The following is a 144,179-nucleotide window of genomic DNA, read 5'->3' on the forward strand; positions in this document are numbered from 1 at the left end:
CAGTGATGAGTAATTGGCAGCAGTACAGTTTACCTGGGTTTGTCAAGATATTTCAAAAGTATGCTAACCTTGTGTACGGGGTTAGGATTTTAATTGGATCACTCTGCTGCAGGAGAACTTTCCTGCCATGCTGGACATTTAAAACGTTTAGTGTATTTCAGGTTTAAAAATTTCAGAAATTTCAGACTTGATTTTCCCTTAGGAAAAATGTATCAACACCTACACAGATGTCCAATAATTACAATCAACATAATAATTCACATTCCCTATTGCTGCAAGATCATTTTCCTGCTGTAGCAAGCTGGCTCAAATGAAGATCCTACATCTGTAGTAAATGTAGGACTGGAGCTACAGGAACAGCGAGAGACGGCATGTTAGAACAGTAATAGAAGGTTCCATCTGAATCAAAGGCTGGAAAGAGAAGCCACTAATTTAGTCTCTTGAGCTTAGATCTAACTCATGCTTTCCCTCTACTTTCCTCATCATCCTCCCTTGTCTTCAATATACACTCAGTGGACAGTTTATTAGGTACACCCATCTAGTACCTGGAAAATGACCGATATGGATATTTTGGTATTTTGGTATTTTATTAGGATCCCCATTAGCTGTTGCAAAAGCAGCAGCTACTCTTCCTGGGGTCCAGACAAAACATGAAACATAAAACAGAATTACATAATACAGAGCATCATTAGATAAGAACAGCTCAAGGACAGAACAACATACATTTTTAAAAAGGCACACGTAGCCTACATATCAATGCATACACACAAACTATCTTGGTCAAATATGGGAGAGGTGTTGTGCCGAGAGTTGTTGCTTTATCTGTTTTTTGAAACCAGGGTTGCTGTTTATTTGAGCAATATGAGATGGAAGGAAGTTCCATGCAATAAGGGCTCTATATAATAGTGTACGTTTTCTTGAATTTGTTCTGGATTTGGGGACTATGAAAAGACCCCTGGTGGCATGTCTGGTGGGGTAAGCGTGTGCGTCAGAGCTGTGTGTAAATTGACTATGCAAACAATTTGTGATTTTCAACACATTGTTTCTTATAAAAAGAAGAAGTGATGCAGTCAGTCTCTCCTCAACTCTTAGCCAAGAGAGACTGACATGCATAGTATTTATATCAGCCCTCTGATTACAATGAAGAGCAAGATGTGCCGCTCTGTTCTGGGCCAGCTGCAGCTTAACTAGGTCTTTCCTTGCACCACTGGACCACATGACTGGACAAGAATCAAGATTAGACAAAACTAGAGCCTGCAGAACTTGCTTTTTGGAGTGTGATGTCAAGCAGAGCATCTCTTTATTATGGCTAGACCTCTCCCCATCTTTGCAACCACTGAATCTATATGTCTCGACCATGACAGTTTACTATCTAAGGTAACGCCAAGTAATTTAGTCTCCTCAACTTGTTCAACAGCCACACCATTCATTACCAGATTTAGCTGAGGTCTAGCACTTAAGGAATGATTTGTACCAAATAGAATGCTCTTAGTTTTAGAGATGTTCAGGATCAGTTTATTACTGACCACCCATTCCAAAACAGACTGCAACACTTTGTTAAGGGTTTCAGTGACTTCATTAGCTGTGGTTGCTGATGCATATATGGTTGAATCATCAGCATACATGGACACACATGCTTTGTTTAATGCCATTAGCAAGTCATTGGTAAAAATAGAAAAGAGTAGAAGGCCCAGCGAGCTGGCCTGCGGTACACCACACTTTACATGTTTGACATTGGAGACTGTTCCTAAGTTTGCCCACTTTGCCAATGAAATAATCATTAAAATAATTGGCAACATCAAATGGTTTTGTGATGAATAAGCCATCACTTTCAATGAAAGATGGAGTGGAATTTGTCTTTCTGCCCATAGTTTCATTTAAAGTACTCTAAAGTTTTTTCCAGCGTTCTTTATGTCATTGATCTTGACTTCATAATAAAGTTTCTTCTTCCTTTAGTTGAGTTTAATAATATCATTTCTCAATTTGCAGTAAGTAAGCCAGTCAGATGTGCAGCCACTCCTTTATTAGCCACTCCTTTTGCCCCATCTCTTTCAACCACACAGTTGTTCAATTCCTCATCAATCCATGGAGCCTTAACAGTTCTAACAATACTTGGAACAAAGCAATTTCATAAATTCATCAAGTGCAGCGTCTGGATGTTCCTCGTTAATCACATCAGACCAACAAATATTTTTAACATCATCCACACAAGAGTCACAGCAAAATATTTTGTATGATCCCTTACACACTGTTTTAGGATCAGCTGTTGGAACTTTGCCTTTCCTGGATACAGCCACTATATTGTGATCACTGCATCCAATGGGTACGGATACAGCTTTAGAACAGAGTTCTACAGTATTAGTAAAAATGTGATTGATACATGTGGATGATCTTAGTGTTTGTAAACAACCTGGTAGGTTGATTAATAACCCGAGCCAGATTACAGGCACTGGTTACAGTGAGCAGTTTCCTCTTGAGCAGACAGCTTGAGGAAAACCAGTCAATATTCAGGTCCACAAGAAAGTAGACCTCTCTGTTTACATCACATACACTATCAAGCATTTCACACATGTTATTTAGATACTGACCGTTAGCACTTGGTGGCCTAAAGGAACACCCCAAAAGAAAAGGCTTTAGATGTGCCAAGTGAACCTGCAACCACAACACTTCAATAACACATGACATCAGAACTTCTCTTCTCTAAGCATTACAGGGATATGGCTCTGAATATATAACTCCTCCCCCATATAACTCCTCCCCCATAAGCATTTCTGTCTCTTCTATAAATGGTATATCCTTATATCGCTACTGATGTATCATCAAAGGAATTATCTAAGTGAGACTCAGAAATGGCTAATATATATGATAGTTATTGATTTCATGAACCTTATTTCTAAGGCTACATATATTCATATGGGCTATTTTCATCCCTTTCCTGGGTAGCTTATTTATGAGAGATACTATTGACATAATATTGAAAAGAGCAGATAAAAGCAAGAGAAAAAAATATACATTCAGCAGTCCATTAATCAATTGTTGTGTGCGTGTGCTGCGGGGTTGAGGCTACGAACCCATAGGCTTGGCTCTCTCATCCCTTTAGGGCCAATAACGATTTTGGGGGGTTAAGGAGACCGATGGCCAATATTATAGGCTGATATTCAATATCATTAAATGTGAAAAATTTGATGACAACATTTCCCAGAGACACCCATGTATGCATTACACTCATGCCATTATCCTTCGACCTCTCATCAACAGGCTGTTTTCGCCCACAGGACTGTCACTGACTGGATATTTTTAGTTTGCCGCACCATTCTCGGTAAACCCTAGACACTGTCATGCATGAAAAGACCAGGAGACCGGCCGTTTCTGAGATACTGGATCCCGCACGCCTGGCGCCGACAATCATACCACACTCAAAGTCACATAGGTCACTCGTTTTGCCCATTCAAACGTTCAATCAAACAGTAACTGAATGCCTCGATGCCTGTCTGTGTCACGTGTGCTCCCTCTCTGGCCTCTAGGTCACCGGGCTGATCGTTATGGCACACACCTGTCACCATCGTTGCGCACACCCGCGCTTCATCAGACTCACCTGGACTCCATCACTTCCCTATATATATGTTACTCCCTTTGGTTCCTTCCCCTGGTGTTATTGTTTCTGTTTCATGTCTGTGCGTTGTTTTTTGTGTTTATTTATTAAAAACACCCACTCCCTGAACTTGCTTCCCGACTCTCAGCACACATTGTTACAAAATAACACCTCACCTAAGGGAAGCATCAGGGAGTGCATTTAAAAAATATATATATTGTGTCAGGTGGAATGACATCAGGTCCGGGAGCCACTACAGGCTTTCATGCCTCAGCCGGATTGTCAGGCTCCCCTGCCTCAGCCAGCACTTCAGGCTTTTATGCCTTCGTTGGATAGCCAGGCTCCCCTGCCTCAGCCAGCACTTCAGGCTTTTATGCCTTCGTTGGATAGCCAGGCTCCCCTGACTCAGCCAGCACATCAGGCTTTTATGCCTTCGTTGGATAGCCAGGCTCCCCTGCCTCAGCCAGCACTTCAGGCTTTTATGCCTTCGTTGGATAGCTAGGCTCCCCTGCCTCAGCCAGCACATCAGGCTTTTATGCCTTTGTTGGATAGCCAGGCTCCCCTGCCTCAGCCAGCACTTCAGGCTTTTATGCCTTCGTTGGATAGCCAGGCTCCCCTCCCCCTGGTCGGGGACAGGCGAGAGTTCATAAACCAGGTCAGAGTCCAAACAGTACCAGGGGATAGGCAGGCTCGAGGTCAGGACATGCAGGGGTTCAGTGAACAGGTCCGAGTCCAAACAGTACCAGGGGTTAGGCAGGCTCGAGGTCAGGACAGGCAGGGGTTCAGTGAAAAGGTCAGGGTCCAAACAGTACAAGGGGTTAGGCAGGCTCGAGGTCAGGACAGGCAGGGGTTCAGTGAAAAGGTCAAGTTCCAAACAGTACCAGGGGATAGGCAGGCTCGAGGTCAGGACAGGCAGGGGTTCAGTGAACAGGTCCGAGTCCAAACAGTACCAGGGGTTAGGCAGGCTCAAGGTCAGGACAGGCAGGCGGATTCGGCATCAGGACAGGCAAGGGTCAAAACCAGGAGGGCTAGAAAAAAACAGAGACTGGGAAAAATAGGAGCTAGGAGAAATACTGGTTGACTTGGAAAACAAGAGGAGCTGGCACAGAGAGACAGGAAACACAGGGATAAATACACCGGGAACTAATGGGGAAAACAGGAGACACCTGGAGGTGGGTGGAGACAATCACAAAGACAGGTGAAACAGATCAGGGCGTGACACCTTCCCCAGGCGTTATTGTTTCTGTTTCAGTTTCATGTCTGTGCGTTGTTCATGCTTCTCGTTATGTTGAGTTTATTTAATTAAAACACTCACTCCCTGAACTTGCTTCCCGACTCTCAGCGCACATCGTTTACAATCTGCCTCTTCATACAGCAAACCAAGTGACTCACTGTCTGTAGGTGCAAACCATTTTTGTGTACAGGGTGATGTACCTAATAAATGGTCTGGGTTGTATATTAGAATTACCGAGACGGCAGCCATATTAAGCAACTGGCAGCGGCACAGCAACTGCAGGAAAGGTGTTGTCTCTCTCAACAGACAACCACACAAGTGAAGACATTTTAGAAAAACATTCCCAAGTTCATTATGGAACTGTTTGTTGCTAATGTACATCTACGCTGCTGCTTAATGGAAAACATGGCTGTGTAGCTTTGTTCCTGCCCCAACATGGTTAGAGGCAGTCAATGTTGAATTGCCTTTGATACTCTCATAAAAGCTGCTGGCTGTTGTGATTTATCACGCTGGTTAGGCGGTGATATGAGGATAGATATGGAAAGGGCCGACGTTTCAGTATATGACACGGCTTTCTAAAAATAACAGTCCCTCATCAAACCCTGAGCGCAGGCCATAACTCAAAAAGCATGTAAAGCAATTACAGGCCTCTCCCTGTATTTCAGATTTCTAACTAATAAATCATCTCTAATACTGTAGTGATGATGGTGAGCTGGAAGGCTGTGTGGCGTCAATTTGCCACCCGCCGTCCTCTCACTACACCAAAACATCTCTGAAATGCTTTGAACACAACCTGACCATGTTTAGTCACCACTGAAAGACGGACATCAGGAAAATGGAGTGAGGTGATCACAACTCAGGTGATTTTACACATCGAAGCATTTGCCGTAGTGATGGACTCGAAATGACTCAGGGGCTCCATGTCCTAATGGGGCTGTGGTTACCTAGTGTGTGTGTGTGTGTGTGTGTGTGTGTGTGTGTGTGTGTGTGTGTGTGTGCCCTATGATGTATGGGCTGTACATTTCATCATGGCTGTAGTGGAGAGAGGGCTCATAGGAGCCCCTGTCAGTGTGGAGTCATTGCCTGCTACCAAATAGGGTCATCTGTAAGAGGCTTGAGATTCTGTACTGTACATTAAGGAAGACTGGCTTGTCAGTTGAAACTTACTCTAAGATGTATAAGGCCTGTTGTATCATAGACCTGACCCTAACCCTCTCCCTAAACCTAGCTTAATGTCCACATCCAGGCTCAACCCGAAACCAACCCTAAGCCTATGATCCATGTTTTTTTGGGCCAAACCGGTAACAGCCCACAAGGCTTGTAGACTAAACACTAAAGTCATCTCGTGGTGCCCAAGGCAGGAGAGAGGGGATTCAGTGTTACCCGCTGGCCTCTGCAGACTGAGGACTGAGGTGTGAGGGGTGACATTGCCCTGCGTCAAACAGACATAAGGGAAAAGAGCACAGGGGAAACTGATGTCATGCAGCACACATGGCTGCATTGGGGCGGTGAAATAAAACTCTCCCCCTGCCCAGGCCATGTGTTTGACGTGAAACATTCCAGAAGCGTTAAAATTATTCCTGAACGAAACCCAATCCGTCCCCCTTCTTTCCCAGTGCTCACTCCGGTTCGGTCGGGTTTGATCATGCCACCGCAGTTCAAAGTTGTCCTCCATGAAAGGCTGCTGTTTTTCCCCTGTTTACTTCCTGCATTACAGGTAAACGTCCATAATAATTTATGTCTCCTGGTTTGGGAGAAGAACATCTTTGATGAATGAACCACCCATATGAAAGGGGACCAAGAAGTGTTTCCGAGGAGCTCAGGTTATTCATCAAAGACCCTCCACGCTCCACCAGAACCATAACATCAGTTACCTCCCTCAAACAGCAAAGACTTCTGGAGGATCCTCCCGTGGAGCCTCACTAGAACACCTGAAAGGACACAGACTGCTGGGAAATTCCCTACCCAGAGGCCTATCACAGAGACATGCCATAGAGAGGAGGTCTGTTGCTCTCAGAGCTCAGAGACTACTATGTAGCATGTAATTACCTGACTTAGATATATCCTTTACTCTATCTCAGAACTCACAAATCAAAGCCAATACTAAAAGGTGAGAAAAATGAGACTACTCCTCAGCGATAAATAAAGGAAGTATCATTGTGAGCTATTTAGCGTAGAGTAAGTAAGTGGATGTGAATTTACGCTGTGTGCATATCAATGACTTTAAACTATGTGTTTCCTAACTATAGAGAGAGTGTTATTGCCTGTGACTAAAGAGCATGTGGGATTTGAGTTAGTGTGTGGACTGATGTTGGGTCTGACTCAGGGTGAGACAGAGGGGGACAGAGGGCAACTTAATGAGATGTATGAGAGGTGACTTGATGACAGACGCCAACGGGGGGACCTTATACAAACAAACCCACTGAAGACAATGTCAATCAACAGGCCCAGATTAGAGCTCAGAGTTTCGGGCTATTGCTCAAGACTAAAATCCTTCATCTCCCCTTGAAGAGGACAAAGCTCAAAGAACTGAACTAACCCACAGATAGACTACAGCACAGCAACCTGGAACAGGCCGCAGACATAACTTCTGTCCCGTTTGACTGTGAGAAGACTGCATTCTTTAAGGCTGGTACATCCCTTTAAGGCTAGTACAACGCTGTGTTTAAGGGAATCGTTCGACAACACCCACTGAGCACAGACGTCAATTCAACGTCTATTCTACATTGCTTCAACATCCGTTTTGTGAAATTACATGGAAACAACGTTGAATCGAGAAGTGTGTGGTGATTGTTTTTGTCCATAGAGCTATTATATCATAGCCTTCCATAGTGACTAATCTGATAATGATTAGGGCAAGTTGATGGGCAAGTTTTGCTGTTTAAAGCATCTGGTCTCTGTGAAGTTTATAAAGGCTGTCTGACTGTCTCTGGCTATTCCCCAGAGCCCCACACATAGAGATTTCTATCACCAGAAACCAGGTGTTTATTTATAATTGGCTAGCTGGGCAAGCGATCTGAAATACCAGACTTATTCCCTGAAGTACCTAACTACCATGGAGATTGTATGTCAGACATCAATTGAAATACAGTATTCTGTAGAATATTGATGCAGGAATGTTTACAATTGTTGTAGTGAACTACAGCATGGGCTTTGGTCTGGTCTATCTCTTGATGAGCGATGACAGTTGTGAAAATAATGCATAATCAGATAAAAAAAGTGGGAAAACAGCTTTCTGATAACATCTGATTAAAGAAACTTCTATGTTCTATGTTCTATGTTCTCCACAAGCAGCTGATCTGTCAATGTTTTAAAAGCCTTTGTGCTTTTGTCATCCTGGGAAGCCCCTGTTTACTGGTGATGAGGTGAGGTGTATATTTGTGTTTCTATGTTTTTAACGACCAGTAGTTATTGTTAATGTGACTTTGGATCAGTAGTGTGGTAGGATGAACTACTTGCACAGAGTCGATGTGGAAAGCAGGACGTTAATAGAAATGACCTCAGCTTCTCACCAGTTTACGGTAGACAATGTGGTATTGTTATCAGGATAAGGATGTGGAAGGCTACCTTTCTCTAGAAATTAGAAAACCAGATCACTGTATAGACCGCATGCATTATGTCTGACGTAATGACAAACTGATGACATACACTATGTGATATCTGTATCGAACAAGAAGATTAACCCCAAAAATTATATTGCTTTCTCGTTTCGTAATATTGTTATTTTACAATGGACAGGAACTTGTAGCATTACACACTGTAATGCATGCAGTCACATGGACCCAGGCATGCACAAACACAAACACACGCACATACGCACATGCACACGCACGCACGCACACACACACACACGCACATACGCACATGCACTCGCACGCACACGCACGCACGCACACACACACACACACACACACACTCTCTCTCTCTCTCTTTATCTTGCTTCAGGGGTGAACGGTGCGTAAACATGTGTGATTCCCATCGTCTCTGCTGATAGTTAGCTCTATTTTACAGACCTGCCTTACTCATAAATCTACAGCTGTTTCTTGGGTGTTTTTTTATAAAAGTGAAATCACCCATTTTATATTTATAGATCTCACAAGCTCTTTTCCACACTCCAGCAACACTTGTAAATGCAATCTCTCTGTGGAGGGTTTTATGGAGTAACCCAATGATTTGCAAGAGGAGCCAGAATGGATTTGGGTTATTTTTCAATAGCTGCATGTGTGTGTCAGAGCAGGTCCGGTAATGTACAGTCAGGTCCAAAACTATTGGCACCCTTGATAAAGAAGAGCAAAAAAGATTGTATAAAATATCTAAGGCAAATACTGAGCTGCATTGTGTGCTCAAACAATTAGACCATTTGAATATTTAATACTAATACTATTGCTCAGAGGAAAATATTTAGTTTGAAATAAATATATATAAATATCTAAAAGGTAGGTTTAAAACATTTTGGTAGCCTTGTTTTCAGTAGTTTGAGCAAATGAAATCAAAGTTATTGTTCGTATACACATATTTAGCAGATGTTATTGCGAGTGTAGCAAAATTATTGTCTTCCTAGCTCCAACAGTGAAGTCATATCTAACAATACACAACAACACACATTAATTTAAAAAGTAAAATAATGGAATTAAGAAATATATAAATGTTAGGACAAGCATGTCGAATGTCGAAGTCCGGAGAATATATATATATAAATATATAAAGCATATATATATATATTAAACTGATATATACAGTACCAGTCAAAAGTTTGGACACACCTACTCATTCAAGGGTTTTTCTTTATTTTTACTCTTTTCTACATTGTAGAATAATCAGTCAATAATCATCAAAACTGAAATAACACATATGGAATCATGTAGTCACCAAACAAGTGTTAAACACATCAAAATATCTTACATTTTAGATTGGTCAAAGTAGCCACCATTTGCCTTGATGACAGCTTTGCACACTCTTGGCATTCTCTCAACCAGCTTCACCTGGTATGCTTTTCCAACAGTCTTCAAAGAGTTCCCACATATGCTGAGCACTTGTTAGCTGCTTTTTCTTCACTCTGCGGTCTAACTCATCCCAAATCATCTCAATTGGGTTGAGATTGGGTGACTGTGGAGGCCAGGTCATCTGATACAGCACTCCATCACTCTCCTTCTTGGTCAAATAGACCTTACACAGCCTGGAGGTGTGTTGGGTCATTGTCCTGTTGAAAAAATATATATAGTCCCACTTATCGCAAACTAGAAGGGATGGTGTATCGCTGCAGAATGCTGTGGTAGCCATGCTGGTTAAGTGTGACTTGAATTCTAAATAAACCACAGACAGTGTCACCAGCAAAGCACCCCCACACCATCACACCTCATCCTCCATGCTTCACAGTGGAACCACACATGCATAGATCAACTGTTTACTACTCTGCGTCTCACAAAGACACAGAGGTTGGAACCAACAGACCAAAGGACAGATTTCCAGCGGTCCAATGTCCATTACTCATGTTTCTTGGCCCAAGCAAGTCTCTTCTTATTATTGGTGTCCTTTAGTAGTGGTTTCTTTTGCAGTAATTCGACCATGAAGGCCAGTTTCACACAATCTCCTCTGAGTTGATGTTGAGATGTGTCTGTTACTTGAACTCTGTGAAGCACTTATTGGGCTGCAATTTCTGAGGCTGCTAACTCTAACGAACTTATCCTCTGCAGCAGAGGTAACTCTGGGTCTTCCATTCCTGTGGCGGTCCTCATGAGAGCCAGTTTCATCATAGCACTTGATGGTTTTTGCGACTGCACTTGTTCTTGACATTTTCCAGATTGATTCATCTTTATGTCTTGAAATAATGATGGGCTGTCAATTATCTTTGCTTATTTGAGCTGTTCTTGCCATACAGATGCTTTACCATATAGAGCTATCTTCTGTACACCAACCCTACCTTGTCACAACACAAATGATTGGCGCAAATGCAGTAAGAAGGAAAGAAATTCCACAAATGAACTTTTAACAAGGCACACCTGTTCATTGAAATGCATTCCAGGTGACTACCTCATGAAGCTGGTTGAGAGAATGCCAAGAGTGTGCAAAGTCATGTGCTGTCATTTAAAATTAAAATGGTTTATTTAACCTTTATTTAACTAAGCAAGTCAGTGAAGAACAAATTCTTAAATACCAAGACGGTCTACCCGGTCTACCCTAGCCAAATCCTCCCCTAACCCGGACGGCCAATTGTGCGCAGCCCTATGGGACTCCCGATCACAGTCGGTTGAGATACAGCCCTGGATCAAACCAGGGTCTGTAGTGACGCCTCTAGCACTGCGATGTAGTGCCTTAGACACCTGCGCCACCCGGGAGTCCCATAGGGTATCATCAAGGCAAAGGGAAGCTAGTTTGAAGAAACTCAAATATAAAATATATTTATATTTGTTGAACACTTTTTTTGGTTACCACATGATTCCGTTTGTGTTATTTCATAGTTTTGATGTCTTCACTATTATTCTACAATGTAGGAAATAGTAAAAATAAAGAAAACCCCTGGAATGAGTAGGTGTGTCCAAACCTTGACAGGTACAGTATATACACTATATCTACAGTATACAGAGCGTTCAGAAAGTATTCAGACCTCTTGAACTTTTCCAAATTTAGCTATAAAATGGATTTTAAAAAATAATTAAAAAAATACCTTTTTACCTTTAAGTATTCAGACCCTTTTCCATGAGACTCAAAATTGAGTTCAGGTGCATCCTGTTTCCATCGATCAACCTTGAGATGTTTCTACAACTTGATTGGAGTCCACCTGTGGTAAATTCAATTGATTGGACATGATTTGGAAAGGCACACACCAGTCTATATAAGGTCCCACAGTAGACAGTGCTTATCAGAGCAAACACCAAGCCATGAGGTTGAAGGAATTGTCCATAGAGCTCCAAGACAGGATTGTGTCAAGTCTAGGGAATGGTACTAAAAATATCCACAGCATTGAATTTTTTATTTTATCTTTATTTAACTAGGCTAGTCAGTTAAGAACAAATTCTTATTTTCAATGATGGCCTAGGAACAGTGGGTTAACTGCCTGTTCAGGGGCAGAACAACAGATTTGTACCTTGTCAGCTCAGGGGTTTGAACTTCCAACCTTCCGGTTACTAGTCCAATGCTCTAACCACTAGGCAACCCTGCCTCCCCAAGAAGGTCCCCAAGGACATGATGGCTTCCATCATTCTTAAATGGAAGAAGTTTGGAACCACCAAGACTCTTCCTAGAGCTGGCCACCCAGCCAAACTGAGCAATCGGGGGAGACGGGCCTTGGTCAAGGAGGTGACAACAAGATTCAACAACATTCTCTGGTCTGATGAAACCAAGATTGAGATCTTTGGCCTGAATGCCAAGCGACAAGTCTAGAGGAAACCTGGCACCATCCTTATGGTGAAGCATGGTGGTGGCAGCATCATGTCTGGATGAAACCTGGCACCATCCTTATGGTGAAGCATGGTGGTGGCAGCATCATGTCTGGATGAAACCTGCCACCATCCTTATGGTGAAGCATGGTGGTGGCAGCATCATGTCTGGATGAAACCTGGCACCATCCTTATGGTGAAGCATGGTGGTGGCAGCATCATGCGGTGGGGATCATTTTCATCGGAATGGACTGGGAGACTAGTCAGGATCGAGGAAAAGCTGAACAAAATACAGAGAGAACCTTGATGAAAACCTGCTCGAGAGTGCTTAGGACCTCAGACTGGACCGAAGGTTCACCTTCAAACAGGACAACGACCCTAAGCACACAGCCAAGACAATGAAGGAATGGCTTCGGGACAAATCTCTGAATGTCCTTGAGTGGCCCAGTCAGAGTCCGAACTTGAACCCGATATAATATCTCTGGAGAGACTTGATAGCTGTGTAGCAATGCTCCCCATCCAACCTGACAGAGCTTAAGAGGATCTTCTGAGAGGAATGGGAGAAACTCCCCAAATACAGGTGTGCCAGGCTTGTAGCACCATACCATAGACCCGAGGCTGTAATCGCTGCCAAAGGTTCTTCAACAAAGTACTGAGTAAAGGGTCTGAATACTTACACTACCAGTCAAAAGTTTGGACACACCTACTCATTACAGGGTTTTACTTTTTTAATGCTTTTTTTCTACATTGTAGAATAGTAGTGAAGACATCAAAACTATGAAATAACACATATGGAATCATGTAGTAACCAAAAAATACTTTATATTTGAGAGTCTTCAAAGTAGCAAACCCTATGCCTTGATGACAGCTTTGCACACTCTTGGCATTCTCTCAACCAGCTTCACGAGGTAGTCACCTGGAATGCATTTCAATTAACAGGTGTTAAAAGTGAATTTGTGGAATTTCTTTCCTTCTTAGTGCGTTTGAGCCAATCATTTGGGTTGTGACAAGGTAGGGGTGGTGTACAGAAGATAACCCTATTTGGTAAAAGACCAAGAAGAGCTTATTTAAGACATGAAGGTCAGTCAATCTGAAACGCTTCAAGAACTTCACCGTTTCTTCATGTGCAGTCCCAAAAATCATAAAGCGTTATGATGAAACTGGCTCTCATTCGTCCCGCCACAGAAAAGGAAGACCCAGGGTTGTCTCTGCTGCAGAGGATACGTTCATTAGAGTTACCAGCCTCAGAAATTTGGTTATAGGAAAGTGGTTATTCTTTGAAAACCTGATGCACATGGCTACAGTAACATAAAGTAACGGAAATGCTATTGTATTATTTTTAACAGTAACTTTGTTTGTATAGTAATGATACCCAAGACCTTCATGAACACGACCAAACATATGAAATATGTTTATTAAACTGTTAGAATGTTGGAGTCAAAATTATTCCTCATTGGCAGGAAGGAGAGTGAAACAAGGCCTTTCTAGAGTTAACAAGGGCCCCCGGACCAGTAGAAGCAAAACAGCCTCATAACACAAAAGATCCGCCAACATATTTACAGTATTGTCTCATCTGACCTTAGCGATCCAACTGCCAATGCCGTTTAGCAATCTCCTGGCGTTTACATTTGTTGGGTGCTTTCACGGACGTGGCGTCTATCAGCAGATTTGAAGACTTGGTGACCGCAACATTCATCCAAGTTCTGTAATTCTCCAACTGTGGCCCTTGGACTTTTCTTTGCCTCCCGAACCATCTTCCTCACTGTGTTTGGGGACAAGATACACTTGGGTCGTCTACCAGGCAAGTTCACCACTGTTCTAGTGGTTTTAAACTTCTTCATTGTTCCCCTAATAGTGGTTAGTGGGTTTTTGTACCCACTGGCTGATTTATGGTGTCAACATCCATTTGTCTATTTTCATTTGTGAGTTCATTGCCTTTCCCCACGGTGATGGATGACAAAAGGATTTAATGCAGAGTCTTTAGGGGTCTTTCCATAGATTTTTTTTACCTGTTGAACAAAATCTCTTTCTCCGAGCAATTGTATTCATAGAAAATAATATAATCTTCCACAAAACAAAGTAGCATATAATATAGCTCAGTATTTTCATTTTGTTTGCTAATCTTTATCAATGGTGCCAATCATTTTGGAGGTCACTGTATATATGACTTGATAACGATTGGGAAGTCAGGCCAGAGTTGGAATAATAGACCCACCTGGTGGGAAAAAGCCTATATTTTTAGTTTTCAAAATCAACTTGAACAAAACCACAAAATAACACATTTTCTGTAACAACACATTTCAAAACAAAGTTGTTAACAAGTGAATGCAGTGAATGCTGTTGTCAGTCTGTCTGTTGTTTGATTTAGTGAAAGGGCAAGGTCACTGTGTCTATGACGTTAGTACAGATGTAGGATCTTAATTTGATCATCCTGTTGCGCGAGAACTTTAAAATATGTATTTGAGGTATTAAAAGGTTTCAGATGTTTGTAATTTTCACTTTAATATATCAGACTTGATTTTACCTTACCAAAAATGTATCAAAGCCTATAAAAATATCCATTAATTATAATCCACATAATATTTCCGGTTTCTTGTTGCTGCATGAATGTTTTTCTGCTGTAGCAAACTGGCTCAAATTAAGATCCTACATCTGTATGGACCTTATGGACCTCACTGAAATCCAAACCACAGAAAAAAAACATCGGAGACATGAAATGTATTTTGGCACCACTGACTCCTCATGGGCCATTTGATATTTAACCCCAACTATGTTCATCAATATTCAATTAGTTATCTCAGTAACATCAGCGTCCAATTAGACAGGAGAGAATGTCTTATGTTGTAAATGTATGCATTTTTCTTACATCACTCACAATCATAAAACCTGAAATCATATCATGATTCTTCCCATTCCTATCTGCACCAGACAAATCCAACATGGCAGCCGAACACAGCCAACATAACCTAAACAGGCCATCCGATCACAGCCGAAGAAAATTGTTACATGGCACCATAGAGTAAGACAGTTCCTCACTTCAGCATTGGAATGCATCAGTATACATTTATACATAAACATCAGGCATTTCAGGGCTTCTGAAGGTTCCTCTCTCCACTTATAGAGGCTCAACTGAGACACATGATACGTACGCTGCTTATTAAGCAGAGCTTACTGTAATTACCCTCACAGACGCTTCAGTTTGAGACGCTTTTCTCCATGTCTTCTCCTCCCAGAGTGATGAGTGAAGAGTGATGGCTTTCATAATGTGTTACAGAGAAATGACAGACTGTTGAAAACCGGGGGACAGCTACGACAAGAACTTGCTCCTTACAAACTCAATTAAGCCAAACACTTTTTGTTTAGCACTTGATGAACATGGTACATGAAACCTAACCTCCAAAGTCATGTTCTTTTCAACTGCCCCAGCATTTATTATGTCTACGAAGTTAATGTAAGTGATATTGCAGTGTAATTATGTCTTATACGCAGTAATATAGGTGAACAAATGTATACATGATACAGTATACTACACGTGATTAAAGCCGGAGCTGTGCAATATAGGCCTAGCTCAGGACGTGAAAAATCATCTTTATCGCTCAACATACAAACCATTCATGATAGGTGAAAACAGAGGAGGCCATTGAGATTAAGACAGGAGAGCCCCAAACCCTCCTGTAGTCCATGACCTGACTCTGGATGTCACTGTGCTTCCCCAACTGACATCATGTGCACAGTTTATGAAAGGAAGTCTTTCTCTCTGTTTACCTGTTTATACCGAGAAGACGGAGCAGATAAGCAGAACAAAGTCAACCTGAAGATAATGGCCATGTTGAAAGATTACGATTAAGATTGAGACTGGGATAAATGGCCCCGTTTTGAATCCATCAACATCCTTTGTTTAACCATGCCACTAAAACAAGGAAGCACTGTAATGGAATTAGTATAGCTTCAGTGTACCTTATGGACATCCAGAAGTCAATAGCATACAGGTACAGTCTTATAGCTGACCAGTCAGACTAAATGTGATGCAACATGTATCCCAGCCGTGTAGTGGGGCAGGAAGCAATGTTTGCCCTGTGCCCACAGCAAGCTAAAAATGGCATCAGGAGCTGGTCCTGGACTGCTGCGAGTGTTTCTGGTTCTACATGTGTAGGCCGCCGACACCTCACTCCGGACCTGCAGAACACACAGAACACAGAAATGTGTTTTACCGAAACATCTGGCAGCATGCAGGTCTTTCTCTGCTCCCTTGCCAATTAGTGTTTTTCATCACTTCAAAAACCTCACTCCTACACATTCCCATTCTGGCATGCAGAGCACATCACCTTCCTCTCTCTGTTCTGTTCTGAACCTGCTCTCCCTCACCAGGTTGGACACACAGGGACACGAACATGAAAGGAAACCCATAAAAAAGGGCTAATCTCCCCATTTTAAAACATGGAGAGTTTATTTTTACAGTCTCCAGCTGGACTTCCCCTTCAGTGTTTGGAAACAATCAGTAAACAGAGAGAGAAAGAGAGAGAAAGAGAGAGAAAATAATTGCACGATCACAGACTTGTGCGTCACCAAGCCCTTAGGATAACTTATGGAACTCATAAAGTGCTTGTTGAAATAGATTCTGGTGTGAGTGCTTGTGCAATTGTCTCAGCAATTGATGCAGCATTGTTGCCTTTTTGTCTGTGGAGGATGAAGGGTTGTTTTGTGAAAATTGAAACATTTGCTTTGTGTGTCTGGGCTACATGCCCATCATCAGCCCTGGAAAGCCACTTCAAAGCCCCTTAGTCACTCAACGGAATGTAAGAGAACACCAAACATTTCCATGTCTTTGTCTCATGTTGTTTCTATTGATGTACCCAGGAAGTCATTGTCAACCATATGACTGATATTATGTGACTGTGATGTGTGCATTGCATATGAGCGTGCCTCAGCATTTTTAATAATAGACAAACTGCCCATCCAATAATGACTGTGCTCTCTATCATCCAGCATTGTATGAACAGTGTCCCAGTAGAGTACACTAGTAGAGATGTAGAACCATTAGCAGGAAATCCCCCTTTGAACAGGGAAGAATGTCTTCCTCCGTCCACCACATGGGGTGTGAGTGAATGTGCACTTTCAAGTACAAATATATACAGTAGGAAGTGTTTAACATGTGTCACAGGCATAATTCAAGTGTGAACTTCCTGGTGGGAGCATATGTTGTATGTACCTTTTTGCTTACGTGGACTAGTATGTGGGCATATGTCTGTGTGTAGCGTCGGTGAGATAAAGCCTCATTGAACCTGGCCAGGAACCTTGGTGCTCCCAGGGGCAGAGTATGACTCTCCTGTGCTCCTGTTGGGCCTGTTGGTCTGACAGGCTGTAGGTCTGATGGATGTGCTCTGTCCATGTGGCCCTGTGCTTTCATCAGGCCCTCTCCGGGCAGACAGGCCAGGAGCGATGGTGGAGCATCCCATGCTTCCTGCACAGGAGATAAAACGACCATCCCGTGTCACCACGCGGAAGATAAAGCAATCCTGCTCTTCACAGATCGTGCATCAACGTTATGCAGACTGACGCCAGGAAACGGCAAGGCATGCTGGGTAGGTGACACACCTCAGAGATGGATGTCTTTATCTGAGGCGTAAACACATCAAGTATCCTACAGCTCGGGAGACACTTAGCAATGGGAAGATGGTTCCAAGTCCGAAGATTAACAGATGTATGTTGAAGTCGAACAGAGAATACCAGCAAAAATCACTAATAACCATTGAAACTGTTGATAATAGTAATTATTTGATCTTCCCTGATATTATTTCCTCACTTGTGAACCTGGCATGATTTACAATAGAAATCTATCATAATAGGCCTCCTGAGTGGTGCAGCGGTCTACTACGGGTTCGATCCCGGGCTGTAGGACAATCCCAGGCTGTAGGAACCCCGATCCCCGTGATCGGGATTCCCATAGGAAGGCGCACAATTGGCCCAGCGTCGTCCAGGTTAGGGGAGGATTTGGCCGGGGGGGGCTCTACTTGGCTTGTGTGTTGCTGGAGATGGATAGAGTTGTGGACGATAATAATGTACTCTGGGTGGAAGGGGGCTGACATCAGACTTTCATTGTATCGTTTGGCGGTTCCTCCTGTGTTCTCCACATTTCAAACACAATTACACTTGATTGTTCTGTTATCCTGAGTGCACTGAGCTCCAGCCACCCCGTCCTCCTCCTCCTTGCCGATTACCAAAATGTGGTTTTCATCTCCCTAACATGGTTTAGATTTCTCTTTCGAGGAGCAGGGCTGAGTTTTCCCCTTTCTGTGACCGTGAACTGGGCAACGGGGTGGATTACGGCGTGGTTGAGACGCCCGCTGCTTGCAGGGGGACTGTTTATTTGGAGAGCTTGCCCTGCCGCAACACTACAACACTACCACCCAGATGAGAGCACTACATGCCTTAATTATTGGAGTTTGAAATGAGGCACTATTAAAATGAATGACCTCCATTAAAGCAGTATTAGCTAGAGGACAGATGCCTTTGCTGGTGGGGTGAACGTGGAGCACAGGGGGGGTACACTTGACCAGACGCACAAGTGCCTGAATAAACAGCTTGGCAGCTTTTTTCTTTCTCCATCAATTTTTTTGAAGCCCCACTACGACTGACTTCAAGATTACAACCACCTGGCAGTACAGTCCAGTCCCCCCCTTCACCAAACATTTTAATCATGGATGAAATTCATTTATATGTTGCGATAATTGTCCCTAATTGTTTCTTTGAAGGGGAGTAAGGCCAGCAGCATCTGGTTGACATATGGCTAGCTGCCTGCCTGCCCGGCCTGGCTGTTGGGAGAGTAACTTTGTGCCCAGCATGAAACTGCGGGTCCTAATCCTTTCCCTAATGCCATTTGAGCCAGAATGGACATGTGCCCTGAATGATACCTTTGAGCCGTAATGGAGGCGTATGTCTTGGTGTTGACCTTCTGGCTGAGGAGGTTATACCCTGGGTAGGTGAAATGTGCTAATCCTCTCCCCGACTGTGTGAGCCCCAGTGGAGCTGTTCCATCACAGGGACTGGCTGTCTGGTCTGGACCTGTTCTCACGCTCAGGAATTCAGCATTCCTACTCTTTAGTCCTCTATCTGGGATTCCCCTGTCTGATTATACATTCCATTTGAGCCGCTTCGAGCAAGACGTGCTACTCACAAACACATCTACTGTAGTGTATGTACGCAAACTAACCGTATACACATGCGAACAGACACAGACTTCCTTAACACGCAAAGACACGCTCATAAGCATACAGAAAAGCACTGCCACTTTCACACGCATAAACTGAAGCATGCCCTTGTGTTGATAGATACACACACGGGTTGGCACTGAAGAGGCGTTTCTTTTTCTCTCTCTGCCTGAGTGATGTTTCAATCCACTTTGAGAGCCTGTCACTCATCCCCCCCTTCGGTGGGTGTCGTTGATGCTGACCTGTCACATCTGGAAGCTCTTCTGTGGGTCTGCTACGTCGGCATTCTCATAGACATTTCCCTGCTTTCCTATAGGCTGGGAGTGTGAATCTCCTGCGATGATGTGTAGGGGTCAACCACGACCTCATTGTGTTGAAGTTCAAGTTGTTGGGACACACATAGTACACCAGCTCAAGGATTTGGTTGTCCAATAAGAAAGGATGTAAATCATTCCTACTATGCCATTTGGGCTATATGTCCTTTCCTGTCAGGATGCGTTCACACCTGGTTTATTCTGAAGGGATTTCTCAGGATGGAATTTAAAAGTACGGAATGTTAAAAAAATTCAAAGGTATGGGCATTTTTTGAAATTTGGTCTGCACCCTAAACTGATGGAGAAACAACCCTTTGATGCCATTTGCATTGTACAGGTGCGGCAGCAACCTAAGTAAATGCAAATCTTACCTACATACAACACAGCAATAGCAGTGGGTACAGTGAGTCTTGTACACTGTTGTCAGTGTCATCCTGGGCCAGTTAGTTCTGACAGTGACCTGTTTGGGCCCTTGGTTCCTGTGGAAAGGGGATGGTAAGTGTGCTGTACTCTGTCAAGGTGTTTCCTTGGCCAGAGGAGAGGGTGAAATAACCATTAATGTGTCTGAGGGGTGCAATGTACTATGATGATATCATGCACACTGAATAAATGTGTAGCCGTCAGGCCTCGTAAGACTAGGATAATGTTTCACAGGAGAAAGTGACACTTTGGTCCAGATTGACTCCCAGGTACTGAGACATACTCACACACGCATGCACACACACACACACACACGCACATACTCACTCACACACACACACACACACAACACTAATGTAACAATGTCCACACATCCGCCGAGATGAGGCCAGTCTGCTTCCAGTTAGATTGCACACTGTTCCTCTTGGACTAGCTGGTGTACAAAGGGATGGCTCCAATTTCAGGACATGCTTTTAATGAAACTCAAACTGGAACACATTTCAGATCACAGAACAAAGAGGGAGAATCAAAAGCATTAGAGGTGACCTGGGGTAGAGTGTGCTCTCGGCTCTAAACACACGCCTCACCATGATGGTCCAACTGTAAACAAGACGTCTCTGAAGCAGCCAGTTCCCCATCTCTCTCCCAAACAGGTAGACAAATGAAAGCTGCATGTTTTAATGTTGGTGCCTAGAGTTACGTATTGTTTTTAAAGCTCAATGGCATAATCATAAACTACAATTAAAGTGGTTTTGACTTCCAGAGCAGTAGAGGCCGAGAGCAGAGGCTACTGAAACGAACTGGCAAAGCTTTGAAGACGAGAAACGATTTCAGAAATCTGTTAAATGAACGGTAATCCTTAACAAATGTGCTCTCAAAGACATTGAGTGTTGAGTTCTCTCGGACGCAGCGAGGACACGTGAAAAGTATCGGACGCAAATGGAACAACATGTATGTCGGCAGATAAGTTATGGCTTTTCACAGCAGCTTTAAAGAGCCTTACAACGCCATGCTACACAAACGTATGTTGCTGTGAAAAAATGATGGAGTGAGAGATTTATTGGAAATGAAAATGACTTACTGAATGTTCTAAATCACTAAAGTATCTGTTGTTAAGCAGTGGGGCGTTCCACCCAGAAGAACCCAAGGAAACGCCATGGAGCTTCAAGCCCACCTTGGACTGCCTCCACCCAAGTAAAACATTCATTTAACGCCACTCAAGCTATGTACCTTGCCAGTGCATCGTGGAAGGTTTTTGATTCGATGATTGGATTGTTTACCTGAGCAGATTATATTTCATTCGTCTAAAGATTCATAGATCTTCCCTTTAGATTGCGGATGGGTTTAGAGTGATTGCAGGTGGGTTTAGGTTTAGATTGCCAATGGGTTTAGAGTGATTGCAGATGGGTTTAGGTTTAGATTGCAGATGGGTTTAGAGTGATTGCAGATGGGTTTAGGTTTAGATTGCAGATGGGTTTAGAGTGATTGCAGGTGGGTTTAGGTTTAGATTGCCAATGGGTTTAGAGTGATTGCAGATGGGTTTAGGTTTAGATTGCAGATGGGTTTAGAGTGATTGCAGATGGGTTTAGAGTGATTGCAGATGGGTTTAGGTTTAGATTGCAGATGGGTTTAGAGTGATTGCAGATGGGTTTAGGTTTAGATTGCAGATGGGTTTAGGTTTAGATTGCGGATGGGTGTAGAGTGATTGCAGGTGGGTTTAGGTTTAGATTGCCAATGGGTTTAGAGTGATTGCAGATGGGTTTAGGTTTAGGTTGCAGATGGGTTTAGAGTGATTGCAGATGGGTTTAGAGTGATTGCAGATGGGTGTAGGTTTAGATTGCAGATGGGTTTAGAATGATTGCAGATGGGTTTAGGTTTAGATTGCAGATGGGTTTAGAGTGATTGCAGATGGGTTTAGGTTTAGGTTGCAGATGGGTTTAGAGTGATTGCAGATGGGTTTAGGTTTAGGTTGCAGATGGGTTTAGGTTTAGATTGCAAATGGGTTTAGAGTGATTGCAGATGGGTTTAGGTTTAGATTGCGGATGGGTTTAGAGTGATTGCAGGTGGGTTTAGGTTTAGATTGCCAATGGGTTTAGAGTGATTGCAGATGGGTTTAGAGTGATTGCAGGTGGGTTTAGGTTTAGATTGCCAATGGGTTTAGAGTGATTGCAGATTGGTTTAGGTTTAGATTGCAGATGGGTTTAGAGTGATTGCAGGTGGGTTTAGGTTTAGATTGCAGATGGGTTTAGAGTGATTGCAGATGGGTTTAGGTTTAGATTGCAGATGGGTTTAGAGAGATTGCAGATGGGTTTAGGTTTAGGTTGCAGATGGGTTTAGAGTGATTGCAGATGGGTCTAGGTTTAGGTTGCAGATGCGTTTAGGTTTAGATTGCAAATGGGTTTAGAGTGATTGCAGATGGGTTTAGGTTTAGATTGCGGATGGGTTTAGAGTGATTGCAGGTGGGTTTAGGTTTAGATTGCCAATGGGTTTAGAGTGATTGCAGATGGGTTTAAGTTTAGATTGCAGATGGGTTTAGAGTGATTGCAGATGGGTGTAGGTTAAGATTGCAGATGGGTTTAGAATGATTGCAGATGGGTTTAGGTTTAGGTTGCAGATGGGTTTAGAGTGATTGCAGATGGGTTTAGGTTTAGGTTGCAGATGGGTTTAGGTTTAGATTGCGGATGGGTTTAGAGTGATTGCAGATGGGTTTAGGTTTAGATTGCGGATGGGTTTAGAGTGATTGCAGGTGGGTTTAGGTTTAGATTGCCAATGGGTTTAGAGTGATTGCAGATGGGTTTAGAGTGATTGCAGGTGGGTTTAGGTTTAGATTGCAAATGGGTTTAGAGTGATTGCAGATGGGTTTAGGTTTAGATTGCGGATGGGTTTAGAGTGATTGCAGGTGGGTTTAGGTTTAGATTGCCAATGGGTTTAGAGTGATTGCAGATGGGTTTAGGTTTAGATTGCAGATGGGTTTAGAGTGATTGCAGATGGGTTTAGAGTGATTGCAGATGGGTTTAGGTTTAGATTGCAGATGGGATTAGAGTGATTGCAGATGGGTTTAGGTTTAGATTGCAGATGGGTTTAGAGTGATTGCAGATGGGTTTAGGTTTAGATTGCAGATGGGTTTAGTTTTAGATTGCAGATGGGTTTAGAGTGATTGCAGATGGGTTTAGGTTTAGGTTGCAGATGGGTTTAGAGTGATTGCAGATGGGTTTAGGTTTAGGTTGCAGATGGGTTTAGGTTTAGATTGCGGATGGGTTTAGAGTGATTGCAGGTGGGTTTAGGTTTAGATTGCCAATGGGTTTAGAGTGATTGCAGATGGGTTTAGAGTGATTGCAGGTGGGTTTAGGTTTAGATTGCCAATGGGTTTAGAGTGATTGCAGATTGGTTTAGGTTTAGATTGCAGATGGGTTTAGAGTGATTGCAGGTGGGTTTAGGTTTAGATTGCAGATGGGTTTAGAGTGATTGCAGATGGGTTTAGGTTTAGATTGCAGATGGGTTTAGAGTGATTGCAGATGGGTTTAGGTTTAGTTTGCAGATGGGTTTAGAGTGATTGCAGATGGGTTTAGGTTTAGGTTGCAGATGGGTTTAGGTTTAGATTGCAAATGGGTTTAGAGTGATTGCAGATGGGTTTAGGTTTAGATTGCGGATGGGTTTAGAGTGATTGCAGTTTATTGCAGGTGGGTTTAGGTTTAGATTGCCAATGGGTTTAGAGTGATTGCAGATGGGTTTAGGTTTAGATTGCAGATGGGTTTAGAGTGATTGCAGATGGGTTTAGAGTGATTGCAGATGGGTTTAGGTTTAGATTGCAGATGGGTTTAGAGTGATTGCAGATGGGTTTAGGTTTAGGTTGCAGATGGGTTTAGAGTGATTGCAGATGGGTTTAGGTTTAGGTTGCAGATGGGTTTAGGTTTGTTTGCAAATAGGTTTAGAGTGATTGCAGATGGGTTTAGGTTTAGATTGCGGATGGGTTTAGAGTGATTGCAGGTGGGTTTAGGTTTAGATTGCAAATGGGTTTAGAGTGATTGCAGATGGGTTTAGGTTTAGATTGCGGATGGGTTTAGAGTGATTGCAGGTGGGTTTAGGTTTAGATTGCCAATGGGTTTAGAGTGATTGCAGATGGGTTTAGGTTTAGATTGCAGATGGGTTTAGAGTGATTGCAGATGGGTTTAGAGTGATTGCAGATGGGTATAGGTTTAGATTGCAGATGGGTTTAGAGTGATTGCAGATGGGTTTAGGTTTAGATTGCAGATGGGCTTAGAGTGATTGCAGATGGGTTTAGGTTTAGATTGCAGATGGGTTTAGAGTGATTGCAGATGGGTTTAGGTTTAGGTTGCAGATGGGTTTAGGTGATTGCAGATGGGTTTAGGTTTAGGTTGCAGATGGGTTTAGAGTTTAGATTGCAGATGGGTTTAGGTTTAGATTGCAGATGGGTTTAGGTTTAGATTGCAAATGGGTTTAGAGTGATTGCAGATGGGTTTAGGTTTAGATTGCCAATGGGTTTAGAGTGATTGCAGGTGGGTTTAGGTTTAGATTGCAATGGGTTTAGAGTGATTGCAGATGGGTTTAGAGTTTAGATTGCAGATGGGTTTAGAGTGATTGCAGATGGGTTTAGGTTTAGATTGCAGATGGGTTTAGAATGATTGCAGATGGGTTTAGGTTTAGGTTGCAGATGGGTTTAGAGTGATTGCAGATGGGTTTAGGTTTAGGTTGCAGATGGGTTTAGGTTTAGATTGCAGATGGGTTTAGAGTGATTGCAGATGGGTTTTAGAGTGATTGCAGGTTTAGATTGCAGATGGGTTTAGAGTTTGCAGGTTTAGGTTTAGATTGCAGATGGGTTTAGAGTGATTGCAGATGGGTTTAGGTTTAGATTGCAGATGGGTTTAGAGTTTAGATTGCAGATGGGTTTAGAGTGATTGCAGATGGGTTTAGGTTTAGATTGCAGATGGGTTTAGAGTGATTGCAGATGGGTTTAGGTTTAGATTGCAGATGGGTTTAGGTGGGTTTAGTTTAGATTGCAGATGGGTTTAGGTGATTGCAGATTTAGGTTTAGAGATGGGTTTAGAGTGATTGCAGATGGGTTTAGAGTGATTGCAGATGGGTTTAGGTTTAGATTGCAGATGGGTTTAGAGTGATTGCAGATGGGTTTAGGTTTAGATTGCAGATGGGTTTAGAGTGATTGCAGATGGGTTTAGGTTTAGATTGCAGATGGGTTTAGTTTTAGATTGCAGATGGGTTTAGAGTGATTGCAGATGGGTTTAGGTTTAGGTTGCAGATGGGTTTAGAGTGATTGCAGATGGGTTTAGGTTTAGGTTGCAGATGGGTTTAGGTTTAGATTGCGGATGGGTTTAGAGTGATTGCAGGTGGGTTTAGGTTTAGATTGCCAATGGGTTTAGAGTGATTGCAGATGGGTTTAGAGTGATTGCAGGTGGGTTTAGGTTTAGATTGCCAGATGGGTTTAGAGTGATTGCAGATTTTAGGTTTAGGTTTAGATTTAGCAGATGGGTTTAGAGTGATTGCAGGTGGGTTTAGGTTTAGATTGCAGATGGGTTTAGAGTGATTGCAGATGGGTTTAGGTTTAGATTGCAGATGGGTTTAGAGTGATTGCAGATGGGTTTAGGTTTAGTTTGCAGATGGGTTTAGAGTGATTGCAGATGGGTTTAGGTTTAGGTTGCAGATGGGTTTAGGTTTAGATTGCAAATGGGTTTAGAGTGATTGCAGATGGGTTTAGGTTTAGATTGCGGATGGGTTTAGAGTGATTGCAGGTGGGTTTAGGTTTAGATTGCCAATGGGTTTAGAGTGATTGCAGATGGGTTTAGGTTTAGATTGCAGATGGGTTTAGAGTGATTGCAGATGGGTTTAGAGTGATTGCAGATGGGTTTAGGTTTAGATTGCAGATGGGTTTAGAGTGATTGCAGATTGGTTTAGGTTTAGGTTGCAGATGGGTTTAGAGTGATTGCAGATGGGTTTAGGTTTAGGTTGCAGATGGGTTTAGGTTTAGTTTAGATTGCAAATGGGTTTAGAGTGATTGCAGATGGGTTTAGGTTTGCAGATAGAGGTTGCAGATGGGTTTAGAGTGATTGCAGGTGGGTTTAGGTTTAGATTGCAAATGGGTTTAGAGTGATTGCAGATGGGTTTAGGTTTAGATTGCGGATGGGTTTAGAGTGATTGCAGGTGGGTTTAGGTTTAGATTGCCAATGGGTTTAGAGTGATTGCAGATGGGTTTAGGTTTAGATTGCAGATGGGTTTAGAGTGATTGCAGATGGGTTTAGAGTGATTGCAGATGGGTTTAGGTTTAGATTGCAGATGGGTTTAGAGTGATTGCAGATGGGTTTAGGTTTAGATTGCAGATGGGCTTAGAGTGATTGCAGATGGGTTTAGGTTTAGATTGCAGATGGGTTTAGAGTGATTGCAGATGGGTTTAGGTTTAGGTTGCAGATGGGTTTAGAGTGATTGCAGATGGGTTTAGGTTTAGGTTGCAGATGGGTTTAGGTTTAGATTGCAGATGGGTTTAGGTTTGATTGCAGATGGGTTTAGGTTTAGATTGCCAATGGGTTTAGAGGATTGCAGGTGGGTTTAGGTTTAGATTGCCAATGGGTTTAGAGTGATTGCAGATGGGTTTAGGTTTAGATTGCAGATGGGTTTAGAGTGATTGCAGATGGGTTTAGGTTTAGCAGATTTTAGCAGATGGGTTTAGAGTGATTGCAGATGGGTTTAGGGTTGCAGATAGGTTTAGATTGCAGATGGGTTTAGGTTTAGAGTGGGTTTTATTTGCAGATGGGTTTAGGTTTAGATGGGTTTAGAGTGATTGCAGATGGGTTTAGGTTTAGATTGCAGATGGGTTTAGAGTGATTGCAGGTGGGTTTAGGTTTAGATTGCAGATGGGTTTAGAGTTGCAGATGGGTTTAGGTTTAGCAGATGGGTTTAGGTTTAGATTGCAGATGGGTTTAGAGTGATTGCAGATGGGTTTAGGTTTAGATTGCAAATGGGTTTAGAGTGATTGCAGATGGGTTTAGAGTTTAGGTTGCAGATGGGTTTAGGTTTAGATTGCATTGCATGGGTTTAGAGTGATTGCAGATGGGTTTAGGTTTAGATTGCAGATGGGTTTAGAGTGATTGCAGATGGGTTTAGGTTTAGATTGCAATGGGTTTAGAGTGATTGCAGATGGGTTTAGGTTTAGATTGCAGATGGGTTTAGAGATGGGTTAGATTGCAGATGGGTTTAGCAGATGGGTTTAGGTTTAGATTGCAGATGGGTTTAGAGTGATTGCAGATGGGTTTAGGGGTTTAGATTGCAGATGGGTTTAGAGTGATTGCAGATGGGTTTAGGTTTAGATTGCAGATGGGTTTAGAGTGATTGCAGATGGGTTTAGGTTTAGATTGCAGATGGGTTTAGGGATGGGTTTAGAGTGATTGCAGATGGGTTTAGGTTTAGGTTGCAGATGGGTTTAGAGTGATTGCAGATGGGTTTAGGTTTAGGTTGCAGATGGGTTTAGGTTTAGATTGCAGATGGGAGGATGGGTTTAGAGTTTAGATTGCAGATGGGTTTAGGTTTAGATTGCAATGGGTTTAGAGTGATTGCAGATGGGTTTAGGTTTAGATTGCAATGAGAGTTTGCAGATGGGTTTAGGTTTAGATTGCAATGGGTTTAGAGTGATTGCAGATGGGTTTAGGTTTAGATTGCAGATGGGTTTAGAGTGATTGCAGATGGGTTTAGGTTTAGGTTGCAGATGGGTTTAGGTTTAGATTGATGGGTTTAGAGTTTGCAGATTTTAGCAGAGGTTTAGATTGCAGATGGGTTTAGGTTTAGATTGCCAATGGGTTTAGAGTTGCAGATTGCAGATGGGTTTAGAGTGATTGCAGATGTAGGTTTAGAGGTTTAGATTGCAGATGGGTTTAGAGTTTTTAGCAGATGGGTTTAGAGTGATTGCAGATGGGTTTAGGTTTAGTGATTGCAGATGGGTTTAGGTTTAGATTGCAGATGGGTTTAGAGTGATTGCAGATGGGTTTAGGTTTAGATTGCAGATGGGTTTAGAGTGATTGCAGATGTGGGTTTAGGTTTAGATTGCAGATGGGTTTAGAGTGATTGCAGATGGGTTTAGATTGCAGATGGGTTTAGAGTGATTGCAGATGGGTTTAGGTTTAGATTGCAAATGGGTTTAGGTGATTGCAGATGGGTTTAGAGTTTGCAGATGGGTTTAGGTTTAGATGGGTTTAGCAGATGGGTTTAGAGTGATTGCAGATGGGTTTAGGTTTAGATTGCAGATGGGTTTAGAGTTGATTTTAGCAGGTGGGTTTAGGTTTAGATTGCCAATGGGTTTAGAGTGATTGCAGATGGGTTTAGGTTTAGATTGGGTTTAGAGTGATTGCAGATGGGTTTAGAGATGATTTAGCAGATGGGTTTAGAGTGATTGCAGATGGGTTTAGGTTTAGATTGCAGATGGGTTTAGAGTGATTGCAGATGGGTTTAGGTTTAGATTGCAGATGGGTTTAGAGTGATTGCAGATGGGTTTAGGTTTAGATTGCAGATGGGTTTAGAGTGATTGCAGATGGGTTTAGGTTTAGATTGCAGATGGGTTTAGAGTGATTGCAGATGGGTTTAGAGTGATTGCAGATGGGTTTAGGTTTAGGTTGCAGATGGGTTTAGAGTGATTGCAGATGGGTTTAGGTTTAGGTTGCAGATGGGTTTAGGTTTAGATTGCAAATGGGTTTAGAGTGATTGCAGATGGGTTTAGGTTTAGGTTTAGATGGGTTTTTAGATGGGTGGGTTTAGAGTTTAGATTGCAGATGGGTTTAGAGTGATTGCAGATGGGTTTAGGTTTAGATTGCCAATGGGTTTAGAGTGATTGCAGATGGGTTTAGGATGGGTTTAGAGTTTGCAGATGGGTTTAGGTTTAGATTGCAGATGGGTTTAGAGTGATTGCAGATGGGTTTAGGTTTAGATTGCAGATGGGTTTAGAGTGATTGCAGATGGGTTTAGGTTTAGAGTTTGCAGATGGGTTTAGAGTGATTGCAGATGGGTTTAGGTTTAGAGTGATTGCAGATGGGTTTAGGTTTAGATTGCAAATGGGTTTAGAGTGATTGCAGATGGGTTTAGGTTTAGATGGGCGGATGGGTTTTAGAGTGATTGCAGGTGGGTTTAGGTTTAGATTGCAGATGGGTTTAGAGTGATTGCAGATGGGTTTAGGTTTAGGTTTAGATTGCAGATGGGTTTAGAGTGATTGCAGATGGGTTTAGGTTTAGGTTGCAGATGGGTTTAGAGTGATTGCAGATGGGTTTAGGTTTAGGTTGCAGATGGGTTTAGGTTTAGATTGCAAATGGGTTTAGAGTGATTGCAGATGGGTTTAGGTTTAGATTGCGGATGGGTTTAGAGTGATTGCAGGTGGGTTTAGGTTTAGATTGCAAATGGGTTTAGAGTGATTGCAGATGGGTTTAGGTTTAGATTGCAGGATGGGTTTAGAGTGATTGCAGATGGGGTTTAGATTGCCAATGGGTTTAGAGTGATTGCAGATGGGTTTAGGTTTGCAGATGGGTTTAGGTTTAGATTGCAGATGGGTTTAGAGTGATTGCAGATGGGTTTAGGTTTAGATTGCAGATGGGTTTAGGTTTTAGATTGCAGATGGGTTTAGAGTGATTGCAGATGGGTTTAGGTTTAGATTGCAGATGGGCTTAGAGTGATTGCAGATGGGTTTAGGTTTAGATTGCAGATGGGTTTAGAGTGATTGCAGATGGGTTTAGGTTTAGGTTGCAGATGGGTTTAGAGTGATTGCAGATGGGTTTAGGTTTAGGTTGCAGATGGGTTTAGGTTTAGATTGCAAATGGGTTTAGAGTGATTGCAGATGGGTTTAGGTTTAGATTGCAGATGGGTTTATGGGTTTAGAGGGGTTTATTGCAGGTGGGTTTAGGTTTAGATTGCCAATGGGTTTAGAGTGATTGCAGATGGGTTTAGGTTTAGATTGCAGATGGGTTTAGAGTGTTTGCAGATGGGTTTAGGTTTAGATTGCAGATGGGTTTAGCAGGTGGGTTTAGGTTTAGTGATTGCAGATGGGTTTAGAGTGATTGCAGATGGGTTTAGGTTTAGATTGCAGATGGGTTTAGAGTGATTGCAGGTGGGTTTAGGTTTAGATTGCAGATGGGTTTAGAGTGATTGCAGATGGGTTTAGGTTTAGATTGCAGATGGGTTTAGAGTGATTGCAGATGGGTTTAGGTTTAGAGTGTTGCAGATGGGTTTAGGTTTAGATTGCAGATGGGTTTAGAGTGATTGCAGATGGGTTTAGGTTTAGATTGCAGATGGGTTTAGAGTGATTGCAGATGGGTTTAGGTTTAGGTTGCAGGTGGGTTTATGGGTTTAGAGTGATTGGGGTTTAGAGTGATTGCAGATGGGTTTAGGTTTAGATTGCAGATGGGTTTAGGTTTAGATTGCAGATGGGTTTAGAGTGATTGCAATGGGTTTAGGTTTAGATTGCAGATGGGTTTAGAGTGATTGCAGATGGGTTTAGGTTTAGATTGCAGATGGGTTTAGGTTTAGAGCAGATGGGTTTAGGTTTTAGAGTTTAGATTGCAGATGGGTTTAGAGTGATTGCAGATGGGTTTAGGTTTAGATTGCAATGGGTTTAGAGTGATTGCAGATGGGTTTAGGTTTGGGTTTAGGTTGATTGCAGGTGGGTTTAGGTTTAGATTGCAGATGGGTTTAGAGTGATTGCAGATGGGTTTAGGTTTAGATTGCAGATGGGTTTAGGGATTTAGATTTGCAGATGGGTTTAGAGTGATTGCAGATGGGTTTAGGTTTAGATTGCAGATGGGTTTAGAGTGCAGATGGGATTTGCAGGGGTTTAGATTGCAGATGGGTTTAGGTTTAGAGGTTGCAGATGGGTTTAGATGGGTTTAGAGTGCAGATTTTAGCAGATGGGTTTAGGTTTAGATTGCAGATGGGTTTAGAGTGATTGCAGATGGGTTTAGAGTGATTGCAGGTGGGTTTAGGTTTAGATTGCCAATGGGTTTAGAGATGATTTAGCAGATGGGTTTAGGTTTAGATTGCAGATGGGTTTAGAGTGATTGCAGATGGGTTTAGGTTTAGATTGCAGATGGGTTTAGGTGATTGCAGATGGGTTTAGGTTTAGATTGCAGATGGGTTTAGAGTGATTGCAGATGGGTTTAGGTTTAGAGTAGATGGGTTTAGGTTTAGAGATGGGTTTATGATTGCAGATGGGTTTAGGTTTAGGTTGCAGATGGGTTTAGGTTTAGATGGGTTTAGAGTGATTGCAGATGGGTTTAGGTTTAGATTGCATGGGTTTAGAGTGATTGCAGGTGGGTTTAGGTTTAGATTGCCAATGGGTTTAGAGTGATTGCAGATGGGTTTAGGTTTAGATTGCAGATGGGTTTAGAGTTTAGATTGCAGATGGGTTTAGGTTTAGATTGCAGATGGGTTTAGGTTTAGATTGCAGATGGGTTTAGAGATGATTTGCAGATGGGTTTAGGTTTAGGTTGCAGATGGGTTTAGAGTGATTGCAGATGGGTTTAGGTTTAGGTTGCAGATGGGTTTAGGTTTAGATTGCAAATGGGTTTAGAGTGATTGCAGATGGGTTTAGGTTTAGATTGCATGGGTTTTAGAGTGATTGCAGGTGGGTTTAGGTTTAGATTGCAAATGGGTTTAGAGTGATTGCAGATGGGTTTAGGTTTAGATTGCGGATGGGTTTAGAGTGATTGCAGGTGGGTTTAGGTTTAGATTGCCAATGGGTTTAGAGTGATTGCAGATGGGTTTAGGTTTAGATTGCAGATGGGTTTAGAGTGATTGCAGATGGGTTTAGAGTGATTGCAGATGGGTTTAGAGAGTTGGTTTAGGTTTTAGATTTGCAGATGGGTTTAGGTTTAGATTGCAGATGGGTTTAGAGTGATTGCAGATGGGTTTAGGTTTAGATTGCAGATGGGTTTAGAGTGATTGCAGATGGGTTTAGGTTTAGGTTGCAGATGGGTTTAGAGTGATTGCAGATGGGTTTAGGTTTAGGTTGCAGATGGGTTTAGGTTTAGATTGCAAATGGGTTTAGAGTGATTGCAGATGGGTTTAGGTTTAGATTGCCAATGGGTTTAGAGGGATTGCAGGTGGGTTTAGGTTTAGATTGCCAATGGGTTTAGAGTGATTGCAGATGGGTTTAGGTTTAGATTGCAGATGGGTTTAGAGTGTTTGCAGATGGGTTTAGAGTGATTGCAGATGGGTTTAGAGTGATTGCAGATGGGTTTAGGTTTAGATTGCAGATGGGTTTAGAGTGATTGCAGATGGGTTTAGGTTTAGATTGCAGATGGGTTTAGAGTGATTGCAGATGGGTTTAGGTTTAGATTGCAGATGGGTTTAGAGTGATTGCAGATGGGTTTAGGTTTAGATTGCAGATGGGTTTAGAGTGATTGCAGATGGGTTTAGGTTTAGGTTTAGGTTTAGGTTTAGATTGCAAATGGGTTTAGAGTGATTGCAGATGGGTTTAGGTTTAGATTGCAGATGGGTTTAGAGTGATTGCAGATGGGTTTAGGTTTAGATTGCAGGTGGGTTTAGGTTTAGATTGCAAATGGGTTTAGAGTGATTGCAGATGGGTTTAGGTTTAGAGTGGGTTTATTGCAGATGGGTTTAGGTTTAGATTGCAGATGGGTTTAGAGTTTAGATTGCAGATGGGTTTAGAGTTTAGGTTGCAGATGGGTTTAGAGTGATTGCAGATGGGTTTAGGTTTAGGTTGCAGGTGGGTTTAGATTGCAAATGGGTTTAGAGTGATTGCAGATGGGTTTAGGTTTAGATTGCCAATGGGTTTAGAGTGATTGCAGGTGGGTTTAGGTTTAGGTTGCAGGTGGGTTTAGGTTTAGATTGCAAATGGGTTTAGAGTGATTGCAGATGGGATTAGAGTGATTGCAGATGGGTTTAGGTTTAGATTGCAGATGGGTTTAGAGTGATTGCAGATGGGTTTAGGTTTAGATTGCAGATGGGTTTAGAGTGATTGCAGATGGGTTTAGGTTTAGATTGCAGATGGGTTTAGAGTGATTGCAGATGGGTTTAGGTTTAGGTTGCAGATGGGTTTAGAGTGATTGCAGATGGGTTTAGGTTTAGATTGCAAATGGGTTTAGAGTGATTGCAGATGGGTTTAGAGTGATTGCAGATGGGTTTAGGTTTAGATTGCAGATGGGTTTAGAGTGATTGCAGATGGGTTTAGGTTTAGGTTGCAGATGGGTTTAGGTTTAGATTGCAAATGGGTTTAGAGTGATTGCAGATGGGTTTAGGTTTAGATTGCGGATGGGTTTAGAGTGATTGCAGGTGGGTTTAGGTTTAGGTTGCAGGTGGGTTTAGGTTTAGATTGCAAATGGGTTTAGAGTGATTGCAGATGGGTTTAGGTTTAGATTGCAGATGGGTTTAGAGTGATTGCAGGTGGGTTTAGGTTTAGATTGCCAATGGGTTTAGAGTGATTGCAGATGGGTTTAGGTTTAGATTGCAGATGGGTTTAGAGTGATTGCAGATGGGTTTAGAGTGATTGCAGATGGGTTTAGAGTGATTGCAGATGGGTTTAGGTTTAGATTGCAGATGGGTTTAGAGTGATTGCAGATGGGTTTAGGTTTAGATTGCAGATGGGTTTAGAGTGATTGCAGATGGGTTTAGGTTGCAGATGGGTTTAGATTGCAGATGGGTTTAGAGTGATTGCAGATGGGTTTAGGTTTAGATTGCAGATGGGTTTAGGGGTTTATTGCAGATTTAGCAGATGGGTTTAGAGTGATTGCAGATGGGTTTAGGTTTAGAGGGGTTTAGAGTGATTGCAGATGGGTTTAGGTTTAGATTGCAAATGGGTTTAGAGTGATTGCAGATGGGTTTAGGTTTAGATTGCAATGGGTTTAGAGTGATTGCAGGTGGGTTTAGGTTTAGATTGCAGATGGGTTTAGAGTGATTGCAGATGGGTTTAGGTTTAGATTGCAGATGGGTTTATTGCAGAGTGGGTTTAGAGTGATTGCAGCAGATGGGTTTAGAGTGATTGCAGATGGGTTTAGGTTTAGATTGCAATGGGTTTAGAGTGATTGCAGATGGGTTTAGGTTTAGATTGCAGATGGGTTTAGAGTGATTGCAGATGGGTTTAGAGTGATTGCAGATGGGTTTAGGTTTAGATTGCAGATGGGTTTAGAGTGATTGCAGATGGGTTTAGGTTTAGATTGCAGATGGGCTTAGAGTGATTGCAGATGGGTTTAGGTTTAGATTGCAGATGGGTTTAGAGTGATTGCAGATGGGTTTAGGTTTAGGTTGCAGATGGGTTTAGAGTGATTGCAGATGGGTTTAGGTTTAGGTTGCAGATGGGTTTAGGTTTAGATTGCAAATGGGTTTAGAGTGATTGCAGATGGGTTTAGGTTTAGATTGCCAATGGGTTTAGAGGGATTGCAGGTGGGTTTAGGTTTAGATTGCCAATGGGTTTAGAGTGATTGCAGATGGGTTTAGGTTTAGATTGCAGATGGGTTTAGAGTGTTTGCAGATGGGTTTAGAGTGATTGCAGATGGGTTTAGAGTGATTGCAGGTGGGTTTAGGTTTAGATTGCCAATGGGTTTAGAGTGATTGCAGATTGGTTTAGGTTTAGATTGCAGATGGGTTTAGAGAGATTGCAGGTGGGTTTAGGTTTAGATTGCAGATGGGTTTAGAGTGATTGCAGATGGGTTTAGGTTTAGATTGCAGATGGGTTTAGAGTGATTGCAGATGGGTTTAGGTTTAGGTTGCAGATGGGTTTAGGTTTAGATTGCAAATGGGTTTAGAGTGATTGCAGATGGGTTTAGGTTTAGATTGCGGATGGGTTTAGAGTGATTGCAGGTGGGTTTAGGTTTAGGTTGCAGGTGGGTTTAGGTTTAGATTGCAAATGGGTTTAGAGTGATTGCAGATGGGTTTAGAGTGATTGCAGATGGGTTTAGGTTTAGATTGCAGATGGGTTTAGAGTGATTGCAGATGGGTTTAGGTTTAGGTTGCAGATGGGTTTAGAGTGATTGCAGATGGGTTTAGGTTTAGGTTGCAGATGGGTTTAGGTTTAGATTGCAAATGGGTTTAGAGTGATTGCAGATGGGTTTAGGTTTAGATTGCAGATGGGTTTAGAGTGATTGCAGGTGGGTTTATTTAGCAGGTGGGTTTAGGTTTAGATTGCAAATGGGTTTAGATTGCAGATGGGTTTGCATTGATGGGTTTAGGTTTAGATTGCAGATGGGCTTAGAGTGATTGCAGATGGGATTAGGTTTAGATTGCAGATGGGCTTAGAGTGATTGCAGATGGGATTAGGTTTAGATTGCAGATGGGTTTAGAGTGATTGCAGATGGGTTTAGGTTTAGGTTGCAGATGGGTTTAGAGTGATTGCAGATGGGTTTAGGTTTAGATTGCAAATGGGTTTAGAGTGATTGCAGATGGGTTTAGGTTTTAGATTGCAGAAGTGATTGCAGATTTAGGTTTAGGTTTAGATTGCAGATGGGTTTAGAGTGATTGCAGATGGGTTTAGGTTTAGATTGCAGATGGGTTTAGAGTGATTGCAGATGGGTTTAGGCAGATTTTAGAGTGATTGCAGATGGGTTTAGGTTTAGGTTAGAGGGTTTAGAGTGATTGCAGATGGGTTTAGGTTTAGGTTGCAGATGGGTTTAGGTTTAGATTGCAAATGGGTTTAGAGTGATTGCAGATGGGTTTTTAGGTTTAGATTTAGAGAGCAGATGGGTTTAGAGTGATTGCAGATGGGTTTAGGTTTAGATTGCAGATGGGTTTAGAGATGATTTAGAGATGGGTTTAGGTTTAGATTGCAGATGGGTTTAGAGTGATTGCAGATGGGTTTAGATTGCAGATGGGTTTAGGTTTAGATTGTGATTGCAGATGGGTTTAGGTTTAGGTTGCAGATGGGTTTAGAGTGATTGCAGATGGGTTTAGGTTTAGGTTGCAGATGGGTTTAGGTTTAGATTGCAAATGGGTTTAGAGTGATTGCAGATGGGTTTAGGTTTAGATTGCAGGATGGGTTTAGAGTGATTGCAGGTGGGTTTAGGTTTAGAGATTGCAAATGGGTTTAGAGTGATTGCAGATGGGTTTAGGTTTAGATTGCAGATGGGTTTAGAGTGATTGCAGGTGGGTTTAGGTTTAGATTGCAGATGGGTTTTAGGTTTAGATTGCAATGGGTTTAGAGTGATTGCAGATGGGTTTAGGTTTAGATTGCAGATGGGTTTAGAGTGATTGCAGATGGGTTTAGGTTTAGATTGCAGATGGGTTTAGGTTTAGAGATTGCAGATGGGTTTAGAGTGATTGCAGATGGGTTTAGGTTTAGGATGGGTTTTTAGAGTGATTGCAGATGGGTTTAGGTTTAGATTGCAGATGGGTTTAGAGTGATTGCAGATGGGTTTAGGTTTAGATTGCAGATTTTAGCAGATGGGTTTAGAGTGATTGCAGATGGGTTTAGGTTTAGGTTGCAGATGGGTTTAGGTTTAGATTGCAAATGGGTTTAGAGTGATTGCAGATGGGTTTAGGTTTAGATTGCAGATGGGTTTAGGTTGCAGATGGGTTAGGTTTAGCAATGGGTTTAGAGGATTGCAGGTGGGTTTAGGTTTAGATTGCCAATGGGTTTAGAGTGATTGCAGATGGGTTTAGGTTTAGATTGCAGATGGGTTTAGAGTGTTTGCAGATGGGTTTAGGTTTAGTGATTTTAGCAGATGGGTTTAGAGTGATTGCAGATGGGTTTAGGTTTAGATTGCCAATGGGTTTAGAGTGATTGCAGATGGGTTTAGGTTTAGATTGCAGATGGGTTTAGATTGCAGATTGCAGATGGGTTTAGGTGATTTAGGTTTAGATTGCAGATGGGTTTAGAGTGATTGCAGATGGGTTTTAGGTTTGGGTTTAGAGATTGCAGGGTTTATGGGTTTAGGTTTAGATTGCAAATGGGATTGCAGATGGGTTTTAGGTTTAGATTGCAGATGGGTTTAGGTTTAGATTGCAAATGGGTTTAGAGTTTGATTGCAGATGGGTTTATTAGAGTGATTGCAGATGGGTTTAGGTTTAGATTGCAGATGGGTTTAGAGTGATTGCAGATGGGTTTAGGTTTAGGTTGCAGATGGGTTTAGAGTGATTGCAGATGGGTTTAGGTTTAGGTTGCAGATGGGTTTAGGTTTAGATTGCAAATGGGTTTAGAGTGATTGCAGATGGGTTTAGGTTTAGATTGCAGATGGGTTTAGAGTGATTGCAGATGGGTTTAGGTTTAGGTTGCAGGTGGGTTTAGGTTTAGATTGCAAATGGGTTTAGAGTGATTGCAGATGGGTTTAGGTTTAGATTGCAGATGGGTTTAGGTTTAGATTGCAGATGGGTTTAGAGTGATTGCAGATGGGTTTAGGTTTAGATTGCAGATGGGTTTAGAGTGATTGCAGATGGGTTTAGGTTTAGATTGCAGATGGGTTTAGAGTGATTGCAGATGGGTTTAGGTTTAGATTGCAGATGGGTTTAGATGGGTGATTGCAGATGGGTTTAGGTTTAGATTGCAAATGGGTTTAGAGTGATTGCAGATGGGTTTAGGTTTAGATTGCAGATGGGTTTAGGTTTAGATTATTGCAGATGGGTTTAGGTTTAGGTTGCAGATGGGTTTAGAGTGATTGCAGATGGGTTTAGGTTTAGGTTGCAGGTGGGTTTAGGTTTAGATTGCAAATGGGTTTAGAGTGATTGCAGATGGGTTTAGGTTTAGATTGCGGATGGGTTTAGAGTGATTGCAGGTGGGTTTAGGTTTAGGTTGCAGGTGGGTTTAGGTTTAGATTGCAAATGGGTTTAGAGTGATTGCAGATGGGTTTAGGTTTAGATTGCGGATGGGTTTAGAGTGGGTTTATTTAGCAGATGGGTTTAGGGTTTATGGTTTAGATTGCAGATGGGTTTAGAGTGATTGCAGATGGGTTTAGGTTTAGATTGCAGATGGGTTTAGTTTTAGATTGCAGATGGGTTTAGAGTGATTGCAGATGGGTTTAGAGTGATTGCAGATGGGTTTAGGTTTAGATTGCAGATGGGTTTAGAGTGATTGCAGATGGGTTTAGGTTTAGATTGCAGATGGGTTTAGAGTGATTGCAGATGGGTTTAGGTTTAGGTTTGGGTTTAGGTTTAGATTGCAAATGGGTTTAGAGTGATTGCAGATGGGTTTAGGTTTAGATTGCCAATGGGTTTAGAGGATTGCAGATGGGTTTAGGTTTAGATTGCAGATGATTGCAGATGGGTTTAGGTTTAGTTTTTAGCAGATGGGTTTAGAGTGATTGCAGATGGGTTTAGAGTGATTGCAGATGGGTTTAGGTTTAGATTGCAGATGGGTTTAGAGTGATTGCAGATGGGTTTAGGTTTAGATTGATGGGTTTAGAGGTGGGTTTAGGTTTGCAGATGGGTTTAGAGTGATTGCAGATGGGTTTAGGTTTAGATTGATTGCAGATGGGTTTAGGTTTAGTGATTGCAGATGGGTTTAGGTTTAGATTGCAGATGGGTTTAGAGTGATTGCAGATGGGATGGGTTTAGGTTTAGTTTAGATTGCAGATGGGTTTAGAGTGATTGCAGATGGGTTTAGAGTGATTGCAGATGGGTTTAGGTTTAGATTGCAGATGGGTTTAGAGTGATTGCAGATGGGTTTAGGTTTAGATTGCAGATGGGTTTAGAGTGATTGCAGATGGGTTTAGGTTTAGATTGCAAATGGGTTTAGAGTGATTGCAGATGGGTTTAGGTTTAGATTGCAGATGGGTTTAGAGTGATTGCAGATGGGTTTAGGTTTAGGTTGCAGATGGGTTTAGGTTTAGATTGCAAATGGGTTTAGAGTGATTGCAGATGGGTTTAGGTTTAGATTGCAGATGGGTTTAGAGTGATTGCAGATGGGTTTAGGTTTAGATTGCAGATGGGTTTAGAGTGATTGCAGATGGGTTTAGGTTTAGATTGCAGATGGGTTTAGAGTGATTGCAGATGGGTTTAGGTTTAGATTGCAGATGGGTTTAGAGTGATTGCAGGTGGGTTTAGGTTTAGATTGCCAATGGGTTTAGAGTGATTGCAGATGGGTTTAGGTTTAGATTGCAGATGGGTTTAGAGTGATTGCAGATGGGTTTAGGTTTAGATTGCAAATGGGTTTAGAGTGATTGCAGATGGGTTTAGAGTGATTGCAGATGGGTTTAGGTTTAGATTGCAGATGGGTTTAGGTTTAGATTGCAGATGGGTTTAGGTTAAGATTGCAGATGGGTTTAGAGTGATTGCAGATGGGTTTAGGTTTAGATTGCAGATGGGTTTAGAGTGATGTACGTCTGTTTATGGGAGTTACATGTGAGGTTACTAGAAAAGCGCCTCAAGCAAGTTAGATTGCGGGTGCTGATGTGCTTTGATATGCGTTTCTATTGCATCTTGTATCATCCATTTGACAGTAAACATCTTCAGCCCAACTGCTCCACATAAACTATAGGCCTTCAATCCTCGAGCCCTGGGTTCACAGTGAGGTCAGTGACCTGACCATTGGACCCCGCAGTGTTGTAGGCCTACTGTACAGCCCTGCCCCTAATACCTCTCACCTCTGAGACTCCAGTGTTTGGTGGGCCGCCCGGCCGCCCCTGAAGCCCTGGTCTGTAGGTCAGACTGCACCTGTGGCCAGCGACGTTCAGAGCCGATAAATAACTCTGCCTCTGCTTAATGGAGCTTGGGAGGAGACGCTCACTGCTCATTGGCCGTGAAGAACACGCCGTTTGAAATGACTCGGAGCACAATGGTTCTTACAGAGTGGTAGAGTGCACTGCAGCGTGAGCGGTCCACAGTTGTGTTGTGCATGAGTAAACTGGTGATGGTATCAGTTTAAACTAACTGGCAGGATAAAGAGATGTGAGATCAGTGATTGTAAAGGTTTGCTGCAGAGGTTAAATATGCGGGTTGCCCACATTCACGGGGAGAAACAAGTGGAAAGTCCTACACACACCATTGTGTGTTATTGAAGCAGATCGAGAGAGGTTTGGAGTTTAGACACAGGGCCCTGGTCTACCCCACACATCAAAGACCATCTCAAGGACATAGAGGTAAACAGTCTCAGTCACACACAATGGAATCTGAGGATAGGATCAGGGTCTTTCATTCGTTTTCAGATTCAATGGTTGTTTAGATTCAATGTCCGGTTGTTGTCTATCTATCCGATGAACACAAACAACAGTAGGGCATGTCATGTTTCTGTGCCTGTTTTTAATCCCTTCGTTGTGGTCCGTTGTGTGTGATCACTTTCTTCCTTGCAAAGATGATGCACATGATGCTATCAGCTATTGACTGTGGCTTACAGTACACAGAAGCCTGGTTCCTCCAGTTGCAGAGTGTGGACAGCCAGGTTTGTATTTATAACAAGGGAATAATGGATGGTTGGGTGAAGGGCCCGGCCACTCTGTCTCCAGGTCAGCCTCTCTCTGTCTGTGTTTCATCCTTCAGGCTGACAGGGCTGTCCAGGGCTGGGCTACTTGAGTTATGGGATCAAGGCTGATGGCTCCCAGACCACCGCTCGCTCCGGGAGCAGGTATCTAATACACTTCCTTATTTTAGCAGCTTACCAACAAGTGAACATGAACACATGCCTCCGTAAATCACCGGGCAGCACAGAGGCAATGAGGGAGAGCACTATCTGATCTCATACCGATGCATCTTAATTTGATCACTGTTGTCGCAGATCATTTTCCTGTGCAGCAGGAAATGCAAATTATAGCGTATTCGAGGTTTAAAAAGGCTTCTAAAATTGTAATTTCCACTTTAAAATGTCAGACCTGATTTATCGTGAATAAAAATGCATCAACAAAAATGTGAATGAATTATAATCCACATAATAATTCACATTTTCTGTTGCTGCTGGATTCTTTTCCTGCTGTAAGAAACTGGGCAAATGAAGATAGGACATCTGTACTGTACATGTGTGCTGCTTTCTATTACCATGGCAACGTACTGTTACAGTGCTGTCTTCTGTAGTCCTGTTTTAGTCATCTTTAGTTTGAGTCCCAGGAAGTTGGTAGCACCTTCATTGAGGACAAGGGGATTGTGGTAATGGCTGGAGCGGATTTGTGGAATGGTATCAAATACATCAAATTTGAGCTGTCCTCCGCTCAGCAGCCTCCAGTGGTTGGTGTGTAATAGACAGGTGCCAGCCATTTACTGTTGAAAGTTTCTCAGTGGCTTTGGCATCTTGAGCTCATATCATTTGAAATATGTCCAGGGGCCACCATGGATATCACCAAATTCAATATGGCGTCCAAAGTAGAATATTAGGTATGGGCAATTCACATCTAATGTGACAATACTACCAATATATTCTGCCATCATAGCGGCATAATGTCACCCTTGATGTCCCCAGAAGAAACACCACTAAGTAAATACACGTGAGAGTATGTATGTGTTCAGATAAGCTGCTCTCGGTGCAACAGAGGCAGTCTGGGTTTGCAAAGCACTGAAACCACAATGCATATGGGAGTGAGCCATTTTTTATGAAGCAGGACCTCCGCCTTGCTCTTCTGTCTCCACTCTACAGTAGCTGGGTGTGTATATAGGGAAAGGGGACACCTAGTCAGTTGCGCAACTGAATACATTCAACTGAAATGTGTCTTCCGATTTTCCCATCTTGCCGGCTTGGGCATTCAAACCAGTTACGGTTACTGGCCCAACGCTCTTAACCGCTAGGCTACCTCTGTGTGTGTGTGTGTGTGTGTGTGTGTGTGTGTGTGTGTGTGTGTGTGTGTGTGTGTGTTTGTGTGGTGTGTGTATGTGTGTGTGTGTGTGTGTGTGTGTGTGTGTGTGTGTGTGTGTGTGTGTGTGTGTGTGTGTGTGTGTGTGTGTGTGTGTGTGTGTGTGTGTGTGTGTGTGTGTGTGTGTGTGTTTGAATCATGTGAACTGTGTTTGAGTGTGTGGACAGTGTATATAGGGGTGTGTTAGAGTGTGTTTGAAAGATGCAGTCACGGTCAAATGGCTCAAACAAAAAAGACAGAAACACTGGATTAATTACATTTGTTTGACCAATAACTTCCTGTGAAAGATAGATGTGTTTTGGCCCAGGCAGCTGTTCATTCTGACAGCAGAGTCACTCCCCTTGCATAATGTCCCTGTATGCTGGGGGAATTACCATTCAGTGCACGTATGTGTGTGTGTCTGCCTGTGTGTGTGGTCTGGGAGTAGCAGGTTCAGCGTGTCTAATGTAAAGAGCTCAGACAGAGGCCCTGTCTCACCTCACATAGCTGTGAAAAGGACAGAGACACTGCATGTCATTCTCAGTGTCTAAGTCACAGCTCTGTGTGTGTGTGTGTGTGTGTGTGTGTGTGTGTGTGTGTGTGTGTGTGTGTGTGTGTGTGTGTGTGTGTGTGTGTGTGTGTGTGTGTGTGTGTGTGTGTGTGTGTGTGTGTGTGTGTGTGTGTGTGTGTGTGTGTGTGTGTGTGTGTGTGTGTGTGTGTGTGTGTTTTCAGTGCAGGCTAAGTCAGCACATAAAAGGTGTGTATCCTAGGGTTGCTCCTCTCCCTGCTCTGACGGGAAACAGACCTTCAGTCTGGTGTTTGGTTTCTCCATCTCTCCCACAAGTGGGACTCTGTACAACCAGCTCACTTTCAAACACAAACACAAATCTAAAACAGAGCTTCATCCTACAAAGGGACAACTACAGCCTTATGTCAGTGTTAACATTCAACTCCCTGCTGTTTACTGATATTACATATCATTACATGTATTTACTTGTGGTTCTGCGCGCCTGTGTTGATAATGTATCAAAGCACAAATGGTGTGAGTCAGTCAATGGCTACATTTTCCCGTGCTATTGTGCATGTCTGTGTGGGTGAGCCCTTGGGCCTCAGTGTATGTCTCTCTGTGTATTCTGGCGTTGAAACATTTCTTTGCGTGTCATTACCCTTGGCATCTTGTCTTAACTGGTTCATGAGCTCCAGCGTGCTCTTGGGAGATTTGTGCTGGGCGTTTCAATGTAGCCGAACCCTGAAAGACGTGTTTAGGAGGACAGCGAATAAGAAAGAGAGAGGGAAGACGGAAGGAGAGGGAGGAGGCAGGTAAAGGGATGAGTAGAAAATGCGAAAGAGAAGAAATAGGGTGGAACTCTCATCACATTTGCACAAATGTTTAGACTAGACCAATTAAGACTTCTCTGTCATCGCCAATCACCTAATTCCCAGAACAGCTATCAGTGAACATTGTGGGAAGGAAATGGGATTTTGTAAAGATGGCTCTGGTTTGGGGAGAGGAGAGACAGCCATTACACAGCAACAGCCTTCCCAAACATTCCCAAACTAATAAGAAATGATGTGTTGAATTAGATTATGTGGTGGCTCTTGACATTTGTTTCTAGTTTCGTGAGCTACATTGAACCTTGGCAATCGCTCAGAATTTGATAGGGTTTTCTGTTAAAGTGAGTTTTTGTCAAGAACATTTTGGATGGAGAAAAGTTCCATCCACTTAGGGGCGATTCCACGACAGCGGAAAATGTTTTTTTGGTATCTCAGATTGTTCTGCCAATTCTCACATAGAAACTTCATTGGGAGGAAGAATGTTTGACATGTTTTTACATTTGCATCATGATGAAAGTTGCCATTTTAGGCCTTTCTAGACCTACTGGATACATTCCTACTGTAAGACCCTATGATGTGTGAACCACACATGACACAGACAACAACACAGTGTCACAGCATTTCAAACACAATTCTTCTCAATGAAGTTTCTATGTGAGAATTGGCAGAACATTCTGAGATACCGCAAACATTTTCTGCTCCTGCTGCCGTGGAATCGCCCTCTGTTGTTATGTGAGGTGTGAAGTTGAACCCTGGTCATTTCATCTGTATACTGTACAAGCTCTCTACACAAGGTCTCATCGTGAAGAGCACACCTGATGTCTGTTTCAGTTTCAAATGAACAGGGCAGAGGAGATTCTCCTTTTCTTTAGGTATGACAATGTGCTCGACGACATTCCCCAAGTCTCTCCCGGTCGTGCCTTGTAAAGGTGCAGACGGGGCTGTGGTCACGAATGACACTGCAGAGTGAAGGCACACGCAATGCACCCAATGACAGGACTGAAGACCGCTGGGGCTATAGAGGTGGACTTACTGACTGATGCCTTTTACTCTTCAGACCATCCATTATCAACATCCATGTTTTCTCTGTGGTATTTTACTTTTCTCTCATCCTGCCTCTAGACCTCTGTCCAATTCTCCTCTTTCATCATCCCCCTCTCTCCGCCGAGAGAGAAAGAGGGGAAGAGTGTTTGTTGGATCAAGAGAAACCTCAACACATTCATCAGATATTGGTTAGAGCCTGTATTTCAGAGCCCAGGCCTGAAATGCAGTTACTGCTCAGGAGGAACAGTGTATTTGACAGAACTGGAACAACAGTCATTATAAAAGAAGCTGACATTCTTGAACTGAACAATGTTTCCTGTCCTGCTTTGTTCTCTGTACATTGTTACATTCACAGCGTTTCTCACGAGCTTCAGTCTCAGCCTGGAGTCTGAGGCATCTTGTTCAAATCAAGTCCCACATCCTGGCATTTACAGTAAATCAATGAGAACACAATGTCTGAACTCCAAATCTGCATCTTCTCAAACAATGTGAGAACACCACTGTTCCTTTCTCACTTTTCCCTGACTGTGAAAAGCCACCTGAGATTTGAGGTGTTGAACTGTTGCACCCTCTACAGCCACCATGGTTATAATCTGACCCTGCTGGTCATCTATGAATGGATGTCAAAAGGGCTTTATAAAATACATTTGATTGATAAATGCATCTTGCTTGTGATACTGGGCTGAATACTGTTAGAGGAGGATACCATTTTCTAAAATGCATTTCTCATGTTTTGAATCTTCAGGAAGCGTTTATGTTGGTGCGTGTGTGAGGCTGGGAATTGGGGGATATGCCTTTCCCAATTTGCTACTAATTAAATAATCCCTGTCTACCTGACCTGATAGACCCCTCCTTTTCCATGCAGTCTGGGAGACTGGAGATGAGGTTAGACCGTCTCCTCATTTAAATACGCGCACACGCACACACACAGACAGAACAAGGACAGATACAATTGTGTTGAGTATTCCACTGCAGTGCTTTCTTTGACCAGCAGAGGCTTTGAGGTCAAACTAGAGATATTTCATCTTTCTCCACCTACAACACTCAATTATCTTTACTACACTTTTCTACGACTCTTTTTCCTGCTGGTGTTGTCTTACTGACTGTCAAGTTCTTGACATCTAAGTGGTTTTGGGCATCAGGGTTTTTTGGTACCCAGCTTTAAAGGAATGTCCAGGAATGTTGGTACAGAGGCCCAGAAGAGACCCACACACCCTCCCTACACAAAATGCACATGGGCACCCAACAACTCCGCATTCCCCTGGTCACGGAAGTGTTCCGGACTATCCGTTACCACGGCAACGGCGACCAAACAGCGTGGCGAGACAACATTGTCCGTGTGATTCCCGACGTGATGGTGGTTTTGCTGTAAACCCCAGCTGGTGTGGTAATGACATTCCATGGCAGTGGGCGTAGCTGGCGTGGGGAGCTGTGGGTGGACGCTGGTCTGGTCTGGGCCCAGTCTGGTCACACTCACAGATGGGGAGGCAGAACAGGGAACTGGGGCTTCCAGTAAAAACATGTCATTAGAAACACATTGACTTGCTGGAAGCCCCGGTGTGCATGATACTACAGCTCTGTATGTAGAGACAGGGGCTGTCCCATGAAAACACACACAGCTCAGCCCTGAGGCCTGCCCACTAAGAGCAGACAGTGGGCACAGACAGCGAGCACAGCCGGCCCAGTGGGCAGAGTGTGTGCAGGGACCTGTGTGCTGGCTGAACCACGCCCGGCCCGGACAGCCATGTGGTGAACCCAGCTTCAGAGGGAGTGGAGGTTAACATGGCCACATCTGATCTGAGAACCCTGCAGAACAGCCAGCCGCCCAGTCCTCAGGAACACTGGGGCTTTGAATGGAGAGGCGCACGTACATGTGGCTTCCCATATCCACCATCTCCCATGTGTTTAGCACGCAAGAGTAGCATATGCCTAATCAGTCTCTGGGGGGGATAGGTGGTACCAGTTTAATACATCTGATTTATTGATGGATTTTGCACAAAAACAACAACACAAACAAGCACCCAAACACAGAAAATAAACATGCCGAATGCATTGGTTTTATAAACCAGAGTATGTGTTTGCGGAGACTGACTGTCAAACATGACAGGATTTATACCCACTCTTAACAGACTATTTGATAACAAGCTTAGAGACTCCCAGCTCTGGGAGTCGGATCCAGCATCCAGCTGCCATTCAGGAAATTCTCACAGACTCGGTAAACTCTTCAAAACAGACGCCTTTGAGCCTATCAGGAGCTTCAGCAGTGGGTGAGTGTGAGAAATCAGTCCCTTTATAGCGAGAGGAGAGAAGAGAGTAGAGCAACCATCAGATAGCCTCTTTAGTGGGTTGCTTTAGATCAGGCAAAGTGGGAACTGTAGAGATCAGGCAGCGGTGATCAGTGGTGACTGTGGCCACTGGGGGGGAAAACACACTTCAATTAGGCTCCCGGCAGACCGTCAGCCAAACCAAGAATAAGGGTTAAATTTAACAACAACAAAACGAACAAATTTAATCAACTCAAGTGTTTTCCGAAATACCCCAACGTCAACAGTTAATCGACACAGACTTAGAATTAACAGAGTAAATGGCTGTTTGGTAAGTAATGAGGTTTTTATGAAGTACATTTCAAAACAGGAAAGTGTGATGTGAAATATTCACAGTTTGAGATGAATAGTAAAAGATACTAAATGTGTAACAGTCTGTGGAACACAGGAAGGCTATGGTCTGACCATATAAAAAGAACAGATAAACAAACACAATTGCACCATCCATTAAATACATTATCCATTTAACATACAGGATTGAAAAAACAGGAGTATAAACAGAGAGAAACTGCTTGGTCCCTCAATATATGAAATAACCATATAAAACAGTCTTAGCAGACATGAAATACAGTATCATGAACAATTTGTTGCTCTTCTTTTGACAAACAGTAACAGTAACTTTGACAACAGTAATAAGGGATTTATTGCATTTCCAGACAATGCGTGGGCTGGAGGAAGGGAGTAGGCTGGCTGTGTTTGGTAAACATCTCTGTCTTTCAAACTCTTTGGAAAGTGTGTTACCTGGTCATATAGCTGTAACAGAGTAAGGCACGGTACGGTTGGCATAAGATGGGAACCTAGAAGCAGGAAAGAGACTTTTGGAGCGAGGCTAGTTATTGTATCGCGCTGAATTGTCTGGACATGCCACTCCCAAACTTTCCTATTAAAACTCAACTGAATGTAAAGTATAAACAGGAAGAGCGGTTTGGAAGCAGATCAGAACAGCGTGGGTCTTGCGCCTCATCCAAACCCCCTGTGAACTGAATATGTACTCCATACTCCATAATTCCTATGTGCAGGATATGTTCCGATATTGAATTCTAATCTTTTCCATATTTTGCATTTGTATATATTTAATCGTAAAAAGAAAAGACTGCTTATTGCTACATCTGAAATGCATAGCAGGCCATCCTGTACGTTTAACACTGTAAATATACAGTGAACTCCAAAAGTGTTGGGACAGATAAATGTTTTGTTGCTTTGGCTCTGTACTCCAGCACTTAATAATAATATTAATGGGACAAATTAATTAATGGGACAAATTCACTTGCATGTGTTTTAGAGTAGCCACAAGTTAAGTATTTGGTCCCATATTCATAGCACACAACAACTACATCAAGATTGTGAAGCTACAAACCTGTTGGATGCATTTGCTGTTTATTCTGGTTGTGTTTCAGATCATTTTGTGCCAAATAGAAATGAATGGTAAATAGTGTCATTTTGTAGTCACTTTTATTGTAAATAAAAATAGAATATGTTTCTAATGCATTATTTACCATTCATTTCTATAGGGCACAAAATAATCTGAAACACAACCAAAACAAACAGAAAATGCATCTGACAAATTTGTAGTCACAAACTTCATGTAGTCATTATGCGCTATGAATATGGCACACAATACTTAACTTTTTACTACTTTAATACACATACTGTAAGTGGATTTGTCCCAATACTTTTGGTCCCCTAAAATGGGGGCACGATACAAAAAGTGCTGTAATTCTGATATGGATGAAAATACCTTCAAAGAAAAGCTGACAGTCTGCACTTTAACCTCATGGTCATTGTATCATTTAATATCCAAAGAGCTGGGAGTACAGAACCAAAACAACCACAAAATGTGTCACTGTGCCAATACTTTTGGAGTTCACTGTAGTTTATCTTCAGTAGTATCATATACAGTAGATGGGTCCTAGCCCTCTGTCTCCCCGTGAACATTCTCCATGTGCACTTTGAGGTAGTCGTTCCTGGTGAACTTCTTATGGCACAGCGAGCACTCTGCCATGGGCCTGTTGGGGTTGTGGGTCAGCTTGTGCCTGCTCAGCATCTTCTTCAGACTGAACGACAGATCACACACCTACAGAGAGCAGAGGAGAGAGAAGTGTGTTAGTTAGCTCTGTTAGAGATTAGGACGGATTAGACCTTTACTACAATACATACACATCTCTGTTATAGTAGCTCTCTGATGGATCTTACTGAATTAATTCAGTCCTAAACTAAACAAGTATGCTGCAGAGCAATATTAAGCTTTACAATCCCTATTATGGGTACAGCCAGCTGACTGAACCACATTTAATTGGTACTGGAAATCACACGAGAGAAGGCTTAGATAGAAATCCTATTTTTCCCCGACATAAAGAGGGATTAAATTAAACATAACATCCATCACAAATGATCACTTTCACACCCCAAAAAAACCCACTCCATTTCACACTACCAGTCATCTTAATCCTGCATTGGCATGGGTGCAGCAGTTCAACACCCGGACTCAGGCTTCCCAGCATGTCTTCTTCACACTTAAATATCATCCATTCAAAATGTAAACAGTAGAGAAGTCCCCTAAAGTTTCCTGTGACAGAGTGTGTGTTTCTGTGATCACATCATCATCCAGGTTTAATCACCATTTAGGATGCACGTCATAACACATAGACGGCTGGAGATACAAAATACCAAAGGAATTGCACTCAAAGTCTTTAATAGTGAATCAACAATGCATTTCATAAATTGAATTCAAACACATCCTTGAAAGTATTAAAAATAAAGAGATGGCCTTAACTGATAACAGTACTGTCCTTCGTTTCCTGAACCCCCTAGTGCAAACCCAGCAAGTCTAGGCATAAAAGACCCATCATGTCAGAGGGTTCTGAGGGTTAAGGAAACAGCCAATTTGATTGGCTTTGAGATGTAAAACTATAGTAATTTAAAAAGACACAGTTGTGGGTCTTCCATAAAACAGAATAAAAACAGTGGAAGGAAAGATGTTTTCAATTTCCAGACATGTTAAGAGGAAAGTGAGGGGGATCCAGAGACTTTAACAGGTCTTAAAAGATCCTTCCAGAGCATCAGCAGGACCCGTGGTCGCGTGTTTCTCTCTGAGAATCATTATTACTCCTGCGGTATTATAAACAGAGGGTAATTTCTCCCTCTGATCTTCTCAATGTGTTTACGTGAGATCAGTCGACTAGACCTCTCCAGAGGAGAGAGATCTTTATCTTCCTCATATTGAGTTTTAGCCCACATCTGGCCCCGTGCCACAGTCTGGCTGAGCTGAGTACATGCACACACAAGCACACATACAAGCGTGGACACAAAAGCACGGACACACACATATGTACACATACAATCAGTGCCAGTCAAAAGTTTGGACACACCCACTCATTCCAGGGTTTTTCTTTATTTGTACCATTTTCTACATTGTAGAATAATAGTGAAGACATCAAAACTATGAAATAACACATATAGAATCATGTAGTAACCAAAAAAGTGTTAAACAAATCAAAATATATTTGAGATTTGAGATTGTTCAAAAATGCCACCCTTTGCCTTGACAGCTTTGCACACTCTTGGCATTCTCTCAACCAGCTTCACCAGATAGTCACCTGGAATGCATTTCAATTAACAGGTGTGCCTTGTTAAAAGTTAATTTGTGGAATGTCTTTCCTTCTTAATGCATTTGAGCCAATCAGTTGTGTTGTGACAAGGTAGGGGTGGTATACAGAAGATAGCCCTATTTAGTAAAAAGACCAAGTCCATATTATGGCAAGAACAGCTCAAATAAGCAAAGATAAACAACAATCCATCATTACTTGAGTACATGAAAGTCAGTCAATACGGAACATTTCAAGAACTTTGAAAGTTTCTTCAAGTGCATACGATAAGTTCATTAGAGTTAACAGCACCTCAGATTGCAGCCCAAATAAATGCTTCACATAGTTCAAGTAACCGACATCTCAACACCAACTGTACACAGGAGACAGCGTGAATCAGGCCTTCATGGTCGAATTGCCGCAAAGAAACCACTACTAAAGGACACCAATAAGAATAAGAGACTTGCTTGGGCCAAGAAATAAAAGCTATGTACTTTAGACCGGTGGAAATCTGTCCTTTTGTCTGATGAGTCCAGATTTGAGATTTTTGGTTGCAACCGCCGTGTCTTTGTGAGACACAGAGTAGGTGAACAGATTTCCGCATGTGTGGTTCCCCCCGTAAAGCATGGAGGATGAGGTGTGATGGTGTGGGGGTGCTTTACTTGTGACACTGTCTGTGATTTATTTAGAAGGCACACAACCAGCATGGCTAACACAACATTCTACAGCGATACACCATCCCATCTGGTTTGCACTTAGTGGGACTATCATTTGTCTTTCAACAGGACAATGACCCAACACACCTCCAGGTTGTGGAAGGGCTATTTGACCAAGAAGGAGAGTGATGGAGTGCTGCATCAGATGACCTGGTCTCCACAATCACCCGATCTCAACCAAATTGAGATGGTTTGGGATGAGTTGGACCGCAGAGTGAAGGAAAAGCAGCCACAAGTGCTCAGCATATGTGGGAACTCCTTCAAGACGGTTGGAAAAGCATTCCAGGTGAAGCTGGTTGAGAGAATGCCAAGAGTGTGCAAAGCTGTCATCAAGGCAAAGAGTGGCTACTTTGAAGAATCTCAAATATATTTTGATTTGTTTAACACTTTTTTGGCTAATACATGATTCCATATGTATTTCACAGTTTTGATGTCTCCACTATTATTCTATAATGTAGAAAATAGTAAAAAAATTAAATAAAAATAGACTGGTACTGTATCCCCACACCATTTGGAGTTATGGTTAAAGTGGAAATATGTAACTTTTGGTGCCACCTGACCAAATTCACATTGAAATGTGATTTATAGATCTATAATTCTACTTGAAAGCAAGTCTAAGAAGTGGTAGATCTGTTCTATGTGCGCAATTTCTATGCTTCCCGTTCTTAAGTTTTGGTTATGCGTCTTTTACTTAGCAATCAGGAAACGGCGGAGCAACTTCAAAGGCCCAGAACTTACATCACACTGGAAGGGTTTCTCTCCGGTGTGGGTCCTCATGTGTTCGTCCAGACCTCTCTTCTGACTGAAGGCCTTGTTACATTCACTGCATTTATATGGCTTCTCCTGCAGGGACACACAAACAAACGCACACTTACAGACAGTTCACCTCTCAACACACAGCCAACCCGTATACTATACACAAATACTGTACTCAAACAGAGACATGGACTCTCACACAATAATGGACACCCACAATCACACACACACCCTCATATCCTCTCACTTCAAACCCCACCGCCCCCCTAGTGAGTTTATGAAGATATGAAATGAGAGCTTGTACAGCCCCTGCAGTAGGGAGGAAATGGCAAGCGTATGGGGCCATAAGGAACACATGGATCCCTCTAAAGCGTAAGAAAACACGGCACAGAAAAGCCCTTTGAACATGTACCAGTGCGCCGGCTCACTGGGGCTGTAGGATATCACCCTCTTCTCCACACCTCATCAGTTTACCAAAGAACATTTCCTCTGTGCCTTTCAGAGGCCTGTCTGGGTGTCACTCAAAAGCTCCTATCGCTCTGTGGGGGTGTGTGTTTTGTGTGTGTGTGTGCGTGATTTTCTGGGTGGACAGTCAATCTGTGGCTCTTTTTGACAAGACTCACTGATAGCAAAGTCTCTACCCATTTAGTGCACAGTTGTCATGGGAACCGGGTGAATACAGGAAGTAAGGGTCCTGGGAAAAGAGCTATCATGTGGGCGGGACAAGGAGTGGCCAATGACACAGGATACAACCGGAGGTAAAGATCAGGTTCAATGCATATGTCTGTGAGTGTGTGTATATGAGTGAGTGTGTATGAGTGTGAGTGTGAGTGTGAGTGAGAAAGAAAACGAGAGACGCCTAACAGTGTGTGTGGGTGTGTGAGTAACTTGGGTGTGGAGACCAAACCAGAACATAAGTGACGGTTTGTGTATTGTAAACCGCCAGATAAACCTGCTAGTTTAATTGGTATCACTTTTCTAATAAAGCATCACTTTCACACTCAGGGGAAAACTTCCTCCTGAATGACATACAGAAAACCAAAAAAGGTTCAAATTCAGAGGTCAAGAAAACACACAGATGTATAGGGGTGATGTAGAGGACCCAGAATGCATCACTGTGACCCCCAGTAACATCTGTATCTGCTCTTCGGCAGATGTTCACCCTTGTGACATTCAACCTGACCCTCTGATTGGCTCATCTCTGAATCTGTCCAGTCAGGAGCCAGCGGGGTTATGAATGGAGGGATAAAGCTCTGTTTATGTACTCTAAGAGATCCAGTAGGATCACATTTCATATCAAACGTGGTCAATGGCCATCTCTAAACCAACATCCTCTGTAATCCAATCCAAAATCAAACCCATATACCCCTAGGCACTTCTTATGGCTTTGAAAGAATTGTAGGTAATTAGCAATATGGTGATGCTTCCGCCTAGCCTACTAGAGGGCAAGGTGGAGCAACTGCCGTATTGCTAATACCCATCTAAACTGGTCCGTTCACTTAATGCTGTGATGAACCAATCAGAGACTGCTATATTGGACCAATAGGGACCAGCTATAACTGACCAATGAAAAAGTGTTACAGTAAAACCCGTTCAGAGGTTTCCAAACTGAAAACAGAGGAGCTTGGAAGATTCTGATGGAACTTCAGAACTCTGGGCCAAAGTCAAACAAAATCAAACAGGCACCCCCACAGAGGGAACCAGTGGAATTTTAATCAGTGTGTTTACAGTCAGATCACTCTTGTCACCATCAGAGAAACTTAAAGAGATTAATAAAAAAATCTCTGACCAGGCAACATGTCAGACGCTTTATACGAATCACATGTGTTCTATTGTAGTTGCCGATGGTTTGCTATGTGGGATAAACACACAACTCTAAACAGATCCATCTCTAAACTATACATTAACACTGAGCTGGAGCTCCTTCAGCCAAATGGCATTTGTTCTACTGAGGGGTGACTTCATCGTCCAGCTCTCTGCTGTGTGTCAGCTCAGCCCATATTTCACTACTGCAGTCACGGTGCTCTGAGCAAAGACAGAGCCGGGGACACACAAAGCCATCTCTCAATTCAAACATGAATGTTTCATCAAGTCCTCGCTAGAGAATAGGAGCTGATAGGAGTGTCCCTGTGCCACCAGCTGCCTGTTTCCACTGTACTATTTTAGGTCAGAAGCTTTATACTGTACCTGCAGTCCAGGTTCATAGAGTGCAACGTACTGATGTGTGCTTGAGCAAACAGGAAATGTACTTGAAACGTGTCAACAAAACCGACAGGGCATACTCGTATGAATTAACGATCATGTAAAAAGTCATAAATAAATACTTGTACATAAATATACAGTACCATGGCCACACACACACACACACACACACACACACACACACACACACACACACATCTCATGGAAAGCGGTGATTAGGTGGAGAACTTCAGTGGGTAGAGAAGTAGTGCAGAGGCACGGGCAGGAAATGACCTCATGAGAGAGCAGGGTGACCATGCTCTTCCTCTCCCCACCCTGAGCAGCTTGGTCCAAGCTCTGAGTCAGTGTACATTTACATGCTCATCGTATCAACACTAACGACACCTGTCATGTCCTCACAATGTACAGTCAGGAACCCAATCACAGTCTTTCAAACTGTGCTCAGTGTCTGCTGTGAGATTGCTATTACATGTGGATGTATTCTAGTCCACCTTATACAGCTCTAAGTAGTAATCATTATCCTCCCCAGACTTAAAAAAAAAAAAACTGTGGGAGAAGCCTACGTGAGTGTCCTGGAATCTCCTCATGGAAAAAAAAAGTCCTTCAGCTTTCATGTTTTCAGAGCGAGACACTGACTGGCAAGACAACTCCTCTCTATTCCTGGCTGCCTGGCAGAGGTGTGTGAACCTCTATTCCTGGGTGCCTGGCAGAGGTGTGTGAACCTCTATTCCTGGGTGTTAGGTTCTACAGCTTGGCTGAGCATGAAGCAGATCAACTAAAGCGTATCGCTGGAGATGGGTAGATAAGCATTTATGGACACCTGGGACTGGTACACCATATATACACAAAAGTATGTGAACATCACTTCAAATGAGTGGAATTGGCTATTTCAGCCACACCCGTTGCTGACAGGTGTATAAAATTGAGCGCACCGCCATGCAATCTCCATAGACAAACATTGGCAGTAGAATGGCCTTACTGAAGAGCTCAGTGACTTTCAACGTGGCACCGTCATAGGATGCCACCTTTCCAACAAGTCAGTTCGTCAAATGTCAGCCCTGCTAAAGCTGCCCCAGTCAACTGTATGTTCTGTTATTGTGAAGTGGAACAGTCTAGGAGCAACAACGGCTCAAAGGGTAAAGTGGTAAGCCACACAAACTGACAGAACGGGAACGCCCGAGTGCTGAAGCGCGTAGCGCATAAAAATAATCTGTCCTCGGTTACAACACTCACTACCAAGTTTCAAACTACGTCTGGAAGCAATATGTAGCACAAGGACTGTTCATCGAGAGCTTCATGAAATGGGTTTCCATGGCTGAGCAGCCGCACACAAGCTTAAGATCAACACATCAATGTCCAGCGTCGGCTGGAGTGGTGTAAAGCTTGCCGTCATTGGACTCTGTAGCAGTGAAAATGCGTTCTTTGGAGTGATGAAACATGCTTCGCCATCTGGAAGCCTGACGGACTAATCTGTGTTTGGCCAATGCCAGGACAATGCAACCTGCCCGAATGCATAGTGCCAACAGTAAAGTTTGGTGGTGGAGGAATAACGGTCTGGGGCTGTTTTTCATGGTACAGGCTAGGCCTCTTAGTTCCAGTGAAGGGAAATATTAACGCTACAGCATACAGTTGAAGACAGAAGTTTACATACACCTTAGCCAAATACATTTAAACTCAGTTTTTCACAATTCCTGACATTTAATCCTAGTAAAAGTTCCCGGTTTTAGGTCAGTTAGGATCACCACTTTATTTTAAGAATGTGAAATGTCAGAATAATAGTAGAGAGAATTACTTATTTCAGATTTTATTTCTTTCATCACATTCCAAGTGGGTCAGAAGTTTACATACACTCAATTAGTATTTGGTAGCACTGCCTTTACATTGTTTAACTTGGGTCAAACATTTCGGGTAGCCTTCTACAAGCTTCCCACAATAAGTTGGGTGAATTTTGGCCCATTCCTCCTGACAGAGCTGGTGTGACTGAGTCAGGTTTGTAGGCCTCCTTGCTCGCACACGCTTTTTCAGTTCTGCACACAAATTTCCTATAGGATTGAGGTCAGGGCTTTGTGATGGCCACTCCAATACCTTGACTTTGTTGTCCTTAACCTTTTGTGACTAGGGGGCAGTATTTTCATTTTTGGAAAAATAACGTTCCCGTAGTAAACGGGATATTTTGTCAGGACAAGATGCTAGAATATGCATATAATTGACAGCTTAGGATAGAAAACATTCTAAAGTTTCCAAAACTGTAAAAATATTGTCTGTGAGTATAACAGAACTGATGTTGCAGGTGAAAGCCTGAGAAAAATCCAATCAGGAAGGGACTCTTATTTAGAAGGCTCTGCGTTCCTATGCGTCCCTATTGAGTAGTGAATGAGATATCAACCAGATTCCTTTTTCTATGGCTTCCCTAATGTGTCTAGTGTCACAATACATAGTTTCAGGCTTTTATTTTGAAAAATGAGCCCGAACGTCAACATTGCGTCAGTGGTCAGCTGAAGTCTCTCATAGTGTTTGGTGCGTAAAGGACAAATGCGGCCATTGTTTCTCTCTCTCCTACTAAGAAGCCACCAGTCCCGGTTGATATATTATCAAATAGATATTTGAAAAACACCTTGAGGATTGATTAAAAACAACGTTTGCCATGTTTCTGTCGATATTATGGAGCTAATTGGAATATTTTTCGGCGTTGTAGTGACCGCAATTTCCGGTCGATTTCTCAGCGAACGTGAAGAACAAACAGAGCTATTTCGTCTACAAAAATAATATTTTTGGAAAAAAGGAACATTTGCTATCTAACTGGGAGTCTCTTGAGTGAAAACATCCGAAGCTCATCAAAGGTAAACGATTTAATTTGATTGCTTTTCTGATTTCCGTGACCAAGTTACCTGCTGCTAGCTGGACAAAATGCTATGCTAGGCTATTGATAAATTTACACAAATGCCTGTCTAGCTTTGGCTGTAAAGCATATTTTGAAAATCTGAGATGACAGGGTGATTAACAAACGCCTAAGCTGTGTCTCAATATATTTCATTTCTGATTTTCATGAATAGGAATATTTTCTAGGAATATTTATGTCCGTTGTGTTATGCTAATTAGTGTCAGATGATGACAACGGTCCCGTTCATGGGATGGGGTGTCACTAGAGGTTTTAAGCCATTTTGCCACAACTTTGGAAGTATGCGTGGGGTCATTGACCATTTGGAAAACCCATTTGCAACCAAGCTTTAACTTCCTGACCGGTGTCTTGAGATGTTGCTTCAATATGTCCATATCATTTTCCCTCCTCATGATGCCATCTATTTTGTGAAGTGCACCAGTCCCTCCTGCAGCAAAGCACCCCCACAACATGATGCTACCACCCCCGTGCTTCACAATGGTGTTATTTGGCTTGCAAGCCTCCCACTTTTCCTCCAAACATAACGATGGTCATTATGGCCAAACAGTGTTACTTTTGTTTCATCAGACCAGAGGAAATTTCTCCAAAAAGTACGACCTTTGTCCCCATGTGCAGTTGCAAACCGTAGTCTGGCTTTTTATGGCGGTTTTGGAGCAGTGGCTTCTTCCTTGCTGAGCGGCCTTTCAGGTTATGTTGATATAGGACTCGTTTTACTGTGGATATAGATGCTTTTGTACCGGTTTCCGCCAGCATCTTCACAAGATCCTTTGCTGTTGTTCTGGGAATCATTTGCACTTTTCGCACCAAAGTACGAATCTCTAGGAATCTCAGACCGCATCTCCTTCCTGAGCGGTATGACGGCTGCGTGGTCCCATGGTGTTTATACTTGCATACTATTGTTTGTATAGATGAGCGTGGTACCTTCAGGCGTTTGGAAATTGCTCCCAAGGATGAACCAGACTTGTGGAGGTCTACAATTTGTTTTCTGAGGTCTTGGCTGATTTATTTTGATTTTGCCATTAAGTCAAGCAAAGAGGCACTGAGTTTGAAGGTAGGTCTTGAAATATAGCCACAGGTACACCTCCAATTGACTCAAATTATGTCAATTAACCTATTAGAAGCTTCTAAAGGCATGACATCATTTTCTAGAATTTTCCAAGCTGTTTAAAGGCACAGTCAAAAAAGTGTATGTAAACTTCTGACCCAGTGGAATTGTGATACAGTGAATTATAAGTGAAATAATCTGTCTGTAAACAATTGTTGGAAAAATTACTTGTGTCATGCACAAAGGAGATGTTCTAACTGACTTGCCAAAACTATAGTGTGTTAACAAGAAATTTGTGGAGTGGTTGAAAAACGAGTTTTAATGACTCCAACTAAAGTGTACGTAAACTTCCGACTTCAACTGTACATTCAAGACGATTCTGTGCTTCCAAATCTGTGGTCAATGCCTGACCTCACTAATGCTCTTGTGGCTGAATGGAAGCAAGTCCTCACAGCAATGTTCCAACATCTCGTGGAAATCCTTTCCAGAAGAGTGGAGGCTGTTATAGCAGCAAATGGTTGACCAACTCCATATTAATGCCCATGATTTTGGAATGAGATGTTTGACAAGCAGGTGTCCGCACACTTTAGGTCATGTAGTGTATCTTAGACACACACAATTGCAAATATAAACACAGTAGCATGTGTAGATGTTCCTACATAAAAACAGAAAAGTATGTTTAAGGATATTTCATGTGACTTATGGAATAACACCGTAAGTCATGTCATAGTAAGAAGTTATTTCCTAGCTCATTTGGTGGTTAAAAACATCCGGCAGCAAAATCAGCTCTCAACGAAAACAGATCCAGAATGTTACTGTTATTCCTTGGTAGGGTTGGGAATTGCCAGGGACCTCACAATACGATATTATCACGATACGATATGTATTGTGATTCGATTAGGGCTGTCACTTACCCCTCAAAAAAATATTAGTCAATCGAGTCATTTTTTCTTTCAACCAATCAATTGGTCAAAATGTTTAAATATCTATTTTTCCATTTTTAGACACACCCTATGTGTTTTTATAAAATCAACTATACGTACTAAACTTGTCTGATGTTTTAAGCACGCTGTTTGATTAAATAACTAAGACACACAAATGACTCAAGAGGGAGCCAGAGATCAAGATAGCCTAACCAGAAAAAATATATATTCCCGACCCCCCTCCTCCCGCTGCTGCTGGCCTTCGCAGATTTTGCCATTACACTCCTGAAGTTGCTGGTAATAGGCTACACCAGCTTTGTAGGTTACACCAATATATCTTACCATTTCTACCGACCAGTCAACTAAATGGGGTCAGCCCTAGATTCTATACTGCAATTTTGTTGCAATTTGATGTTCCAAACATATTGCTCACAATGTCTACTACAGAGAGACAAGAGAGAGCAATGAATAAACGAGTTTTGATCAGTCATTAAATAAAAGCGTTGAAAACATGTTGGCTCACTATTTAAAAAGAAGATGGAGAACAAGCTATAGAATGAAAAATATCAGAGTTTTGGTTCAGGTACAACCGAATAGCGCTAGATAACTACCTGCAGTAGCAAAAAAGAAACTGGGGACTTGGGAGTCAAATGAATTGATATAATATTGTACAAACCTGATATTGTGATATGTAACTGTATACATTTCCATCACTATCACCATCACTATTCCTTGGCTTTCATGACTGGTTTTTACACTCAAATACATACAGAGATATACATGTGTGAATACACACACACGCGTAGGGGTGTGAGGATGGAAAGAGGAGGAGAAGGAGGTAAAGGGAAATCTAACCAATTCCATGTGGCAGAGAAACACCAACACCTCAAACTGTTCCTGGAACAAAGAGAGGAGAGAGTGTGTGGTAGAAGTGGGTGTGGAAAAGAGACTTACCCGAGTGTGTGTGCGAATGTGCATCTTCAGTCCATCATTCTTGCTGAATGCTTTGTCACAGTAAGGACACTGGTATGGCCGCTCACCTAGAGAGAAGCATCAACAGAAGGATCGACACACATCAGCGAGAAGGAAACATCAAAATCAATACAGAGCGGATTACAAATACAGTGTGCAGATGCTCTTAAGTAGTTTAGATAAGCGCACATTTGTCTACACACTAGGCAGTATGCAAAAAAACTCTTTGAAACACAAAATACTACACAATGATCAAACACTAGACATATATACACACACATCCACCCAAAACTACTATGACCACGGTAATCTTCAAACAGAGCAGATCTAAGCTCAGAGGAATTGGAGGCATGAAAAAAATGTAGGGGGAAAATCCAAATTTTTGCGCTGCGGCTGGCCACATGCAGACCCTGATCAAAGTTATCTGTTTCCTGCCGGCCGGGCCTCCAGCTCTGATGCAGTGCCGCAGAGAGACGGGAGGGGAGATCTTCATGTTTATGCCACCCCTGCCCCTAAACTAGAGCTGCTGGCGCTGCCATGCACCGATGCACTACACTGCACTCTGACACTGATGGGGGCCACAAAAAAATCTGAACTCATCATGAGGGCCGCAGTGGCTCATGGGTCTGCGTACCCACATCTATACCCACATGCAGTCAGAGCCGGTCCTAGCCTTTTGGGGGCCCTTGCGAGCAAAACATTTGAACAGCCCCCTTCTTGACAGCAAAGAAAAACAAGTTTTATACACTTAATTTCCTGCAATTCTACACATTTTGCCATGGGGCGTAGACAGTGCTTAATTTGAGCCGGATCCTGCCGGAACAGGATCTGACACCTCTCAGTTTTGGAATGTTTCCTTCCAGGAACCCATTTGCCAGGATCTGGTACCCCTCATGGCATAATTATTTTTTCACTGTTTGCAATGTAAAAAATGTAATAAAAGCAATCAGGGTTAATTCGAGTTGCCTCCTCTGTAATTCCCCTTCCCCCTAAAAAACATTGTGAAAACGTGCCTGATAAGAATTGATTTGAGTTAGTCCGGCCTTGGTTTTTGGATTGCACAACATTGTAGCCTATAGACAAATGCATGTCCATTGCTGTGGGGAGAGAGAGAAGCATGCCTGTATCTCTCACAGAACTAGAATGCCATTTACTTTCTATGATCGCTCTCCCTCTCTCTGCTCTGATAGACATTAGCCTGCAACTCATCTCTCCAGCGTTGTACTTATGGACTCATAGCCACGGGAAGGGTTCGGGAGGTTCTGGCAGCAGCCCTGATGAATTGAAATACATTTGCCAAGAAGTTATAGAATTACTGCTGTCTGTTCAGAAAGAAATGCAATAATTCAGAAGACTACACCTGAAGTAGGCCTATAATTTAGTCACAGAAGATCAATAGCTTATTTTGTATTTTTTTTTAAATGTGTCTAGCTGTGGATTGTGTGTAGCCCAATAACAGGCCATGCCTACAGTTGGGAACATGTGGCAAATCTGTCAGTGAATAGCATGCAGCCAAAACAGGGATTTCGCAATATTGCAAATACAATCGTGGGAAAACACAGATTGGAAAGCAAATGGCTCCTGCTGAAAAGAGAAGACTAATCTGCCTTTAGGCTACCAAATATGTTACCAACTTCCAAATAGGCTTATTGAGCAAACAGCATTGTTTTGCAAAGGAAAACAAGAGAGAGGCTTTTGACACAAGGGCATCAGCCATCGCTGATGAGTGAGCTGCGCATCATTGGATCATTCAGTTAAACTGGAAAGCTTGTTTAGGACTATAATTTCCTCCTCATATTGTACAATATGTGTGTCTCCACACACCTCGGCCTTGGCTATTGATGGATTCAAGACGTTTTTAATGATCTCAGTTTCAGTGTCAAAGTGGCCTGTCATTTCAATACATTTTTCGGCATTGAAAAAGATTCTGCCAAAGTCTGCAGTCATGTAAAATGATGTATAAATACATAAAAAAGGTCTTCCCGGACCCTAGGCTACAAACTTTTTGTTCCGGCACCTGACAATTTACAAATGAAGCACTGGGCATAGAAAATACGTTGCAGTATTAACTAATGTCATACAATTCTACTCATTTTGCCATGGGGAAGAGAGAAATGTTTGCAGTTTTTAATAGGATATCTGAGTGAGAATGACTAACAAAATCAAAGGGGTCCCGCAGTTGGTCATTTGACCATGATTACAAGTTTAGATAGGTGGCTAGACTCATTTACCAATCTAAACAATGTTAGGTGACATGAGTGAGTGAATGTCAGTAAGTGACATAAGAGAAAAACTGCTGATGCACAGGCAAATTTTTTAATTGCATCTTGTGTATTCATTCTACTATTCTAACTCTCAATAGTAAGTTGGTCCGTGGACCTGTTCTGAGCATAAATCTGGTTCTTCTCAAGGCCCTTTTCTCCCTCTAGCCATGCTGCCTCTGGTTGTGCTCTGATGCTTTTCTATGCAGGGAAACCCTTCTCCAGGCTGTAGGTCCTCACAGGAACTACAATTATGAAGGGATTCTATGGTTGTTAGGTTCGGGTAGAGGTTATTATAATGTAGATGTGTTCTGAGAAGATCCGCACTGGGCAATGATGAAGAAAAGCAAACAGAACTCCCACAAACCTTCTCAGAATCAGATAAAGTCAAATATCCTTTTATCCAGCGTTTCCCAAACTTGGACCTCAGGACCCCAAAGGGTGCACGGTTTGGTTTTTGCCCTAACACTACACAGCTGATTCAAATGATCAGCTGTGTAGTGCTAGGGTGAAAAACTAAACGTGCACCCCTTGGGGTCTCGAGGACCGAGTTTAGAAAACCCTGCTTTTATCTTATTTGAATCAAATAAAATGGTACACACTCACAAATCTGCCTATAGTTTTATGTGAGGAAATAATGATTGATTATTTGTCACACTAATCCATGTGTTCTTTCTAGTGAGAGAAAAGGCCTCACAATCAGTAGTACCGCTTGTCTCATGAAAATACATAGCTCCAAAGTAAGAACACACTACAACCCATAGTCAGGCTGGCCCGGCTGAGCTGAGCCCGGGCCCAGTGGATCAAAGACAGGCCAGCCTAACTCCCAGAGATCCTATCTGAGCACGCTCTGTACGATGGCAAAGAGGATGTGACAGGCTGTCAGTCAAACAGCCAGCAGACACGTGGATCTATTTACCCCAGAGCTGATCCGCAGCCCAGATAGCACAACCAGCACTGATTACCAACCTATATATGGAATATGAGGTAACTCATATAACCGCAGTGAAAATACCCCTTCCAAAGGAAAATACAGTGCAATACTTGTAAGGTAGTATTTTGGGGTTCCACCATGGTTACAGTGCCTTCAGAAAGTATTAAGTAAAGCCTGAATTCAAAATCTACACACAATACATCAGAATGACAAAGTGAAAACATGTTTTAACAAATGTTCAAACATTTACTGAAAATGAAACACAGAAATATTTAATTCACGTAAGTGTTCACAATGCTGAGTCAATACTTTGTTAAAGCACCTTTGGCAGCGATTACAGCTGGGAGTCTTTCTGGGTAAGTCTCTAAGAGCTTTCCACACCTGGATTGAGTAACATTTGCCCATTATTCTTTTCAAAATTCTTGAAGCTCTGTCAAATTGGTTGTTAATCATTGCTAGACAAACATTTTCAGGTCTTGCCATAGATTTTCAAGTAGATTTAAGTCAAAACTGTAACTCGGCTATTCAGGAACATTCACTGTCTTCTTGGTAAGCAACTCCAGCGTAGATTTGGTCTTGATATTTTCCTGCTGAAATGTGAATTAATCTCCCAGTGTCTGGTGGAAAGCAGACAGAACCAGGTTTTCCTCTAGGATGTTGTCTGTACTTAGCTCCATTCTGTTTCTTGTTTTATCTTATGAAAAACTTCCCAGTCCTTAATGATTACAAGCATACCCATAACATGATGCAGCCACCACTATGCTTAAAAATACAGAGAGGGTACAACTGTAGTAATGTGTTGTATTTGCCCCAAACCTAACATTTTGCATTCAGGACATTGCTCTGCCACATTTTCTGCAGTGTTACTTTAGTGGCTCGTTGCAAACAGGATGCATGTTTTAGAATATTTTTTCTATTCTGTACAGGCTTCATCCTTTTCACTCTGTCAATTAGGTTAGTATTGTGGAGTAACCACAATGGTGTTGATCCATCCTCAGTTTTCTCCTATCACAGCCATTAAACTCTGTAACTGATTTAAAGTTACCATTGGCCTCATGGTGAAATCCCTGAGAGGTTTCCTTCCTCTCCGGCAACTGAGTTAGGAAGGACGCCTGTATCTTTGTAGTGTCTGGGTGTATTGATACACCATCCAAAGTGTGATTCATAACTTCACCATGCTCAAAGGGATATTCAATGTTTACTTTTTTTAAATCCATTTAACAATAGATGTCCTTCTTTGTGAGGCATTGGAAAACCTTCCTGATCTTTGTGGTTGAATCTGTGTTTGATATGCACTGCTAGACTGAGGGACCTTACAGATAATTGTATGCGTGGGGTACAGAGATGAGGTAGTCATTCAAAAATCATGTTAATCACCATTATTCACACAGAGTAAGTCCATGCACCTTATTATGCGACTTGTTAAGTAAATGTTTACTCCTGAACTTATTTAGGCTTGCCATAACAAAGGGGTTGAAAACGTATTGACATTTCAGCTTTTCATCTTTAATTCATTTGTAAAAATGTCAAAAAACATACTTCCACCTTGACATTATGGTGTATTGTGTGTAGGCCAGAGACCAAAAAAAAATCTAAATTCAGGCTGTAAACACAGCAAAATGAAGAAAAAGTCAAGGGGTGTGAACGCTTTCTGAAGGCACTGTATTTTACTGCTTCTGAACAACTGTAGTCAGGAGAATGATATTCCTTTCACAGAGAATCACAGTAAATTATAGTTAACTAGACCACAACAGTCACGACCAGGTAACACCAATGTATGACACTAAAGACAAGACTATTTTGGCTCATTTCTGGGTTAATAGAATCAGGGTATTTTGGACAAAATTAGTCCCCTTAGAATAAGAGCTGTTCCTGCCAGTGTAAATAGAACAGTTCCAGGGGGAGAAGTGAGACAGCAAAATGGTAACTTAATAAAACACCGCCTTAATAAGAGATACTGATGACTGTGTGTGTGTGTGTGTGTGTGTGTGTGTGTGTGTGTGTGTGTGTGTGTGTGTGTGTCCTTGTGGGTACCACAATCTAATTCCTCCTACACTTTGTTGTAGTCTAATACCTCTTCACTGACTCTAATTTGAAGAGGAAAAAGCGAGAGTGTTTGAATTAGATAGAGGAGGAATTGATGGAGGAGATGTTTTGCTTCTGTATGTAATAAGGTTAATAAGCTGAGTGTCCCGGGGAGACAGGGAGTTAACATGCAGAGATGCCTATTCAATCAGAGGAACCACAACCAGAGAGAGAGAGAGAGAGAGTGTGAGAGAGAGAGAGAGAGTGAGAGAGAGAGAGAGAGAGAGAGAGAGAGAGAGAGAGAGAGAGAGAGAGAGTGTGAGAGAGAGAGAGAGAGAGAGAGAGAGAGAGAGAGAGAGAGAGAACAACCACCCAGAGAGAGAGAGAGAGAGAGAGAGAGAACATCAGCAGAGAAATAATCACCCATAATAAACATTTAGCTCTGTTTGGGGCTAATTCCCCACTGACACAAACTCAACTCAAATCCATCATGTACTGTACGGGATTATGTGGTTTTAGGTTAAACACTACATTATTGTAGGGCATTGTCTATTACCAGACTGTTTTGAGAGTGAACAATCAGCGAGGGTGCATCCTTTACATATTCACTCATTTTCAGGGGAGGAAAAAAAAATCCAATCTGTTTAAGTCCTCTCTAACTCAAGGATGGGATTCTATTGATTTGTTTTCAATTGTGTCTGACCATTTCTTCCAACCCAGTACATTTTTGCCAGTCAAAGTTAGGCTAGCCATCACTTTTCTGTCCTCATAAACCAGCAGTGGCCACAAGGGAGCTAACCAGGACCAGGGAGGGACAGAGCCGTACTGTCCTGTTTCATCCATCCAACACATAGCTTGTAAAGGGATAACAACAGGCCTCGTACAGTACAGAATGATCACGCATTCAGAAACGTGCAGAGACGGCAGCTCAAAACCCCAAACCCCAAAAATCCTTCTGCTCAATTTCAGTCTCTTGAAGGCCTTTGTTGACAAACAGGAAAATCTGAATCCCAGATGTGCATAGAGGCAGAGGAGAGAGAATCTGTCTGTTTTGTAGCATGCCAGGGTATCAGGTTAAGGCCTGGGAGAAGGCATTAGTGTGTTCTAATATGGTCGGCACAGTGTGCTCTGCTCTGTGGCTTAGAGCGCATCTCTGGGTAAGAGCAGAGGTCGAGGCTGATATACTGATACACTGTACAGACACCCACACCCTGCAAATAGAGAGCTCGGGCAGTAGTCCTCACCATTGTAGCAGCAATACAATGTGCTCGCTACAATCAAACGTACATGTTCAGTAACATTATGCTTCATCCACAGCTGACTGACACACAACCCCAACTCTTTGGCACCGCTCACATCAAACCAGACCAGCTCTCTCTAACACACGCCTGACATCCAGAATAGTCTGAAAAGGTCAGTTCAATCCTTTACAGGATACAAACATGGACCAGAAATAGCAATCATTTCAGGAATCATTTCCTTGAGCTGGTATGGTTCATATGAGAGGCGCGATCAACTTTCAGTTGAACACTACCGTAATTGGAAACCATCCACTTATTATCTAGATTGAGTGAGATGGTTTGTGGATTGTGTGAGGAGGCTGGGCTTTGTGTGGTGGAGATGGTAACTGATTTAGCATGTGCTGAAATGGGACACCATCTCCCTGTGACCCTGAGTCTTCCTGCCACCCACCCCCCCACTGTGCTCCTCACACCCCTTGTCTGCTAATCGATCCGTTTGGCACCTCTGACAGTGTGCCTGTGTGTGTGTGCGTGTGTGCGTGAGTGTCTGGTTAACAGATGGTCTTGCTCGTCGCATGCCTGCCACACAGCATTCGTGTTACGGAGAACGCTTTGTAGCTCCAGGCCCTGGTCTGAAAGACATTAGCGCTGTCCATCAGAAATTAATTCCTGGCTTCCTCCAGTCCAGCCAGACATTGGCCCTCCTCGGCCCCTCTCGCTCTCTGCATGCCGACAGGGGCCACTGTGGTAATGTGATATCGATCCATTTGAGCCGATAAGCGATTTGACTTTGATCAGCCCCAGAAATGCCCAACAACTTTACACTTGACCTTTCTATGATGACCTGGGCCTCCAAAGATTGATTTACTTCCTCAAACGGTTCTCTTAAAACTGGCCGATGTGAGACAACCTGTATCAGAGAACTTCACACCCTGCCCTCTATCTACCACACACCCAATAATGACCCACACTTTTGAAACAACCCTCACCACACACCTTGTTCAGTGGAAACTACCCCTCAGTAGGGGGGAGGAGAAGAGGAGGAGAGAAGGAGAGGGTTGTACTAGGCATGGGCGGTATCCAGATTTTCAAACCGTCATACCGTTCTTCTGCCACCCCGGGATTTACATTATTACCGGCATAGCACACAAGGTAAAAGTAATAGTGAATTCTCATGGATGCTTTTAGCTAAATGCTAACGAGCGCAAACAAACAAATTGCAAAGACAGGAAAATCCAGCTCCTAACGTTAACTAGTAGCTAGTATAGCTACTAGCTAAGTGGTCCGTCAGTGTTCCCAGAGGTCTGCCAGATGTACATTTGGATTGCATCTGAATCCCGTTGTGCCCGGAGAGACTACTGCATACTTAACAACTGTGAAGACACTGGTCTCCAGCAGAGTACATGTCCCTTAGAATTACCGATCGTCTTCAGTCCATTAGACACACCACTACTCAGTCTTTTCTGGCCGTTTTCGAGGGAAACTAAAGACATCTGCTTCACTGTCTTTATAATGACATGCAGTACAATATCTTTACACATATCATGCAGAGTGATGGGTCAAAGGTGGAATGACTCAACCGTTTTACTCAACTCATGTCTTACATGGAGGACACAGGGTTTTTAAACCAAACTGCCAATTTATCTCGATTTCAATGACGCCTGTTTGAACAATAACTGCAAAGTTCACTGTTTTACTGTACGTAATATGAGCCAGTCATACATTAGGAACCCTAAATGTTACATTTCCATAAACTGAATCAAAATACCACACAAAGAACTTCTCTGTTTAGAGACACTAAATAGTTGAACTGGGTGATTCCATAATAGTGACAATTTGTGAGCGACAAACTATGACATGTGCTATGATGTCAGTGACACTCAGTGGGCACTGGGTTCTGTGAACACTTCCTTGGGCGTAAGCACCTTGGTCAACCCCAGGACTGTCATACAACATCACTGCACACTGTAGAAAACTGTCACACTGACCTATGATCTATTTATGGCCATTTGCATTTACACCAGTCTTATACCAACATTAATCATCAAATAAGGGACGGACTCTCTGGAAGAGTCATACTCTCTGGAATCACCTGCTAATGAGAATATGAGGGAGTCCCCCTCTTTGCTTTAGTTTAGAATGAAATCAGTTATAATTGGAGTTCCAGACATGGAGTTTGATTGTGAGTGGCAGGGAAGGTTCCCTCCTCTCTAAGGGGAATGATGTTGCCACTCGCCAGGATGCCTTGACATCGTCGGCAGTACACTCTCTCGGGAGGAGTCCCACCCTGTCCGTCTGGCTGGTAGAAGGTGTGGGAATCAATCTGCTAAATCCCATGAAACCACGTGTTAGCCAAACCACATCCAAAATGATTGTGATGGCCAAACACATAGACAATTTCACCATGACCAGTGAAACATTGATGACCAGAGTGTTGAGTGACCGCTCACGGAAAATCGCTGTGAGGAATAACCTTACAAAGCATCCTGTGTGATTAGTGTTTACCAGGTAAATAAGTGAAGCTGTGCTGTTCCTGTGTGGGGACAATGTAAAAACAAACAATACCAGGCGTTTAACTTTGTACCATCCAGAGAGACTGTCGACACACGGGCTTTTAACCTCTTTCAGCACCTCGCTTTTTAACTGTACTTAACAAAGCCAACCAGACATCTAGCAATTTATTAGTCACTCCTCCATCTTCCTCCCTGCAGAGAAGTCAAACAACTAGAAGAGAGACTCTACCAGTGCAGGCTCCTCATGGGAGGAAGAGGAGGACCATCCTCCTCAGGGAATTTGAGAAAAATGTAAGATAGTTTTAGATAAAACTATACTTCATATATTCAAGTCACCCAATAACTGACTAAAACACAGTAGCCTCAACAGCACTCTGTAGGGCAGCACCATGGTGTAGCTGGAGGACAGCTAGTTTCCGTCCTGCTCAGGTTACATTGACTTCAATACAAAACCTAGGAGGCTTGTGGTTCTCACCTCCTTTCATAGACTTACACAGTAATTATGACAACTTCCGGAGGACGTCCTTCAACATGTCAGAGCTCTTACAGCATGAACTGACATGTTGTCCACCCAATCAAATGATCAGAAAATTAATCTAGAACTGAAAGCATAAGCTACAGCTAGGTAGCACTGCAGTGCATAAAATGTGATGAGAAGTTGACTCAAAGAGAGAACATTTTTGAACAGTTTTGAACAAATTAATTTCTTCAAAAATGAAGGAGAAGCGAGAGATGGAGAAAGCTAGCTGTATTTCATAGTTTTTTTTTTTTTTTACTTTCACATACTTAGCAAGGGAATGCAGCTAGCTTGTTAAGCCTACTCAAACACTTGGCTCAAACAGGGAGGGATGCTATGTTGGCTAGCTGGCTATCCAACACTGGAACTCTTCCAAGTCACGGTAAGCGTTTGGTTTTATTACATTTACATTTAAGTCATTTAGCAGACGCTCTTATCCAGAGCGACTTACCAACGGGGCCCGCCGGTGCAACTGCTAAATGCCTTTGTGACTGTACTGCATGATTGTAGCGGGTTTATTAATGCATTAGTTCTAGTAGCTATGTTGGCTATGACATTATATGGTGACAATGATGAAGGCTGTGTGTAGCGGTTAGCGGTTATGATATGAAGGTTTGGCTTGGAAAGGTTTTTTCGCCTGGTCTCAGACAACTGATGTATTGTGCACTGAATTCCACAAGTGAAGGGAAAAGATGAGGAGAGTGCATAGATGCAAGAAGAAATTATACAACGATCATTCTGTATTGTATGCATGTGTCTGCTATGAAAGTGAACTGTATTTGCGTGAGATCAGGGGTGTATTCATTCCGACGATTCTGCATATATTATTTTCCTAAACAGAAGCACACGGAACAAAAACGGGGATAAAAATACCTACATTTGTCCAATAGACACTCTCGTTATCAACTGTTGTGACTAATAATTACACCCTAGATCAGCTAGATGCAGGCAAGAGTGTGCACGGCGGTATTGAATGTGTCAATGTTTGTCACCTTGATTACTCAAATTTCTCTCGACCTCTGCACCTACGTAGTAAACTTTCATTAATAGGCTAGGTTGTAGCAACCTCGTGATGGGTACAGGGAACATTTGAGTATCATGTAGTAGCCTAAACCTATCGCTGTTACATTGAACTGGGTGAATGGAATATGAATGACAGTCATCCAATATGTTATAATAAAATAAGGCCATGCTCATGAAAAAAACATTTGCGTCCTCCCTCATCTTAAATGGCACCGACCGCCACTGGACTCTACCCCAATTAAAATACCCCCACCACTGATTCAGTTCATACAGAATCCTTTGTAAGCCCATACTAAGCATCCAATGTATATTCAATGTATTATGCTACACTAACTAACACTTCAAATTACTCTGGAAAGAACTGTATGCCCAACCAATTACTCATCAATGTGAGAGAACAAAATGAGCATTGTCAAGGTTTTTTATGGGAACTACTCACACTTTTCCTCAATCTTATTTTTCTTTACTCAAGAAACAACAAAAGCTTGGGCGAGTGAGTTCTGGGCTATAGAATGAGAGGACAGATTTACAGCCAGTCAGGGTCAAGGGTCATCCTGCTGGATGCTTTCTTTGGAGTGGTCTTTTCTCTCCTTCCTCCTTTCTTTCTTTGAGGTGTCCCCTCCGCTCCCACCCTTCCCCCTGCATTCCCCCATGGCCCGCTCTTTTGTTTAGATATAAATACAAACCAGACTCAGCCATGTCCCACACTGCCACACACACAAGCACATACAGTGCACTTGGAAAGTATTAATTTCCACATTTTGTTACGTTATAGCCTTATTCTAAAATTGATTCATTTGTTTTATAACCCTCATCAATCTACACACAATATTCCACAATGACAAAGACAAAACTGTTTTTTAGATTTTTTGCTAATAAAAAAAAACGAACTGAAAAACCTTATTTACATAAGTATTCAGACCTTTTGCCATGAGACTCGAAATTGACCTCAGGTGCATCCTGTTTCAATTGATCATCCCTGAGATGTTTCCACAACTTGACTGGTGTTCACCTGTGGTAAATTCAATTGATTTGACATGATTTGGAAAGGCACACACCTGTCTATATAAAAACTAAACTGAGCAATCAGGGGAAAGGACCTTGGCCAGGGAGTTGACCAAGAACCCGATGATCACTGACAAAGTGCCAGAGTTCCTCTGTGGAGATGGGAGAAACTTCCAGAAGGACAACCATCTCTGCAGCACTCCACCAATCAGGCCTTTATGGTACAGTGGCCAGACGGAAGCCACTCCTCAATAAAAGGCACATGAAAGGCACCTAAAGATTCTCTGGAATGATGAAACCAAGATTGAACTCTTTGGCCTAAATGCCAAGCGTCACGTAGAAAACCTGGCACCATCCCTATGGTGAAGCATGGTGGTGGCAGCATCATGCTGTGGGGATTTATTTCAGCAGCAGCGACTGGGAGACTAGTCAGGATCGAGAGAAAGATGAATAGAGCAAAGTACAGAGAGGTCCTTGATGAAAACCTGCTCCAGAGCGCTCAGGACCTCAGACTGGGGTGAAGGTTCACCTTCTATCAGGACAATGACCTTAAGCACACAGCCAAGCCAATGCAGGAGTGGCTTCAGGACAAGTCTCTGAATGTCCTTGAGTGGCCCAGCCAGAACCCGGACTTGAACCCGATCGAACATTTCAGGAGAGACCTGAAAATAGCTGTGCAGCAACTCTTTGATTGATGAGAAAAAGGTCAAGGAGTCTGAATACTTTCTTGAAGGCACTGTACATATGTATGCACTTTTGCAGACCCCCCCCACACTCTTTATTTTATGCTTTTGGAAACTAGAGGTTGAGTTGATCTGAGCTGGCAATAAAATGGTGTTAGACTAAGTCCTTAACAAAATAGGTATGAATAGGTATTAGAAATCTGCTCCTTTTATTCTTTGTCCCCAAAGCTCTAGGTGACCAGTTTTGATAGCCTTTAGCCTTACCCTCATCCTACTCCTCCTCTGTTCCTCGGGTGATGTGGAGGTAAACCCAGGACCTGCGTGTCCCCAGGCACCCTCATTTGTTGACTTCTGTGATTGAAAAAGCCTTGGTTTCATGCATGTCAACATCAGAAGCCTCCTCCCTAAGTTTGTTTTACTCACTGCTTAAGCACACTCCGCCAACCCTGATGTCCTTGTTGTGTCTGAATCGTGGCTTAGGAAGGCCACCAACAATTCTGAGATTTCCATCCCCAACTACAACATTTTCCGTCAAGATAGAACTGCCAAAGGGGGAGGAGTTGCAATCTACTGCAGAGATAGCCTGCAAAGTTCTGTCACACTTTCCAGGTCTATACCCAAACAGTTTGAACTTCTAATTTAAAAAATGTACCTCTCCAGAAATAAGTCTCTCACTGTTGCCGCCTGCTATCGACCCCCCTCCGCTCCCAGCTGTGCCCTGGGCACCATTTGTGAATTGACCGCCCCCCATCTAGCTTCAGAGTTCGTTCTGTTAGGTGTCCTAAACTGGGATATGCTTAACAACCTACAATCTAAGCTAGATGCCCTCAATCTCACACAAATCATTAAGCAACCCACCAGGTACAACCCTCAATCCGTAAACATGGGCACCCTCATAGACATTATCCTGACCAACTTGCCCTCCAAATACACCTCCACTGTTTTCAATCAGGATCTCAGCGATCACTGCCTCATTGCCTGTATCCGCTATGGGTCCACGGTCAAACGACCCACCCCTCATCACTGTCAAACGCTCCCTAAAACACTTCTGCGAGTAGGCCTTTCTAATCGACCTGGACCGGGTATCGTGGAAGGATATTGACCTCATCCCGTCAGTCGAGGATTCCTGGACATTCTTTAAAAGTAATTTCCTCACCACCTTAGATAAGCATGCACCTTTCAAAAAATGCAGAACTAAGAACAGATATAGCCCTTGGTTCACTCCAGACCTGACTGCCCTTGACCAGCACAAAAACATCCTATGGCAGACTGCAATAGCATCAAATAGTCCCCACGATATGCAACTGTTCAGGGAAGTCAGGAACCAATACACACAGTCAGTCAGGAAAGCAAAGGCTAGCTTTTTCAAGCAGAAACTTTCATCCTGTAGTTCTAACTCCAAAAAGTTTTGGGACACAGTAAAGTCCATGGAAAACAAGAGCACTCCTCCCAGCTGCCCACTGCACTGAGGCTAGGTAACACGGTCACCACTGATAAATCCATGATAATCAAACATTTCAATAAGCATTTCTCAACGGCTGGCCATGCCTTCCTCCTGGCTACTCCACCCCCACCCCGCCGCAGCTACTCAACCAAGCCTCCCCAGCTTCTCCTTCACCCAAATTCAGACAGCAGATGTTCTGAAAGAGCTGCAAAACCTGGACCCGTATAAATCAGCTGGGCTTGACAATCAGGACCCTCTCTTTCTAAAACTATCGGCTGCCATTATTGAAACCCCTATTACCAGCCTGTTCAACCTCTCTTTCGTCTCGTCCGAGATCCCTAAAGTTTGGAAAGCTGCCGCGGTCATCCCCCTCTTCAAAGGGGGTGACACCCTAGACCTAAACTGTTACAGACCTATATCCATCCTGCCCTGCATATCTAAAGTCTTTGACAGGCAAGTTAATAAACAGATCACTGACCATTTAGAATCCCACCGTACCTTCTCCTCTGTGCAATCTGGTTTCCGAGCCGGTCACGGGTGCACCTCAGCCACGCTCAAGATACTAAATGATATCATAACCGCCATCGATAAAAGACAGTACTGTGTCAATCACCGTATTCTTATCGGCAGACTCATTAGCCTTGGTTTTTCTCATAACTGCCGCGCCTGGTTCACCAACTACTTTGCAGACAGAGTTCAGTGTGTCTAATCGGAGGGCATGATTGTCCGGACCTCTGGCAGTCTCTATGGGGCAACCACAGGGTTCAATTCTCAGGCAGACTCTTTTCTCTGTATATATCAATGATGTTGCTGCGGGCAATTCCCTGATCCACCTCTACGCAGGCGACACCATTCTGTATACTTCTGGCCCTTCCTTGGACACTGTGCTAACTAACCTCCAAACGAGCTTCAATGCCATACAACACTCCTTCCGTGGCCTCCAACTGCTCTTAAACACTAGTACAACTAAATGCATGCTTTTCAACCGTTCGCTGCCCGCACCTGCCCGCCCGACTAGCTTCACCACCCTGGACGGTTCCGACCTAGAATATGTGGACAACTATAAATACCTAGGTGTCTGGCTAGACTGTAAACTCTCCTTCCAGACTCATATTAAACATCTCCAATCCAAAATCAAATCTAGAAATCGGCTTTCTATTTCGCAAAACAAAGCCTCCTTCACTCACGCCGCCAAACTTACCCTAGTAAAACTGACTATCCTACCGATCCTCGACTTTGGCGATGTCATCTACAAAATAGCTTCCAATACTCTACTCAGCAAACTGGATGCAGTCTATCACAGTGCCATCCGTTTTTTTACCAAATCACCTTATACCACTCACCACTGCGACCTGTATGCTCTTGTTGGCTGGCCCTCACTACATATTCGTCGCCAGACCCACCTGCCCCAGGTCATCTATAAGTCTATGCTAGGTAAAGCTCCACCTTATCTCAGTTCACTGGTCACGATAACAACACCCACCCGTAGCACACGTTCCAGCAGGTATATCGCACTGATCATCCCCAAAGCCAACACCTCGTTTGGCTGCCTTTCCTTCCAGTTCTCTGCTGCCAGTGACTGGAATGAATTGCAAAAATCGCTGAAGTTGGAGACTTATTTCCCTCACCAACTTTAAACATCAACTATCTGAGCAGCTAACCAATCGCTGCAGCTGTACATAGTCCATCTGTAAATAGCCCACCCAATCTACCTACCTCATCCCCATACTGTTTGTATTTTATTTACTTTTCTGCTCTTTTGCACACCAGTATCTCTACTTGCACATCATCATCTGCTCATTTATCACTCCAGTGTTAATCTGCTAAATTGCAATTATTCGCTTCTATGGCCTATTTATTGACTAACTCCTCATGCCTTTTGCACACACTGTATATAGACTTTCTTTTTTCTACTGTGTCATTGATTTGTTTATTGTTTCTCCATGTGTAACTCTGTGTTGTTGTCTGTGTCACACTGCTTTTGTCACGCCTTGGTCATAGTGTTTTGTGTTTTCGTTATATATTTGGTCTGGCCAGGGTGTGACATGGGTTTATGTATTATATTTTCGTATTGGGGTTTGTCGTATTTGGGATCGTGGCTGAGTAGGGGTGTTGTATAGGCTTGGCTGCCTGAGGCGGTTCTCAATCAGAGTCAGGTGATTCTCATTGTCTCGGATTGGGAACCGTATTTAGGTAGCCTGGGTTCACTTTGTAGTTCGTGGGTGATTGTTCCTGTCCTTGTGTAGTGTTCACCAGATAGGCTGTATTAGGTTTCACGTTCCGTTTGTTGTTTTCGTATTTATAGTTATTTCATGTATCGTCATTCATTCATTAAAGAACATGAGTAACCACCACGCTGCATTTCGGTCCTCTCTTTCAACAACAGACGAATACCGTTACAGCTTTGCTTTATCTTGGCCAGGTCGCAGTTGCAAATGAGAACTTGTTCTCAACTAGCCTACCTGGTTAAATATAGGTGAAATAAAAAATAAAAAGATTAGGCTAATAAATATATGAGCAAGCCCATTAAAACTGTCAAAAGGCATTTTGATTGCTTAATCATAGTCTAGAGCCCTGATTAGGTAGCTATGATTGGAAGAGACATAGTTAATTAAATGGGATGGTGGTCAGTGATAGCAGTGATAGTTGTGATAGTGATAGATGCCCTAGTGAGGATGTGATAGCACTGATTGTGTGCTTTGGATCTCAATGGCAGAAAAGCCTGGGGAAAATCGTTAGTACTAAAGCTGCAAACACATTCCCGAGATGAAGGGAATTGGGAAAGAAAACAACCATTGTTTGTTGGGAGCTACTTAGTTTGAGATGATTTCAGCTGATGTATCTGTGGCATGAAAACAAGATGAGTGGACTGGAGTGAGGATTCAATCTCAAATACAGGGAGGGCAAGAGGAGGATAGGGAGAGAGCAGGAAAGATAGGTAGGGGAGAGTCTCTTAAGTGGGAGAAAGACAAGAGCCAAACAGACAAGTAGATGTAGAGAAACAGAAAGAAAAGGGGGGAGGGAGAAGGGGGTAGATGGAGTGTGTGTAACTGTGCCAGGTTTCTGCGCTAGTCTGTTGGTAAGGAAACAGACTGGAATGTGTGGCTCTCCAGTTAAAGGCAATTTAATGAACATCCACTTTGGGATACTGTTACCACTGGGATCTGGGGGAGCAGACTGGCCTTGTGTGGATCTGGTAGACTGGATTGGTGTTTATCTTACACCGTTTTATGTGACGTTCAATGATAGTTGATGAATTAACTAAACAATGATGATAATATATTGTCTTATTATGGCAGGGCCACTGACCTGTATGGCTGCGGATGTGGACCCTCAAAGTGCCGTTGCTGGCGAACTTCTGTCCGCAGTATGGGCAGATCTTCTCCTTTTCCCCTGTGTGCGTCTGGTACGGCAAAGATCAGAAAACATATTGTCGGTATATAGGAAAGACAATTGTAACATTCAGTGGTACATCTTTCCCTCGTTACAAAGCACATGATGATCACTGCTAGAGCATACCAACCACTTGGATACTATTAGCTCTGCTAAAACTCTTGGATACTAAACAGAGATGGTTCCATTCCAGTTAAATACCCTATGGTTATATGCCATTTACAACGTCTTTTTAAATAAAGTGTTGGATAAGCTGTCAAAGTTGTTTAATATATATTGTCACTCAAAAGCTACAAAGCCTCAAAGCCGACCCCCTTTCAGGGTGTATTCAAGGGTGGTCTTCTGACAAATATTTGATGTCAGTCATTTAACCAGAGATCTGTTCAGCACTGGGAGTGCCCACTGAGAGACCAGACCTCCCTGGTGCTAGACAGTAATCTGCATGGCGCAGATAGAGCTAGACACTGTTACTAACACTGGTGTTCATATGAACTGTACAGCTCTCCAATTGGAACTCTACAGGCTCTGAATTCTACAGCTCGCCAATGGAAACTCTACAGGCTCTGAACTCCACTGCTCTCTAGTGAGAACTCTGTGAGCTCTGAACTCTACAGCTCTCCAGTGGGAACTCTCCAGCTCTCCAATTGGAACTCTACAGGCTGACATTAGGGTGGTTTCAGTCTCTCTGCGGAAAGCTGGATTAAAGAATCCAAACGATTCAGCAGGCCTATCATTAGAGTCAAAGAGCCAGGAGGTTGAGGGTGAGGAGCAGGGTGGAGACCAGAGGGATCTGCTCTGCCTGCATTCCTCTTCCCCTCCTCGACCTGCCCTCTCCCTCCTCCTGTCCTCGCTTCGAAAAACACACTCAGGTCAGTCTTTTCTCCGAGGTCCACATTGACGGGCACTGTATGTATACACAGCAGAAAATGTGTGCAAAAAGAGGAGCGTGCTGCACCCCTCAGCAAGGCTAAATGTCTCTCACCCTCCCTCTCTCTCTCCTCCTTCATTCTCCTTGACTTCCTCTCTCTCATTATTTCTTTCTTTCTCTTTCTTCCTGCTGAAAGGTAAGTATGATGTGAATTCTGCTGCTGGCCTGATGTAAATTCCCCAGAATAAACACAACTATTAGAAGCTCAAATTCTGTGTGACAGTTTAAACAGCAATACAACAATACAGACAGGAATACCACCTTTCCTTTCCACCATCCTCTTCTCTCCATCACCCCCATCACCCCCACGCTATCGGCATTAGGTTACATAAACCCTTTCCTTCACTCTCCCTCTCTGAGACACACAAACACGGACAGATGTCTCCCAGATGCCTCAATGTACAGTTGTTTGGTTTGTTGTTTGCATTCTTACTTCATAAAAGGCTTCATATTTTTCACTGGGGAACATTATGTTCCAAAACAGACCTTGGGAAAGTATTGGGGTTATACATAAACATTACACCATCCTTTTAATATGAATAGTGCGGATGTGACATTATTAACTTGGCTAACACCTCCATCATTTTTTCACACACAAAACATAAACACAAACAAATGCAGTGCAGAATAAACAATGCACAGGTACTGTACAGGTAGTGCACACACACCGCACAAATGCTCCATGTACACAAATCTCTGCCTTTAAGAATGATTACGGCAATTTAAGGGTGTTCTGAGAGGAAGACTAAACTAGTAGGGCTGCCAGAGAAACACATCATTACTGTTCATTTTCAGATCAACCTGGCAGCTGAGAGGACACCCAGACAACACACTGACAAAAGCACCTGGAGGAAAACAAACACAGATGACAGGAACAAGACGATCCATAGTCTCTTGCCATGAGTGGAATAGGAAATGGAGGATAAAGACTGTCCTCTGTATAGTATACTACAGCACACAGAGCACTATGTACTCCATGTTTTCCCCAGATCCCCAGTCAGAGTTCTGGGTTGTGTCCTAGATGGCACCATTTTCCATATTTGGTGCACTACTTTTAACCAGAGGTTTAGGCTCTTTTGACCAGGGCCCTGGGTTAAAAGTAGTGCACTACAAAGGAAATAGGGTGCCATTTAGGACCTGGACCTGGTGTTCAGTCCCAGCCAGGTTTCTGAGGTCAGCTACCTGTCTTTAATCACTGCCAGAACCGAGCACTCTCTCAGCAGTCTCCAGTCTCTGAACACCGACCGACCGAGAGACAACTCATGTGCCTGTCTGTTTTCAGTCCTACTGTGCTAAGGCCATGTTATGTTTGATTTGTTTCTTTTGCCATGTGCCAAGAAACTGTTTGGTCTCAATCTGATCCATAAACCAAGCGGGCAATGTCAGATTGAGGCTGGTAATCTGCTCTGGGATCTGTACTGTGAAACCCTGTGGAGCTAATGTACTAAATGCCATGTGTAATTTACAAACAGAGACCGGATGATTCCTGGGCTGCATTGGGAACAATGGTGGAGGATGACTGTACACTGTAGCCTAGTTCCGGTCCAGCATACAAGAGAGATCACAAGAAAACATCAAATGTAAATATTCTCTACTTTTCTTTAAAGGAAAAATCCACCCAAAACCACTCATTCCTTTAATTTACAGTGTTAACACTAATATGTGAGAACAACATTTGTTGTGAAAAAATGTTTCCTTTTGGCGTTATAAATAAGGTTGGTAGCAACGTGGAAATTCATCGTGGAAATCTGTTGCAGCTCAAGTCGACTACAAAATCCACAATGCAATGCTCTCTCTATGAGCTGGCTTGCTAGTTAGTTAGCAAACGTAGCTACACACAATAAAACCAAAGACAATATCAGCATGTGACGTAGTTAGCTGTACAATCGCCTAAACAAACTGCACTATCAGTTTAGGAGTCTACAACGTCACCATGTTCAACCTGCAGATCGATGTGCCTCAGAGTGGAGTCTAACATTTGCAACGGCAGATAGAATTTTGAGGAGATGGGAATGTTACCCGTGCTAAGTCATTGGGGGCACCGGTGCATTCCGGACAATTCTGGGACAAGGAGCGCTCTCCTTCAAAGAGTGAATGAGAGTCTATTGGGCGCTAGCTCAAAAACTCAACATTAGCATGAATTTCATCAACAAGAAGTATAACATGACAAATCTTTTCAGAGATTGGAGATAATTAACTCGACATTTGTAGTATCGTATAGCTTTGGAATCGTGACAACAGGCACCTTCCTCAACATATACACTGACTTTGAGAATGCATTGTGTGACGGTAAGCTTAGCAACCGCGTCACGCAGCCTGACAACGTGAACGCGATTGGCCGACAGTCTGCTGGTTTGGGAGTTATACGTTCCTTGATTTATGGAATTCTTCAATTCAATTTAAGGTTTTTTATTGGCATGGGAAACATGTTTACAATGCCAAACCAAGTCAAATAGATACTAAATTAAAGTGAAATAAACCATTAAAAAATGTATAGTAAACACAAATGTCCAAAAGAATAAAGACATTTCAAATGTCATATGTCTATATACAGTTTTGTATATAATATTTAGAATGGTGTTTGTTCTTCACTGGTTGCCCTTTTCTTGTGGTAACAGGTCATAAATCTTGTTGTGATTGCACACTGGTATTTCACCCAATAGATATGGGAGTTTATCAAAATTTGATTTGTTTTCTAATTCTATCTCCTTTCTATGTCCAGGGCGGCAGGTAGCCTAGTGGTTAGAGCGTTGGACTTGTAACCGAGCTGACATGGTAAAAATCTCTCTTCTGCCCCTGAACAAGCCGTTAACCCACTGTTCCTTGGGCATCATTGAAAATAAGAATTTGTTCTTAACTGACTTGCCTAGTTAAATAAAGGTAAAAATATAATATCTAAAAAGTATGTTCAATGGCTCATTTGAGAGAAGACATCGGCCAGTATTGAAATCTGACATGTATGTTTTTCGCTTTCTAAAAGTCCTATTCTTATTAACTTCCAGTGTAGTGATAAGAGACTTGGTGGTATGTAATACTGGCCATATTTCTACATGCTTGAACCCCTATAACTCAGATACACATGAAAACATTAAATGACCCAGGGAATCGACAGAACATCACTCAGAGATACACAAAAACAATATAACATACAAAATGGGTGAACCTATCCTTTAACATTTGAAGGACATTCTTACATAGGAAATGGAAGAACCACAAACATACAGGATCATTATTTTGAAAGAGGATTTGCTCTAGGAGAGACTGACAATGTCTGGACTGGGCTCTACAGTACGTCAGACTGGCTGAACTCACCTTCTTGTGGCTCTTGAGAACAGAGGGGGTGACGAAAGCCTTCTCACACAGGTCACATTTGTACTTCTTGTGTCCGTCGTGCACCACCTGGATGTGCACGTTGAGCGTGTCTTTCCTCTTGAAGGTGGCGTCACACTGGTCACACTTGAATGTCCTCTCACCTTCAGAAATGACAAAAGACCAACACAGCACAGTAAAGAAAGAGCAACTTTCTGTCACTTATTTCTGCACCCTCTTATTTTCTGGGGAGAATGACAAGAAAGAGAGGGATCCATTGTTGTATCTGTGAAAGCATAACCATCACTCACAGTAGGCCTGAAAACAATTTCTCCAGGCCAATTGTATGGGCTAAAGAACATTGTGTCTTACATTACTGCTCCCTGCAATTTTCTTTACAAATGATCTGGACTGTACTTATTTTTTATACCTTTACCTTGTAACCTTTCTCAAAAATGATGCTCATCTTGCATCCATAGCAACCCTGACTGAAGGAGAGGACAGAAACAGACCGACGCTGATCATACAGAGCTGCTTGCTCTTCCAATGTGTCTCTTATTTCACAGCAATAAAAAACACCAACCAACACTTACATTTTTCATTCACTTAAAAACATTAAAAACACCAGACATCACTCTGACATTAAACAAAAGCACATCTGTCAGATGTTCGCAAACCAGAGCCATATAGACTATAGCATGGTGTTATTCTTTACGCCTTAACTCAGGGACTCCATACAACAGAGGCTTTTGTTGAAAAGTGCCTTTTTCCATTATAGAGGGATCAGTGGGTTGGTTTCCATCGAGTGGTTTGGAGAGCGTGTATGCTTGGCAGAGTGAGCCTTGGCCCCAAACGTGTGTTCATTCTCCCATTACGAAGAATGAACATGATGGTCAGCACAATAAAGTAGGACACAAGTAGAGGCCTGTGTCCTTTAATGCTCTAGTAGTCAAATAAAACCATTCCCTCCATTAATATTAAAGTCAGGTACTCAACCAGACACAGACTTCATTAATGCTGAGGTTTTAAGTCATTCACAAACATGACTGATTATGAGATGAAGGGGTATTCTGTGGAGGGCTTAACACAGAGAGTGACATTTGACCCTACTGTAAAGGTCAAATCAAAGCGTATTGGTCATATGCACACCGTCAGTGGCGTGTATTCATGGATGCCAAGGGAAGCCAGGTTTCCCCAAAAAATGTTTACCAAGAAATGTTGTCTCTGTGTTGTCATAATTGTCCTTCAATTCGCAAGAGGCTGAATGTATCTCACTGGAGAAAGCATCCGAGCGAGCGAAACAGAGCCTCTCTCTCTCTATATGTGTAGGCCATCTATCTGATGCGGTCTGGTCATAAAGAGTATGACATTGTTGCCGCCCGCAGCATTGAATGCAAGGGAAGCCAGTGAGTATTTGGCCTCCCATGATAAAAAAGTATTAAATAATAGCCAATTACTGTTGAGCTAAACTGAGTGAGTTCAACTGTTAATGGTCCTGCCGCACCAACAAAAAGTGTCAAGACATGCCAAGCTTGGATTTGGCTTCACTCCTATCACAGAGAAATATTTAATCGACAGAAACAACTTGAATTGTTGCGTCTCGTTGTGTTGTCCTCCGGTAGCTGGCCCAGCTAGCTAAAATGGGCCCTTTCCTAAATTTGCCATGGATGGGGATCGGGATTTGAACTTGTGTTTTTACTTTATTCTCCATACTGGCCAATGATTATAACAGCAATTCTGATCCTACCATAAAATACATCGTGCCCCTGGACTGAGAGGATGAAAGCTAGATGTAGAAGGCTAATGTTAACTAGCTAACGTTGCTCATGAAAGGAAGTTAGGCTAGCGAGCAAGCATTTTAGCAAGGTAGGCTAGAACAACAAAAAAATAAAAGACTGTACTGTAATAACAGTCATAGACTGTTTCGTCAACATGAAAGGATGGAGGATGGCATTGGCGTTTCTCTACAAGTAGGGTGAGTCAACATGTTTTGTCTACTTGTACAAACGCGCACACAAACACACACACACACGACAAATCAGAACCATGGACAGCCACATCATATTTAGCTTACGTTGATTGGACTAAATAGTTTTTGGTATCTTTTAGTTGTCACTGTATTAAACTAAGCAGAGGTGTTTTGATGATGTTGAAATGGTGCTGAATTAGTGGAGGCAGCTCCTGTTTCCTTTGTGACTTTCAGTAACTCGACATGGTTCTAAATCAATAGAAGTGTAGTAATCTGAAAATGTAGGAAACATGAACTTTCTTGACCATGCTGTAGGTTATGTAACTGTTTGTTACATGCTATATGCTTTGTGGACTTCACCGAATAAATGTTGCTCTCCGGTTTTGTGATGAAACAAAGTCTTCTTATTTCGAGCTTCGGAGTGGTGCAGCGGTCTAAGACACTGCATCTAAGTGCAAGAGGCTTCACTGCAGTCCCTGGTTTGAATACAGGCTACATCACATCTGGCCGTGACTGTGAGTCCCATAGGGTGGCGCACAATTGGCCAGCGTCATCTGGGTTTGGCCATCATTGTAAATAAGAATTTGTTCTTAACTGACTTGCCTAGTTAAATAAAGGTAAAATATATAGTGGGGCAAAAAAGTATTTAGTCAGCCACCAATTGTGCAAGTTCTCCCACTTAAAAAGATGAGAGGCCTGTAATTTTCATCATAGGTACAGAGATAAGCAGAGTAAGGTGTTTAAGTGAGTAATGCCATGCTCGGCCTACTGCCATAATCAGTTTACTATCAAATTATTAGTGTGCATGTAAATGTACTCCATGTCTGTGTCATTTAATCTCAGTATTCACTTATTTCAGCAATTTTGCGGGTTTATTTTTGTGAAGAATGATTTATTTGTTTTTCTTGCATGTCCTAGATACTTACAGTATCAAGATACAATACAAATATGTATAGTTCAATAGGAAGAAAACAAACTGAAAAAAGACAAATATGTTTCAGTATTTCCAAATACAAATCGATCTATTCAAATGTAATTCTCAAAGGCTACCAACCCAGAGCCACATAGGAAAATAGATTAAAGACTGAGCATGGTAATGCTATCTCCCATCCGCACGACCAAACATTGTTGTTAAATTAGCTCTTGCAAGTGGGAGATACCATGTGACCAATTGACCAGAGTTTCGGGCTTGGCCCCACACAGTCTGGCAGTGAATCTTTCCAGCTGTGCAATGTCCAAGTTCATAAGCAACCAACATCTGCAAAGGGCAATACCCGGTTCAAACCTACTCCTTAGAATCGTTTTTCTTCCTGTTGTTATTGCAGCCATAACAATCCGCCTCTCTTCATAAGATAACTAAATGCTAGGGCTGCAACCAAGCAGGAGCAGGCAAACAGGTAGGCTCCTGCCAAGAATAACAATTCAAATATTAACTAAATGAACCCAAAGAGACTTCACTGGTACACAGCTCCAAAACATAAACATATTATTGCCCAGCTCAGATTGGGTACATTTATTACATAAATCACTATCCATAGGCTTCATCTTGAACTTTTGCTCTGGGGTCAAATAAAACCTGTCAGTAAATTGATAATGAATACATTTATGGGCATTTATATGCTTTAACCCAGAACAAGGAAGGTGCTGAATTCTAATTACATGAGACTTGGACTCCTCTATTTCCCACCAAGGCACATCAGATGGAGAGTCAAGCCAAATACTCAGTGACCTCAGCTGAAATGCCCCATAGTAGAGTTTAAAAGGAAGAGAAAACCCTCCAAACTTTTTGGGGCATTGTAAGGTGGAGAGACTAATTCTCTGATGTTTCCCATTATCCTCAACATATTCATGTCCTTAAAGAATGAAGAGGGGTGGAGGAAGGGGGAGCATTGAAAACAGGACATTTATACATGGGAGGACATTCATTTTTATAACCAAAACCTTTTTTTCCCAATATCATTATTTTTTCTTCTCATTCATCATGAGTTGCAAATTGGATGGAATTTGAATACCCAGGTATGTAAATCCCTTATATTCTAAAGTGAAGTAAAGAGGGTAATGTCACTTGTTTGGCTGTGGGGTTTAGAGGCATTAAGATACACTTGGACCAGTTCATCTTATAGCCGTAGAAAAAGCCGAATCCTTAAAGTGGTCAAGTACGTGTGGTATAGAATTAAAGACATCGGACAAATATAGTAAGATGTCATCAGCGTACAGGGAGATATGGTGGACTGTTTCTTTGATCTTAATAGGCAAGATGTTAATATTTTGCCTAATGGCCTGGGCTAGCGGTTCTAATGAAAGGGAAAATAGGCCAGGACTCAGAGGACAACCCTGTTGTGTGGATATTTTTAGGACAAACTCTGGGGGGGCGGAATCGCCAATTTGGATACGGCCAGTGGGGTCGATGTATAGGGTGCGGATCACACTAATAAATGATAAACCAAACCCAAAACGTTCCAAAACAGTTCATGAATACCCCTATTCCACACCATCAAATGCCTTCTCTATATCTAATCAGGACAGCAGAGTTTACAATATGGAATAGGCGGAGTATGTTGTCCGAGGCCAAGCAACCCTTTATGAATCCCGATTGGTCAGGATTAACCAATGATGATGATATGCAAGTCTCTAATCTTTTTGACAAGACCTTCACAAAGAGTTTAAATCACAGTTCAAAATTGATAAGGGCCTGTAGCTTGAACAATCAAGCAGGTCCTTTCCACCTTTCAATAGCAAGGAAATAAGAGATGTCTTCGGTCCCCTATTTGAACTCCCAATCTCCAGTGAGTGGCAGATTGAGTCCAGTAATACAGACCAGACTAAATCCCACACAGACAACAATAATTTAGGAGGGATACCATCCAACCCTGGCCACTTGGATTTTGACATTGAATCCAAGGCGGTCTTCAGTTCTGCCAAGGAGATGGGGGCATCTAATAGACTGATTTGATAAACAGAAAGGGAAGGAAGATCCAAGGAACTTAAAAGAGATAACATCTTCCTAGAGTCTTCAGGAAACTCCAAGGTATACAGATTGGAATACAAAGTAGTTAAAGTATGATTAATATGGGAGGGAAGGTACAAAGTTCACCGTTATTGTTCCTAATCACATCAATACATTAAAAACATTTCAGTTTGCTTCAGTTCCACTGTGCCTACTCAGTCTATCCACATTCTCATAGTCACATTATCACGTTCTCATAGACTTGTTTTAAAATTAATACATTCAGCCCTAGAACTAGTCACCATCTTCGGCTCAATTTTAAATGTGGTGAGTTCTATCTTCCCATTTTTTTTAACCTTTATTTAATTAGGCAAGTCAGTTAAGAACAAATTCTTATTTTCAATGACGGTCTAGGAACAATGGGTTAACTGCCTTGTTCAGGTACAGAATGTCAGAATTTTACCTTGTCAGCGCAGGGATTTGATCTTGGAACCTCTCGGTTACTAGTCCAATGCTCTAACCACTAGGCTACCTGCCTTCCCATCTTCAGTATAGTTAGACTTTTGCATCAACTCTAGACGGGCTATTTCACTCTAATGAAGAAATCTGAAGGTTGTGTGTTTTAATCTGATGTGATGAGAAGGAATTACAAATATTTCTCTAATGCAACACTTAGCTACTTCCCATAATGTATGTGGGTCTATTCCTGGTTGTGCATTAACCTGTAAGAAATCCTTATTGCCAGTCAAAATTTGGGAAGTCTAAAAAGCTTCACGTCTTAAAAAAGGATTCATCAAAAGAATATGGTGCATAAATGGAGGACAAAAAAACATGATTTAGTGCCATTAATAGCAACAGAGGCATTATAATACCATATTTCAGTGTATCCCCCAGAGACCCCCACCTTCATAGGAAGTTTCCTGTTAATTACAATCATAACACCCTTTGTCTTTTGGGGGAGGGCACAAGAGTACACTATTATCTTATTTAAAAAAAAATCTGAAATCTATTGATATCATTGGCTGTCAAATGGGTCTCTTGTAGGAAGGCGAAATCAATATTCTACATCGTAACTACTCTAAACACCAAATTATCTTGACAGGGCTGTTCAAGTCTCAAACACTTAAAGTTAACTGGTTAAACAAACATCTGTCTCTGAATGGGTCCAATAATAGCTAATGCAGTCGAAGTGTGGAGACAGGCCAATAGACATCTCATGATATCATGATCTCATTCCCTTTTCACAGCCATTCTCCATGATGGAACAATAACCTAATCTTATCAGGCTCAAACCCTTTGTTTTTCCTCAATGGTCTAATAGAAATGTTTTCACCCTCAGTGACATCTTTGATCATTTCAGTATTGGAACTATTCAAGACCTCAAAGAATCATAATCTCCCAGTGACTTCCTTTTTTGTTGTTGCTTAGTCTCCGCTCGGATCTAAAAGCATACGCAGTACCCTGGGATTCCCTTGATGCCACCCATCCCATGGTTGAATACTCCCAAATCTGTTGGACTGGTCTCCACTCTCTACTCCAAACTTAACTCGTCCGACACCTGCGGTCACTTCCATCTGTAACAGAACTCCTAGGTTTTGGAGAACAGTTGAACTGGAAGGTGACATAGAAAAATGTTTTCTCATCATAAAAAAAAATTCTCACCAGTTAACTTATTAATTAATTCCAAAATGGTATTATACACCATATCGCCGCTTCCATAATCTCGATAATCAGTTCAGTCTGGTTCAGTTGGGACCATTAGCCATTCGCCATTCGCTGCTATGGCCGGTTTCCTGAGCTTTTCACGCACTACAGTGTCCAGGGTTTACAGAGGATGGTGCGACAAACAAAAACCATCCAGACAGCAGCAGTCCTGTTGGCGAAAACAGCTCGTTGATGAGAAGTTGAAGGAGAATGGCAACAATTGTGCAAGCTAACAGGTGGGCAACAAGCAGGCAAAAAAACATAGCAAAACAACCGACGTGCAGAACGGCATCTCGGAACGCACGACTCGTTGGTCCTTGTCACGGTTGGGTTATTGCAGCAGACGTCAACAGCAGGTTCCACTCCTATCAGCTAAAAACAAGAAGAAGTGGCTCCAGTGGGAACTCGATCACCAACACTGGCCAAATGAGGAGAGGAAAAACATTGCCTGATCTGACAAATCCCTGTTTCTGTTGTCTCATGTTGATGGCAGCGTCAGGATTTGGCATAAGCAGCATGAGTCCATGGTCCCGTACTGCCTGGAGAAACTGGGGAATTTAGGAGGAACCAGGTTGGACAAGCCCCCACCCTCATCAACGGGCCCACTGTGGAAACAGTCAATAACTTCAAATTCCTCTGCACACACATCTCAGAGAAGCTGAAATAGTCCAACCATATCAACACCGCGGTGAAGAAAGCACAACAGCAACTCTTCAACCTCAGGATGCTGAAGAAATTCGGCCTGTGTCAGAGGACCCTCACAGTGTTCTACAGGAGCACCATCGAGAGCATACTGTCGGGCTGCATCACAGCCTGGTAAGGAAACCAAACGCACTGTTGGGTGTACACTACCTCCCCTACAGGACACCTAAAACACCAGGTGTTGCAGGAGGGCCAAGAAGATCATCAGGGACCCCAGCCACCCAATCCATGCCCTGTTCTCCCTGCTTTAATCACTCAGACACATCATGCCAAAAACTGAATGACTGGCCAATATTTTCTACCCTCAGACCATCAGGCTGCTGAATAGCCACCACCAGTCAGCTACCTGCTCCCTTCAGAAGGACAACCACTCTGCAACACTCCACCAATCAGGCCTTTATGGTAGAGTGGCCAGACGGAAACCACTCTTCAGTAAAAAGCACATGACATCCCGCTTGGAGTTTGACAAAAGGCACCCGAAGGACTCTCAGACCATGAGAAACAAGATTCTCTGTATTTCCCTAGAACTGTTAGCAGGGTAGCTCGTCTGGGTGAGAGGCACCGGGGTTCGCCATGCAGCTGGTTTTCCCTTTATAAACCATAATCGTTAGTAGTCCTTGCCACATGCGTCTGGCGTCAGTCATTGAATTGCGATTCGACTTTGTCCCTGTACTGCCTTTTCTGTTTGGGATTTGTACCATTGTCACTATTGGGCCAACGTCTTCTATGGTTTTTTTTAATGAACCACGTGACTGAGTCTGTGTACTTGTTGACGTTATTGTCGGAGGTGACCCGGAACATTTCCCATTTTTCTGAACAGTTCTGTAGCATAGATTATGATTGGCCAGAACAGCTTTGTACAGTCATTACCACGGATGTTTCCTGGTTTAATTTCTGCCTATAGGCGGAGAAGTAGAGTGGCAGCATGATCTGATTTGCTGAAGGGGTGGGGAGGGAGGGCCTTGTAACCGCCCCAGCTAGGCAAATAACATCAGGTCTCTCTTCTACCATCGGGCCATCGGACTGTTGAACAGCTAGAACCTAGCTATCTACTCGCCTGCACCTTAGAACCGCCTGCATTGACTCTCCAAACACGCACATTCACCACTGCTGTTACTATCTATTATTATTATGTGAGCCACTGATTTTAAATCAACAACTTTATTTCATGTCAAAATGCTATGACAGCTGTGGTTCACTTTCTCACTGTGAGGGGCACACACAAATCTCATAAACACACAGAACACATACACTGATATTTACTCTCTCTCTGTATACAGTATCAGTCAAAAGTTTGGACACACCTACTCATTCAAGGGTTTTTCTTTCTTTTTACTATTTTCTACATTGTAGAATAATTGTTAAGACATCAAAACTATGAAATAACACATATGGAATCATGTAGTAACCAAAAAAGTGTTAAACCAATCAAAATATAATTTATTTGAGATTCTTCAAAGCAGCCACCCTTTGCCATGATGACAGCTTTGCACACTCTTGCCATTCTCTCAACCAGCTTCATGAGGTAGTCACCTGGAATGCATTTCAATTAACAGGTGTGCCTTGTTACAAGTTAATTTGTGGAATTTATTTCCTTCTTAATGCATTTGAGCCGATCAGTTGTGTTGTGACAAGGTAGGGGTGGTATAAAAAAGATAGCCCTATTTGGTAAAAGACCAAGTCCATATTATGGCAAGAACAGCTCAAATAAGCAAAGAGAAACGACAGTCCATCATTACGTTAAGACCTGAAGGTCAGTCAATTTTCAAGAACTTTGAACTTTGAAACTGGCTCTCATGAGGACCGCCACAGGAAAGGAAGAGCCAGAGTGTAACGCTCGTCGGTGGAAGAAGGTGAGGACCAATGCGCAGCGTGGTAATTTTTAATAACGTAATAGAACACTGAACAAAAACAACAAAGTGAACGAACAAAATCGAAACAGTTCTGTCTGGTGCAGATACAAACATTCAACAGAAAATAATCACCCACGAAACACAGGTGGGAAAAGGCTACCTAAGTATGATTCTCAATCAGAGACAACTAACAACACCTGCCTCTGATTGAGAACCATACCAGGCCAAACTCAAAACACAACATAGAAAAACGAACATAGACAACCCACCCAACTCACGCCCTGACCATACTAAAACAAAGACATAACAAAAGAACTAAGGTCAGAACGTGACACAGTTACCTCTGCTGCAGAGGATACATTCATTAGAGTTACCAGCCTCAGAAATTGCAGTCCAAATAAATGCTAACAGATACATCAATATCAACTATTCAGAGGAGACTGCGTGAATCTGGCCTTCATGGTCGAATTGCTGCAAAGAAACCACCACTAAAGGATACCAAATATAGGAAGAGACTTGCTTTGGCCAAGAAACACGAGCAACGGACATTAAACCGTTGGAAATCAATTTGGTTCCAACCGCCGTGTCTTCGTGAGAGAGAGTAGGTGAACAGATGATCTCTGCATGTGTGGTTCCAACCGTGAAGCACGGAGGAGAAGGTGTGATGGTGTGGGGGTGCTTTGCTGGTGACACTGTCTGTTATTTATTTGAATTCAAGGCACGCTTAACCAGCATGGCTACCACAGCATTCTGCAGCAATACACCATCCCACCTGGTTTGCGCTGAGTGGGACTATCATGTATTTTTCATCAGGACAATGACCCAACACCTCCAGGCTGTGGAAGGGCTATTTTACCAAGAAGGAGAGTGATGGAGTGCTGTATCAGATGACCTGGCCTCCACAATCACCCAACCTCAACCCAATTGAGATGGTTTGGGATGAGTTGGACCGCAGAGTGTGGGAAAAGCAGCCAACAAGTGCTCAGCATAATGTAGGAACTCCTTCAAACTGTTGGAAAAGCATTACAGGTGAAGCTGGTTGAGAGAATACCAGGAGTGTACAAAGCTGTCATCGAGGAAAAGGGATGGCTACTTTGAAGAATATAAAATAAAATATATATTTAGATTTGTTTAACATTTTTGTTGGTTACTACATGTTTCCATATGTGTTATTTCATAGTTTTGATGTCTTCACTATTATTCTACAGTGTAGAAAATAGTAAAAATAAAGAAAAATCCTTGAATGAGTAGGTGTGTCCAAACTTTTGACTGGTACTGTACAGTATATATACGGACTTTCACGCACTTTCTTCCCACATGCTATTTCTCTCATTCTCTTTTTTCCCCATACACACGTACACACACACTTAAGCACCTGATTCATAATACCAGCCCCCATGGTCCAGTATCCCACTGATTTGTGTGAATAGTGATCTGTATCCAGAGACACAGGAAGGAAATGCCTTGAGCTTCACAATCTCTGTGTCATCGGTCTCGACTCAGAGACCATTCAGGACTCCATCCTGCTAAGTCCAACTGTCTGCAGGGCTCCTCAGTCCTCAAGGACCACTGTCTCTGTCTGCAGGACTATGACACTCAGGGCTAGGAGGACCACAAAAGACCAGAAGGAGGCTGTGGAAGCCCTCAGTATCTGCTGGTAAAGAGAGGTTTGAACTAAGGGCTATAGCATCTATAGGGATTTGGGAACCGTAAGCTTATGTGTTGGTAGGGGCCTTGAATGTAGGTACTAGTGGCTACAGTCAGTTAAGGTAGTATGAACCCACTCTTACACTCAGAGATACACACACAAACACACTTATACTTACTGTTGTGGATGAGTAGGTGGCGCTGTAAAGAGAAGGGGGTGCGGAACAGGGCTTTGCACTCCTCACACTGGAAGGGCCTTTCCTCTGAGTGAGTCTGGAGAAAGAACAGGAAAGCACTCATGGTTAAAGGGATACTTCAGGATTTTAGCAAATGAGGCCCTTTATCAACTTCCCCAGAGTCAGATGAACTCGTGGATACAATTTTTAGGTTTCTGTGTCTAGTGTATGAAAGAGGTTTGAGGTAGTTTCATGAGCCAATGCTAACTAGTGTTAGCACAATGACTGCATGCTAGCTAACTCTAGTTAGCATATTGGGCTATGGAAGCTGGTGTGTGTGTACGGGGGGGGGGAATAGTCATTGCTAAAATCCAGAGGTATGCCTTTAAAAACGTCTTATGGCTTAGATCCCGCTACCGGGATCGATGTGACAACAGCCAGTGAAAGTGCAGGGCGCCATATTCAAACAACAGAAATCTCAAAATTAAAATTCCTCAAACATACAAGTATTTTACACCATTTTAAAGATAAACTTGTTGTTAATCCCACCACAGTGACCGATTTCAAAAAGGCTTTACGACGAAAGCACACCAAACGATTATGTTAGGTCAGTACCTAGTCACAGAAAAACACAGCCATTTTTCCAGCCAAAGAGAGGAATCACAAAAAGCAGAAATAGAGATAAAATGTTCACTAACCTTTGATGATCTTCATCAGATGACACTCATAGGAGCTCATGTTACACAATACAAGTATGTTTTGTTCGATAAAGTTCATATTTATATCCAAAAATCTCAGTTTACATTGGCGCATTACGTTCAGTAATGTTTTGCTTCCAAAACATCCAGGGACTTTGCAGAGAGCCACATCAATTTACAGAAATACTCATCATAAATGTTGATGAAAATACAAGTGTTATGCATGGAACTTTAGGTAAACTTCTCCTTAATGCAACCACTGTGTCAGATTTCAAAAAAGCTTTACCGGAAAAGCACACCATGCAATAATCGGCGCTCAGACAAAAACAAGCCATACAGATATCCGCCATGTTGTGGAGTCAGTAAAAGTCAGAAATAGCATTATAATTATTCACTTACCTTTGATGATCTTCATCAGAATGCACTCCCAGGAATCCCAGTTCCACAATAAATGTTTGTTTTGTTCGATAAAGTCCATCATTTATGTTCCAAATACCTCCTTTTTGTCCGCGCCTTGAGTTCACAAATCCAAATTCACGACGCGCAGGTCAGACGAAAAGTCAAAAGATTCCATTACAGTTCGTAGAAACATGTCAAACGATGTATAGAATCAATCTTTAGGATGTTTTTAACATAAATCTTCAATAATGTTTCAACCGGAGAATTCCTTTGTCTTTAGAAATGCAATGGAAAGCATGTCGCTCTCACGGGAGCGCGCATGATCAGCTCATGTCAGCCACCTGATTGAAATAACTCTCATTCCCCCCTCCTTCATAGTAGAAGTCTGAAACAAGGTTCTAAATACTGTTGGCATCTAGTGGAAGCCTTAGGAAGTGCAATATGACCCCATAGACACTGTATATTCGATAGGCAATGACTTGAAAAACTACAAACCTCAGATTTCCCACTTCCTGGTTGGATTTTGTCCCAGGTTGGATTTTGCCTGCCATATGAGTTCTGCTATACTCACAGACATCATTAAAACATTTTTACTAACTTCAGAGTGTTTTCTATCCAAATCTACTAATAATATGCATATCTTAGATTCTGTGCCTGAGTATCAGGCAGTTTACTCTGGGCACCTTATTCATCCAAGCTACTCAATACTGCCCCCCAGCCATAAGAAGTTTTAAGGTACACGGCATCACTGAACACTACTCCTCTTTACCAGTGGAGGCTGCTGAGAGCTCTTAATAATAGCTGGAACAGAGCTAATGTAATGGCATCAAACCATGTGTTTGATGTATTTGATACCATTTCACATATTCAGCTCAGCCATTACTACGAACCAGTCCTCCCAAATTAAGGTGCCACCTACCTCCTGTAGTCTCTACATCTTGGTATATACAGTGGGGAGATCAAGTATTTGATACACTGCCGATTTTGCAGGTTTTCCTACTTACAAAGCATGTAGAGGTCTGTAATTTTTATCATAGGTACACTTCAACTGTGAGACGGAATCTAAAACAAAAATCCAGAAAACCACATTGTATGATTTTTAAGTAATTAATTAGCATTTTATTGCATGACATAAGTATTTGATACATCAGAAAAGCAGAACTTAATATTTGGTACAGAAACCTTTGTTTTCAATTACAGATTACAATTACATTGTCATGCTGGAAGACCCAGCCACGACCCATCTTCAATGCTCTTACTGAGGGAAGGAGGTTGTTGGCCAAGATCTCGCGATACATGGCCTCATCCATCCTCCCCTCAATATGGTATAGTCGTCCTGTCCCCTTTGCAGAAAAGCATCCCCAAAGAATGATGTTTCCACCTCCATGCTTCACAGTTGGGATGGTATTTATGGGGTTGACTCATCCTTCTTCTTCCTCCAAACACGGCAAGTGGAGTTTAGACCAAAAAGCTCTATTTTTGTCAGACCATATGACCTTCTCCCATTCCTCCTCTGGATCATCCAGATGGTCATTGGCAAACTTCAGACTTGGCCTGGACATGCGCTGGCTTGAGCAGGGGGACCTTGCGTGCGCTGCAGGATTTTAATCCATGACGGCGTAGTGTGTTACTAATGGTTTTCTTTGAGACTGTGCTCCCAGCTCTCTTCAGGTCATTGACCAGGTCCTGCCGTGTAGTTCTGGGCTGATCCCTCACCTTCCTCATGATCATTGATGCCCCACGAGGTGAGATCTTGCATGGAGCCCCAGACCGAGGGTGATTGACCGTCATCTTGAACTTCTTCCATTTTCGAATAATTGCACCAACAGTTGTTGCCTTCTCACCAAGCTGCTTGCCTGTTGTCCTGTAGCCCATCCCAGCCTTGTGCAGGTCTACAATTGTATCCCTGATGTCCTTACACAGCTCCTTGGTCTTGGCCATTGTGGAGAGGTTGGAGTCTGTTTGATTGAGTGTGTGGACAGGTGTCTTTTATACGGGTAACGAGTTCAAACAGGTGCAGTTAATACAGGTAATGAGTGGAGAACAGGAGGGCTTCTTAAAGAAAAACTAACAGATCTGTGAGAGCCGGAATTCTTACTGGTTGGTAGGTGATCAAATACTTATGTCATGCAATAAAATTCAAATGAAATTACTTAAAAATCATACAATGTGATTTTCTGGATTTTTGTTTTAGATTCCGTCTCTCACAGTTCAAGTGTACCTATGATAAAAAAAATTACAGACCTCTACATGCTTTGTAAGTAGGAAAGCCTGCAAAATCGGCAGTGTATCAAATACTTGTTCTCCCCACTGTACATAATGTACCAGTTTCCTTCTTTTCTATTTACATGTATTGATATAGAGTGAATAAGTATCTAATGTTTGCGGTCGGTTCATGAGAACAGCTAGCAGAGGTAACAGTCCTGACACCCGTTAAATATATCTAAACTGTTCTCTAAACTTCTCATCTTAGTTCAATCTGAGCGCTGTCTCCAGTCTGTGTTGATGTGGGATCAGATGTGTGACCATTGGTGTTGTGGATAGAGCTTGGGTTAGGCTCCATGGCTGATTTGGTTTGTTGACTTGATGAAGACAAGTAGCTTGAGGGGCTTAGGTTCAAAGTGCTTGTGTTTATCTGTTCCCCCGCTCTGACCTGTGTTTGAGTGACACCCCATTCCCTTAGGTAAACATGGGAGTCTTCAGGGGGGGGGGACAGGCCACTGACCCTACAGAACCCCAAAGACAACTGAAGAGACCTCTGGTTTTTAGGCTACCAATAATAATATTAGCTCTGAACCAGTCAGAGTATGCTTGTGTGTTTGCTTATGTGTATGTACAGAGCATTCGGAAAGTATTCAGACCCCATTACGTTTTCCACAGTCTGTTACGTTACAGCCTTATTCTAAAATGTATTAAATGGTGTTTTTCCTCATCAATCTACACACAATACCCCATAATGACAAACCAAAAACAGGTTTTTGCAAATGTATAAACTGAAAAAAACTCAGTACTTTGTTGAAGCACCTTTGGCAATGATAACAGCCTCAAGTTTTCTTGGGTATGACGCTATACGCCTGGCAAACCTGTATTTGGGGAGTGTCTCCCATTCTTCTTTGCAGATCCTCTCAAGCTCTGTCAGGTTGGATGGGGAGCGTCGCCGCACAGCTATTTAATGGTCTCTCAAGAAATGTTCAATTGGATTCAAGTCCAGGCTCTGGCTGGGCCACTCAAGGACATTCAGAGACTTGTCCTGAAGCCACTCCTGCGTAGTATTGGCCTTGTGCTTAAGATCGTTGTCCTGTTGGAAGGTGAACCTTCACACCAGTCTCTGGTCCTGAGCATAATGGAGCATAAGGTTTTCATCAAGGATCTCTCTGTACTTTGCTCGGTTCATCTTTCCCTTGATCCTAACGAGTCTCCCAGTCCCTGCCACTGAAAAACATCTCCACAGCATGATGCTGCTACCACCATGCTTCACAGTAGGGATGGTGCCAGGTTTCCTCCAAACGTGACGCTTGGCTTTCATAAGTTCAATCTTGGTTTCTTCAAACCAGAGAATCTTGTTTCTCATGGTCTGAGAGTCTTTAGGTGCCTTTTGGTAAACTCCAAGCAGGCTGTCATGTGCCTTTTACTGTGGTGTGGCTTAAATCTGGCCACTCTACCATAAAGGCCTGATTGCTGGAGTGCTGCATAGATGGTTGTCCTTCTGGAAGGTTCTCCCATCTCCACATAGGAACTCTGGAGCTCTGTCAGAGTGACCATTGGGTTCTTGGTCACCTCCCTGACCAAGGCCCTTCTCCCCTGATTGCACAGTTTGGCCTGGGCGGCAAGCTCTAGGAAAAGTCTTGGTGGTTCCAAACTTCATCCATTTAAGAATGATGGAGACCACTGTGTTCTTGGGGACGCTGCATATATTTTTTTTACACTTCCCCAGATCTGTGCCTCGACACAATCCTGTCTCTAAGGACAATTCCTTCGACCTCCTGACTTGGTTTCTGCTCTGACGTGCACTGTCAACTGTGGGGCCTTATATAGACAGGTGTGTGCCTTTCCAAATCATGTCCAATCAATTGAATTTACCACAGGTGGCCTCCAATCAAGTTGTAGAAACATCTCATGGATGATCAATGGAAACAGGATGCACCTGAGCTCAATTTCGAGTCTCACAGCAAAGGGTCTGAATACTTATGTAAACAAGGTATTTCTGCTTTTTATTTGTAATACATTTGCAAAAAAAAATAAAAACCTGTTTTCGCTTTGTCATTATGGGGTATTATGTTTAGATTGAAAAAACTATCATACATTTTAGAATAATTTTGTAAGATAACAAAATGTGGAAAAAGGGATATTTATTTAACCTTTATTTAACTAGGCAAGTTAGTTAATAACAAATTTGTTCACAATGTCAGCCTACCAAAAGGCCTCCTGAGGGGACAGGGGCTAGGATAAAACAAATAGAACAAAACACACATCACGACAAGAGAGACACCACAACACTACATAAAGAGAGACCTAAGATAACATAGCATGGTATCAACACCACCTGACAACAACATTAAGCAAAAAACATGGCAGCAGCACAAAACATGGTACAAACATTATTTTGCACAGACAACAGCAAAAAAGGCAAGGAGGTAGTGACAGCAATACATTACATTGTGTTAACAACCCTCCAGGCAAGCTTCAATGCCATACAACTCTCCTTCCGTGGCCTCCAATTGCTCTTAAATACAAGTAAAACTAAATGCATGCTCTTCAACCGATCGCTGCCTGCACCTGCCCGTCTGTCCAACATCACTACTCTGGACGGCTCTGACTTAGAATACGTGGACAACTACAAATACCTAGGTGTCTGGTTAGACTGTAAACTCTCCTTCCAGACCCACATCAAACATCTCCAATCCAAAGTTAAATCTAGAATTGGCTTCCTATTTCGCAACAAAGCATCCTTCACTCATGCTGCCAAACATACCCTTGTAAAACTGACCATCCTACCAATCCTCGACTTCGGCGATGTCATTTACAAAATAGCCTCCAATACCCTACTCAACAAATTGGATGCAGTCTATCATAGTGCCATCCGTTTTGTCACCAAAGCCCCATATACTACCCACCATTACGACCTGTACGCTCTCATTGGCTGGCCCTCGCTTCATACTCGTCACCAAACTCACTGGCTCCATGTCATCTACAAGACCCTGCTAGGTAAAGTCCCCCCTTATCTCAGCTCGCTGGTCACCATAGCATCACCCACCTGTAGCACGCGCTCCAGCAGGTATATCTCTCTGGTCACCCCCAAAACCAATTCTTTCTTTGGCTGCCTCTCCTTCCAGTTCTCTGCTGCCAATGACTGGAACGAACTACAAAAATCTCTGAAACTGGAAACCCTTACATGTATCTCCCTCACTAGCTTTAAGCACCAGCTGTCAGAGCAGCTCACAGATTACTGCACCTGTACATAGCCCACCTATAATTTAGCCCAAACAACTACCTCTTTCCCTACCGAATTTATTTTATTTATTTATTTTGCTCCTTTGCACCCCATTATTTTTATTTCTACTTTGCACATTCTTCCACTGAAAATCTACCATTCCAGGGTTTTACTTGCTATATTGTATTTACTTTGCCACCATGGCCTTTTTTTGCCTTTATCTCCCTTATCTCATCTCATTTGCTCACATCGTATATAGACTTTCTACTGTATTATTGACTGTATGTTTGACTGTATGTTTGTTTTACTCCATGTGTAATTCTGTGTCATTGTATGTGTCGAACTACTTTTCTTTATCTTGGCCAGGTCGCAATTGTAAATGAGAACTTGTTCTCAACTTGCCTACCTGGTTAAATAAAGGTGAAATAAAAATAAATAAATAAAAAATTACGCGAAGCTGCCACAACAGTCAGTAAGAGTGTCCATGATTGAGTCTTTGAATGAAGAGATGGAGATAAAACCGTCCAGTTTGAGTGTTTGTTGCAGCTCGTTCCAGTCACTAGCTGCAGCGAACTGAAAAGACGAATAACCCAGTGTGTGTTTTGGGGACCTTTAACAGAATGTGACTGACAGAACGGGTGTTGTATGTGGAGGATGTGGGCTGCAGTTGGTATCTCAGATAGGGGGGAGTGAGGCCTAAGAGGGTTTTATAAATTAGCATCAACCAGTGGGTCTTGCTACGGGTATACAGATATGACCAGTTTACAGAGGAGTATAGAGTGCAGTGATGTGTCCTATAAGGAGCATTGGTGGGAAATCTGATGGCCAAATGGTAAAGAACATCTAGCCGCTCGAGAGCACCCTTACCTGCCGATCTATAAATTATGTCTCCGTAATCTAGCATGGATAGGATGGTCATCTGAATCAGGTTTACTTTGGCAGCTGGGTTTAAAAAGGAGCGATTACGATAGAGGAAACCAAGTAAAGGGGTCTGAGTACTTTCCGAATGCACTGTATGTGCTTGTTGATACTAGGCTAAACATGTCATCACTTAAAAATCTTGCCTCAGTTTCAGCATTATAGAACTTGCATATTAATAACCACCCATTTAAATGTGGAGCTTTCAGACCCTTCCTGTTCCCTGCTCACCTTCTTGTGGTTCTTGTAGACATTCCGGTGGGCAAACTCCTTCCCACACAGCTTACACTTGTAGGGCTTGTCTTCGCTGTGGATGATCTTATGGGCCGTCACCTGGTCCAGACGCTTGAACGAACGACTGCAGATCTCACAGGTGTACGGACGTTTCTCTAACCAGAGACAGAGAGACAATCAGAGAGAGCGAGGGAGAGATAGTGAGATAGTATACAATGTCTGAGTGTAGCTCTGAGTGTACACAGTCTTACCTGAGTGAGTGATCATGTGGCGCTTGAGCTGATTGGTAGAGATGAATTTCTTATCGCAGGCAGTACAGTCAAATATCTCGTGTACCTAGAGATACATACAGTACCCAAAAGACCAGACACACAGGGTGGTTAAGTAAGAGTTAGAGATTGTGGTGTGAAGTGATCAGTGTTGAGGTCAATTCTGAATTGCTCTTTTAATTCCAAGGAAGCAGAATTGTAATTCAACTTCAATGAAAGGAGGTAGAATTTAATTCAATGAAATTCAAATGGCTTATTTATTCTACACATCGCCATAGACGTTTTTATTTTGACATTATGTATGGTTACCAAAACCATGTAGCATAAGGTTGAACCATTTGCTTTTTAAAACTCATTCTTCTAAAGAAAATATAGAATAATTACATTGGTAAGGAAATATTCTAAGATCATGTTGTGGGTTGTCTATAATAATAATAATTCCCTTAATGTTTTTAAATATCAGAAAAAATACATTTATCAGAATGCATTAGATCAAACACTGCAGTATGGAAGTGAACAATCTTAACATCTCATTACAACAACAACAAACTTCTGTTTGACATCTTTGAGTTATAATCAAACACATATTTGAAATGGTATGTTTTTGACCCCAACCCTGGAGGTGACACAGAAAGAGAGCATTTCTGGGCTCGCTGTGTTCTCTACATGACACTGTGTGACCTTTTCCACACTTGCAGGTAGGAGAGTACATTCAGAGACACACAGTCACACTTTTACTCCTTACACAACTACGTCTGCACACAGAAATATAATTAAACTGCTGAAAAGTTTGAATCCTTCGTCTGCTCTGAGCATGGTTGTAACAATAGCACATTTGATAGCTCTTCTGCCTAATGCTACAAAATGCTAAGACTGAATAGCTCCTCTGCTCAGAGCTTCTATAATAAAACTAAGATTGAGCAGTTCAGGCAAATTATCACAATAGCTGGTTTAAGAAGCTTTTGTGCAAACTTGTCTTTATGTAAAGTTTGATCACTCTTGTGCTACGTTCTAAAGTGTCTTTGTCTGAAGTTCAGCAGTAATATGTCTTCTGTTCCATAGAACTTCGCTCCAACAATTCTTTCCTCTTTCTTTGCGTAATGCTTTTTAAACCTCCGAAAATGATTCTTCCAATGACTTTTAAAACCTTTCTGAATAACGTACGTCGTACAAGAGAAGAATGAAGCACTCATTGAATTCAAGTTTGTGACTGACCCACATCTCCCTATCAAATCACATTTTCATGTGACTACTGTCAATGAGGAAAGAGCCTCTCACAAAGACAAAGACATTAACACAGCAAATACCGCTAAAAAAGTCTTCAAGGTCACATGTACCACATATAGAATTTATAGAACTGACTTTTGACAGCATGAAAAAGGTCAGAATATGGCAACGCACTCAAATACATACGGTGGAAGTTTAGAAACACAATATGAAAACTGATTGACTGACTGGCAGGTTGATTGGTTGGTTGGTTGATAGTTCTACAACAGATCAATCCACCTATCTAAACATTTCTTAATGATTGACAGCTGCTGATAAAGTGTGTTCGTGATGAATCCCTTCTGACCCTGTTCAGTTCATTAGAGTGGAGTCATGGTAATGTCTTCTGACTAATCTATTGGATGGATGTTGACAGGGAAAATGAAGCCTTACCCAAACACCAGCTGAGTTCACTGGTCATAAATATCAAACCCTCATTTGGATGGGAAGCCAAACCAATCACAAACCAATCAAATAACTCACTGCAAACATATTTCATTTCATGCAGATGAAAATGCCTTACTGTGAGATAGTTTGTGATGGGAATACCTTACCTCCATTAATCTCTAAAAGTAATGTAATATAATGGTTTTGTGGTCCTGTCATTTTTCCGTTAGATTTTTTTTCCTAAAGAGGTCAATCTCTGAGAGGAAGAATCCTGACGCCAGGGTTAGCCTTGTTGTCTACTCGCCATGCCTCTTAAGTTTCATGAGAGTCTGTGGGGATGAGCTTGTGAAATAAAAACCAACCTTTCTCTACTGTCTCACGGTCAGAAAATGTAACAAATTTAGCATAAAGCCAAACTCCTACTGAGAGAGAAGAAGAGTGAGACAGGAGCAGATGGTGAGCATGGGATTAGGAAAGGGATAGGGACACAAAGGAATTGAACAAAAAAAGATGGATGGATATGAAGGAAATAGACCTTAAAGGAAGAGACATGGCCAGTGTGAAATCAGCACTAGCCCCGGACCCTAATACCAGAGGGATAGGTGGGGCCAATAAAACATACAGCTTACACCTATCCAGTCCTTCCAGATCTCTGAAGGACCAAACTGTGTCTAGGAATATAGGCTAAGGGTTGGCCAGAAACAGTGTAACAGTGAGACAGTTAGGAAGGTGAGACAGTGATGTTGTAGGTAGGAGCCAGACCTTACGATGTTCCTGGAGATTCAGTAAGGAGGAGCATTTCCTGTTGCAGATGGTGCACATAAGCTTCCGCCTGGAACTTCCTGAAACACAATGATTGGACAAGCAGAGTGACCAATCCTGCTCTACATGTCTCAATTTACAGTGTGATAATGTGGTGGCCAGCAATGACAACAATGGTCAGGGCATTCCACATGTTAGTGAACAGCATCATCGCTCACCTGATAGCAAAGCCATTTCCATCTGAAGCACAGCCAGACAAACACACATATTGAATCAGATAATCACTTGAGGTCAAAGTTGAACTACCAGATGTACAGTCAGGTCCAACATAATTGGCACCCTTGACTGTATGTTAAAAAAAAAATTGAAAATTATATTATTTTATACTAATACAATCTCTCAGAGAAAGAGATTTTGTTTTGACAACCTTTAAAAAGATAGGGGTCAAAATGATTGGCAATCTTAAGACCATTCCTCCATACAGAATCATACAGATCCTTGATATCCTTCCGCCTGCTAATATGGACTGCCCTCTTCAATTCAGACCACAGGTTTTCAATGGGGTTCAAGTCCGGAGACTGAGCTGGCCATTGATAAAAGTTGATAGTGTGATTAATTAACTATTTATTTGCAGATATTGATGGGTGCTTAGGGTTATTGTGTTGCTGGAAGGCCAAGTGTCAGCCTCCTGGCAAGGCAACAAGGTTTTTAGCTCAAATGTCCTGGTACATGGTAAAATTCAAAATGCCATTGACCTTAATAAGGGCCCCAGGATCAGTGGACACAAAATAGCCTGATAACATTGAAGATCCACCACCATATTTGACAGAAGATCCCTCCCAATGTGTTCTCCAATCTCATGAAACATTTGAGAAAAAGTCTCAGTGTGTCATCCTCACAAGGTGCTGGAGTATTATTGAAAACAGTGGTGCCAATCACTATGACCCCTATCTGTATTTTATTGGTATTACTTGTTAAACAAAATCGGTTTCTCTGAGCAATTGTATTAGTATAAAATAACATCATTTAGCTATTTTTTTTTAGCACACAACGTAGCTCAGTATTTGTATTATTTATTTCATGCAGTCTTTTTTGCTCATCTTTATCAAGGGGGCCATTCATTTTGGACCTGACTATGTTCTCTTCCGACTGTCGGGGCAACCAAGACGTAGCATAAACATGACACTAATAAAAGCCGTCTGCCACCACTGGGCTCATCGACAAAATTTACTGGACAATTAAAGCTCAATTCAGTATAGTGATGAAACCTGAACTCCCCCATTCTCATCATTTATTTGTGAGTCACGTGTTCCACATCTGTAGAGTTAAACCACATCCCCCCTCGCCTACACACTCCTGATACCGACCAGACCGGTTAAAAGATCAAGGCAGATACGTATTTCTACTCATCATCATTGTTGGCTACGTCTGTATATACTGACTACCTGCGTATGTGTGAGAACTGAAACCGACCTGTGTGGACGTTCCCTTTGTGTTTCTTCAGAGCGTCTTTGCTCTTGAACCTCTTCCCACAGCTCTCAGCCTTACAGATGAACCTGGCGTCTCCTCTACACGCCTCCTTGTGCTGGTCATAACTACACGCACAGGGAATACAGACACAAGTCACTCACACACACACAGGAACTCATTCAACAACTCAGACAGATAGCAGCCCCTGTGTGCATGTTATGCTACTATGTGGGTTTGTGTTCTAGTTATGTAGGCATACCTGGACTCTGAGCTGAAGGTGATGTGGCAGAGGGAACACTGGTGGTGGCCTCTGGAGGAGTCTCCTGAATGACCCAGGGTCTCAGCACAGTGCAGAACACTGAGGGGAAGATAAAGGAGGTGTAGAGTCAGACAGGGGTACTAAAGATATTAACAGAAATGCTGTAGAAGAAAATACTATACAAAAAAAATATCCAAGTGACCTACATTCAAAGATTCAATCATGGACACTCTTACTGACAGATGTGGCTGCTTCGCGTGATGTATTGTTGTCTCTACCTTCTTGCCCATTGTGCTGTTGTCTGTGCCCAATAATGTTTGTACCATGTTTCGTTCTGCTACCATGTTGTGCTGCTGCCATGTTGTGTTGCTACCATGCTGTGTTGTCATGTGTTGCTACCATGCTGTGTCGTCATGTGTTGCTACCATGCTATGTTGTTGTCGTCTTAGGTCTCTCTTTATGTAGTGTTCTGGTGTCTCGCTTGTCGTGATGTGTGTTTTGTCCTATATTTAAAAAATGTATTTTTAATCCCAGCCCCCTTCCCCGCAGGAGGCGTGTTTTGCCTAAAGAAGCATTTGTTCTTAACTGACTTGCCTAGTTAAATCAAAAGTTAGATCTTTTTTATAACAGGAAACTAATAGAGTTGATGAATCGGGTGGATGCATTTTTTACTGGAGTGTGTGCAAATCTGTCAGTTCCACTATATGATCCATTTGGTAGCATACTTCTGTGTAACTCAAAGAATGTCAGGTAAGTAGAGTAGAGAGATGATGTAGGCTACACACTGGCGCTGCAAGGCTTGTTTGATGGGGAACTTCTTGCCACAGTTCCTGCACTTGTACTCTTTCTCCTCTGTGATTGGTCTCTGGTGCAGGCTCTGGAGGTGGGCTGCTAGGATCTCCTCGCTAGGGAAGCTGCTCTCACACAGCAGGCACGGGTGGTCCTCCTTCTTGATCACCAGTTCTATACACACAAACATTACACACACACACGGACACGCGCGCACATATTACACACTTCAAGCAGACTGTTGGACCGACAAAACAGGGTTTATAAACATGGTTGGTGTAAAACTTTGATAGGCATGTACCCATTTCAATGAGATGTTTGGCCTCTTTGCTGTCTTCATCTTCCTCTTTGATGATTTCCTCTTCCTCATCCTCTTCCTCTTCCTCCATATCACTGTCCAGGTAGCCTATCAGCATTTCTGTGTCTGTCTCAATGTCGTCCACTGCCAGGTAGAAGATATTCTCTCCATCCTGAGAGATCAGAACACACACACACACACACACACACACACACACAGACAGAGGAAGAAAGGGGTTCGCTGAAGGTTGAACTCATTGAACCTAGAGACTCGTCTGCTAAGGCTTGATTAAGGTCAGAGGTCAAGCACTCAAAATCCTAAACATGTCGTCATTAACTTCCATATACCTAAAGGTCATGCTCTAACGAAATCAAAGCGTAATTTTCTTTTGGCTAAGGGATTTATAAATAGACATATATATTAATTTAACAGGGTAAAACACAATAAATGTCACTTTTGATGTAACACAGAGCTCTAACACACATGAATGACCTTTGAATAAGTCATCACTTTTAGCACTCTGGAATTAATGACAGAACCTCAGCCAGACGACCACAGGTCCTGTTCTTCTTCCCTTCCTTCTACAGTTGTTTTCCCTTCTTCCTCTAGTGAACCATTACGTTCTTAGAGAGCTGACATTTCCCAGGCCAAACCGTGTGTGTGTGTGTGTGTGTGTGTGTGTGTGTGAGAGGGAGTGTGTTCGGTTGAACTATCCTTGAAGTTCTCACAAGGATAGTAAAACAAAGGAAAATTTGACAAGTGGTGACATTTTGCTGGTCCCCACAAGGAAAACTTATATTTTAGGCTTAGGGGTTAGGTTTAAGGTTACAATTAGGCTCAGGGTTAGGAGTTAGGGTTAGGGGTTTAAATTAGGGGAAATAGGATTTTGAATGGGAAAATCCTATATTTGTGGGATTATGGATATAATGAATCTGATCTTAATCACAGTGACTGACATGGTTTGTTCTATTTAGAAGGGATGTTTGGTCCCCACAAGGACAGTAAAATAAAGGTGTGTGTGAGTTTAAGCTAAGGCCAGGGACACATTTTCTTTTTACCTTAATTAATGATGGCCTAGGAACAGTGGGTTAATTGCCTTGTTCAGGGGCAGAATGACAGATGTTTACCTTGTCAGCTGCTCAGGGATTCGATCTTGCAACCTTTCGGTTACAAGTCCAACAATCTAACCACTAGGCTACCTGCCTCCCACACACATGATGTGTGTGTTCATGACTTTGGCTAATAGATCTGATTGCATATGGGTTGTCTATGTTTGTGGGATTATGGATGTAATGAATCTGATCTTAATCACAGTGACGGACATGGTTTGTTCTATTTAGAAGGGATGTTCATCTGTTGGAATGTAAGCGATGCACAAGGTACTAGAGAAGATTTTCATCGTAATTTCAGACAGTTACTTACAGCTACGAAAGACACCTCATGTTATTGTCATCAAGCAAAAGCACCTTCATATCTCCTTCTGATATGGCAGGCTTGATCAGCAGCACATGGTGCGATCTGCACAGGCAGACAAAACAAGAAAATCCATATTCTCCATCTTCACTTCACTCCCACTATCTATTTCAACTCACTAACATTCCCTCTTCTCTTCTATCGTTTCTCTCCGTTGTCCATCTTCTCTCTCTGAGATGTGGGCTCACACAGAGCTCTTCCTGTGTCTGTCCCTGTGGAGATAGGTCTGAAGGTGTTACTATCTTCAGAGTGGGGCTGTACCTGGATGGCTGCCAGGTTCTTCTCTTCTTGCGATGGCGCCTGGTGGACAAACCGCAGCCAATTGGCATGGCGAGGGTTACTGGCATCCAACACATAGAGCACATCGCCTTTACTACCTCGGACCTGCAACAGAGAACAAACATGCCTGTCAAGGACATGAAATACTGTTGACATGTCTTATTTCCATACAGGTTTAGCATCTTGATCTAGCTTTCTGTTCATCTGGACATGCAGTTTTAACAAACTAAATCACAGTTGCTATGGAAAAAAACCTGGGATATAAAACTATGTGGTCCTATCCAATATAACATGACAGTTAAAGGCTGCTAGATGATTATACTGTAATTTCAGATGTAACCACACCTGAATTCTTTATGGCTTACAGATACACATAATCTCACTGATCAGAAATGTTATTAAGCATGTCCCTTATATCAAATCAATTCAAAAACTCATGATGGGGATAAAACAGAATTGCACTTTGATTAACAGAGGCACAACATATGGGTGGAGTTTGCCAAGCCAAGACTCTACAGTCAAGAAGAGTATGTGCATCAAACTAGCTGCTCCGATTAGGCATCACCTGTGCTGTATCTGAACTGCCACAGAATTCAAGAGAGTGCATTTATTCAACTATTTATCCTTTCATTTTAATGGTAGGCCTACACTGAAAATAAATATAATGCATTGTATTATACACTGAGTGTATCATTGAGTTGCCCTCAGAACAGCCTCAATTTGTCAGGGCATGGACTCTACAAGGTGTTGAAAGCCTTCCACGGGGATGCTGGCCCATGTTGACTCCAATGCTTCCCACAGTTGTGTCAAGTTGGCTGGATGTTGGATGGTGGACCATTCTTGATACACATGGAAAACTGTTGTGCTTGAAAAACCCAGCAGCGTTGCAATTCTTGACACACTCAAACCGGTGCGCCTGGCACCTACTACCATACCCCGTTCAAAGGCACTTAAATCTTGAGTCTTGCCCGTTCACCCTCTGAATGGCACACATACACAATCCATAGCTCAATCTTCTCAAGGCTTAAAAATCTTTGAGAAGAGCTTTCCAAGAAAAACGTCAAAAAGGACTAATTCAAAGCAAAAAGGAGTTGGAGCACCCAACCAAAAAAAGGCAGAGATTGATTTATTTTTGCTCACTTTAATCCATTGTACAGGACGCGAACAGGTGACTGATGTTTGGACATCTTCCTCAGTGACCTGACCCCTGCACGTAGCTCCTATTTATATCCCATTAACCCATTGAGACACAACAATGTAAAACAAGTATAATGATAATATGTTTCAAGGTAAATGGCAAAAAATAATAACACAAAATAATATGAGAGGTTGTGTCTCGTTAATTAAAATTCCATGTCAAAATATACATAGGTGATTCTGGCACTACTCCTTAGACACTGTTGACCCTTAAGGTGCTAAAACACTGCCTTTTTTTGGTTGAGTGCTCCAACTCCTTTTATACCTCAAATTAGTCCTTTTGGAAGTTGTTCTTGGTAAGCTCTTCTCATGGTGGCTGTCATTATTGTTGAACCTCCCACCTTTCCTTTGTTTGCTGAAGCGCGAAGGCCCATCTGAATGCTTAAAAATCCTTCTTTAACCTGTCTCCTCTCCTTCATCTACACGGATTGACATGGATTTAACAGGAGACATCAATAACTTCTAGGTTAGACTACTGCAATGCTCTACTTTCCGGCTACCTGGATAAAGCACTAAATAAACTTCAGTTAGTGCTAAATACGGCTGCTAGAATCCTGACTAGAACCAAATAATTTGATCATATTACTCCAGTGCTAGCCTCCCTACACTGGCATCCTGTCAAGGCAAGGGCTGATTTCAAGGTTTTACTGCTAACCTACAAAGCATTACGTGGGCTTACTCCTACCTATCTCTCTGATTTGGTCCTGCTGTACATACCTACACGTACGCTACGGTCACAAGACGCAGGCCTCCTAATTGTCCCTAGAATTTCTAAGCAAACAGCTGGAGGCAGGGCTTTCTCCTATAGAGCTCAATTATTATGGAATGGTCTGCCCGCCCATGTGAGAGACGCAGACTCGGTCTCAACCTTTAAGTCTTTACTGAAGACTCATCTCTTCAGTGGGTCATATGATTGAGTGTAGTCTGGCCCAGGAGTGTGAAGGTGAACGGAAAGGCTCTGGAGCAACGAACCGCCCTTGCTGTCTCTGCCTGGCCGGTTCCCCTCTTTCCACTGGGATTCTCTGCCTCTAACCCTATTACAGGGCTGAGTCACTGGCTTACTGGTGCTCTTTCATGCCGTCCCTAGGAGGGGTGCGTCACTTGAGTGGGTTGAGTCACTGATGTGATCTTCCTGTCTGGGTTGGCGCCCCCCCTTGGGTTGTGCCGTGGCGGAGATCTTTGTGGGCTATACTCGGCCTTGTCTCAGGATGGTAAGTTGGTGGTTGAAGATATCCCTCTAGTGGTGTGGGGGCTGTGCTTTGGCAAAGTGGATGGGGTTATATCCTTCCTGTTTGGCTCTGTCCGGGGGTATCATAGGATGGGGCCACAGTGTCTCCGGACCCCTCCTGTCTCAGCCTCCGGTATTTATGCTGCAGTAGTTTAGGTGTCGGGGGGCTAGGGTCAGTTTGTTATATCTGGAGTACTTCAAATCAAATCAAATTTTATTTGTCACATACACATGGTTAGCAGATGTTAATGCGAGTGTAGCGAAATGCTTGTGCTTCTAGTTCCGACAATGCAGTAATAACCAACAAGTAATCTAACTAACAATTCCAAAACTACTGTCTTATACACAGTGTGAGGGGATAAAGAATATGTACATAAGGATATATGAATGAGTGATGGTACAGGGCAGCATACAGTAGATGGTATCGAGTACAGTATATACTCTCCTGTCTTATCCAGTGTCCTGTGTGAATTTAAGTATGCTCTCTCTAATTCTCTCTTTCTTTCTCTCTCTCGGAGGAACTGAGCCCTAGGACCATGCCTCAGGACTACCTGGCATGATGACTCCTTGCTGTCCCCAGTCCACCTGGCCGTGCTGCTGCTCCAGTTTCAACTGTTCTGCCTGCGGCTATGGAATCCTGACCTGTTCAACGGACGTGCTACCTGTCCCAGACCTGCTGTTTTCAACTCTTTAGAGACAGCAGGAGTGGTAGAGATACTCTTAATGATCGGCTATGAAAAGCCAACTGACATTTACTCCTGAGGTGCTGACTTGCTGCACCCTCGACAACTACTGTGATTATTATTATTTGACCATGCTGGTCATTTATGAACATTTGAACATCTTGGCCATGTTCTGTTATAATCTCCACCCGGCACAGCCAGAAGAGGACTGGCCACCCCTCATAGCCTGGTTCCTCTCTAGGTTTCTTCCTAGGTTTTGGCCTTTCTAGGGAGTTTTTCCTAGCCACCGTGCTTCTACACCTGCATTGCTTGCTGTTTGGGGTTTTAGGCTGGGTTTCTGTACAGCACTTTGAGATATCAGCTGATGTACGAAGGGCTATATAAATACATTTGATTTGAATAAGGGATCATACAGTAGCTTTCACCTAGTCAGTGTTTGTCATGGAAAGAGCAAGAGTTCCTAATGTTTTGTACACTCAGGGTATATAGTATATTTATCATCTATCTATTGTGCCTATGAAGAGAAATATGTGCTGTGACTGCAGTGCTATCACCTCCCACATCAGTCTGGTGTCCGTGCTCTCATCCAGCTCACTCTGCAGTTTCTTTTCTCCAGCGAAAGGGCCAAACTTTTCCCCCTTGGAAAAAACACACATTGTCAGAAATAGGGTACAGGATATTCACTTTCTTTTTTACTAGAGGTCTTGTCCAGAACTGTCAGGGGCTATGTGAAGGTAACCATATATAAATTGTGCGATGTAATTAAGGCCCCCAAAGAAATGTGCAGTTGTACAACAGTATAGGACTATATAGTATTATAATAAATAGTATTGTCCTTGAATCCATCCTATGCATTTCACTTTGGACCCAGTAGTAGTAGTAGACTAGTTAGAACACGCTACAGGGGGGGTCATTGTGTTCCAAATGAATGAAGCTTTCACGTTTAAGTTTTGAACAATGTGAGATTACATAATGAATTAACTTCAAGTTTTTAAAAAAAATGGTTTGCACCATTGTCAACTTTGCTACAATATTGTGGAATAGCCTATAAAACACGATTAATGTTGAGTATGAAAGTTAAATGACAGCAATATGCAATGAAGCAATGTTATAATGTATCAACAAATGTGTTAAAGTGTAACATACGAGAGTCCTGACTGGACATGGTGGAGTGAGCTACAGTAGTGCTGAAATCACAGTTACAGTATCTAGCTACGTGGCACTTTACGTCAGAGCAGCTTTCGTGTAGGCTACGGCTTTAGGTTTTGGAAGCGACTCGCAAAAGAACACAAAATGCGAACAGAAAACTGCCTATTTCTCTATTTCACCGAATTAGTTTTGCACGTTGGTAAATGTATTCATACCCAAAACATACAAAGTTGTCCTGGCCAAAAGAACAAACCTTTTTCACTCGTCTCGCCGTGTAAAGCCCGATTCCATCCTGGACCTTAGATGACTTCAAAGAAAATCTATCTGGCACATACATACCCAACATTGTCATTACTCTAAACGAATCCCTAAAGTAATCATTCGAAACAATGCCGACAAAAGTAAAAGTAATGAATATTGTCTGTTTTCGCACAGAGCAGAGAGTTTTCAGCGGGTTGTTTTTCCGTAATTTGGTCCAGGTTCAACTTCCACTCTTGCTGTAAGACTGTAGCGGAGCGTCCTGATTGGTTGAAAGTTTGTTACCAGGAGCTACATATTTAGTGAAGGATGCTCGTGCACTTTGAAGTCCCTCTGTCCCCTAACTTTAGGTGACAAACGGTAACCACAAATACGTGCCAAAACTAACGTTAAGCAGGTCATCATGGTTACCCTGTATATAAAGTTGAAGTCGGAAGTTCACACACACCTTAGCCAAATACATTTAAAATCAGTTTTTCACAATTCCTGACATTTAATCCTAGTAAATTGGGATCACCACTTTATTTTAAGAATGTGAAATGTCAGAATAGTGGAGAGAAAATGATTTATTTCAGTTTTTATTTCTTTCATCACATTCCCAGTGGGTCAGAAGTTTACATACACTCAATTAGTATTTGATAGCATTGCCTTTAAATTATTTAACTTGGGTCAAACGTTTTGGGTAGCCTTCCACAAGCTTCCCATAAAAAGTTGGGTGAATTTTGGCCCATTCCTCCCGACAGAACTGGTGTAACTGAGTCAGGTTTGTAGGCCTCCTTGCTCGCACACGCTTTTTCAGTTCTGCCCCAAAATTTTCTACAGGATTGAGGTCAGGGCTTTGTGATGGCTACTCCAATACCTTGACTTTGTTGTCCTTAAGTCACTTTGCCACAACTCTGGTAGTATTCTTGGGGTCATTGTCCATTTGGAAGACCCATTTGCGACCAAGCTTTAACTTCCTGATGTCTTGAGATGTTGCTTCAATATATCCACATAATTTTCCTACCTCATGATGCCATCTATTTTGTGAAGTGCACCAGTCCCTCCTGCAGCAAAGCACCCCCACAACATGAATCTGCCACCCCCATGCTTCACGGTTGGGATGGTGTTCTTCGGCTTGCAAGCCTCCACCTTTTACCTCCAAACATAATGATGGTCATTATGGCCAAAACAGTTCTATTTTTGTATCAACAGACCAGAAGACATTTCCCTAAAATGTACGATCTTTGTCCCCATGTGCAGTTGCAAACCATAGTCTGGCTTTTTTTGTGGTGGTTTTGAAGCAGTGGCTTCTTCCTCGCTGAGCGGCCTTTCAGGTTATTCCGATATAGGACTCGTTTTACTGTAGATATAGATAATTTTGTACATGTTTCCTCCAGCATCTTCACAAGATCCTTTGCTGTTGTTCTGGGATTGATTTGCACTTTTCACACCAAACTATGTTCATCTCTAGGAGACAGAACACGTCTCCTTCCTGAGTGGTATGATGGCTGCGTGGTCCCATGGTGATTATATTTGCGTTCTATTGTTTGTACAGATGAACTTGGTACCTTCGGGCATTTGGAAATTGCTCCCAAGGATGAACCAGACTTGTGGAGGTCTACAATTTGTTTTCTGAGGTCTTGGCTGTTTTCTTTAGATTTTTCCATGATGTCAAGCAAGGAGGCACTGAGTTTGAAGGTAGGCCTTTAAATACATCCACAGGTACACCTCCAATTGACTTAAATTATGACAATTAGCCTATCAGAAGCTTCTAAAGCCATGACTTCATTTTCTGGACTTTTCCAAGCTGTTAAAAGGCACAGTCAACTTAGTGTATGTAAACTTCTGACCCACTGGAATTGTGATACACTGAATTATAAGTAAAACAATCTGTCTGTAAACAATTGTTGGAAAAATGACTTGTGTCATGCACAAAGTAGCTGTCCGAACTGACTTGCCACAACTATAGTTTGTTAACAAGAAATGTTACAAATGTGTACAAAGTAAATGTCTTAACCGAGACCGTCAGTGAGTGGATGGAGATATTGGAGGAGAAAGAATGGAGAGAGTTGTTGAGTTGGTGGAGGATGCACGACATTTGCCCCCAAGGAGCATGTTATCAGTTTAATGCCACCTGAGTCAGCTCTCCGTACTCGTCCTGAGGAGCGTGCTATCAGTCTGGTAAAATCTGTGCTGGCTCCACGCACCAAATCAAATCAAATGTTATTTGTCACATACACATGGTTAGCAGATGTTAATGCGAGTGTAGCGAAATGCTTGTGCTTCTAGTTCCGTCAATGCAGTAATAACCAACAAGTAATCTAGCTAACAATTCCAAAACTACTACCTTATAGACACAAGTGTAAGGGGATAAAGAATATGTACATAAAGATATATGAATGAGTGATGGTACAGAGCGGCATAGGCAAGATACAGTAGATGGTATTGAGTGCAGTATATACATATGAGATGAGTATGTAAACAAAGTGGCATAGTAAAAGTGGCTAGTGATACATGTATTACATAAGGATGCAGTAGATGATATAGAGTACAGTATATACGTATACATATGAGATGAATAATGTAGGGTATGTAAACATTATATTAGGTAGCATTGTTTAAAGTGGCTAGCTATATATTTTACAGCATTTCCCATAAATTCCCATTATTAAAGTGGCTGGAGTTGAGTCAGTGTGTTGGAAGCAGCCACTCAATGTTAGTGGTGGCTGTTTAACAGTCTGATGGCCTTGAGATAGAAGCTGTTTTTCAGTCTCTCGGTCCCAGCTTTGATGCACCTGTACTGACCTCGCCTTCTGGATGATAGCGGGGTGAACAGGCACTGGCTCGGGTGGTTGTTGTCCTTGATGATCTTTATGGCCTTCCTGTGACATCGGGTGGTGTAGGTGTCCTGGGGGGCAGGTAGTTTGCCCCCGGTGATGCGTTGTGCAGACCTCACTACCCTCTGGAGATCCTTACGGTTGTGGGCGGAGCAGTTACCATACCAGGCGGTGGGTGATACAGCCCGACAGGATGCTCTCGATTGTGCATCTGTAGAAGTTTGTGAGTGCTTTTGGTGACAAGCCGAATTTCTTCAGCCTCCTGAGGTTGAAGAGGCGCTGCTGCGCCTTCTTCACGATGCTGTCTGTGTGGGTGGACCAATTCAGTTTGTCTGTGATGTGTACGCCGAGGAACTTAAAACTTACTACCCTCTCCACTACTGTTCCATCGATGTGGATAGGGGGGTGTTCTCTCTGCTGTTTCCTGAAGTCCACAATCATCTCCTTAGTTTTGTTGACGTTGAGTGTGAGGTTATTTTCCTGACACCACACTCCGAGGGCCCTCACCTCCTCCCTGTAGGCCGTCTCGTCGTTGTTGGTAATCAAGCATACCACTGTTGTGTCGTCCGCAAACTTGATGATTGAGTTGGAGGCGTGCGTGGCCATGCAGTCGTGGGTGAACAGGGAGTACAGAAGAGGGCTCAGAACGCACCCTTGTGGGGCCCCAGTGTTGAGGATCAGCGGGGTGGAGATGTTGTTGCCTACCCTCACCACCTGGGGGCGGCCCGTCAGGAAGTCCAGTACCCAGTTGCACAGGGCGGGGTCGAGACCCAGGATCTCGAGCTTGATGACGAGCTTGGAGGGCACTATGGTGTTAAATGCCGAGCTGTAGTCGATGAACAGCATTCTCACATAGGTATTCCTCTTGTCCAGATGGGTTAGGGCAGTGTGCAGTGTGGTTGAGATTGCATCGTCTGTGGACCTATTTGGGCGGTAAGCAAATTGGAGTGGGTCTAGGGTGTCAGGTAGGGTGGAGGTGATATGGTCCTTGACTAGTCTCTCAAAGCACTTCATGATGACGGAAGTGAGTGCTACGGGGCGGTAGTCGTTTAGCTCAGTTACCTTAGCTTTCTTGGGAACAGGAACAATGGTGGCCCTCTTGAAGCATGTGAGAACAACAGACTGGGATAGGGATTGATTGAATATGTCCGTAAACACACCAGCCAGCTGGTCTGCGCATGCTCTGAGGGCGCGGCTGGGGATGCCGTCTGGGCCTGCAGCCTTGCGAGGGTTGACACGTTTAAATGTTTTCCTCACGTCGGCTGCAGTGAAGGAGAGTCCCCATGTTTTAGTTGCGGGCCATGTCAGTGGCACTGTATTGTCCTCAAAGCGGGCAAAAAAGTTATTTAGTCTGCCTGGGAGCAAGACATCCTGGTCCGTGACGGGGCTGGTTTTCTTTTTGTAATCCGTGATTGACTGTAGACCCTGCCACATACCTCTTGTGTCTGAGCCGTTGAATTGAGATTCTACTTTGTCTCTATACTGACGCTTAGCTTGTTTGATTGCCTTGCGGAGGGAATAGTTACACTGTTTGTATTCGGTCATGTTTCCATGTTTCTACCAGGTCTCCAGTACGTCTTCCCAGCCCTGTACGTCCTGTGCCAGCTCTCCAAACTTTCCTTGAGGAGCGTGTCATTTGTCCGGTACCATTTCTGACGGCTTTACGCACCAAGTCTTCAGTGCGCCTCCACAGCCCAGTACGTCCTGTGCCAGCTCCTCGCACTCACCGTGCGAAGTGTGTCATCGTTCCGGTACAATTGATGCCGGCTATACACACCAGGTCTCCAGTGTGCCTTCACAGCACAGTACGTCCTGTGCCTTCTCCTCGCACTCGCCCTGAAGACCGTGTCACCAGTCGGGTGCCACCTGTGCCAACTCCACAAATCAGGCCTCCAGTGCGCTTCCCCAGTCTGGTACGTCCTGTCCTCCTCGCACTTGCCCTGAAGTGTGTGTTACCAGTCCGGTACCACCTGTGCCGGCTCCACGCACTAGGCCTCCAGTGCGCCTACCCAGTCTGGTACGTCCTGTGTCTCCTCATCGCACTCTCCCTGAAGTGCGTGTCACCAGTCCGGTGCAACCTATGCCGGCTCCACACATCAGGCCTCCAGTGCGCCTCCCCAGTCCGGTACGTCCTGTATCAACTCCCCGCACTCTCCCTGAAGTGCGTGTCAACAATCCGGTGCCACCTGTGCCGGCTCCACGCATCAGGCCTCCAGTGCGCCTCCCCAGTCCGGTACGTCTTGTGCCAGTTCCACGCACTCACCCTGAAGTGTGTGTCACCAGTCCGGCTCCACGCACTAGGCCTCCAGTGTGTATTCACAGTCCAGAGCCGCCAACGAGGGTTCGCAGTCCAGAGCCTCCAGCGACGTTTAATAGTCCAGAGCCGCCAGCGAGGGGTCACAGTCCAGAGCCGCCAGCGAGAGTTCACAGTCCAGAGCCGCCAGCAAGGGTTCGCAGTCCAGAGCCGCCAGCGAGGGTTCGCAGTCCAGAGCCTCCAGCGAGGGTTCACAGTCCAGAGCCGCCAACGAGGGTTCGCAGTCCAGAGCCTCCAGCGACATTTAACAGTCCAGAGCCGCCAGCGAGGGTTCACAGTCCAGAGCCGCCAGCGAGGGTTCGCAGTCCAGAGCCTCCAGCGAGGGTTCGCAATCCAGAGCCGCCAGCGAGGGTTCGCAGTCCAGAGCCTCCAGTGACGGTTCCAAGTCCAGAGCTTCCGGCGACGGTTCCCAGTCCAGAGCTTCCGGCGACGGTTCCCAGTCCAGAGCTTCCGGCGACGGTTCCAAGTCCAGAACTTCCTACGACGGTCCACGGTCCAGAACCTCCTACGACAGTCCACGGTCCGGAACCTCCTGCGACGGTCCACGGTCCGGAACCTCCTACAACAGTCCACGGTCCGGAACCTCCTGCGACGGTCCACAGTCAGGAACCTCCAGCTGTGGTCGACGGCCCAGAGCTTCCAGGCAAGGTGTCCAGTCCCACTCCAGGGCAGGAGTCTTCCTCTACACCGATGTCCAGTCAAGGCACGGTGCTCAGTCCTGCTCCGAGGTCGGAGTCTTCCTCTGCGACGGTGTCCAGTCAAGGCACGGTGCTCAGTCCTGCTCCAAGGTCGGAGTCTTCCTCTGCGACGGTGTCCAGTCCAAGCACGGCATCCAGTCCAGCTCCATGGCAGGAGCCCTCCTCTGCGCCGGTGTCCAGTCCAGACACGGCATCTAGTCTCGCTCCTAGGCCCGAGCCTTCCTCAGCGCCGGTGACCAGTCCAGGCACGGCTACCAGCCCAGCTCCAAGGCACAAGCCTTCCTCTGCGCCGATGCCCAGTACGGGCATGTCGTTCAGCCCGGCGCCATGGTCGGTTCCGGGGTCTGGGGGGGGCTATGACCCGCACCGGAGCCGCCACCAACACTAATCACCCACCCTACACTCCCCATTTGGTTTCAGGTTTTGTGGCCAGAGTCCCCACCTTTGGGGGGGGGGGGTACTGTCATGCCCTGGCCATAGAGAGCCCTTGTTTCTCTATGGTGTAGTAGGTCAGAGCGTGACTGGGGGTATTCCAGTTTATTATTTCTAGGTGGTGTTGTAGTTTATTTTTCTATGTTGGTAGTTTGTATGATTCCCAATTAGAGGCAGCTGGTAATCGTTGTCTCTAATTGGGGATCATATTTAGGTAGCATTTTTCCCACTTGTGTTTGTGGGATATTATTTTGTGTTTTGGCATGTGCACCACATAGTCACGTTTCGTTGTTAGTTTATTGATTTATTTGTTTTGTTCTTGCTAAGTTTGACTTTATAATAAATATGTGGAGCCTTGGTCCGTCTCTCCTCACGTACGTGACAGCCTATTAAACCAGACTAATTGAAAGCTTGATGACAATAATTGCATTTCCACCATGACATTGCTTTTATCTATGATTAATACAGATAAATGTAACATAATGGCATAAACAGTCATGGCAGCTGTTTCATGCTAATTGACTTGGCCTTCCTCTACCAAACTAGCTTACCTGGAGTTTTATGAACCCCTTATGATAGAAGGTAAAAGTGTTGGCCTAACAGTAGGAACTCAATCACAGTGGGTGTACAGCATAATATCAGTTACTGCTCTAGGGCCAACACTGAGCCAAAATCAGCATTTTGTTTCCAGTGCTTTAAAATAACCTTTTCAAAGAACTATGGTACTCTGATCCAATTGCTGTCCCAATATTGTCTGTATATTCTCTTTATGGCTTCTGGTGTGTGTGTGTGTGTGTGTGTGTGTGTGTGTGTGTGTGTGTGTGTGTGTGTGTGTGTGTGTGTGTGTGTGTGTGTGTGTGTGTGTGTGTGTGTGTGTGTGTGTGCATGGTAATATGGTGGATTTGCTATCCTTAGCTAAACATCTTGCACTTTTTCTACGTTGTAGACCTCATGTACCTCCTAATCTGCCTATCTAGGTCAGAGTATGATACTACGGCCAATTTACTAGAAAATATACCTTTCTGTATTTAGAAACCATCTGTGCAGGCGGACATAACACTGTCTAAGTGACTTCACATGTGGAAAGTGGATGAGAGACTATACACAAATACATTAGGTCTCAGTTCAAACTCAATCTCAGACCATTAGTGGGGGAGAAATACATCACCCACCTTGATTTGTTTACTTTTACCCAGCAGGACAGAGATTAGTGTCATCAAGTACACATATACTCTGGTTCTGTTGGTGTGTTTGTCTGTCTGAAGAACTGTATATGTTGTTGGATGCACATCTTCAACAAATCTCCTTTCTCTCTAATCAGTGTTGTGTCAGCATTGTGATAGTGTTGTTTACAGTGTTTGTAGCTCTTGTTTATCTTAATGACTTCCTGTTGCATTATGGGTCCGTGTTCCGCACTGCCATGATTGATTCACATGATCAGTGTGAGTTGACTAGGTTACCACAGTGCCTTTGCGTCATGATGTTCTTGTTTACTGGAGAGTCAATGAACTGGCATACATCTCTGCTCTGTTTCTTTGAAAGAGGATGAGTTTCCATGGGTAGGAACATTTGTTTAAGACTCAGCACTCTGGACTCCGTCGTCCAAATCCTAGTTAAGCTGGTGATTGTTTGTTTCCCTTTCAGTGTTAAATTTAAACAGTGTCTATTTTGTGTATAAGACACAAAAACAAAATATTTCTTTACTACCAGTTTTTGTTCTCACATAGTATATGGGCAATTCATTGGTAACAGAATGACACTGAAGTGACAATTTTTTCACTTTAAAAACAAAACCATTGATTGCAAAGCTAAACAAGCCATTCAACTACTGTTACGGCTTCTAGGAGTAGTGGGTGGAGGAGTCAGGCGCAGAGAGCAGGTAGTTCAGAACGTGGATCTTTATTCCAAAGACAGTGAAAACGGACATGCCAAACACAAGGGCGCATAAAATACCCAGTCCAAACAAACAGGACTAAACTGTCCGGAAAAATAGAATCCACAAATAATCCAACACCATGAACAGAAAACAAGCCCGGCGGGCCTAGTGCCCTTAAACAGCCCACAAACAAACTAAACTCAAAACAGGTGTAACCAATCAGACTTAACTAACAGAAACAAAAAAGGGAATCGATGGCAGCTAGGTAGGCCGGCGACAACGACCGCTGAGCGCCGCCCGAACAGGAAGAGGCACCATATTCGGCGGGATTCGTGACAACTACGCACAAGGACTACTTTTAAAAAATTCCACTGAAAAGTTTACAAAAACACAAATACTTGAAGAACAGTGCAGATGTCAATTTTCTACTCTGAATTAAGATTCCAAGATGTCTTCAGAAAAAATACGGAAGGGAGCTATGATAGGACACCTTGAGATTGAAAAACCTTTTAATCGAACAACAGTAAATTAAGTGGATTAACATCTGATAACGTAGTGACAGTAACAGAATGCCTTTGTGGGCCCCTGATCTGTACTATACTGTACATACAGTGCCTTCAGAATGTATTCAGAACCCTTGACTTTTTCAACATTTTGTTAGGTTACAGCCTTATTCTAAAATGAATTCAATATTTTTTTCCTCATCAATCTACACACATTACCCCATAATGACAAAGCAATAACAGGTTTTTAGATATGTTTTGCTCATATTATTATTTTTAAACGGAAATATAACATTTATATAAATATATTCAGACCCTTTACTCAGTACTTTTTTGAAGCACCTTTGGCACCGATTACAGCCTCAAGTCTTCTTGGGTATAACGCTACAAGCTTGGCACACCTGGATTTGCGGAGTTTCTCCAATTCTTCTCTGCAGATCCTCTCAAACTCTGACTAGTTGGATGGGGAGCATTGCTGCACAGTTTCGGTTTCAAGTCCGGGCTCTGGTTGGGACACTCAAGGACATTCAGAGACTTGTCCCGAAGCCACTCCTGCATTGTCTTGACTGTGTGCTTAGGGTCATTGTCCTGTTTGGAGGTGAAGATTCACCCCGGTCTGAGGTGCTGAGTGCTCTGGAGAAGGTTTTCATCAAGGATCTCTCTGTACTTTTCTCCGTTCATCTTTGTCTCGATCCTACCTAGTCTCCCAGTCCCTGCCACTGAGAAATATCCCCACAGCATGATGCTGCCACCACCATGCTTCACAGTAGGAATGGTGCCAAGTTTCCTCCAGACGTGACACTTGGCATTCAGGCCAAAGAGTTCAATCTTGGTTTCATCAGACCAGAGAATCTTGTTTTTCATAGTCTGAGAGTCCTTTAGGTGCCGTTTGGTAAACTCCAAGCGGGCTGTCACGTGCCTTTTACTGAGGAGTGGCTTCTGTCTGGCCACTCTACCATACAGGCCTGATTGATTGTGTGCTGCAGAGATGGGTGTCCTTCTGGAAGGTTCTCCCATCTCCACAGAGGAACTCTAAAGCTCCGTCAGAGTGACCATCGGGTTCTTGGTCACCTCCCTGACCAAGGCCCTTCTCCCCGATTGCTTAGTTCGGCCGGGCGGTCAGCTCTAGGAAGAGTTTTGGTGATTCTAAACTTCTTCCATTTAAAAACGATGGAGGCCACTGTGTTCTTGGGGACCTTCAACGCTGCAGATATTTTTTGGTACCCTTCCCCAGATCTTTGCCTCGACACAATCCTGTCTCGGAGCTCTATGGACAATTCCTTCGACCTCATGGCTTGTTTTTTTGCTCTGACATGAAATGTCAACTGTGGGACCTTATATAGACAGGCCTTTCCTGTCTATATAGACAGGCCTTTCCAAATCATGTCCAATCAATAGAATTTACCACAGGTGGACTCCAATCAAGTTGTCGAAACATCTCAAGGATGATCAATGGAATCAGGACAATTTCGAGTCTCATAGCAAAGGGTCTGAATACTTATGTAAATAAGGTATTTCTTTTTTTTTGTATATAAATTTGCAAACATTTCTAAAAACAGCTTTCGCTTTGTCATTATGGGTTATTGTGTGTAGATTGCTGAGGATTTTTGTTTTTTAATCCGTTTTAGAATAAGGCTGTAATGTAATAAAATGTGAGTCAAGGGGTCTGAATACTTTCCGAAGGCACTGTAAATGCGTAATTATAGATATGTGATGTATTCATTGTGATGTATCCCGACTAGTCATACAAATGTAGAAAAATGCAATATCCTCCATTGCATTTTGGTGTATTATTCTGTTGTTATTCTTCACTCATGAGCGAGGGAAATTTGAAAATATCTTAACGATTTGCAGTTTTTTTGTAACAAAATGACATGATACAATGAAATATTTCTTAAACTTACAGAAGGCAAATCATTTCTGAAAAATTAAATATAAATGTTGAAATTAGTTGGCAGGGGTCTTAACTTCAACATTAATGTGTTTTGATGTATTTCTAATACCTTTTAAGACTTTTCTGGTAGATGTGGTCTAAGACTCCTTTTTCACCTGTTTGACCAGAAATCAAACATTTTGCTTATTCCGAATTTTAGGATGGAAAATGAACTTCACATGTTGGTGCTCATTTGGGTTTAATGCCGCATTCATGTGCTAGTTGGAACTAGGAACCTCTGAAATTTCCAACTTGTTAATTGGTTGTAGATATACATGTGCCACATTCAACCAGTTAGCGAGTCAGAAATTTTAGAGGTTCCTAGTTCCGATTATTACGTGAATGTGGCATGCTGGCGGGAACTGGGTTACCACGATTACCTGCCAAAACCCACTCCTCTTTCCAGAAATGAATAATTGTGAGAAACATTCTTTCTATCAACAGTGTGATGTGAAATGGAACTGTTAAATTATATGCAAGGTCTAAATCTGTCTTAATACAGCCATTTCTGCTCTGCTATCTGCATGATCAATAATCAATGCTCTGCGTGTGTGTCTGTTTGTGTGCGGTAGCCTACCATATTTACTTACACAAAATCGCCAGGAATTCAAAGCGGACCCATTGTTCATGCTGAAACTGTACATGCCACCTTGAATTGCAGTTGATACGGTAACAAAATTGGCTCCAACTTGTCCCTTCCTTTATATCACGCAAGACCTGAAGGAACTAATCTTCGTATTCTTTAAAATTCTTGTCTGTTTCTCCTCGTCTGTTTGTGTATTGTCTCAGTTCACCTTTGTATTTGAGGTTGTCTAACCGCTAGCCGGTGTTCCAGCTGTGCTATAAGACCCCACTGACATTATAGAAGAGCAGTAGGGGGGAAGTCTACGTGGATCTATTGGATGACAGGAGTGACCAGTGGACTGAGAGGCTCTTTCTGTGCCCCCAGCCCCCCTTCCCCTCCTGTCCCCTTCTGACATCCCTGTCAGTGCGACGGTCGGGAGGGTCAGGACCAAGACGATTAAAGGCCATGAACCCTTTCTCCTTCTTTAGACCCCTGTAGAACCCCCCTACCCATAAACTTTCACTCAGCTTTCATGACTACCCCTAGGTGATCCAGCCCAACCCTGGTCATCTACTGTTGACCAGTAACCATACACACACACACACACACATTCAGATACACAGTCAGACACACAGTCAGACAGACACACTATCATAACATGGCCACCGGTTTCCCCGGGCTTTTCATCAGGTCTTGTGTTAAAAAAGCTGGATGTACCCGGACTGCTAAATTCAGGTTAGATCAGCAACAGGGTCCTATCATATCATCTATCAGACCATTATACTGAATCAAAAAAGGCCAGAAGATCACTAACACAACAGGACCAGGACTTAGAACACAAAGAGCAATGAGCCATGGAACCTAGGATACAGCCATCCTCTCTCTGTACTGCCAATGACGAGAGGGCCACAGAGCACAGAAATCACATTTAGGACATGGCAGAAGATTGACCTGAAATAAACACTTTCAGTTTCTTTTTTTCTAAATATTTTCACTGCAGGGAAACCTCAGTTTGGCAAACACACAAATGGTTCCATACAGGATTTTCCAAATGTATGAGTGCATTTTTGTTGAAATACTCAAACCTGATACTGTAGGTTTAGAGGCCAGACCACCTTTTCAGGTTTCACAAACCCCCTCAGTCCCCTACCACCCCAACCCCCTATTTCAAGGCTATTGTAAAACAGCCAGCAAACCATTTCCTGCAGCTCCGAGGTCACTGGATAAATTATGTTTTCGTTTGTCAACCCCTGGTCCCCGGCGGACCCTGTTAGAGAAGGGTCTTCAGAGGGCGTCTACAGAGATTACAGTACTGATGAAGGGTGAGAAATTGCAGGCACTTAGGAGTGAGCAGAGAACCGAGGGACCACCCCTATGAGGGTCCTCCTAGGCATTCATACTGTAATAAGTGTACACAAACACATGTTTCCTTTCATGTTCATGTATAACACTCATGAGCACGCGCACACACACACACACACACACACACACACACACACGCGCTCCATACATATACATAAAACGTAAATAGACTTAGTACACATTGCACACATGCATAGACACACTGAAACACACACACACTCCTAGATGGTAAATGACCGGCAGTTAAACAGTGAATTCAGTGTTAGTGTATTATCACTGCAGCCATACATTGGTTGAGTCCTTCAGCTGGGGTTTGCAGATGGAGGTTGTTTGAAGACAGGGGGTCACAGGTCTCTCTCTCCCTGTCCTGGGACAGGACACTGAGGGCTAGGGATGGCTCTGGGCATCAGCCCCAGACTTCCGCCTGCCTGACCTTATGCTGGTTTGTAGCAGAACCCCAACAATGATCTATACCCTGAAACGCAAAAGTAGAATCATGTCCATCATAGTCTACCCCTCTGTATTGTCCTGCCAGGGCTCAGTATGCGTGTGTGTGTCCGTGCGCATGTGCATGTGTGTGTATATGATTTGTATTACACTAATTTGGAAAATCGCAATGCCCACGTTATGGTGTTGAGATCCTAGAAAAAGATTAAGTTCGCCCCAGTGTGGAGCTGAAATGTCTGACTAAACCCGTACTCAGTCCACATCTTATTTTCCCATAGTAGCCTAGGTGCCTTGGATTGTAGCCTCGGTGCCTTGGATTGTAGCCTAGGTGCCTTGGATTGTAGCTTAGGTGCCTTGGATTGTAGCTTAGGTGCCTTGGATAGTGGCCTCGGTGCCTTGGATTGTAGCCTAGGTGCCTTGGATTGTAGCCTAGGTGCCTTGGATTGTAGTTTAGGTGCCTTGGATTGTAGTTTAGGTGCCTTGGATTGTAGCCTAGGTGCCTTGGATTGTAGCCTCGGTGCCTTGGATTTTAGCCTAGGTGCCTTGGATAGTATCTTAGGTGCCTTGGATTGTAGCTTAGGTGCCTTGGATAGTAGCCTAGGTGCCTTGGATTGTAGCCTAGGTGCCTTGGATTGTAGCCTAGGTGCCTTGGATTGTAGCTTAGGTGCCTTGGATAGTAGCCTAGGTGCCTTGGATAGTAGCCTAGGTGCCTTGGATTGTAGCCTAGGTGCCTTGGATAGTAGCCTAGGTGCCTTGGATAGTAGCCTAGGTGCCTTGGATTGTAGCCTAGGTGCCTTGGATTGTAGCTTAGGTGCCTTGGATTGTAGCTTAGGTGCCTTGGATTGTAGCCTAGGTGCCTTGGATTGTAGCCTAGGTGCCTTGGATTGTAGCTTAGGTGCCTTGGATAGTAGCCTAGGTGCCTTGGATAGTAGCCTAGGTGCCTTGGATAGTAGCCTAGGTGCCTTGGATAGTAGCCTAGGTGCCTTGGATAGTAGCCTAGGTGCCTTGGATTGTAGCCTAGGTGCCTTGGATTGTAGCCTAGGTGCCTTGGATTGTAGCTTAGGTGCCTTGGATTGTAGTTTAGGTGCCTTGGATTGTAGCCTAGGTGCCTTGGATAGTAGCCTCGGTGCCTTGGATTGTAGCCTAGGTGCCTTGGATAGTAGCTTAGGTGCCTTGGATTGTAGCTTAGGTGCCTTGGATAGTAGCCTAGGTGCCTTGGATTGTAGCCTAGGTGCCTTGGATTGTAGCCTAGGTGCCTTGGATTGTAGCCTAGGTGCCTTGGATTGTAGCTTAGGTGCCTTGGATAGTAGCCTAGGTGCCTTGGATAGTAGCCTAGGTGCCTTGGATAGTAGCCTAGGTGCCTTGGATAGTAGCCTAGGTGCCTTGGATAGTAGCCTAGGTGCCTTGGATAGTAGCTTAGGTGCCTTGGATTGTAGCCTAGGTGCCTTGGATTGTAGCCTAGGTGCCTTGGATAGTAGCCTAGGTGCCTTGGCCTCATTCTGCTCCACAAAGCTTATTACAGTCATCAGAGAGTCTACAGTTTCACTGCTTTCTCTGCCAAAGGGATAATCATCTTTGAGAAGTGTTCCATGTTATTCTTTAGTTTCAAATCACATGAGAGTGTCATGAACAGAGGCTGTGTGTGTGTGTGTGTGTGTGTGTGTGTGTGTGTGTGTGTGTGTGTGTGTGTGTGTGTGTGTGTGTGTGTGTGTGTGTGTGTGTGTGTGTGTGTGTGTGTGTGAGGTGCATGGCTGTCTGTCTCTGTGGGTCTGTATGCATACTTGCCACTCTAGTGGCTATTTCACCTTCACAAACTCGACAAAATTGTACATCAACGATTACCGGGATCCCTGGAGTGTCAAATCTTCACATTTCCAGAAAAAATAAAATCACAAGACAAAATGTGTCCCCCAATGTCGAATTTATGCAATTCCACAAAATACACAAAATGCCTGCCGCAGATTTTCAAAAAAGAAAAAAGCACATTTTCCAAACAGGTTGTTGTTGCATGGAAGCCTTTAGCCTATCTGATTTACTGGCCCAGGCCTGGTTCTACATCACATCAATTAAATGCTCCCAAACCCGATAAAAATACAGATTTTTAGAAAACACTACAGTAGGCTATATTGATTTAAACTGGGTTTGAGAACAAAGCTCCCGAGTTGGGCTGTAGAGGAGTGAGGAAATGAGATAACAGCCATTAGGCATAGAAAAAGCGCAGAAAGCAGAAAACTCACCTTGGTGATGATCAACTGAATGGAAATACTGGAATAAAGTAGGCTAATACAATTGAAGGCATTTATCAAATTCGTACTTATGCTGAAACTCCCAAAATCGTATCCAATCGTTATACTAATAAAAAGCAATAGTCGTAGGTGGGCACCTAGATTATTTCAGCATCGTTTAGACACAAGCATGAGCCGACTTTATAAATCAGAAATGATCAGATCAATTAGTGTCAGATTTTTGTTTTCATTGAATCTCCCTTTGGATATTTGGTAACAATTAGCACGGGGAAATGTTAGCTAAATTGAGATGAGTGCGAATGATTGTCTTTATTCTAGTTTGCTCATATATTAATTAGCTGATCAGAATTTTTTTTCTAGCATGTTATACAATTGGATGTTGATCTTCAACTCCCGAACAAAAGCCCGTGACTTGTCTGAAAATCAATCAATGTGGTTTTGTTGAACTGAATCTCTGTCTGTATATTTGGAAGATCTCTGGCTGGACAAGTGGAAGTGGTAGCTCATGTATTCGTTTGCTCATCTATCAATGATCAAAATCATTTTGCATGAAATAATGTAGCCTAAATCAAGTGAATTATCAATGTAGTGACTCATGTAGTAGCCTTATATAGAGCCTAGGCTATTTTCCTATTTTTCCAATCCCACTGAAACCCAAAATCCTGACTCATGTCTCGCATGAAAATTCCTAACTTTATTCTGTAATCCATAGGTTCCATTATCAAAGCACGTCTCGCCTATGCATGTCAAAATACCGCTATAACATTTCCCCTGCTGTCTCGTTTTGCTGCCCTTATGAGAGTTTCCGTAGACAATGTGTGATCAACTAACGATACGAGAGTAGGTAGATATGGGCTTAAAAAAAGAAGAGTTGGTCCCGTTAAGATACCTTGACATTAAACAAGTTCCTCTATTCATCTCCCAGTTATTCATGAGCTGATCTGCTATCCGTATAATCATCAACTCCATTTTGCCAAATAGAAGATATTCTGTAGTTCGTTATGGGTTATGTAGCAACTTTAGTCAATTGACTTTTGTTTGACTGCAATTAGAAAGTTTGTATGATTCGAAAACGCTATAGCCTACTCGGGGTGCACGCTCCGAGTCCTGAGCACGCTCTGTCTCTAGGGCCTACTGCTGAAATGCGCTGAAATTATTGAGGAACAAGATAACGCTCGGAATTTATGAAAGGCCTGTTTCACAATTCACAACGATGTCATTAGCGATCAGTTACTCTATGATTACTTAATAGCTGTGAAATCTTTACATAGTGGAGCAGCCAAGCCTGTAATGTTGCGCAGGGACAATCTAATTTTGGGAGAACCCTGGCATAGTGACCATATCTTGATTGTAAACGCTTTAAAATAGGCACTTCCGATTTATGAGGTACATTCCGAGACTCTCGGGATAAATATAAATACAATTATAAATTATTCCCGGTATTTTTCAGGCAAAAATGACTGTATATGATCACACACTGCCATGTATCTTTTGTAATTATACTTCTAACATAATAATATATTGTTTCTCTGAGAATATATTAATGTCTCTCTTCTGCGTTTGTGCTCAACTAGCAGTCATGTGATTGTTAAACTGGCCCTTGCCTCAGAGCAGTCTGCCATGCCTCACACTGGCCTAGGTAACTTCCCGACACCAGCATAGTGAATTTGGGGGCAGGCAAGTCATGCTAACTCTGGCCAAGGATCAAAGTTGGGTCTCCGGAGCACAAGTCTCGCCATTCTACCATACCTGTAGTGTTATGGGATGTCTCCACTCTTCATTCAGCTGCATATACAGTATACATAACTCACAGATCAAAGCATTACCATGTTCAAAAACAAATATACACAGCCCACCAGACTGAATTACACTTAGACTCTGATGTTCTAATAAAATGTGTATGCCAAACAAAAAAAACGTTTTCTATTTAAAAGTTTAACAAACCAAACAACTCTATGCAGAAGGACTACTTTGAACAATTTACACAGAAAATGTCACAAAAACACATTTACTGGAATATCTGTCCAGATGCAAAGTTTGGTGATTTTTTGTTTAACGAGTCAATGACGGCAGACACCAGAAAGCCACATCTCCTGTCTGTGAGCTCCAGAAAATAGGCTTTTCTGTGTGGCTAACTCTGTTGTCTGTGTGGATATCAAGAAGTGTGAGTTTGTATTTTTTGTGTATACCTCCTAAGTGACTAGTATAGAGAGAACGAAGGAGGGCCTTGGCTTCATTAAAACTCCATCTACCTCCATTCAGACCTTATTCGTGAGTATATTGACCCCCAGAGCATATCACTAGCATTCCCTACTTACTGGCTTTATCAGTAGGAGTTTACAGTCCATGACATTCCCTACTTACTGGCTTTATCAGTAGGAGTTTACAGTCCATGACATTCCCTACTTACTGGCTTTATCAGTAGGAGTTTACAGTCCATGACATTCCCTACTTACTGGCTTTATCAGTAGGAGTTTACAGGCCTGTCCATGACATTCCCTACTTACTGGCTTTATCAGAGTTTACCTGTCCAGGCCTGGCTTTATCAGTAGGAGTTTACAGACCTGTTCCCTACTTACCATGACATTCCATGACATTCCCTACTTACTGGCTTTATCAGTAGGAGTTTACAGGCCTGTCCATGACATTCCCTTACTGGCTTTATCACTTTTACTCCATGACATTCCCTACTTACTGGCTTTATCAGTAGGAGTTTACAGACCTGTCCATGACATTCCCTACTTACTGGCTTTATCAGTAGGAGTTTACATGTCAGTAGGGTTTATCAGAGGAGTTTACAGTCCATGACATTCCCTACTTACTGGCTTTATCAGTAGGAGTTTACAGGCCTGTCCATGACATTCCCTACTTACTGGCTTTATCAGTAGGAGTTTACAGGCCTGTCCATGACATTCCCTACTTACTGGCTTTATCAGTAGGAGTTTACAGACCTGTCCATGACATTCCCTACTTACTGGCTTTATTAGTAGGAGTTTACAGGCCTGTCCATGACATTCCCTACTTACTGGCTTTATCAGTAGGAGTTTACAGACCTGTCCATTTATCAGTTTAGGCCTGTCCATGACATTCCCTACTTACTGGCTTTATCAGTAGGAGTTTACAGGCTTGTCCATGACATTCCCTACTTACTGGCTTTATCAGTAGGAGTTTACAGGCCTGTCCATGACATTCCCACAGCTCTCTGGGAGCTCCACATTATTCCAGGGCAACAGCAGGTTAATGTAAGCCAGATGGAGCCTTCTCTACGCTTCCTCTGAACGGGGTTGTTTGATTGACAGGGAGTTGTGGTGGAGAATAAGAGCGTTACTGCTCAGAATCGAGTTGTGATGGAAACATGGAGAGTCACAAGGAACAGCTGTTTGTCTTAGCCACAACAGTCAGGACTTCTCCACTCAACTGTGACCACTCTTAATTACAACGTGTGGATGTGTGTGTGGTCGTGTCTATGTCGGTGTGTGTCAGTGCATGCTGAACTCCTCTTCTCTTATATGTGGTAAGTGTACTGTATGTGCGGTTAAAACTGTTACCCTACATCCTAAAACACATGTAAACACAAAACGATCGCAGACACTGATGTGACATTAGTTCTACATTGTTCCGGTGTAGAGAGTACTTTTGGCAACTTTTGACACTTGGCATATGACAACATTTACCAACATTCAAGTACGTTCATCCAAATAATTCACTCTGGCAGTCCCATTCACTCTGGTACTGTATGTCCATGGGAAATTGTTCTTATGTCACTAATCATTTATATCAAGGATCATGTTATGCGTACGTGGACTTAATGTCAAATCTATTAACACTCCTATTTTCCTTTCTGCTGATACACTGGTGCAGTGCTGCCTGACACCCTCCATATATCTACAGTATGTGATGTTAACTAGCCCACAGAAGAACATGACACCCAGGGTGACACAGGGATTACTTGTTCTATATTTACTGTTTATGTACATGAATATTGGCAGGACAACTCTGTACATGTGACACACACAGCGATACAGTGGTAACACACAGACCTCCAGCACAGAACACATTTACAGACAGGCTCTAGAGCGCACACTGGCTGAGTTACACAACGGAATGTCTCCACAATGACAATTTCCTCATAGAATTTGAATGATTTCTTCATAACAGTAATAGTCATCATGATCAATAAAAACAAACAATCAAATCAAACGAGGCGAAGTATAAAATAATTTAAATCTCTCCTAAATGTAAATGATGCACTGAGAGAACTATACATGGCTGTTATCTATTTTATCTCTGCAGGTCAACTTAAATTCAAACTGAAGTAACAAACCATTTTGACAGAGGAACGCAAGAGTCATGCAGCGACAGAGAGATGCACAAGATGAAACAGTCTCTTCTCTGAAGCTGTGAAGTCTCCCTGTTGGCAACGAGATTCTGGGACCCCAAGCACAAGGCGATCCATAGGTGAGGACCTCTCACTTATGGATCGCCCAAAAACATGCCAACAATGAAATGTAAACATAAATATACAGGTTGATATCTCCCTCTGCAAACAGTTAAGTCTCTGCCACAGGCTCATCAGCTGTGTGAGTGGTCAGTCTGTATACACTCCTTAGTAGAATATCACTTAGAGTTAAATAAAACTTTTTTAATATATATATATATATATAATAGATTTATTCTGTGCAGTCTTTTAGCAGTACTTCCTCGTTTTCACCAGTTTGCTCTGATATTTGACTGAGTGACCACTGTGGCCCACAACATAAACGTCCAGCAGATAGGTCTTGCCCGGCTCCAGCCCTGTGATGGTTTCCGTGGTAACGGCCTTCTGCAGGTTTGGGCTGTGGAAGTACTTGCAGAGGACCTTCTCTGACTTCCTGCGCGTCTCGGGCCCGGCACACTGGTTCTGCTCACGGCGCCGCTGCTCCTCGCCGTAGCTCTCGGACACCTCTTTTTTGTAGACGCAGAACTTGTTGCGGTCCTGCGTTCCCAGCCAGGCCACAGTAGCAGAGGAGCAGGTACGCAGCTTGTCGAAGGCCTTGATGCGTGTGTCCTCGGGTAGCGATGGGAAGGGCTGCTTGCTGCTGGGCTTTGTGGTGGCCAGCACCTTCAGGGTGGACGCTCCTTTCCTGCTGCCTCGCAGACGGATCAGGTACTTGGCCTTGGGCTTCCCTCGCAGCTGGAACTGCCGTACACCCTCCACATTCTGGGAGAGCAGCAGCTTGCCATCACGCCTAACCTGCACCTGAACAGAGTCCAGACAGGCATGTACAAACAGAGTGACCCTCTGGTGGGAGGAGACAGGGGCAAAGCGCAGGAACTTACTGCCCTTCCTCTTGATGAAGACGTCGGACACTTTGCCATCCTTCAGTTCCACCGTCTTCTGCCGAGCCTCCTCTTTGGTGCGGGCGAAGGTGCCCACATAGGCGGTGCTGGTGTTGGTGGCAGAGTTCACAGCGAACACGTCAAAGTAGTACTGAGTGTCCGGCTTCAGGTCCGACACGGTGAAGATGTTCTTGTTGCCGATGCAGACTTTCTGAATGTCAGAGGCCTTGGGTTTGGCTGTGTAGGAGCGGGAGATCTTGTTGCTGGTGAGACCTCGGTTTAAGTTATTGTCTGAGTGGACAAAGCCAAAGTGAGCAAAGTCGAAGGGGCTGAAGTCCCGGCCTGGCTTTGGAGCGGCCATGAAGGCATCGTCTGCGCTGATCTTAGCCTCGGCAGCACACAGGCTCTTGAAATTGTGCTCCTTGTTGATGACCACACAATACTGGACGGGCTGGCCCATCAGAACGCCTGTAGGGGTGGGCTTCCAGGCCAGGGTGACAGTGGTCCGGCCCAGGGCGGTGATGTCCACCCGGGGATCGTAGGGCAGCTCGGGGTAGGGCTGGTCAGACGCTGGGGTGGTGGTAGCGTACACCTTGAAGTTGCTGTCCTTCTCTGTGGAGAGCATCTCCAGCTGATAGAGGCCGGAGGGAGAGCTGGTGGCCATGTAGGACTCCACATCATTTCCCTTGTAGGAGAAGAGCTCTGTGCCCTCATCTACTGTCACCTGCTGCTGCTTCTGCTGGTCCAGGGGCTCTGGCTCACCTGGAAAACACACGAACTTAACATGAGTTCCTTTCATATCACAGCATCCCCATCACCTCCTGAGATATTTTTTGCTAACCTCCCCTAATGTTTATTTTATTTTTTTTTTCGGGCTCTGATGTAAAATAATTTCCACAGGTGGCTAAAAATGACCCGTTTAATGTGTTGATCCTGATGAGGTCATGGTAAAGCTCTCTCCGAGCCGTACGGACGATTAGCCCCTCATGAGCCAGCGACCATGTTTTCACTCTAAACATCCCCAAAAATCCCAGGCTGGTATTCACTTGGCCCTTCCTGGGAACTTGTGAAGCTATGCTACAAAGAGGCACCTTGTAGCCTATCTATGAGGGAGTCAGTCACAGGCCTTATTTCAGCTGAGCAAGGAAACATAATATTATGCTTGTCAACCAGAGAGTGTGCTCAACGGTGTTCTAAATTAATGCTGAAAGATCCGATTCGAGGCCGAGACATTCAGCAAAGAGAGGAGCAAACATATGAACAGACAGAGAGGTTGTGCATTTGTGTATTTAATGCAATCCTGACGGCTAGTGCTCCACTCAGCCTATGTGAATGGCTGCTCGGTCTATGTTAAGCTGCCATGTGTAGCACATATTGGAGATGAACCGTGTTGCAGTAGTTAGTCTCTATTCTACTGTATAATCTATTAGGACAGTGAGTGAACATCAAAAAAGCAGGTGGTATCAGGCAAGGAGCCCATTTATTCATTGGCACAGACACATGCATACCCATATAGTCCTACACGTGCATACACATGTACTTTCACACCCTCACATTATGCACACTCTAAAACCACCGCTGCAGTCCATGTCTGAGCTCTAATGGGACTGGGCTTGAGGGAGTTGATTGATTTCTTGTGTTTCTAAGACAATGTCCAGATGGAGAGAGAGTGACTGAGTGTGTGAGAATGAGAGGGTTGAGAAAGAGCGAGCGAGAGAGAGAGAGAGAGAGAGTCTTCCCTTTGGAGGACAAAGGGAGTGTACGTTAGGAATGGACAAGGGGGGTTATTGTACCTAGCTATATAAAAAATGTTTATGGGGGAGGAACGAGGAAGGCTTAATCACATTCTAAACTCTTTACTCATACACTGTGTTTGTCTGCCAGCCAACCAACCAGCCAGCCAAGGGCAGTCTGTTCTACTCAGAGCTCTGTGCCCTTTTCACAGACTACAGAGGTGTGGTCAATTCAGACTTCAGTGTGGTCAGTTCAGACATTGTGTCACTAGTTAGTTAATAACCATATCACACAACCACACCAAAAAAGCCCACCAGCAACGCGGCCCAACCACAACAAAATGTACCAAGTCTTTCTCATTTTATTCAAAACTATATCAATCAAATGTTTATGTTGCTGTCAGTTTATGTTCATTCTGATAAATTAGTGAGATGATTGTTTATGTACTTGTTGCACATCAAACATATATTACACGAGTTTTACAATGTAATTAGTGTAATAGCCCAATTTACATTAGCTATCAGTTCTATAAATCATGTTTATGTAAATACCTGATCCCTCTCCACTGGCCTCCTCAGGCAGCTCCTGCAGAGTGAGCTTCCACTCCAGAGGAGCATCACATGGTGTCACCGTCACAGACAGCGGGGTGTTGTCCTCCTCCACCACAAAGTAGTACCTTCAGAAACAAGAAGTATTGCCCAGGTAAATGACAGGGATCAAACAGAATGCAGGGTTAACTACTGAAATCACTCGACACACTAAGTCTATGGGCACTCTATGGAATGCTAATGACAGGGGCCTCTATCAGCAGACATGACCTAAATCACATGAACATCTCTTTCTCATCTATAATGCATTTCCTCATCCTAGTATACATTACAATGCATTCCATATTCCCCATGCATCCGTTTGCCATAAGTCATCATACAGAGCCTACAGTGCTATTTAGTGGGGGAAGGCTACGACGCTGTTTTTGAGCGATACACAACCTGGCCTCATGCATTTGGTAAGATAAGACACACAGTACATGTACATGTTTGGAGCAGTAAACCTACATGTTGGTAATGGTTGTTGATAGTGACGGTTGTCTTTACATAGACCTAAACTCATTACCTTTTGGGCGTGTCCCTGAACAAGTATCCACTGATCTCGGCTCCGTCTGGGATGATGGAGGAATCATGGAACAGGGTTTTGTCTCTGATCTGCATCTGGAACAGGCCCTCGTCTCGCGTGGGCAGCTTCTGGCCCACTACAACCCCCAGCAGTAGAGCCAGGGCCAGAGGCCAGCCCTGAGGTCCAAAATCCAGCCTCATCCTCCTGCAACACATAAATCAGACATGCAGGACCGTCAGAACAAGTAGAATTCACGTTAGAAAAGCAAACGTAGTGAATATTGGACATCTTTCAATCAATGCTTGGAAGAGGATCTTGAAAATGTACTTCCAGTTTTGCCTGTTAAGTCTATCAGAATGGAAGGGAAACCAGTAACTCGCTGCCGAAGAGAGGAAACTGAGAGACAGAGATGGACAGAGAGGCCCCATCTCTTGGAAAAAGAGAGAAAGTGGAAGGCAGACAAAAAGAGAGAAGACACTTTGGACCAGAAAGAGGGAGAAGATCAAGAGGAATACAGCGGCTAGTGTGAGAAAGGTTCCCCAAGGTCAGAGAAACTAGATTGAAGGGGATAGAAGAGGAGAAGAGATTGGCACCAGCCGCTAAATTGTACTGTTCAGTAGATATCCCAACGGCTATGGGACGTGGCTCAGTACACAGGTCTTTGCAGCTCACTGAAGATCAGGAACACTCAGATATCCTCTGTCTATTGATTTGGCCACATTGATTGCAGCTGATGGGAAAGGCAAATCCCTGGTGATTTAATCAGGATAATGATAGCAGATTAGCCAGATACTTTACTGCCATTTACAGCAAGTGAGAGTGTGTCCTTTTAATGACCCCTCTCTCTTCCTCCTTGCTCTCCTTTTCTCGCTCCCTCTTTCTTTTCCACCATAGCTCTCCATCTATTTTTCTGCTGCAAATATAGCTCATCATTGTCTCTTGCACACACATACAATCTCTATCCCTTCTCTTTCTGTCCTTGTCACACAGACATCCTATCATTCCTCCCTTCCTCTGGAAAGACAGATAAGTCAAACCAGAGAACCCAAAACTGGACATGCTTCCATGCTACAAACATGGCTTCGTCACTACATTGTCTTCCTTTTAAAACACAAGCCAGAGAAAAGCCCTTGACAGCTGTGTCAATTTGTCCCTTCAGGCCTCTCGTGTCTGAGCTGAGCCTTCCCTCATTCAGCCAGACTTCAGAGAGGTGGAGGAAAGCCTTCTAAGTGGTACTTTGAGATTTGACTCACAGAGAGAAGATGCTTATCTCCGCTTGTCTTATTCCACTTCAGAAGCGTGTCGGTCGGAACAAAGACATGTCTATTAATACTCGAGACAGTCCTGAGGTGGTATGTACAGAGCTCTACAGAGTTGTCTCTCACTCTTCAGCCCCAAAACAAAGCACAGAGGCTCCCAGAGGCCCCAGTCTCTGCTGCACCAAGCCCACATAATGACACTACTGGACTGATGTCATCAGATATGGGACATGTGCGCTCTCAATTATTAATTAGTGTGGAATCGTCCAGCAGATTTGCTTGCAAACATTTGTGGCATAATCCAACATGCACTTGATGTGCTGTTTCCAATGTAAGCAACTTGCCCACCGCATGTGGTAATACTGATTCAAACTAATGGCTCGGGTTTGAATTGGTCAACGTGCTGCAGTATCCCAAGTCTGAGAAGCATTACCACTAAATGCTACGTTCCTCTATCCAGGCTCCGATCTCATGTATGAGCCACTGCTGAAAGATGACACCTGCACATTAAAACAGTTGGATTTGACTGTGCTAATGTCTAGACCTTGAGGTTGTGTGGTGCAGCACAGGCAGTATGTATGGGTCATGTAGGCTGGAATCTGGAATGTTTGCGCATGCATGAGTCTGCAGGCCTGCCTCTACCATTCACAGGCTCCCTTTACCAAAATAAAACTTCAAAAAAGCTGCATCTGGAACAAATAAAGCCTAATGCTTAATTAGAGTGAGGGAGAATGTATGATAGTAATTTGGGGGAGGATAATTTGAAGGCAGAGCCGGCCACAATCGTGTCAACTTTGTTTTGCTGCTGTTTTTTGTATATTTATATATTCATTTATTTTTCAGTGTCACTCCGACTGGAACTTTGTTCAAAACTTGAAGCTCTTTTGGTCGTTAAAGAAAAAGTCTAATGCATAATAAATGGTAAGTTGTGGCAGCTTGAGGGGTGGGGGGTAGGGGGGTAAGGATAATACTGAACAGGTTAGGTGCACAAAGCATAATTAAGATAGTAATTGATGGAAATAAAGGTATGTCACAGTTCAACTGTTTGACCCATAGTAATAACTACGTAATAACCATCTAAATTATATGACTTTACAATGACGGTTAGTTCTCCTATGACAACAACAAATGAACCAGTGTTTACCCCGTGCCTATATCATGCCTTTACCAGAACTATGTGTATGACAACTTAGCCAGATAACAATGTCAAAGGGATACCTCTGGATGAACTCGTGGATACTATTTTTATGTCTCAATCATAAAAAGAAATTAAACAAATGAAATGTATTACAATGATAAAGAAGTCATTGTCTGTGGTCAGTTTGGTTGTAGGACATAGATGTTTGTTTATGAATGTTTTTATGTAAATGTAATCTGGAGTGCACTCTGGGCATTCGTCAATTCATAGCATTGTCAGATTGTCCGTTGGTAAAGTCAGAGCGTTTCGCACTACACTGGACACTCTGACCGAGGAGTAGGGTTGATCTGAGCGTTCGGATCTCACAACAGCAGTCAAGCACCCAAGCTGGCTAACGTTGGCTAGCTTGCTAGCTACTTAAAGACACAAATCAGAGAACACCTCACTCTGACCATTTTACTCATCCTGCAGAGCTGGTTAGGCTGTTTTCATGTTATCCAGAGTGTCTTTTTCTGCAGAATATTACTGACACCGGCCATAATCAACGGGTGTTGAGCATTCATAAATTCATCAGTTATTCTGCGCTCTGGCACACTCAGGCGAGAGTGCTCTGAAATCGGAGTAGATAGCCAGTGTGAATTTCTGAACTATATACTATATGTATGTACAGTTTGAGATCAGTTGGTGAGTCAGGGAGTCAGCTGGTCTTCCAGATGTCAGTCAGTCAGTCAGTCATTGTGATGCTAGCCCAGCACAGCCTGATAACTAGCACACATAATCAGTGTTTCTGAGTGACAGAGAACATGTATGCACAACGGAGCAGCTTAAGCCTGTCATTCACACGGCCCAGCAATAGTCCTGCCCTCCACATGTCCAACTTGAAAGACCCATGTGGAGTGTGTGTGAGGGCCTCTGCGTGTGTGTGTGTGTGTGTGTGTGTGTGTGTGCGTGTGTGTGCGTGCATGTGCGTAAGCATATGTATGTAAAATAAGATTGTGTGTGCGTGTCTGCGTTTTTGCCTGCCAGTGTGTATACCAGGCCTCCGACTACCGCTACACTACCACATCGCCCCTCCGTCTCTCCATCCCTCCAATGTCTTCTCTGGGTTGCCCTCTCCATCCAGCCGCAATCCCAACCTCATCCTCCCTCCAGCCTCCCACACCCAGCTCTATGACTCCCTGTCAGGACGGGTAAACCTCATGCCTGCTCCCACATGGAGCTCATTAGCAGGATGGGAAGGAAACAAATACACTTTAATTTCAACACAAATAAAGAGACATTTCAGATTCTCCCCAAGAAGACGCCTGGCAGGGCTCACAGGACCTGGAGCCTTTGTTTGATTTCTTAAAGCTGCTCTGAAGGCAGATTTACGGTCGGTAGTTCTTCAGTAGCAGACTCCATCACTGCTGTGATTGGGGATACAATCATTGGGGATACAGACAGGCAGACTGGGCTGAGGGCTAAGAGCCTGAGATGGAACCAACCACACATAACCTGGGCCCATTCTGATGGAGAGCCAAACCCAGAGCACGTCTGGTGCTCTTGGAGAGCCAAACAGCTCATTAATGAATTGGTAGAGACTGTGGTTTAGGCTTCTGTCCAGGGGCAGAACTTTTGTCTGTGCACAATGTGAGTTTCTCTGTTTGTGTATGTCTTCTAAACCGTCAAATTCCTCAGAGTGTGTATAAGTCTACATCATCACTCATATTCTGTCTCTAAACCACCCACATCATCATCATCATCAGCCCACAAAGACTCAAAGACTTTGCTGCTGCTGGCACAATAGCGTGTTCAGGAAGGGGAGCCTATTTTCCATCCCTGCCTGCCTCTCTCTTGTTCTGTTTTATGGTCCATCTCTGAGCGAGGCAGCGGTTAACAAGGCATCCTGGAATGCTGCTTGGTGGAGCGGGTCAGGTCATAGGGCACTTTCTATTACTGCACAACAAATGAGCCATTCAAATGAGGGGCGCACCTTTGACTGATGTGCACTTCGTTGCTGTCATTATGACTAAAGGGAAGCGCACACAAGATTAGCCCACAAAAAGCCCCATGGGAAAGAAGTGGTCCACTCTCTGCCCATCAGCATATCAACGATAAGGGCATAGACCAGCATCGTGGGAAATGAGGCAGTCATGTATCCATTATGTTCTCTGGGCAGAGAGCACAGACCCCTTCTTCAGGAGAGAGATCCGTCAGTCTGAGGGCACTGCCTCTGCTTGTGTCCATTTGAAGAGGCATAATGAGGGATTTGCAGAGTGAATGTTTTGGACACTGGGAGAGGGTGTGGGTGGATAAAATGAATAGTTTAATTGAAGGGACTAAAAACCTGTCGCTATGTCCTTAATCTTCCAGCAACGACTCTGGACGTGACATCCCACTCCAGCGGTCCGCACAAAGCAAACGCAACGAGAAGAAGACTGTATATACTGCAGCTCGTCACTTCTCCGGACGCATAAATTGCAGTAGCAACACTGGCGGAATTCTTTCAGCCCAGAGTTTTCATATGCAAATCACGGTTTAGTTACGGTATGCAACACAGACCTTCCCATTTTCAGACTTTTTGTTCATGATTCATTCTCCTGAGAAAGTACGGGAGGCAGTGTGGCTTCTCTCTGCTACTAAATACAGTTATTCAAATTCCCATTCTGAGTCTGTCTCTCATTATACTCCTGAGCCCAATGGGGAATGCAGCTGGGGGAAAAACAAGTCTCACCAAGGGATGGATGAGGTGAATAACAGAAGCACAGGACTTGGAATTCCTTCCCTTCTGATTTCCTTGCGTAAAATTCATAACGTAAAATGCATTAATTTATACAAATTATTTATAAACGAATAACACGTTTAATCAATGAAAAATATCTTATTACGGCTCAAATAAATGTATTTCTAAAAAAAAAGTTAATAAGAGAGGATTTATATGATCAATGATCAATTGTTTAAAAAAATGTAGTAGTTTGTTTTAAATTTAAGAAGAGTTTTAAGGGTCTCCAAATGTGAATATATTTGTGTAAGAGAGTAATCAGAGCAGGATAGCGGTTATTGTGCAGGTGCGGGGGCTCGCACAGGGTTGAGTAAAACTATTCCAAAAACTGATGTCCCATTTAAAAAAAAACAGATGTCCCAACATGTGTGGCATGTTGCATCGGCAGCACCACTATAAAAAAAGGGCAAGTGAAGAGAATGTATGCCACGCACTATAGAATGGGGTGATAACGCATCTTGGTGAATTGCGTCTGGCGGCTTTGGAGGGTGCTCCGTCACCCCTGGGAGCATGGGAACCCAGTTAAGAGCACAAAGCAGCGCGCCTCAGATCCAGAGCCCCGAGCTCGAGGACACTGCCTTCCGCGTGTCCTTTTCAACTCCCTCAAAAGTTTATCTTTTTTGCGCGACATTAACCTTGCCAAGTGAAATAATGGCCACAGCCAAACTAAGGAAACCAAATTAAAAGATCATGCGAGCCCGGGCTTGATTGAAATGTGTTTGAAAACCTTAACTTCCCGGAGTTGTAAACCACAAAACCCTTTCCCCTCTATCTGGCAGTATTTTCAAAGACAAGCGTTATTTAATCGGAGAGTCCCTCTCTGTTTTTATTTTTTATGGAACCGTCTCATTATCTTCAAAAAGCGCTCCACAAATCATATAGTGTAGACCAGGCTACTACAAAAACGCAAGCATGTTGCCCGAAATCAACGTTTTCAATCGATGTGATTTGGCATTCGTAAGTTTAGGCTATTTCATGGGATATTTATATAAAACAGAGATCTAATGAGCCACTGATACATTTAAATTATTTTGTGAATGAGCGTCTTACCTTTCAGTTTTAGGGATGATGAAAATAGTTGGAAAGTTGTATGAATATGTTGCTTTTTCCTAACCAGCGAAACAATTATGAGACCACAATAAAAACATGTAAAAAATGAAGAAAAAACGCTAAACAGTTGTCCTTTTCACTGTCCAATAGATTCCTCGAGTCAGTTCTTGTATGGTGGCAATCGGATTACAGGTCTGGTTAGTTGGTGGCAGTTCTGGAGGGTTGAGTCTTGTTTCAGAATCTGAGTGGGTAGGTATCCTGAGTTCTGGCTGCGCGTCCGTCCCCTGTCGCGCGGCTGCTATTGAGATTCCGACTGGCAAACTGGTGCGAACTTCTGTCTCTGCGCTCTCCCTAGGTGCACTCCGATAACCAGCCCACTCCTCCTGGATATCACAACCCCAACAAATAAAAAACCAACCAGAGACCAGCCAGAACCAGCAACGGACCTATCACAGACATGAACTTAAACTGACATCACTTATGAATGAAAAACCTATATTTCTACATTACTTTGGATTTACTTTGAATGGCTATAGCCATACCAAGTAGACCTAATTTGTATAAATTGGATGACAATTACACACGTTTTACATACATTGTATTAAACCTTTTTTCTTTGCATTCAAAATAAAACTTTAAAAACATTTTTCCATCGAATAAGGTAATATCCCTACAAGGCGAACACTAAGGTTGAACTTACCAGAAATACTTGAGAGACGTGTCTGTAAACCTAGAGCAAAGCAAAACAATGCATAGATCTGGTGTCTTCACCTCTGTTATTTTAAGAGAAGGGGTCCCCTGTGAGCTGTTTACGTACGTCGTAACGCGCGCAGAAAACGAGCACACTTGGGTAGGACCCTTTTCAAAGTCACGCAACCCTCGGGTTACATTTTCTGTGTTGTCATTGAGCAAGTTTTATCATGAGCCTAGATAGATGTGTAAGCACAACCATTTAATTCCTTCATCTCTCGTGTGTAAATTATGTGTAATGTATCCATAAAGAGCGTTTTCTCTGGGTTGCTTTCGTTTGTCCGGAGTGTTTACACCAAAACAATTCGACTGGGCCGAATGTGTTTTTGTTGCTTACAATACGTTATTCCGTGTAGCCTAAAGGTGTGAAAACGCCGGCGGTACAGAGATGCTTTTGTCTGTTCCCGGGCCATATCCCAGGGAAGTAAATATTTATCCGAGATAAGAGCCTTTGACTGAGTTCAGTCGGTGATGTGAATTGTAAATAATTTACGACTTTATGGGGGTTGCCGAGCTCAGCAGAGTAGCCCGATGATGCCTTTATCCCACCCGTCCAGAAAATAGATAGGAGCGTTACCGTTTAAAACTGTTGTTTCATTACCCCGAATCCCTTGACGCATTAGCAGGAACAAGTGTAGCAATAATGCATAGTATATATAAAGGGTTAGCATACTCTACCTCGTTAAGGGGAGAGGGAAAGGAAAGCAACGTTGGATAGGAGAGAACTTGGCAATTATTTAACATTATGTTAGAGAACAGTTGGCCTAAATATGTAGATCATTTTCCATCATACATTTCCAATTTGACCTCTAGCCTAATCATATCACTTAATGCAGACTAATTCAATATGCGTAGCCTATTCTATATATAATATATTTTTTCAGACAAAAACAAATATATATGCGTAATTTCGCACATTATAGTATCAGTATAGACAGTAAGTAGGCCTAACAAACATACCGCAATTAAAAGTAAAAACCATTGAGTGAGACGCCTTGGTGCAACAGCATCATCTAGCGTCAGTGGTCTCTCTGGAAGCGTAAATCCGCGCACACTAGCCTAGACTGGTTAGCGCGCTGGCTAGGGAATTACCGAGTGGACTTTCTATCTCAGGAAATTGGTGGCACCTTAATTGTGGAGGACGCGCGCATGGTAATGGCTGGAGCGGAATGATATCAAATACATCAAACACACGAAGTTTATGGACATGGCTCTTGTTATGTCCACTGTAAACTAACGGTTCTCCAGGCACATGGCTGCCGCCATGGCGAAGTGGTCTCGTCAGCGCACAGGGTTTTATGCGTTTGAGTCATTCGGACAGACTATGCTGCCACAGTGGTAGGTGGGCAAGTGCTGGCCACTCCTGTCTCCTCGCATGGTCCGGACTGTCTGGATCCTGTAGGGAAGGTTGTGTCAAGTTTGATAAATGATTTGGGAGCAACTTGAAGTAGAGCTCCAGACCCCTGACTTCCTGACCTTGCATCTCACATCCTGCTATCACTCCGCATAATGCAAAGCCATTCTTTCTCTCTCGCTCGCTCTCTTGCTCTCTTTCTCGCTCGCTCGCTCTCTCTTTCAATTCAATTTCAATTTCAGGGGCTTCATTGGCATAGGAAACATATGTTTACATTGCCAAAGCAAGTGAAATAGATAATAAACAAAAGTGAAATAAACAATACAAATTAACAGTAAACATTACACTTCTAAGTTTCAAAATAATAAAGACATTTCAAATGTCATATTATGTCTATATACAGTGTTGTAATGATGTCCAAATACTTAAAGTACAAAAGGGAAAATAAATAAACATAAATATAGGTTGTATTTACAGTGGTGTTTGTTCTTCACTGGTTGATCTTTTCTATTAGTAAAAGGTCACACATCGTGCTGCTGTGATGGCACACTGTGGTATTTCACCCAATAGATATAGGAGTTCATCAAAATTGGATTTGTTTTCAAATTCTTTGTGGATCTGTGTAATCTGAGGGAAATATGTGTCTCTAAATGGTCATACATTTGGCAGGAGGTTAGGAAGCTCAGTTTCCATCTCATTTTGTGGGCGGTGTGCACATAGCTTATCTTCTCTTGAGAGCCAGGTCTGCCTTCAAAGGCCTTTCTCAATAGCAAGGCTATGCTCACTGAGTCTGTACATAGTCAAAGATTTCTTTAATTTTGGGTCAGTCACAGTGGTCAGGTATTCGGGGCCAAATAGATTTCTAGTTTGCTCTGTATTCTTTGTTATTTTTCCAATGTGTCAAGTAATTTTCTTCTTGTTTTCTCATGATTTGGTTGGATCTAATTGTGTTGCTGTCGGCAGCAAACACAAACCGATTCCACAGAGCCCCAGGACCAGCTTCTCTCTATCCCTCTCTCTTTCTCTTTCTCTCTCCCTCTCCTTCTCTCTCTCTCATACACATACACTCACACAGACCAGATTCAAATTGGTGCCAAATTCAATCTGGTCTGGGCTACACCCCTGAGCTAGGAAAAGGAATCCACTCTG

At 43.0% G+C, this 144,179-nt stretch overlaps 3 protein-coding genes across 3 annotated transcripts; 1 reads left to right on the forward strand and 2 right to left on the reverse strand.

Annotated features, from left to right (window-relative positions):
* Window positions 1–46,986: 46,986 nt before the first annotated feature.
* Window positions 46,987–111,609, reverse strand: LOC115145098 (PR domain containing 5). The gene is made up of 16 exons (XM_029686358.2): window positions 111,353–111,609; window positions 110,505–110,588; window positions 106,825–106,947; window positions 105,094–105,262; window positions 104,789–104,966; window positions 104,004–104,102; window positions 103,748–103,869; window positions 102,275–102,354; window positions 99,842–99,926; window positions 99,588–99,745; window positions 91,914–92,007; window positions 80,916–81,076; window positions 76,592–76,685; window positions 59,619–59,704; window positions 51,578–51,682; window positions 46,987–48,613 (listed from the first exon to the last, which is right to left on the reverse strand). The coding sequence occupies exons 1-16, from the start codon at window positions 111,449–111,451 to the stop codon at window positions 48,449–48,451; spliced, it is 1,902 nt and encodes a 633-aa protein (XP_029542218.1). The 5' UTR covers window positions 111,452–111,609; the 3' UTR covers window positions 46,987–48,448.
* Window positions 111,610–116,256: 4,647 nt separating this feature from the next.
* Window positions 116,257–117,576, forward strand: LOC135561349 (uncharacterized). The gene has a single exon (XM_065002799.1). The coding sequence runs from the start codon at window positions 116,257–116,259 to the stop codon at window positions 117,574–117,576; it is 1,320 nt and encodes a 439-aa protein (XP_064858871.1).
* A 12,921-nt stretch (window positions 117,577–130,497) lies between these two features.
* Window positions 130,498–141,301, reverse strand: LOC115145099 (protein NDNF-like). Its single transcript, XM_029686359.2, has 4 exons — window positions 140,927–141,301; window positions 134,719–134,922; window positions 134,157–134,281; window positions 130,498–132,633 (listed from the first exon to the last, which is right to left on the reverse strand). The coding sequence occupies exons 2-4, from the start codon at window positions 134,916–134,918 to the stop codon at window positions 131,240–131,242; spliced, it is 1,719 nt and encodes a 572-aa protein (XP_029542219.1). The 5' UTR covers window positions 134,919–134,922; window positions 140,927–141,301; the 3' UTR covers window positions 130,498–131,239.
* Window positions 141,302–144,179: the final 2,878 nt, after the last annotated feature.

This window comes from Oncorhynchus nerka, linkage group LG17 (assembly GCF_034236695.1).
Source record: "Oncorhynchus nerka isolate Pitt River linkage group LG17, Oner_Uvic_2.0, whole genome shotgun sequence".
Taxonomy (NCBI): Eukaryota; Metazoa; Chordata; class Actinopteri; order Salmoniformes; family Salmonidae; genus Oncorhynchus; species Oncorhynchus nerka.

What these genes read in the sequence shown, in the direction of transcription:
- LOC135561349 (XM_065002799.1), top strand. Translation starts at nt 116,257, where the DNA reads ATGCCGGCTCCACACATCAGGCCTCCAGTGCGCCTCCCCAGTCCGGTA.
- LOC115145098 (XM_029686358.2), bottom strand. Translation starts at nt 111,451, where the DNA reads ATGACAATGTTGGGTATGTATGTGCCAGATAGATTTTCTTTGAAGTCA. An exon ending in AGAACCTGGCAGCCATCCAG is followed by an intron (nt 105,263 to 106,824) that starts GTACAGCCCCAC and finishes CTGATCTCTCAG; the next exon opens with GATGGAGAGAATATCTTCTA. An exon ending in CCACCTACTCATCCACAACA is followed by an intron (nt 81,077 to 91,913) that starts GTAAGTATAAGT and finishes TCATTTCTGAAG; the next exon opens with GTGAGAGGACATTCAAGTGT.
- LOC115145099 (XM_029686359.2), bottom strand. Translation starts at nt 134,918, where the DNA reads ATGAGGCTGGATTTTGGACCTCAGGGCTGGCCTCTGGCCCTGGCTCTA. An exon ending in TTCAGGGACACGCCCAAAAG is followed by an intron (nt 134,282 to 134,718) that starts GTAATGAGTTTA and finishes TTGTTTCTGAAG; the next exon opens with GTACTACTTTGTGGTGGAGG. An exon ending in GGCCAGTGGAGAGGGATCAG is followed by an intron (nt 132,634 to 134,156) that starts GTATTTACATAA and finishes TGTGTTTTCCAG; the next exon opens with GTGAGCCAGAGCCCCTGGAC.